Source organism: Labrus mixtus, chromosome 11 (genome assembly GCF_963584025.1).
Source record: "Labrus mixtus chromosome 11, fLabMix1.1, whole genome shotgun sequence".
Classification (NCBI taxonomy): Eukaryota; Metazoa; Chordata; class Actinopteri; order Labriformes; family Labridae; genus Labrus; species Labrus mixtus.
Genome location: NC_083622.1, coordinates 23,312,394 through 23,456,572, shown reverse-complemented (window position 1 = coordinate 23,456,572; position 144,179 = coordinate 23,312,394). Strand labels below are relative to the sequence as shown.

General features: G+C 39.6%; 2 long non-coding RNA genes across 2 annotated transcripts; both read right to left on the bottom strand.

Moving 5' to 3' along the window:
• Positions 1-25,538: 25,538 nt before the first annotated feature.
• LOC132984243 (uncharacterized) lies at positions 25,539-138,740 on the bottom strand. The gene is made up of 6 exons (XR_009674907.1): positions 138,618-138,740; positions 136,788-137,175; positions 82,563-82,699; positions 53,968-54,030; positions 36,008-36,062; positions 25,539-28,727 (listed from the first exon to the last, which is right to left on the bottom strand). It is a non-coding gene; the product is annotated as an uncharacterized LOC132984243 (long non-coding RNA).
• On the bottom strand, positions 119,703-121,330 carry LOC132984244 (uncharacterized). The gene is made up of 2 exons (XR_009674908.1): positions 120,957-121,330; positions 119,703-120,830 (listed from the first exon to the last, which is right to left on the bottom strand). It is a non-coding gene; the product is annotated as an uncharacterized LOC132984244 (long non-coding RNA).
• Positions 138,741-144,179: the final 5,439 nt, after the last annotated feature.

Below are 144,179 nucleotides of genomic sequence, written 5' to 3'. Positions count from 1 at the left end.
AACATTTTCCTTTTCTCAAGCTGCCTGTAGCTTGCAATGATGTGTTAGCAGGCTAATGGTAGCATACTTTAGTTACCACGTAGCTTCACAATGCATGAAAACTGACACGTAATGACCGTGATCCAAACACACTTATGTGACATCCAGATAAGCAGTGAGAAGGCTATGTTATCCCGTCCATGTAAACACAGCTCAGACAACAACCCAGCCAGCACTGCTTCTCACTCATGTTAGACAGTCATTGCTCAGAGAGACATTTACAGACGACAGACTGATTTCTGTTATATTTAGCAGCCCCCCGAACACAAGGCGCAATACTATGATACAAACAAAAATAAATAAAGAAGTTGACTTCATCGTAGTTTATCACTTCCAAACAATAAGATGCACTTGATGATGAAGCATACTGACCCTCTTCACCAAAACACGCACATGAACTCAAACTGAGGCGCCAGTTGGAGAGAATAAAAAGATATTCATAACTTGCATAATAAGTGCTTCAATATCAAGAGGTTAATGCCATATTCCTATGTGACATTTTGCTTGCTAAATATTCACCATCCTGGATTTGGAGAGCTTAACCTTCCATATGAGTCTGAGGTTATTGAGAAATACATCCCAGCTTCCAGTCTTGACAGGTATCAAAGAATATCCACATATTAACTAATAAAAAAACAGAGCCCAAAACAGAAACTTTGGTCTTAATAAAAAAAAAAAAAATCCTTCGTTACTTATTCTGCACCACGACTAATACTGACATTTTTTTTTCTATGAATGTAATTAAGCTTGAGCCTGTAAGGATGAAAAGTAAGCTTGTTAATATGTTCAGGGAGAAATGAAAAAAATAAAGACGGAGAATAAAACACACACAAGTTCTGGCTCCATTTTTATTGCTTTAGAAATGATATTGGATCTAATAACGCAGAGCTGTGAGACCACATCACAAGCTATCATTACACCAAAACACACCTGTGCACTGAAGGATAGAGGGAGAGGAAAGAGAGGAGGGAGGGAAAAGAGGGAACAGGTGTAGGAATGGAAGAGTTTACAGGAAGAGGAAGCAGAAATGCTAAGACATTAGCAGAGGCAGAAGAATGAAAAGACAAGAAATGGAAATCAATAATTCACAACAAGTCCTGTGTCTTTTTATTTCACTGCATCTAAGAAATCTTAATTAAACCAATGGAAGCAGATTGCACCAAGCTGAGAAAAGACTAATGAGCTGTAACAAACAACCGAGTGTTTATTAACCTGGTATCGATTCTTTGGGTCAAATGAAGTGTCTTTTAAAAGTTAAGTGGTGTGTGGGTGACGTGCCCTTCTTGCATTGCAATACAGTAGGGCTGTGCAAAAAAAAAATGTTTCGTTAAAGTATTGTGATTTTCACTATACTATATCAATTTCCCCTGAAATGGATTAAAAATGTTGTTTATTTTCCCATTAATTTCTATAATCTCAACGACCAAGCACCTTGTACTGCTGCTCAGCTAGGCTGCTTCTGGAGCCTCCAGCTTCTGCAAGCAAGAGAGCGACTGTGGTCAGGTGACACAGATATAAAGTAAAGGAAGGAAGTGCTGCGAATGAAAAAAAAAGAATGAAATAAAAGTTATTTTATGATGATTGCTGCACATGTCTGCAGATCTGCATAAACATGCAAAGGGAGCTAGTTTTGTTTGGATGCAGCTCCTCTTAAAGGCACAGTATGTAAATTCAGCTGCCAGGGGGCTCTCAATCAAAATAATAACTAAAATGATGACGTTGAGGCTGTCGAGAAATCTAAGCCATTATCCAGACCTTAACAACTTACCCAGTTATTGAGTTTATTTATAAAATGCACTTTTAACAATATTGCAATAAAATAAATCTTTGGCATTGATGTGACATGTTTACTATTAAAGTGCTGCTTTCTTTGCTTGTTAAAATAACCTGTTTTTCTAAGTACCACAGCATTTCATCATAACACATTTCACAGCAATTAATTAATGAGAAAAATCCATAGCGTCTTCATTTTTTCATCACCATTTGTATGGATTGAAACCACCCATGTGATGTTTTTACTTTGCAGTGTGCACAGAATACCAAGGCAATTATGCAATCTGTTAGTTCGTGACCTCGGTTTTCTCAAAGTGCCACGTTTTAACTCTGGGTTCATTCAAAGTATAATCTTCAATTCAAACAAACAAGCCACAGCTTTCTTTAGACAGTATTTGAAAACATTCCATCACCTCCTCATCGTCATCTTCACTCTCACACCACTTTTATTCAGACAAGCACATCCCCGCAATTTAAATACAAATAGTCCCTGTAAAAAGTTTTTTTATCAATCAGTTAATTAATGATTTGAACTTGAAAATTCCATTTGAATCCTGCAGCTTGGATTTGACCATGACAAAAATTAAGTCCCACATGAACCCAATCCTTTCCTCCCTTCATTGGCTTCCCGTTACATTCAGGATTGAATATTAAGATTATTTTATTCATTATAAAATTATTCATTCATGAGTTGTTCCTAGGTCAAGGCTGGTAACCAAGGGCTATCAGGCATTTGCGATCAGAATCCCTAAGCTCTGGAATGCCATTTTTTAAAGAACTTCCCTGAGTTGAATTCTAAGCTTGATCCAAAGGTAGCTGGACTAATTGAAAATCTTGAAGACGTTTCACCTCTCCTCAGAAAGGTTTCTTCAGTTCTAAACTTTCTGGTGGACGGAGCTAGAAATGTAAGCCGCCATGACCTGGATGACTGAGAACCTACAAAGACTTCCTTGAATTGATCCTTCAGTTCATCCCTAATTTTTCCAGTTTTAGAAAAAACACGAGATCCACAAGTTAGGACAGGTAGAGGGGGCTTGACAAGATTTTGGGAGAAGTAGGCATCATGCTAATAAGGTTGGGAAGCTAACATATCAAATGGTTTAGAGGTTTACAGTCAAGTTTAGGTCAACTAGTGAAAGGGACGTTTTTATCAACATATTTAACATAATCCCCATATAGACCTGATGTGTACAGGTACTCGTCTTCTACAACGTTTCTGTGCAACAAGAAAAGGAAAAGCCAAAAAGGTTGGGGAGGGGATGGGTGGGCAGGGCAGCAATCTTTTCAGCAGCCCAGAGTCTTTACAGTGAGTCACGGTGAAGTCGGCTGGAGAGAGATGGAATATCCTGCCGAGGATGGATCTTGGTAATTGCCTCTGTGTTTGTGTATGGGATAGAAAGAAAGAAGGAAAAGAAAAAAAATGTGAGCATGTGTGTGTGCGTGTGTTGCCAACACCACCTCCAGGCTGAACTGATGAGCTCATTATTTTTTGCTCCCAGAACCCCCTCCAGTCTCTGGAAACAGCAGCCCACAGCGGAGCGCCCTGTGAGAGTTTGTGTGTGTGTGAGAGTGTTTGTGCAGGACCATGGCCTTTCCCTTGGAGCTCAGCTTCTGAACTATTCATCGTGAAAGTGATAGGGATAAGGAAAGGTGAGATATAGCGAGGAGGAGATATGGGATAGTGAAAAAGAGATAAACAGGAAAAAAAAGGAAGAGCAACGAGTGAATAAAAAGTTACGATCAAAGAAAAACACAAAGTAAGCTGCGTGTATGTTTTTTTAATTATAACAACAATATTGAGAAACTAATTGACATTCCACATCCCAGACTGTAGCATTAATTGTGTTTAATAAAAATGCATAGAGGATCCTTAGCGTCAATGGTTAAAATTCAGCTTTTGAAAGATCCTGTGATACAGTGTCTTCAGTGCTTCGCTTCTTCACATATAAGGGAACACCTATGTCAGTACTGATTATTGAAAATGGTTAATTGTTAAATGAATGTTGTTCCATTTTGAGTTTTCAGTGGAGATCGGGTTAATATGTTGCAACTATTTAATGTCACATTTTTAGACTTACTTTGGGCCTTTGGAACTTGACTTTGACATGAAGAGGCAGTCGGTTTAACTAGTGGTAACAATATAAAGAAGTACTGCATTGAACATAAAGTTTTCTTGTTCTTTTTGTTGCTTCATTTTGCTGTTGAATACAAACATCATACATTAAAAGTCCCCATGAAGCAGAACTTTGAGAGTATCTAACTGCCGCATCATCACAAATTTCCAATTCAAACAGGATGGAACCAATCCCAGAATAAAAGACGGGACAGAATTTCGTTAGCTTGGACAAAGCTTTTTAAGTGGTTAAATAAATGAGTAAACGCCCCTGAGTGCATTAGACATTTGAAATATTTTACAGGAAGTAATAATACAGAAGCCTGGTAGATAAATGAACATTTAACACGGGAACATTGGATTAAAACCGGAAAAATGTCATTTTCATTTAATTGGGACTTTAAAGTCCTGTGTTTTGATGTTTGCTTTCATTCGAAAAAAAAGAAAGAGAAGAAAGGCCTTTGGTGTCTTTGGTTGCATTCTGCAACTGACCTGCCAACCTGCAGTTTACATCCCTTTAAGACTAATACAAATGTAGAGGAAGTTTGAAAAAATTCAATTTTAATTTTATTTGTATACTGGCATGCATGTCTCCAGTGGGAAATATGCGTGTGTGTCTTGCATGCAGCTGGTAACTCAGAGCTAAGGATGCTTTTCATAGTTCATGATCAAATATTCAAACACAAAGTACGGTCTGAAATCGATCTGTTGCACTGAGCAAAACAACAGTGATCTGCACTATGGGTCCTTTTTCCATATACCAATAAAGTTGATTATAGTAGAACACAATTTTGTAAAAAAAACAAAAAACAATAGGAATTTAGCCATTGATGCTTTTCACTTGAAAAAATGGGAACAATATTTACCCTACTGTTCATACCGGTTATGGTGTCAGTCATCAAAAAAATACAGTTCATCCAGGATATCGGAAAACTAAAGTGATGTTGATCTTTGACCTTTGGGGAAACAAATATTGCTCCATCTCCTTAACCCAATAGGATATATAGACATTTACATACAGCATAAATGTCTACTTTGTGTTATGGCCAATAACTCGTTTTGTGAGGTCACTGTGTGTCTGACCTCTGACCAACAAGTTCCTATAAGTCCATTCCTTCTGTCCAAGTAGATGTTTGAGCTGTGAAACACCTTGCAGGCGTCCTCTGAGATGTACCATAGGTCACTGTGACCTTTGACCACCACATTTTAAACAATCTATCTTTGAATGGAGGAAGTTAACGCTAAATGTACAGACTTTCAATAAAGAGGAGAATTTATGAGAATTAATATCTGTTACAATAGGACAGGCGGAATGACAACCAATAGAATGCTGGCATGGCATATAGTTGGGGGAAACAATATTAATGTGAACATAGTCACCCCATGCCATCTTCATATACTTTTTCAAATATAAATGTGTGTGTGTAGGAAATCCTTGCCACAGTCTCCAAAGTGCAGCAATTATATAAGATCTATCTTGGATTACTTGAAGTGCCCTGCCAAAGAATCTCAAGGCTGATATATGAAGTGAATCCTCAAATGACTGCAGAGTCACTGTATAATTAGCATTTCAACCTTCTTACTAAGCAAGATCAGGGAAGTGCACATGCAGCCATGCACATACGCACACAGGCAAGCACACCAGCACATGAGGGATCAGATCCCTATCATTTTGATAATTAATGCCAATTTAATAAAAGGCAGGACGTCTAAATTTAAGACTTTGGGCAAGACAGACACCATATGGCAAAATTAAGCTGCATGATACAAAACAGACTCACACACACCCAGCTGTGCTTTCATGTGGTTTGACTTTGGAAAAGTGCTGTTCATTCGTGTGTGTGTGTGCGTGTGTGCGCGTGTGTGTGCGTGTGTGTGTGTGTGTGCGTGTGTGTGCCTGTGTGTGTGTTCTATGACTTGAATTCAATTGATTTTTAGTTTTAGTTGATGTTAGTTGTGTGTTCTTTGCCTTAACAAGCTCAGTTCAAGTCGGGTCAGGTTTCATTATTTTTCTTTTTCAGATGTTGGTATGTGTAACTTCATCCCAGGCAGCAAATGTATAATTAACAGCATGATAAACCCTACTGTGTTAAAATGCAATTAACACCAGCAGTCATCTCTCATATCAGAAAATCACACTGAGGCGTGAGCAGGGTGGACGTGTGCTTCATCATACAAACTGAAAATTCTCTGTAATCATATTAAGGAAGAACCTATTTGCAACCCAGCATCTGTCCTCCATTTCAAAACCCCATCAATCAATTCATCAGGCTGCATCTATCTTTCGTTGTCTTTTTGAAAAAAGACAATTTCATCTTTCCGTTTGCAGAAGGTCAAAGGTTAGCGGAGGAACAGAAGGATTGGTGCATGTATGTTGTGATGCTGCCAATCTTCAGTTTCCAGTCTTCACTAAGCAGTGGTGTAGTGTTGCCTGGAGAAATGGGTTTGCTCTAATGATTTTATTTTATTTTAGAGTAGTCTGTCCAGCAAAGTATGAACACGTGTAAGTCTACTCTTGCATATTAAGTACACTTTACAATGTCCCTTTAGTGTTTTCACTTTGTTACTTTCCTCCAGCTGATTGACTTCAGGGAGTAAGGATCATTTATATTAGCCGCATGCAGACTCAGCAGTCAAGCCTGGCCCACAGACTTTAAAATGAGATATAGAGATGGGTACCTCTAGTATTTTATTGATACCAGTATCCATTTAAGGCTATTAATATGTAATAGTCTACAATTGTTTATGTGATGCGTCTCGTGGTACGTCAGAGCTTTTCTATCACGCAAATGCTGATGTGTTCGAGTGAGATTGTCATTTTACTGAGACCAAACATGTCCGGGTGCTGAATATTAACTTAATAAAAGGCTATCAAGACACATTACTCTCCTCCCGGGCCGAGGGAGAGGGGAGAGGAGAGAGGGGTGTGTGTGATCGTGATGCGGACAGAGCAGCAGACCCGACATGAAAAAATGGTCATTTAATCCTGAAGCCTGGTGTAAAATGTGTAATCAACAACCCTCAGTTATGTCACTGAGTTTAATGAACAGTACCTCTGTTCCCAGTGATCAACAGAGTAACAGCTGTCTCACATGATAGATCCTCCTATTGCTGACGCTGCATTGTTTGGTCCCATGTACAGGAGCAGAAAATAATTATTTTGTTATTATCATCATCCACGTATCATTTTCACCCAGGACAGATGTGATGTTATGTATAAAGGTAAATGACTGATTTCTTCATTCATCAGGCACTTACACATCTGCATAGCGTTACTTTGAATGCTTGCTGTGTGTAGCTGCCTCCGGTGCTTTCTTGATGCCCAAGAGCCCTCTCTGTGCAGTTGAATGCAATTCTTCTTAAATATTTATCAAAAACTGCGGTCTGCTCTCAGCTGAGCCTCTGTACATGAACCCCCCTGAGGGGCGGGGTTGACAGTCAGACATCATTTTAATGCTCGTCTATTGATTTTGAGGTACGAGCATCTAAAATGTACATGAAAAGCCAACTGTAACTGGCTAAACTATTTCATAAGACTCAAAAGGGAAAAAAATAAGCCAATTGTAATAGCATGACTATTTCATTGTTTAGCTGACAGCCCACACTTAAGGAAAGCGTTTCCTGCATTAAATATGAGTGAATGTTAATGTTACCTATAGGAGCACTGTTAGCTTAACAGTAATCCCAGTAATGACCAATCACATACCGTTACCGTAAAGTACCAGTTTTCAGCACCCAACCCTAGTGAGATAACTATGTAATTATGCATTTTGAGTTTACATTCCTTAACATTGTTCAGGGGGACTGTATGTTCACCTCACGACTGACAGTAAGTACTGTATTGTTCTATATTGTCAGCACACTGTTTTGAGTAAAACCCAATGAAATAAATATCCACAAATGTTTTATCAGTGTAGATTATAGTTACCATCTGAAGAATATTGTTGAATCCAATAACTAAATGCTTTAATTTAAGTTTAATTGAGCTTTTTTGGTAATGAGTTTAAATTAGATTTTGTTCTGCCCTGAAACGAATTAGGGAATTATTTGCATTGATCTACCTTGGGGAAAAAGTCACACAGCAGCTGTTAGCTGTTAACAACTAGAATTAGCGTCCTCTTTGGGCAATGTATTGACCAGCATGCATGTTGAATGTCAACCATTGTGGTTCTTTAAACTGCTGTAGTTTCTTTCAGGATGTTGATGTTCTGTTTCCTGTTGTGTTTTTGTGTAGTAGTGTAGCAATTGCTAAAGCTTTACAGCTACCATTAACATTGAGTTTACTGCTCTGGGGGATAAATAGGGCATCTCAGCTAAGGTTGCATTTTACAACTCACCGTTCAGTGACAAGTTCAGATGAATTAGGCAGGGCTTCGTCTCTCGAAGAAAACGCAAACATAATGTTTGGTTTGGGCTGCACTCTTATGAAGGAGGCAGATGTCAATCAAACAAAATGTGACTGGCTGTACCTCAGCTGTTGTGAGAAATTATCTCAACAGCACAACAAATCTGCTTTTTGAAGGTTTTAAATTCATACTTCAATATCCAAAATGCATTTCTACTATTTCAAGACAACTTTCCAGAGTCTTCAGAACTACTTCTATCACTATTACTCAAGATGATGGATACCTGAACGTTCGTGAACCAGTTTGTTCCTCAAAGTGTTGAGGTGTTCTGTTGCAGAGCTTGTTTATTATTGCAGGGAAAGTGCTATCGTCAGATGTTTCAGTTTATGAATGATATCATTCATCGTCTAGAGTCTGGTTCACACAGGTCCTCTGTGGGTCTTGTGATTACATCAAACGTGTCTGTTAAAACCGGGCCCTGAGAGAAGCTGGGTGGGATCCTTTAAAAAAGGACACACGTAGTTGGAATTGATAGATAGAGAATTCCTGTTGAACATGCCTTGAGTTATTTGGCTGATCCACTCATAACATCGAAGAGTGGGATGATTTTACCAGAGATATGTGTTTTTTTTATTGCATAATGAAGGGCAGTTTAACTTTAGATCAGTCCAAAAGGACAACAGAGATTTTATATGGGAGTAAAGATTAGCATCCTTGTGCAGCATCTGCATGAGATTGCAATGGGACATTAAGAACTATTTGTCAGTTATAGCAAACAGGCCTCTGATCACAACAGGAATAAAAACTCAACCTGGAAAAGGGCACACATACCTCATGTTTTCCATGACATCAACGGCTTACCTTATTTTATGTGTCACGCACACAACTTTCAGCCCTGAGGTATCATCATAACCAATAATCCTGCAGAGCAATTGAGCCATTTTAATCTGTTAAAGCATGCCACTTCCTCTGCATACTGGTCCTATGCATTTAGTGACAATGTCCAGTCCTTGTTCTTTTGGAGGGATCATAGAGCTGACCTCTCTGTACATGTCTGGCCTCGTCAGCAGCTGGAGCGGCAAGCCTCATTTACCAGATTCACATCAGGTAAACTGTGCCACAGTTTAACTGCTGAAAAGTACAGGAAAATAAAGGAAGATAGCATCTGAACTAAAAACAAACCCATAAAAAAAGTCCTCCAGCCGTGGTTATTACTGTGTTATATAAGCCTTTGAGACAAAGCCAACGGTATTGAGAATTAAGGATTATTGGCAGGTCAAAAGTTGCTTGCAGAGCAGTTTTTGCTGAGATAAGCTGCCTTTTCATTTAGGTCTCACGTTAAGTAAGAAGTATAGATGGAGATAAGGACAGACAGAGGGGAAACTGTGAGGTCTATAAGTGAGATGGGCAACTCTTCTACTGTTTGCACGTTTAAAAAATGTTTTAATATGGAGTTATTAACTGGAGAATGGATTCAACAGACTTTTTCTTTATGGAAAACAATCGTATTTAGCTTAGCCTCATTATAGTATGTTACACAACTGAGATTACACCAAGGTCCTCCCACTCGAGTCCAGGGCAGAGAGAGGACAGGGGAGAGGATCGAGTTCCCAGACCGGCTGCAGCTGTAGGAATGACAGCATGGGAAAACAGCAGGAGGAGTAGAGGGAGGCAGAAAGTAGACTGATGCAAAATTGAACACCCCAAAAAAAAAAAAGGCGGAAACAAAAGCAAGAAAACATCAAGGACAGAGGATGAGAGACTAAAATTATTTGTATTGTGGGAAAGTGGAGCCGAGCTGGCTGTGTGTCCAGCCGAGGGGAGAGTAAATAAAGATCAGTTTCCTGTGACCGAGCAGGTTGGCTCTGCTTCACTGCAGCATCAGGCTGCTCGCCGTCTTTAAAGGGAGGCACTCCTGATTAAATGCAGAACACATAAATACTTCCTCTTAAAGTGTGATTTGCCGCCACTACAAAGAAATATAAAGTTAATTGGATAAACTAAGTACATGGACCATAACAGACAGGAAATACATTTACAGCTTATTTTTAGCATACATTTGTGTAATAAACAAATATAGATTTTGTATTTTTACTCTTGAATTATTTGACAAAATGGTAGTTGTGGTATTTATTCAATATTTTGAATAATGGAAGCAATGATTAGCTTAGCATTAAGACTAACTCTTTGATGAAAGAGTGGTATTAAGGTGCACTCACACTAGTTGAGGTCAAGCTTTTCAATCAAACTATGAACTGTTTATGAGTATTCTACAAAGAAAATCTGTACAAGTCACTTGTTTTGGAAGAAACACGTAAAACAAATAATGCAGAACAGTACCCCAGAGTTCGCTTTAGCAATTCTATGATGTCAGCATTAACAAATGAAACTCCCTGAAAAGTGTTATTTTGCACAACGTTATACTGGAACAAGACACAATGTTATTAAAAATAGAGATTGAAAAAAGCGAAAGAGGGAGACAGTGAGCCAGCTTCAGCTTTGTCATTATCCCAAGAAATAGAAAGCAAACATTCAGGGAGGCTTGTAGTCTCTTAAATTTTGCTTTTACGGCTCATATTTTGTTTTAAAATTATAACATCTAACCTAGAAGAGAAGAAGAAAAGTATTGGAAGGCAAGAGAGAAGAGAGATAATTATGGGGCAAGTCCGAAAAAGGTATCATAGAGAAAACCCTCTCACCCATCATCTCAAGCAGAGTGAAGATTTTTTGCAGGAAACTGCATCTTCAGCTAATAAGGTAGGGCTGAGTCTGTGTGTGTGTGTGTGTGTGTGTGTGTGTGTGTGTGTGTGGCAGCATCATCACATGACAGACGCAGCCAATACGAAACTGTGAATCAGGTTCACTGCTTAGTTTACTGGGTCAAAAAAGATGCGAGTAGAAGGAGGGTGAGCATGAGATAGTGGTGAGGAGGAAAAAGGGGAGTGTGAATTAAGTACCAGGCACAAATTTTCACTCTCCTCAGCTTTCTCACAGGCGTTATCTCTCTTTCTGCACAACATTTCTGTCAATCTCAGTCACTTTTCTCCTGCTACTTTTTTTTTTTATCATCATTTTTCGGTGTTGCTCTTTGCTTTCACATTCCAACCTTTCCCCCCAACCTTCTACATCAAAAGAATTATATGCATCGCAAAGAAACGTCTATAACCTCTCAATAAATCTAACGTTTCACGACAGCTTTTTTATGCCGATTCTTATACAAGAACTACTTGGTCAAATAAATAAAATAAATAATTTCGATGCATGCATAATAAAATGTTTCCTTACGGCTAAAATGTCTTCATATTTCTGAATGTAGTTCCAAGATGGTTCAAAGTAAATCACATTGGGAATCTCTGGCAGTATGACAGTGTGGTGTGGTTGGAATCTTTGGAGCTTATATTGGGCCAAAAATGTTTGTCCATCCATCCATTATCTGTCACGCTTTTCCCGTTAGGGGCTGCGGGGGGGGGGATTGAGCCGTCCCCAGCTGTCATTTGGTGAGAGGGAGGATACACCCCGGACTGTTTGCCAGTCAATCACAGGGCTGACATATAGAAACAGACAATCAGCCATACTCACATTCACACCTACGGGCAATGTAGAGTTTTGGGGAGGAAGCCGGAGTACCCTGATGGAACCCACCCATGCACAGGGAATACAAACTCGGTACAGAAAGGGCCTGACCGACGGGGATTCAATCAAGGAACCGTCTCGCTGTGAGGCAACAGCGGTAACTACTACTACACCGTGCAGCCCAAAAGGCTTGTCAATTTAATTTAGTTTTTTTTCCTTTTTCAAATTTATAAACGTTTTGGCCCAATATTGTCTCCATGGGAACCATTATTCACTATGTATTGGCATCACAAAGTTGTCATTGCCAAAGTTGTTACCCCCTTGCATTTCCTTATTACTTTCCCATCTCCTTTACACCTAAATCTTGTGCAAATTCAATTGATCTATTCTTTCATTTTATCTCTCCATTGTTGTTTTTTTATCTTCTACAATGTGTCTCTTTTTAGACACCCAGCAGGACCACCTGGCATTAAGATGGTCACTACTATTTGAGCTGTTGTTGAGGAAGAGCAACTTTGCAGACAATTTGGGTTTTGGAGAGAAAATGTGCAAATGATGCGTTAACTGGGATCCATCTATGTGTTTTTAACATTGTCTGTCAGAAATGGAATCAAAATATACAGTATGGGTTGGCAGCGAAAGAAAGAAAGTAAACCAGATGAAACAGAGAGACACAATGCCGGGAAGAAAAGAAATCACAGGCAGAGAGATCAAGAGCAAAATATAAAGAAGGCAGGAGAGAGTGAAGAAACACAAACAGGGGAAATAATAATAGGCTGAGGCAGCTAAGAGATAAGAATGAAATGTGAAATGGAGGCTTGATTGGGATGAAAATGAGATGACACAAATGAGACAGAGAGGAAGAGAATTGACACACCGCTCACTGACAACACAAAAGGATGCCACACACACACACACACACACACACACACACACACACACACACATTCCTTCATAAACAATTTAACCGTATTCCTCAAACAACACACTCTTAAGTTATTCCTCACCATATGCTTGGCCCATTTACTTCTGCTCTCACATGCAAGCAGGGCTGTGGCTTTAATTTAAGAATAATTTGTTCCTGCTGTTTCATATGCCTGTATCTTATTGCTACCCATATGGCCGAGCAGCGTGGCATTCAGTTTACATACAGTGTGCCTCTATTTCCAACATCTCCATCAGATAACATTCAGCACAATCACTCTCTATATTGGACTGGCGATTCTTTCTCTCATAGCACAATGTTTTTCTGATTACCATCAGTGGCAATATGGGGAAGCGCAATTCACTTGCAAATGCTGCATGTATAAGACGGCATTATGCTTTTATTGGCAACTGAAAACATTTCTAATATCAGGCCAGACACAGGGGGGGAGAGTAAGAAAGCACTGTGCTGGGTGCAGCCTTCAATAATACAATTTTGTGTTGTGCAGCAATAGAAGACTCCCCCCTGTGCTGCACATCTACAGCACCAGCCTGTCAAACACGCTTTTATTATGAAAGACAGGGAGAGAGAGAGCATCTGAGACAGCGGGAACAATTACAGTATTATTTGGGCTTTGGTTATTTCCTGGCACCCTGTGTGTATTTATGGGAACATGTGAGCAAGTGTGCATGAAGGGTGGGGGGGGTTGCCCTGTGTCTTTTGCCACATATTCTTCTTGGTTCACTTAGATAACAAACAGGAAGCATGTGCCCTTCCGAAGGCCATGATACACAGGCGACATCTGGAATATTAGATGGACAACAGTGATTGTGTGTTTTTCCATATTATCTTTTTTTTCTTTGTATGTTTGCCCTGGCAGGTAAATTTAGTGGGCTTCAATTTTTCTCTCTTTTTGTCATGTTAAGTTCATATCAAAATATAATTTTTACTTGTTCACTGTAAAGGTGACGCAAAAGAAATGAGACAGATAAGTGATATGAGAATAAAAGTCCAAATTGTAATGTGATTAGAGAACTAAACTGATGACTATAATAGCTAATAGAGCAGTATGTAATACAACAGTTTATTAGCCTTTGTTCTTCAACGTGTTCTTCTTGGTTAACCACAAAGCAAGAAATGCACAGACTGCATGATATGATGTGTTGATGTTGTTTTTCCATGGCACATTTCAGCGGACATGGTTCATGAGTTTGTTTTACTTGTTGGCAATCCACAACTGTTTGTGTGCTCTCACCTGTTGTTTGGCAGGCTCATTCTTTAAATAGAAAAAATAATCCCCAGGCCTTCAAGTCTGCATACTCTATAGAGCGACAGCAAACCTGACCTCTTCTTTTATTTGTGCTTGATTTAAGAAAACAGAGTATAATGATCCAATACTGAACGGATGCCCAGAATTTTTATAACAGCAGCAGCTGTGTTTAAGTGTATTTTTCAACTCCAATTTGGCCTTGAACTTAAATTTAGGAGGAAAGACCAGCCAAAGTGCCTGTTGGCTGTGGAGCCAGCAGCTCCTCTCAGGTCCAGCTAGTCTGGTCAGTGGATAATGTTTATTTGCTGCTATCAGGGACGCTTTCCAAGATGCAGGTTTTACTGCAAAGTCTGGTACTCAGCAAATCCTGTTTTTTTTAACATCTGTTAATGTTCCAGATCTGAGGGGTTCAACATTTTACTTAGTCAAATTGATGGGGTTAAATGTCAGTTATATGTTCTTGGCAATAACTTTGGAACAGCTGAGCTGTGTTTGTCACATCCTGCGATGGTTCTGGGAAGACTGTCAACACGATGATATAGAGTGTTTTGCAACCATTGCAGTAACAGAAGGCGAGAGAGCAGCAGAATCTACCAGTTGCACAATGACGGTAAAATCTTGACTAGTTAATATAAACAACAAAAACAAAGGGTTTAACATACAGATTATAGTGTCAATAGGATTTACTGTGTTACCTCGCATGAAGCCTCCGTAAAGCCTCTCTGCTCTGCAACCTTTAAAAACGTGTTAATGGCCACACATGTTATGCACTTGTAAACAAATTTAGCTTCACTAATTTGGAAACTTCTTTCAATATATCACCACGTTGACGGGGAACAGGATGGCATGTGACAGTAGTGTTAGAATTTCTAGCACTACAGCTCCTGACACAGAGCAAAGGCCACAGTTAGAGGCTGAAAAGGTCGCAACTAAAGGAGCTACTTACGTCATGAATTGCTTTTACTACCTTAACATAACTTTTAATTTTCATGTTAAAATAGTTTCAGTTGAAAAGTGATATATATTTAAGTAGCCCCCTAATTAAACAATTAACATTTAACCCCTACAGAAACATTGAGGAGACACTGTAGAACTATTACTAGATTTTAGGGCTGCATGATATCGGAAAAAAAACTAAAGTTTTATTTCTTTTCTTTCTGCGATATATATTGTAATTGAATAGATGCAGAAAATCAAACCAGATATTAGGTTAAAAAAAGTACAATACGTGCATACATTGTTCAAGATTTCAATAATGAAATTAAGCACATTAAATAAACAAATATTAAAGTGTGTATATTAGCTATAACTTGAGTTTCTGTGCCTATAGCTGCAGCAAAAAGCAAACACTCAATTAGCACCAGTTATTCTGAAGGAAGCTGATTGGTAGTTTGAGCTTCTTCTGACTGCATCAGAATGGTGTGAAAGCAAAGTGCTTATATCCATCTCTCCTTCCAACAGGTAGAGGTGTGATTGAAGATATTATTCCTCATAACGTGACACATTGTTGGATGTTTTGGCTCCCTAGTGTTATGAATATGTTACTGAATATAAAATGATGGTAATTATGAGGTAAAAGACTGGCAGCTTTAATAAGAGGTTATCCACAGCCATATGGAGTTAACAATTAAGTAATGAATGTAATTTCATATAGATTGATTAAAATATCAATATGTCATTGTCCAATACTGAAATACAAAGAATCACAGAGAATCCACCAAACAATGAACTAAAACCACAAAGCCAGAGTGTTCCCTTTTGAAATTCAAACCCTCATAGATAATATAAGCTTCAGATGTAAGCTTCATATTGTATCATGGCAACACAGAGTTTGATAAGGATAATTATAAAAAGAGTATTCATAATTTCATTATATAACCTTTCACAACAATCGCAAGAAATAACTTCACAGCCACATCCTAATATTGAAAATGTTTGATATCTTATGAGCTGGCTGAACAAAACATGTCATGACATTATCCGATTATCAATATCTAAAAAAGGCAATGATGTGGGAACTTCAGAGAAACATTAATATGGTAATAGAACTCTTTTCACCAAACATTTGACTTTCAAAGCAGAAAGACAGTATTTTTTTAATGATAATATCAATAAAGATTTCACTCCCTCCAATAAGTCAAATAGCTGACAATGGTCCATCTAGAGATATTGAAAACAAGATGTGGACTTGGATCTACTGCAGACTTCTAAATATGTAATTTAGGGTTTATGTCATAATAATAAGCAATTTAAAAGTACAACAACAAAAATAAATGTTGTCAAATATCTTTCCATACACTGTTTAATGTCTTTGAATTGTGATTGGTCACATTCAGGAGTTAATGACATTTAAGGCAGGGTTGGTAGTTATCAAAAACTAGCATGATTTTGAAAGTAGCATTCCCTCAGTGCTCCGTCTACACCAACCTCCTCCCCTCTGTGCTCCCTCCCTACGTCTTCACTCGACGTGACTATTTTACCACTCACATCTGCAAGCGACAAACTCACAGTATGAACTTCGTCATTAGTGATGCGCTTTGAGTGTGAGCTAGTTCACGCAAGGGGTAGAGAACAAGCAGGGAGACAGGGAGGCGTCTGATTGGTTCATCAGATTGGTACCTCGTGGCAGACATTGGTCGAAGTTTTTACAGGCTTACAACTGCTACAGATCATGGATTTTCTTCGTTCTTTTTTCAGAGCACATGAGTTATTAATATATGTCAGGAACTTAAGACATTTTCAACCAAAATCTGAAAAAGTGTAACTGGAGAAAATTAGCAACCCTGCCTTTGATGACACAATTTAATTTATGTTGTAAACTGATCACAAGAAGTAGTTTATCCATACAAGTATTGAGGCAGGTGTTGTGGACTTAGTTGTCTGTTTTCCATATCCTAAGTTAACTGCAGGTCATTGAGTATCTAATATTTGACAGCAGGTGAGGAGTATCAGTGGAGGGAGTTTGACTGGATAGTAAAACATTTTGTAACTGACCACTCGGTGACAAATTGAATATTTTCAGATGAGTTTTGGATGGTATATATATCATCCCCTGACTTCAACTCTGCTCTACACTGATTGTAAAATGTGTCATTGTTGTGGGCAGAGCCAAGAAGATGCAAACAAAACCTGATCTTTTATACCCACACAGCAGGAATTAATCTAAACAGCAAACTGAGCAGTATTTGAACTTAAATTTCACATTTATTTTCTGTAATATGTTTGTGAATTCTTAAAAGACACTCAACTTTATTATAAAACATATATTTTTACTATATCAAGCCAAATGTCCATGTTTAGAATTTGTATGAAAGATCATAAAGAACATCAACTGATTCAGCAAAACTGAAAGGTTTTGAGAAATAATCTGATCTATCATCAACAACTGAAAGTACCATCTTAACCCCTATTTAATACAATACTAAGAGGGGCCATGTTGCTCAGACTGTTAGCATTCCCCTTTGTCTACAATGAAACAGGCTCTGATGTTGGCTTTCAGCATCGTCTCCATTCTTTATAAAAGCTAACCTGTCATTACTCACTTTTCACTGATGTATTTTTACCACCACGTTCTAACAGACCAAAAGCAAACATACTGTAGGAAGAGGGCCCAACCGAGCTGGAGGCAGCCCAGAAGGAGGCCAGATCCTTGAGTCCAGAGCTCTTTCTAAATTCCTAAAAGGAGGCTGCAGGGAAATAAGAGACCCCAAAAAGCAAGAACATGAACCTGCTAGTTATAGTACCTTAAGCAGGTTGATCCTTAAATGCTCTAGCTCAGCAATAACTCAAGTCAAGTCTGGGATCCTTTATATCATCTTCTATGTTTCTCCCCATATTTACTATGTTGTAAGACACACATTTTGTCTACATGTAACTAAAAAAAAAAGCATGCTCTTTTTATACGTAGGTAAGTTGTTTAACAAATAACATGTTGCTTATCCCTATAGTTTTTAAATAGTGTGCAGCATTACAACATAAAATGTAACTCTTATTACGATTATATTGTTATTGTCACAATAACAAATAACTTTCATATACATATATAAATGTATTGAGAGTATTGAAGCCACAGAAAATACACTTTTTATCTCAGTTTTGTTTGCCACTGTTGCACATCAGACTATAAGGAGAACTAATCTGCACACGGCAAACGTAATGGTTAGAGCAAAACCAGAGGTCTGTGTGTTCAGTCTATTTTGTGAACAGATTGCTTAAAATGGAAAGGCAAATGAGCTCAAGTGGGCTGAACTCCTGAAAGCCAAATAAAACATTTTGGAGGTTTCTCTGCAAACTATTCAAAAATAACCTCTACAGTCATTTTTATTTATAAAATATCATTACATGCAGTAGTGGATAACATTTGGACTGCATGTATGGCATCACGTCCCTAATGCATTTCATCAGATTGATTTATTGGATTGTTCTAAAATATTTAAAGGTCCTTGATAAACCGGGGAAGCTTCGGCTGAACATGGAGGTCAAGAGCGGGGCTGACAGAAAGTTGGCAGAGGAGGATGTGGAGATGGAACAAATCAAGAGGAATAGCCAAAGGGTGATCGAATCCATGCAGAGCTTCCTGAACTCTGCTGCGAGGAACAGGAGATATGCTGCGAGGATCAAGAAGAAGAGAGAGAGAGAGACATGAATGAGATGAAGATTCAACTGAGCCAAACTGATCACCAGGCTGCTGCGGCCCAGAAAAAGCCCAGAGATGTCCAGGAACAGCTTGGAGCGGGTTATGGACCATCGATTTAACACAGAGGTAGCCTAAAGTCAACTAATAGCTCATGTTATGATAGATTTCCTCTTCAATAATGCTCATTCTCAAAAATATACATGATTTGAGGTTACTTCAACTCATTTTTTTATTGAGTACTTCTTGATGATCTCCTTCTTTGTTGTTTTTGTAGAGTTATCTCCCTTTTGCCCTTAAAAAATCAACTGGATGGACTTTAACTTAACAGTTCATATATTTAAATGATATTCATGATGAGTTATTTAGTTTCTTTGTAGTTATAAGGAGTCATGTACGAAGTCTAAGGTAAATCAAGGAATTCCTTGAAGCACAGAGATATATAATTTCAGACGAACTCATTTTCATGCCAAGTGCTCGTGTTGTTTAAGGACCAAATGTGTCTTTCTGTGTTCAGTCTTAAATAAGGAGTGATCAGGGCCATTATTGGCACATTCCTTTATTAAGGGAACCAAAACGGGTTTGGGCCACAAACCATACAAATCGTTGTCTTAGGTTAATGGCACAGTATTTTCATAGCTGCTTAAAGTTGACATTATCAAGATGTATATTTAAATAAAGTGAGATGCACTTACCATGACTAGTTTAAGATGAACCTGCCATCAACTTGTTTCAAGCTCATGTAGAGTCAAATGGAGTCGTTGAGGACTGGGAGACATGAACTTTCAATTTCTTGGATCCCCTGTCACCATATAATGCAATAAGCTTTGAGCGACTGTTCTGGTGATGCACGTAGACGTGCTAACGTTACCTCCTTGCATGTCTCAAATGGCTGCACTAATAATCACAATTTCACATTTTGCTATATGACCATTTGTAATAAATACACACTTAATATCATTATTGCAATATTGAACAATGTTATCGGACATCCAATATTTTTCTCACATTGTTCATGCCCATTTCTATTTGGTTGATGGTGACTCTATTGGATGGTTTCCGATAAGCATGCAAAAGAAATACAATCGAGTTACCTGATCTAGAAGTGAAAAAAATAAAGATTTACTGCCTTCCTTTAATCCATTATAAGAACAGATATTGTATTGATATTGGATCTTGACCAAACCTCTTTAGCTTTTTTAAAGGTTTAAGATTCTGAGTGTTCTTTGCATCAATGCACACCATGTCTCTCTTACTATGGGAACACACTTGCTGCATGGGGATGGTCCATACTGGTGAATGCCAACAGCCGTGATTAACACATAATGCATTTCACTCTTTTGAAAGTGATTTCTGAGTTTATGTCTTTTCAAAGTAGAGAACTAGAGAACACTAAAACATCATAATAAAGTTCAGATTAAGTGGTATTCTTCTGTGGCTTAAGAAAAGTGCTATATTTCATGATCAGCTGTAAATCATGCATTAGTGTTTAGCCATTTAACTCTGACAGATTCTCATATTTTCAGGTCTGTTCAATTTGCTAGTAGAGCAGATGAACACAAAGAGAACACCCAGATGGGCATTTCAACAGTGCTAATAAAATTGCCATTTTATTCACTAGTCTGGTTATTGTGCACAGTTGACAAAGGAATCTCCTGGAAACAGAGAGGCGATTTTCGAGCCAATCTTTTTGTCACACACTGGGTGACCAATGGGCCAAAATCCCCCAAAAGCAGTGCAATCATCTAATAGCATAGAGCTGTTCTTCAGAAAAGTGAAAACTGAGCCACAGCAGAGGCACCAAACTACACATGCTGATTATGGGCTTGACTTTGAATTACATGACTACAGCTAAGTGGAGTGATTTACAGGATCTTAACTCCCAAAGCCAAAAAAACAAATCCAGCGTTATATGGCAGAAATGGGCCATAGTACCTGCAACAACACAGAGGTAGTGATGAAAATTGCCTTCTGGCTGCGCTGTAGGAGAGAATAAGAGAGGAAGCATCGTTTTCTTTCGCACATCAGTGGCAGGTTCACACACAGACACCCATGCATGTACAGTACACAAAAATACTGACATTGATTTGTACCGGTGCACAAGCTCTCAGGCAGGCACACACGCTTCTCAATAGGTGGTCTGACAGAAGTGGTTTATTGTGCATGAATGCTCCTCAAATTTCACTGTGTTGCATCAGCCAGCCAACTGTGTTTTTGCTAAATTAGTTTGCCCTTGTTTCCTGGAACAAATGAAACAGCAGAGTGTGCTGTGTAAATGGCTCTCAGAGCTTCATTTAAAAGGAACCAGAGCTGTGAAGATGTATGCATATAGTGTTTTAGGATGTATCATCCTATCAAATGTCTTTGTCACTATTGTCTGACTGATTATTTCTGCCATATATCTGTTTAAACATTAGAACATAAAACATTTTCATATATAATAAGAATACTTAACATGCTAATAACTTCATATCAGATCCACTAGAGGATAATAAGGTTTGTATTTTTCAAAGGTGTTTTTTTATTAGCAAGACCAGACAATGGATAAAGTCAGGAATCAGGGAGAGAGGGAGTGAGGACTGATATGTGGAAAAGGAGCCACTGGTCAGATTAGAATCCAGGCTGTCCACTCTGAGGACGACAGTCTCTGTACATGGGGCATTTGAACTAATCAGCCACTGGCACCTTATGAGGTCAGTAAAGTTGAAGTAGAAATGTATGTACACATTCACAGTGATAGATGACATAGACATTTCATAGACTCTTTAAAAAAGTATTTCCATCCAATAAGTTATTTTCTTTCAGGAAACATTGTGAAAGCGGCGTGTTCATATAGTATGAAAACAGTAATTGTGCTATGTCTGAAAATGTTGTATTAATAAGTGTACATTTGTGTACATTTATCAGGAAACTGTTAATGCACAAGTCTGATTATGCAAATGTAGTGATGAGGCTTTCGAGCATTGTCAGTCTGTGACACTCGCTTGGTTTGTTTAACTAATTAAATGATTAATCATTTCATTACTTATTCATTTATTTGTTCATATATTTACACATTTCATCAGTCATTCATTGAGTCACATAATGTGATACAAAGACTTTAACACCATCATACATTAATTATATTTTTGGAGCATGATAAGTCAGCTCATATTTATGACAATAAATTGTGTTACTCTTCATATCTCACCGTTGAATCTGCCATTTGTCCAGTTTTAAGTCGTATGCACATTGTTCAGAGGGTTGTTGACCATCTCTCTTTTCTCTGGTACAATGTAGACAAATACACATTTCTATATATTAAACAATCAATCAACTGATCACAGGGTTGGGTCATGCACACATTACACACATGCCGTCTTTTATTTAGGTGTGTACAGACATGGAACCTGCTGCAAAAGCATAACAAAGATATATTCTTATGTCAAAGCTCTATTCACATACACATTTCAGCTCCTGAAAATGTCCTAAAATGTTCTAGGCGAGCTGCATTTATGAATGCAAACAGACACAATCTCGCTCTGATTACCCGGTACTTTTCTGGGGTGAGTTAATGGGAAAACACAGCAGAAAATATTCAAGAAAATTCACTGTGAGCAAGTAGAGGGAGGTAATGACGTTAATCCTTCGACCGGTGTGTGACCGGTGCACAACCTGCGTAGGACCAGCGTGATCCTGTTGCACATAATTAAACTCCCTTTTTATGTTCCATGTTTCCATAAAGGCAAAAACTGCCATCACAGTGTTGTTAGTCATATCCTGCCTCTTGAGACCCCACCATCCAACAGGGATAGTCTCTGTCTGTGGGGTGCAGGTGTGAACAAGCAACTCAGGAAGACTTGAGGTGCAGCCTGCCGGAAATGTTCTAGAAATCGTCAGGAGTGCATATGTGGGAAAAATGCTTAATATTTCAGAGTGAGAGCCAAGGCAGACTACTACAATAATATTTATCGATTTACTTAGGGGAGCGATCCAGTTTGAATTATTCTGAGGGCTTAAAAGATCTGAACATTTTTTAAAGGGTTTAAACTATTAAAAACACAGATTGTAGATTTTACTTTACAGAGTTTTTTTTTAACAATAAGCAGAGTAACTTTTACTGCAAGTATAAAGTCAATTTTACTTAAATCAAAATTCATGAACATCTTAAGTAATGTATATAGAAGTAATACAGCAATAACATTTTTAAAATAAATGTAATTTATTCAAATAAATTAAGTGAACTTTGCTTCTTTACGTCTGAGACAGGACAATTGTTGTAACCACAATGTGAAGGAAAACCGTCAATATTTAATTTCTGTAATATTTTCTGCTATCAAACCTTTTTCTGTTTACAAGTTCCAGTTACTTACAGTATTTGTATGACACCATATCCACTATTATAATGAAAAAATAAGGGAATTCTCTCCAAGCTGCCATATAAATAAACATAGTGTACTGACACAAATCAGTCACAAGGAATAAAAGCTAAACCTGAAATAAGACAAAAACTTTTCAGAGTTCTGAAATGTTGTATTGTGCCTTAAAAAAACACGCTCTGTGTTTGTATCTATGTATTTGATCAAAAATAGCTCTTGTTCTTGGGTGGAGGTGATCCCTGGCACTTTAAATGTTTCATCATTCATCCTGCCTCCTGTCTCAGTAAATAAAAAAAATCTTCTTTTTCAGTCTCGGAGAAAGCAAAAAAAAAAAAATCCAGCTGCCTGTGTACTGCTCAGCTTCACGTATACATATTCACACATCGACACACACGTGCGCTCACGCTGCTGTCAGGCCTACTTTCTTCACTGAAGTCACAGACGTGCTCTTTCATCATGGTGAAGAGAATGTGTGCAGGCCATAGTGACAGTTTCGCCACTCCTGAATTAGGCTGAATGCTGCTGGTATTTTTAGCTATTGATATATTTTTCGTCTTTCAAACAGAATTTGTCTGATATTTAGTTGGGGTTGGTGCTGTTCTTGTTCTGTCTTTAATCTCCTCTCTCGCTGTATGCAGCACTGAACGTTCTTTCTTCTGCACACTGCGGGGTTGTTTTGTTCCTCTGGTCTCGACAGCTATGCTTTGGTTTAAATTGTTTGTTTGTGATTTTCTATTCTGTTCTATATTATTCAATTCTATTGTTTTTTCATGAAACGTTTGCACAAAGGCAAATGTATTTCACATACTGTAACAGTTACATATACAGTGCCAGAATTCAAACTCCTTGGTAGATATTTTTAACTCTGACAGGTTTTCCAACAGAGCTTTTCTTTGACACAGAGTCTGGAGGTGAATTGTCTGCTTTCTTGTATCACTTCCATTCTCGTCTGCTGTTCTGTATATGATTTCCCTGTGTTTTGTGTTCTATTTCTAGTCTATTCTCTGTGATTTCTCCCTTGTTTTTGTATTTCATTCCACCCAACTTTTCTATAACATGCTCTTTTCGTTAGTGCTCTTGCTGAATAGCATTTGTCGATGCTGTTCTATTCTGGCCTTCCTGTTTTTCACTACACTTTTAGTATCTTAGCATCAGGTGCAATGAGTGACAGTTATTGGTCTGGTGTCAGTGGCTAAGGCGTTACCTCTCTTTAAGGCTGATCTCATTTCCTGCACACTTCCTCTGCAGGGTTAACGGCTGGCAGGCTCAAACACATCCTGGCTGAGGTGCACAGGAGGGAAAACAAAACAGGAGCCATCGCTGTCATGGGAGCTAACAAGTGGAAGATGACATGTGTAGTGGCATTTCACAGCATAATGCCCAATTAAGCGTAAGTCCAATTAATTACAGAGATGGGTAACAGGTGCCATACACCACAAAGCAGCTTTGATGACAATAATTCCTCTTTAATTGTCCCCTGAAACCTGTGATTGCTCATTCTTGATTTACCTGTTAGGTACATGTCAGGGCCACTTTTTGAGTAGAAGTAGTGCAGGTACCTTCATTTTTGCTCGTCAAAATTAGCGTTCTAGTTCAGCCTAGCTAACAACACATCTCAGGAGGCAGACTTCTGCTGCAGACTCTTAGAAAACTTAAAAGAGCCTTTTAAGTCACTTGCAAAGTGCTAAAATTGTAGTGATTAATAAAATTACTTCCCCTAAAAGTTGGAAAAATTGGTGGAAAAGCCTTATTTTGAATTCACTTTCTAATGGCATGAGAGAGCATTCCGAAGTTATCAGCCTTTGTCAGGTATTCCTATTGTTGAATGTTGTTTTGAACAGCAGAAGGCTTGTACCTGAGGTAGAAATGGAGGCGAAATGGACAGTGGGGAGACATGATCTCACTTTAAATATGTGAAATTATACAACAGTGGTGGTATTTTATCCATTACTACAGAGAAAATAAAACATTTGGTTATCCTTAGCTATATGTTTCATAAGAAGCCTTGCTCTTTTCCTTACGATAAAGATCAAACGCTATGGGAAACATATTGCACTACTACACTATTCTACTACATATACTGTGTCCTACTTTCAGTTAGTGTATTATTAAGTACTGTATGTCGGGCACATGTTTACTACTTCAGTGGAACTCAGTATTCTGTCACACATGTGCTACTTAACCAAACATCATTAATAAGTCAGAAACAAGGAAACATACTGATTAAGATGATGAGTCAATTCATCTACAGAAAAAAAAAAGAGGGAAAGGATGTGCATAGGGTTTGTATGTTTCAAGCTGAAATGATGATACAGACTGAAGCCTGCAGGTCAAATGTCGTCCAGAACTAAAAGCATAGGGGACACATTTCTTATGCGTAGAAATACTGATACTCAATGTTCACTCAAATCACTTTGAAGCTGGCAAGACTGACAGAAAGGTTAACAAACTGTGCCAGAAAAAAACACATGTACATCACATTTGGATTCAACTACAGAGCCAGTGTAATAGAATGCATAAAAAAATACTTTATTGGTTATTATTTCACTCCATACAGTTCCAATGAGATAACATTTACAGACATGCATGTAGGCCATCATTAATTCTGACTTTTAAATCAAGCCAATGTGTAGTTCCAATAGTTCTGTTCACTTTGGAGATCTTTGAAAGTCAAACTCAGCAGAGACCTCCTCCCTGTTTTCTGTGTACGTGTGCCTCTTAAAGGTTGTATATCATAAACATGGCTGTGCAGTGTAATATACCATTTGGACTGTAATGGTATGTCCCACAGCCTTTGATTTCCCTGTCTGGCAGACTGACTGGGGGCCCCGAGCAGAGGCAGAGGAAGTGTGATAAACCGTCCTTGGGAAACATAGGGGGCCCATGTCTGACTGCTGTAGCTGGGGTTAGTAACCACACAGAGATATGGAGGGAGGCCTCACAACTGTTTATTGCAGACGTGTAAAAAAATAAATAACCGAGTGCTTCTATTTCTGGATATTCCACATCACATGAAAATATGTTTTCACACTTACACATGTTAAACTGTTCTGTAGCCACACTAGCAGTGACTTTTCTCTTTTTTGAGTTTTAGTAAATCCTAAGACAGTTGTTTGATGAACTACCATAAATATTCATGGTCCTTAAAGAATTTTGAATTCAAACCACTTATACAGTAGAACAAGTAGAAAGTGTAAAACATGACTGGGCATGAACATTTGCATGATCACAGCTCCTTAATAATGAACCTGAACTAAATCAGTCCTCTAGCTCTCCAACATACACAAGGTGACACTTGTTGTTCTCATTCAGAAGTCCTGACAATTATTAGACTGATTACTGTACCGTGTCGTTTGGTACAATAAGTGATGCAAATCTCTTATTTACCAAAACATCAAAAGGAATCACAGTGCCTTACAGCGACTTAAAAAAACGATAAAAGAAAAAACATAAATAGAGACAAAACATTGTACAAACAAAATGGATTTAGGAGAAGGGGCTGTAATGAGAGACTAAGGGCAAATACAGTCAAGTATATAATGTAAAGGGAGACTTTTAATAAAGATAAGGTATTTTATTAAAAAGATAATTTAGAATTTTTATGTGGAAAAGAAAACAACATCATAGTAGATGACTTATGAGATGTTTTAGAAGGTTGCTACAGACTTAACTGGACTCGTGAAGAACAACAATGCACCAATCAAATGATTGTCAAAGGACACTTCAGAAGTCATTAACTTTATCAGATATGTTTTTCTCTGTTGCTTTGACCTCTTTCAAGGTAGTTGAAAAGTCAAAACATCATGTTCAATTATTCACATCATTTTATTACTTGTGTACAGCCGACAGAGCATTTCTCCTTCGTCATCATTTGTAAATGTTTAACACGTAGAGGCAAATGTCTACACGCAAGGATCTACAAATTGAACAGCTAGTGGTTGTTAATGCCTCTGTGATCAAAATGGATAATGTGCCTTTAATTGTGCAAGTCATGCAAAGTGCCTGATTCCCAAGATCAGGTTAGCCCTCACTTTTGCCCACAGCTGCATAAATATAGTTGTTGCAACAGGGTGTGAAATAATCACAAGCTTTTTAACTAAGTATTGTTCACTTGTTAGTTTTATATATTTAGCCTTGACTCCTCTGGATTGTGGAAGCTTGGACTTCTGAAGTCAGCATCTGAAGAGTATCACTGTCAGACACGGGATCAGTCAGTTAGGTTCAGAACAATACCAGTCCAATACAGTTGTCTTTGAGAGTCAGTGAAAACATGTAGGATGCAAACAAGACGAAGAACACTCTTCAAAATCCACCACCAAACATTTTGCCGACAATGTATTTTACACAATGTACATGGACTTTGTGTTTTTGGTGGCAATGCTTGAATCGTTGATGTTAAAGGTTCCTTTTGTAAAATGATTTCATGATCTTGTGTGAGTTTTATCCTTCTGCAGGTTATTTATAGTGTTTTGCTGAATGTATGAGCTTCTGAAACACTCTGCCTTTTTTCAGAGCCAAAGTAGACATGGTGTGTGGTTAAGAGACACTCAAGTCACCACTAGCATTTCGACCAAAGTACCCTGCAAAAAAACCCCACTCAACTCTAAGCTACTTAAAGAGCTTTAAAGCTCGGGTGTGGAAAGAAAAGGAACTCTATTCACTGAATGATTCTGCTGGGAGATTCTCCAGTGACAAGTGTGGTCCCATGTTTTCATGAGTATGTTAAGTAACCATTGATTCTCTTTATTCAACAATACATTGCCTTTATTTTCACAGAACAGTAAAGTATTCATTAATAATCTATGTTGCAATGATATACGTGAAACACTGTACATACTTTGTCACATGAGAGCACTACAGTGTGGGAATATTCCTCCACAGAGTTTTTGCATATTGTATGAGAACATGTTCTCAATGTTGTCTGTGTTCCCCTGTGACCAGACTGGGATCATTACATCTTCACAGACACAGTGGCCATACATGAATATGTGTCCTAACATGACAGAAGAGTTGTTAAGCTGTGCAACAATGTGAATTCATAGATGTATATGTTATGCTGACCACATGTTGTTTCAAGTCTAAGAGGCAGGAAGAAGTGGATGCAGGGCGGTTGAACAAAATGCTCACAGCGAATAAACAGCAAGCTTTCATGTATTAGTGAACATGATCGAGAACCAGGTTTTTCAGTCACTCGTCTTATAAAGAAAGTGGTGGTTCCAAATGTAAAATAACTGTCATTATTGTGGAGCCTAACTTACATTATTTGGACAAATATAAGCTAATTTTTCAGCAAGCGTTGTAAGGATTCTTACCACACATCACTTAAAAAATGAGGGAATGCATGATGACATTTTTTTAAACTTTATTAATACTGTTCAAAAGTAACATCAGAGCCCTTGGTGATTGCATATTTAGCTTGTAATTTAGACTGAGAAGTCACCAAATGTTGTAATATATTTCAAATTAAACACTTGAGTATTCACTATTTGAAGCAGTTGCACAGTGGTAGAGATGACAAACAATTAGTTTGGACCTTGTATCTGACAAAAATTACATAAAAACAATCAATAAAAACAATTAATCTCCTAAACAAGCACCGGAAAGGTGAATTTCCTCCACGTTTAGATAGGATTTCTCCTACAAGCCAGTCTCCTCTTAATCTTCATTTTCAATTTCTATGATGCTTTCTTTGCAGATCTGCAAAATAAACACACACAAAGGATACTTTAGAAAAGATGAATCAATATCAACATCATTGATTAAAAGTAGTATTTTTTCCGAGAAAAGCCGTTCAGTGCAAATATGGTGACCCATGAGATGATATCATTTTGCTCACTTCAGTTCCAGTGAGACACCAGTGTTATTATATGCACCGTATGTAAACCATGTACAAATGAAATTGTATTTATGGACTGATGAAGGCTTTGAGCCTCTGATAAAATGCTGTTTTAGACATTGATGGTTTTAGGAACTAAACATTTCTTAGAAAATAAATTAAGAGAAAAAAAAAACGAGTCTTCAGGCTTTACAGGACTTTCGAGGTTGCGCTGCTCTTTACACTAATTCAGTTGAAACGCCACACAACCAAACGCTAGCCTGAATGTCATCTTTAGCCTGCTGCAATGTTGAGCCTGGACTGAAAGCCTTACACAGAGCGGTGAACTCTGCCTTTTTCAGAATCTGCTTCTTCATGAATCTGAACGTCTCTCATGATGACATCACTTTATAAATAACAGTTACTGACTTTTATTACATTGCATGTGCTCTTAACTACAGACTTTTGGCCTTTGTGGACAAGAGTTCCGAAAACATAATGGTGTTAGCTATTTCTGGGAAGCTCCAACACGAGATAATTACTCAGCATGTTAGAGAGTGTGAGCTAAACCCTGCGTCTGAATCTGAGTGTCTATGTGAAATGAAAAACTCTCATAAATCATCACTCTTTAATACTATATCATTAAACAGGATCTGACATATAAATCACAAGAAGTATTATCCTCGGGCTCTCTGCATGCTCTGCACTGTCAGGCTGTCTGTCTCCCAACTTGTCAGTCTAGCAGACTTCACATCTGGAGCTCTGTTATTATGACAATCATCATATTTAACAGGGGAGGGTATTTTAGACACCATTATACAATATCCCAATTTAAAGCTCCAGTCCAGTCAAAGAGGCTGGATGTGCATCATATGTTTACTCTTGTGAAACTTTAAAGAGAAATTGACAACATTGGGATCAAGATAAACATATTTATCTTCTGATTGGATATGGTATACAGTCCATACAGGAAGTTGCAGTTGCAATAAATCACGCAAATTCAACCAATCCCTAACCATTCTGCATGATGTTACAATTTTAAGTAACCCAACATTTCTGCTGATGTTTTACAGACTCTGCATAAAAATGCTGAATCTGAAGATAGATGACACAATTTTGGGTTTCAGAAGTGTTGTTTCCATTTGTGGTCCGAGTATAATTGTCCACCAGCATTTCACATTGCTTCAGCTGTATGAAGGGATAAAGTCTGTAGCTCTTTTCACATATGTAATCCTGAAACTGTCAGGAGGAATGCCCCTAAAATCCTCCTAAACTGGTTGTTCACACATGCACCTCACAGCAGAAGACAATACCGGTTGAACGGGAATGGGGTGAGCGATCTCCTGAGGCAAACATGACGTTTAAAGAACAATGCAGAAGTGGCAGACGAAGCATCAAATTCCGCTATATGGCGCTATAATGAGAATCGTTGCCTTCATACCAATGCTATGTGTCATTCAACAGAAAACGTAATGGCAGCACTTTAATTACGTACATGGAGATCATACCGGTCGCCTGCATACAGTCTATTGCGTGCACCGACCGCAGGGAATAAATGTCACCACCCCCTCCCACTCGCTGGAGGTGAACTTTCCTGATTGTATATCCAGCTGTGTTCTCACATTCGCTCACTCAGACTTTCTGCATTTAAAAAAAAAACCGATTGATCTGGCAGGAGAAACTCCAGATAAAGTCAGAGTGGTAAAATGTGGCTGTTTCGTTACACATACAGTTAATCCACAAAACTTCAGTGGGTTTTTCAGGAGGAGACTCAATATGAGTGAAACACATAAGCTGTAGTGCATACCTGGATCCCATGGACGGCCATGTGACATCGATTTAGTGTTATGATATATCTAGATGATATCTACTTACAGATATCTGCAAGCATTGCGAAGCTAAATGACTTTTGAATGACTTGTTACAATAAAGAGAAAGCTGCAACACAATCAAGCCTTCACGGGCGCAATAACAAAAAAGTATTTTAAATTCTGGATGGACTGGTTAATGATTTGAATCTATGAGACACTACTTTTTCTCAGTCAGTGGAAAAAAAGACAAAAGCTGAACTTTTAAAGGTGAATCACAGCTATAAATATGTAAAGAAAAAAAATTGTACCACTTACTACAGGCCCATAAAACATTAAAAAGGTAACTAGGCCTTAAAAACGTCTTTAGAAAGAGGATATTAATTGAGGAAGTCTTCCAATATGAATAGTATCAGATATTCTAGATTTATGCTGAGAACAGCAATTAGACAAAACAACCCTCCAGACTGTACCTCTCAAATGTCAGACACTCCGACTATATCAGTGTGTGTCATCGAACAGTGAACATTCCAGTACTGACTCACCATGAACACTCACACACAAACAGACATACACACACACCAACACACACACTCAGAGACGCCCCCACACACACAGACAAAAAGAAAGAGACAAACACAACCACAAAGAAGAATTGTCCAGTGCTCAAAAATGCATCAATAGCTTTATTAGCTTGTTTATTCTTGGACAGTTGTTCCACACATCACTGTAATGTTCTGATCAAACGAGCTCTCTTCAGCATGCTGAAAATATAAATGTGACACAGACATGGTGGAGGCTGTTTTTTTATAGTCCAGAATCTGCGTGGGGCCATCTGAGTACAGTCCTTGTCATCGTCTCTGTCCTCACATGAAATGAACTACGGCCTGTTTGGTAACCTGAACACATGGTTTCTCACTCACATGAGTCTGAACAAGCAAAGACAAAGCAGCCGTCCATCAAAACAACAACCAAGTCAGCTCGTACAACCATGTTGTTGAGGTATAAACATGAGGGAAGAAAGAGGAAAAGAGGGTAAAGGGGTTGGGTGAAGAAAAAAACATAACAGGAAAAACCCTGAAGAAATCAAATAACATCCCAATCCTGCCTCTTTCCCTCACATACCCTCTTCTTCTACCTTCTATTTATCTCTATACTCTTGTGATCTTTCTCTCTCTCTCTCTCCTCATTGTGCTGCCTCATTTTCCTCACCCCCCCCCCCCCCATTCTTTCTGTCAGTCTGTGTCTCTCCCTGTATGAGCAGACAGGCAGAGACAGGGAGACTGTTGTTGTGCTTGCAGTCTGACACTATCAGCTCATAAATCCCTGTCAACAGCTTGCATGTCTCCTCTCCTCTCCTCTCTTTTTCTTCGTTCTCTTCCCTTCTTCCCTTCCTCCCTCCTTCCCTCCCTCCACTGGCAGAGGGAGGAGAAACCCAGTGACCTGCCGGTAAGGCTTTGAGTGACACAACCACACAGACATTAGATATATATATATATATATATATATATGTATAGATAGGTAGGTAGATAGATAGATAGACAGATAGAACACAGTAAAAAAAAAATCACAAGCTGTTTCAATGATTTCTCCTCCCTCTCTCCCTTCCTGGTTTTTCTGTCCCTCAGGCGATGTTTGCCAGCAGACAGTCGTCACTGACAAGCTCTTCCTGTGGTTGGGGGTTAACACCTGGGTAATGAGGCCATGCTACACAACAACCACCCCCCCCCCCCCCCTCCTCCCTCCACCTCTCCCCCCAAAAAATAAAAATAAAACCCCTCACTTACGGTAAGTAAGGATATGTAGACACACAATCAGGTCATGCAGGGCTAGAACACACAGTGATGCATACACACACATGCAAACAAATCCTGCAGCAACACAGACGGACGTGCACAGAGACAGACACACATTAGCACATGCACTTGTTTGGCTCAGGCTGCAAAACAAGCAGTGAGCCTAGCCAGAACATGTCAGCCAGAACTCAATACTCAGACAGACTGCAGTGTTAAAGGCACGCTGCAGTGAGCTGAAGTGAGGGGGAACCAACCTAAGTGGAGCTTCTTCTTCTTCTACTCCTCCACCATCACTAATAGTTTAAACCCTAGGAACAAATGCCACTTCAAATGTAGTCAGAAACAAACTCAGTTTGGACAATTTTCACTATGTCTAAAACGTTTTGACTGCAGTGCAATTCTATGCTGTGTTAAAATGTGAGAGCTACTGCAGTGAGGTTAGAGCTGACGTGGAATTGATGAGCCCTTAAAATTGGGATTAATGGAAACATTTGCTTTATGCCAGCACAGTCTGACTCCAAACTTATCAAATATGGCAGCTTGGTTATTTTTTCCAGAGCTTTAAAATATGAATATCTAGGTACCCTTCTAGTGATACTTTTGTATGTGTAAGGCTTTGCACTCAAGTAAGCATTTCTATATATGCAATGACACGTTGGACCTTAACAGGAAGGCTGTCCAATTCGCTGAAATAAGATCCAGATAGATTTTACCAAAAAAGGTACAAAAGGTGACTACACAAATTTTATTTTTGACATGTAAAAAGAAAAACCATGTGGTATACATTGTGACATGGCTGCAGGTCAGTCATGTTCGGAAAAACTTAAATTCCTGTTTTTTTTGTTTTTTGATAAGTTTAAGTACCAACATTGAACTAGTAACTTTAATGTACCCTATGATATCACATGTGTTTGTATGTTACATAACCAACTAATGTTACTCAACTAAAAAGAAACTACTTCAATAGAAGACAATATTTTTTACTCATATCAACCTTAACAGCTACTCTAGTATTTTTGTTACCTTAATGCTGCATCACATGACTTCAACACCATAAACAACAGGGGGGGGGGGGTCACGAGATTCCTACCAAAACCATAGAAAAATGGAAAGTGGTTTACCTATTATATTATCATATTTTACCCATTATTGTGAAAATATTTATAAAAAGTAGTTGAAGAGATGACTCTGTTCTGCTTCTAGCGTTTCTTACAATAAATTACATAAATAACACTATACTATACTTTGTTCTGATGTCAGTGTTTAGATAGGCCTAATAATGTCTGCAATGTTAAGGGACAATGGTGGTCCCCAGTTTCTAGCACAGTTCTATTGGGGGGTTCAGGGCTGATATGTTTGGGAACCCCTGAGCTAGAGGACAGCTACTGAAATTGACAACAAAGTGGTACTTAAAGTTTCACCATAGACCAAGCATAGGCAACTTGATTTAGAGTAAATTGATAGTCCTAGTAGTCTTTGCCTAGTTTGACATTTAACTAAATTATTTGCTTGAAAACAAGCCACAAGCAAGGAAAGCTCTTTTTACATATAGCTGGACACATATGCATTGACAATATCAGTTTAGTCTACACACTTAGGAGCTGTTCACTGATGTCAATGTCTCCAAGAAAAAGAGAAAACACCTAAATTGTAAGAAAGTGTCATGTATGAAAGTGATATCAACCTTCTCATTTTATTCTTCTTTCTCTACCTCTATCCATTTATAGAGAACATTTCAAGACGTACTCTTTCCCATAGCTCAGATTGTCGAGCCAGGACAACTTTATAAAATCATTTTGAGGCCAAAAGATTGACAACTTATCCAACAACTGACACCAAGAACGCATTTTCATGCGGCACTTGTTCTGTACAATGCAGTGTTGTTCAAATTGAATTTGTCATGACAGACTTGCATTTTTCTGCTCCACTGCCTCAAAAATAGTGTGTGCATATCAAAGCTTCAAGAATGTTCTGTGTCCAAAGCACTAGAGTGCAAGTGATTCACTCAAGATTCATCTTATTGTGTTATCTCTGGACAATACGGCGCAGCCCGCATCTCATGTGTCATTGGGGCAACAGGGAAGCCTGCAGTGAATCATCAGCCTGCCAGAGCAGCAAAAAAAGCAAAGCCTTTGAGCACTTTTAGGTTAGCAGATGTAATGATGTCCAAAGGAAATCAAAGCAGGTCTTTGCAATAAATGTTATTAACTTTGACAAAAAAAAAACACTATGTATAATATATGTGCTTCTGTGAGCACACATGTGGCAATGACTCCCTCTGCGTGTGTCTGTATGCATCTGTGTGTGTGTGTGTGCGTGTGTGCGTGTGGTCTGCACATGTCTTTGTGTGCAAAGGAAATGGCTGACGGTGAAAAATGTGACCAATTCTAATTTTAATTGCCAATGAAAAAGGGGCCTCAATATTTATGGGTTCTGTCTGGACGAACAGAAGAGAAGGGTTTAGGCATGAAAGCGTATTCCTTATCACAATTAAAAAGTGCTTTAACATGACTGCAACCCTTTGAAGTTAGATTAGCAGTAATATTCGACAGATCGGCCCTGGCTTCCAACAATGAGAGCTGAATGGGAGGAAAAGAAATTATTTAACAGAGCCAAAGGTAATACTTCCCTTCCGTTGTCTTTTTTTTTTTTTTAAACTTGAATTAGCCTTGTGCTTTTTAAAAAAAAATACATTTTCATGTGTGGAACCATTAACTTTGTCTTTCTTTTCAACATGAAATTATTTCAAATGTAGATGAAAAATATGCTTGGAGTCCAACCTAGGGACTTGATTGAAGGGACCAAAGAAGAAAAGAGAAAAACTAATTTGACAGCACAGTTTGAGATTCTTTCTAAAGCATTTAAATCAGCAGTGAGTTCCAGTCACACAGAAGGAACAGCTGCTGTAGAATTATAGTCACAGTAAGTTGTAAGTCCCTGTGTCTTGACTGCAAGGATCAGAAACCATCAAGTAACTTTTGTACCAGCCATCTATAGCGAAAAAATTAGATCCATATTCACATAAACAAACAGCTGTGGACTTGCAAATTATCAAATTCCCCTCTTTTAAGACAAAGTGCCATCCAGGCTGTCCTTACATAAGGACACACGAACCCATGGGAAGACACAGGGCTGCAACTGAGAGCTGTGTAATTAGAGAGAAAGAGAGAGCAAGAAGAGACAGAAAGACAGAGCGAGCTTAACCCCAGGCACAGAAACAGGAAGAGAGAGAGAGAGGGAGGGGGGGAGAGAGGTGAAGGTTGAGATAAAAAAAAAAAAAAATCCTCCCATGTTAACCTGAAAGAGAAAAGAGAGGGGAACAAGCAGGGCAAAACAGTAAACAGCAAGCAGCTGCTGAGGATTTACATGCTGTAAATTATTCATGTAATCAGCTGTAGGAGCACAGAGACGGAGAGAGATGAAGAAACAGAGAAAGAGGGGGGGGAAAAACAGCTGCACACCAAAAGAAAGAATGAGAGAAAACAGATAGACATGCAAAGACATTGGTTGAACTGACATTGTATACTGTGGAAGACAAAGAGAGAAAGGAACACATACCCTGACAGTCCTGTCTAGACCAGGTGAACTTCCCTTCTGACTCTGTCTGAATCACCTGAAAGAAGCAGAAACTGTGTTTACATGCATACCTTCTTTGGTTACATGCACAGTTTCAGATTTCTCACAGGATAATAGAGTGACTCTACACTTGAACTGGCTGACTTTATATGCCAGGACTTTGTTAGTCATTTTAAAGTCTTATGTGTCCTCTTAGGCTGCTAGTATGATCCACAGAGTGTATCCAACATGTGAGGTAAAAGTCCCTGTGCCTTTAAAGCATGCTATTAGAGATGTTCCGAAAACATGTTTTCTGGTCTGATACCGATTGCGAAACTTTGCCATACTTTATTCTGCAATATTTAATGCAATATCAAAAAAAAAACATAACAAGAAATTCTACCAGGAAAGTGTAATGTGTTATACATGTACAGGTATCAAATCATATCATATTTATTTTGGGGTATTGTTACTTTGTTTCATGTGTTAGTGTTAGTGTTGTCCACAGGGGGCGCCAAAGTGTACTGAACATTTCCTCTAACAGGAGCTTTTACCAGCAGTAGGACAAAGTACCCCTGATGTCCAGAATACACTCTCTTATTATTCACCTCCCATAACATTCGCCTGCGTCAAGCATCCAACATTATCTATGATAGTGACGGTGTTGTGTGCTTGTTTACAGACAGTTGACATGCAGACTCAGCAGTTACAGCAGTCAGTTCCCTGTGTGCTCTGAACAGCTGCAGTTGTTACATTTGACAGACTTTCCTCATCGTACATGTGAGTGAAGTCATGGAAAATGAAAACCTTGCGAGTTGTGTGTTTGCTTTAAGCAACAACAAAAACTAACATTACACGCTCAAGCTTCTTTGCCTCACTATCCCACATCTTGCACTATGACTTTTTCACATGCACATATCACAATTGCAATTCCTAAACGATATTGTCCAGTCTTAGAATCAGCTGATAAGGGGCGATGGCCTGCTGGTTAGTTCCGCCCAGTGTACAGAGGCCTGTGGCTTCTTTCCCGCATGTCATACTCTACTCTCTGTGCCCCTGATTTTGTCTCCATCCACTGTCCTATCTCTACAATAGAAGGCATAACCCCGCCCCCCACCAAAATCAGCTGATAAAGAGCATCCCTAAAATACCAGCAGTATAAAAAAAATAAAATGATGTTAGCTTTGAAAAACGTTTCATGCTATGCTACTGCATCGTTGTTTTTTCTCCTTGTCACAGTAACATTTTCTAAAAAACCTATGAAAAGAAGATGGTATCAGGGTGGTGCCTTTGTGGTGTTTTTTTTTTGATACCCGACACCTCATTTTAGTCATTCTCAAAGCCGCATGTTACATATCTGTTTAATACATAGACACCTGGACACCAGTAATGGAATATAATGTCAGACACATCTTGCATGTGTTCTTTCCTCTGTAGTGTAGGTGTGAGAGTGTTCATGAGAAGGCTAAGTGGCAGTGTTGACCTTAAAAACTCCACCTGTCATTTCCACCGTTTAGGTTTCGAATGAGGATGTTGCAAACTCTAACCACAATACAGGTAGAATGTCAGCGATACACTTCCTGGTAGGACGGTTAATGTGCAGCAGCCTCGAGTTTTAACTTCTACCAAACTGCCGGGAGCAATGCACATTTTAAAAACTATAACAATTGCATAAGCCCTGTCTGACTTTCTTAATGAGCATACTGGAGCTTCATATGTTGATTACAAACATCCCTGCAGGCAATATTCTGAATATTATCACAGGAGCTGTAGTCATACAGAGAGCAATACTCAACAGCAAACATGTTACATAAGTAAGAGCAATTACATAAAACAAGAGCTCACCACGTTCGGGTTATGTGAGTTTATTTAGATTATTTAGATTCATTCAATGCAGGGCAAGAAAATGAAGGGATGTACTCAATTTTCTTGTCATGCAGGATTAATCTCATTGTATATTACAATAAAGTCATTTTCTCATTTTATCCAATTGAATGAAAAATGAATTTATTAATAATGTACAGTCATAAATAGCTATAAAAAACAGAGATAGGAAGTCAATAAGTACACATCATTGTCAGAAAGTCATACTCTACATACTTATTTATTATTGGGCTACCTTTTTGGGGCTTGTTACTTTAGCTGTCATGCTAAAGACCCTTTTTAAATGTATGTGGCCAAAACTGATTTGTACATGAGACACAAGTTAATAATCAGTATTTCAAGTATATATTTCTTGGATTATAATCAATGTGAGAAGTCAAATGTATTCGAGTCTAATGGTCTCCCATATATGATGTGAGGTTCAGCTTTGCACAAACACAACTGGTAGCATTGTCCTGTAGCTGGCTACTTTCTTCTATTCTGGGAGCACATTTCACAGCTTTTACTTTTTTCACTTTTACTTACTAAATCAGTAGGACGATTCTATCTTCAGGTTCAAATAATGTAACCTAATCTGTATATTTGACATCTCTGACAAAAATCACACAAGTACCCTTCTAAGAAGTTATGTGTTAAACATGCAGACAGGACTCCTTTCTCCAGTATGATCTGGTAATTTAGTGTCGCACTGTCCCTTAAATTATGTCGCCACTTGACTTGCCCTCCTATTTTTCTGTCACCCTCCACTGGTCTATAAACCCTGTTATACAGAACACATCAGAAATACCACATAAAAATAACGACCTCGCCGCACTCATTGCACTCTGTCTCTGCTCAGTTCTACTTTTTGACGCCCAGGAGCTTTTTGAGAAGATGCTGATCTACAAATTCCCATGGGTTTGGTGGAGTGGACCGGAGCCAGTGGAAATTGCAAACAAACACTGGAGCTGCTGTGTCTGATGTGAGCACAACAACAACCTCAAAGGCCCTCGTTCTCACACGTCACGTCTGTGTGTGCGATTGTGCATGTGTTTGGGTGTAGGACAGGGAAAGTGAGAAGTAGAAGTGGGAGAAAGTGAGAAAGCGATAGTGTGCGTTTGTGTCTGATTGCAAGGCCTGAGGCATTGCAAAGGCATTACAGCATGAGATTTATGAGGGTATTCACAGTAACACTGGCAATTAAACAAAGATCTCAGCTCCTGTCAAAAGTTCATATTGGGTCATTGGCTTATTGTGGCGAGGGAGTGTGGGAGGGAGAGAGAGAGTGTGTGTGAAAATTGATGGAGGGTAAAGAAGGAGGTGAGACTAAAGGGGGGGAAACAAAGCTGTGACGCAGAGAAAGTTAACCAACACTAGCTTCACATTTTGGGGAGAAACCTCACGAGAGCTGACTCAACCAAAGATTTAAAGAGCAAGAAACAGTAACCAGCTCCCCCCTCCCATGACGTCTCTCCACACCAGAGTTTTAGCAGCCAAGCCCCACACCACATTATGGGTCCCTGGGTTTTTCATAATAGCTGGGTGTGTTCTGATCCCGCACTAAAGTCATCGCCATTTAAATCCAATTCCTAATTAGTGGTGGGAACCAGAATGAGAAAGGGAACAAGCACATTGGTTGAGAAACAATTAAAAACATTGGGAGTTGGGGGGTAATGGTGGCAACAACAAAAAAGGCGGCAAATCATGTACTCATGACACTGCAGATTTCAAATAATGACTCAGAATTTGTGTCAAATTAAATTACTGTAATTTACTTTGAGAGGAAGACTCGTGTTTTATATACTTTTCTACTGAAGTGATTCCCAAAGTGTGGCCCACGGCCCTCTTGGGAGCCTTGAAGGTAGAGAAGGCGGGCCACTTTTTTATTGTGTGTCCAGGAATATGTGAGTTTCTCTTGATCAATGATCACACTGCTGTAGTGGGTGGGAAAGAACACTTTAAACAGAATATCTCATTTAAAACCTGTTTAATGATTTAATACAGATGTTTATCTGAATCACTGCAACTTTGGCTTGAGTTTTCAGCTGACAGATGTATGTGGTGAGAGAAACTTTGAAGTCTAAAGAATGCTACGTGTTGACAACATGAAATATAAGAGAATATTTACATGGCTGCATGATATATGTTTAGTTCATTCTGCGTTACTCTTTTTTTTCTTTTCAGATTGAATTTGTTCTGGTAATTCACAAGATGTTCTTTCAACAAAGACAGAGAAACATGTGCTCTCTCTCACCTGTGCCTGTGGTGGATGTTAGGAATCTGACGAATGGCTTAATGGAGGTGTCAGTGATGATGTATTGAGTGTTAATTGTTGGTATATTGTCTCACAGTCCTGTGACTGAGACATCTTTTTTAGTAGAAGGAATTTTCACAAAAAATCTAGGGACGTGTAGCTATAGAAACAACACTTTTGCAGGACTTTTTGCAGATTCAAGAACCAGTATCTTTAAAATTGACACATGAACACATACAAACTGATTTAGACATAATGAGTGATGCATTTTGTTTTCATAAAAAAAAAAAAAAAATACATCATTCTGGTTTGCATTTCGAGTTTGGCCTTCGAGAACTAAAAAGCAATCACTCTCTGTAAAACACAGCTTTCTCTGAGTTCTGAGAAGTCTCTTCCTCTTTGAATTACAATCTAAACTCAAAAATGTCTTTTTTCATGAGCTGCTTTCTCTTTTGTAAACTGTCTTTGTATGTTTGATTTCAAACTACCTAGTACGACTAAGTCTAAAGAAGGTTACAAGCTATCTTTTAAAGTAGTACCCGTGACTTTAAGATTCTATGAATGCTGTTTGTTGCAAGTTGCAAATGTAGTTTGCACTTGCACTGGATGAATCTTTAGAAGCAACACACAAAAATGTCGTCTGACTGCTGTGTTGTATAGTTTCTTATTCCACGTGTGCAAGAGTTGGAATTGCCAGATGCAGAAAGCCTTGGATACTGTAAATCTCACATGACATATAATCATAACATCTGAGCTTGTGAAAGTATTAGTTAAAAGACTCTAAGATGTGGCACATTGATCCTGCAATCCATCATCAGTCAGTCTGCTACATACAGACTGTGAGAGGGAGCTGTTTGTCTGTGTTGATTTATCTAGGCTGCTAGCATGCGTTTACTGTTTAAACGAGTGCAAAGCAACAGGATGAGCTTTTTTGCATACAGACCACTGTTTGTCTAAAAGTAAAAACCTCCCCATTGCTTGAAAAATAAACATTCTCCTGTGTAGTTTCCCCACTTTAAAGTGATTCTTACTGTCAACACAGTTTTTTTGTCACTGTTATGTTAGAAGTCAAATATGCTGACTCGCAGCACGGCCGTGATGTCAACACACTGGAATGCCCCTTCATCTCTGGAGGGGTGGCAGGGCTAGTTCATGTTTGATTGACAGGTGGTGAGTCAGGCCGCTGAGCATGGAACGAGAGCAGAAAGAACCGAGAGAGAGGGAGATTATGAGTGATTGACTGCACCTACTGAGCAATTAGAGTGAGATTAATTGGTTGGTTGTCACTTCATTGGACTGTTATTAGTCTGGCTGCTCCACTCTGGAAACCATTTAAATGTGAGCTAATTGACGTAATTGTTCTGAAGAAGACAGAACTCCTGTGGTATCACAGAACACACTGGGCTTTTCCTCTGTGGGTTAACAATGAACTAAATGGTAATTGACAAAATGTTGCAATTCAGAGAGGGGAACGAGATGAAAGACGGCAGGAGAGGAGAAAGTCAGATTGAAAAGAGAGGAAGAAGCAATATTGTGGTGTGTGTGTGTGTGTGTGTGTGTGTGTGTGTGTGTGTGTGTGTGTGTGTGTGTGTGTGTGTGTGTGTGTGTGTGTGTGTGTGTGTGTGTGTGTGTGTGTGTGTGTGTGTGTGTGTGTGTGTGTGTCTGTGTGTGTGTACAGCCTGCGTGTGCATGTTTTCAAACAGCATGGAGTTGAGGTCATGGAAACTTAACTGCCTGTGTGTTTTGGCCTCTGGATTAGCCAGGACATGCCTCCACCCTGGCTGGAATGCTTCTTTATCACACACACACTCACACCAAAGACACAAACACACACGAACAAGGTCAGGCTGGGAAATTCAAGCAGTGTTTGAAATGATGTGTACCTCCACAAACCGGTTAAAAAAAGTGTAATATATTTATTAAAAGATCCTTCCAAAGCACTAACTCATATCACATCATATATTCTTGTAGCTCCGCCTCATTGTGTATTTATGATCTCACTAACTCGTACACTTTAAATGTTGATGCATCCTTTAATATTTCAATGTCTGGTGAATATTTGATTGATTTTTCATAATTAATGCAATACTTACTGCATTATATAAAAATGAATATATATATTTTTAAACCTCTCTGATGTGTGTGTATTTTTAACATGTGTGATAGAACATTTACGCCAGCTGTGCAACATGCATGACACTGTAAGAGATCAGAAGATACAGATTCTGAGTAAGCTGTCATGGAGATCAGATAACATGACAGGCATTTAGAATTTTGGCTAGTGTAGGATATTATTTTTTTAGATACGATATAAACCAATTTAAGACGTGGTAATTTCTCCAAATATCTCTAAAATGATCAGTCTGACAAACAAGCTGAGGAGCAGTCGATGTATTCACTAACATCTAGAGCTGAACTATGATTATTCTCACCTTTAAGTGAAGTAGTTTCTGTACTGTGTTTACAACCAGATCTATTTTTTGATCATAGAAGATCTTAAAAATTCTAAATCTTATAAACATTTTATCTAAAAAAATGTTTTTTAAAGTGCTTAAATAGTATCAGATGGAATACTAAAGTTTTTTTTTTTTTTAATAAATATATAAATCAACAATACTTACAGCCACGTACACATACTTCTGCACATTCATTCAAACACAGCATGACATACATAAAGAGGGTGATTAGAGACTTTTATTGGAGTTTTGTCAAGTTATTTAAGTTCATTTGGAAGTTATTCCCCTTTTTTGTGATAGGTCATGCCCCCTTTTTCAGCCGTTTTAAATGGACACCAGAAATACGCATTTACATACATACACTTGACCTTCATGCTAAATTTCAGTCTCCTAGTATGACAACTGTGGTTAAAAAAAAAAGGTTGAGTACTCTCTGGCCAACGGACCGACTGACATAGTGACCTTTAGAGCTGCTTGTTGCAGCCAAAAACCTTTAGGATAACCACTCTATTTCTGTTCAGCTTTGCATTTAGCCTTCATGGAAAATATGACTTAAAGATGAGTTTGAAATGCCTGTTAGGGTTAGGGTTAGGGTTAGGGTTAGGTTACCAAACAAATAGTTTTATAGCATTACTGACTGTACATTGCACCTTCATCATGTCCAGTATTTGACGTTAATGCAGTACAATATTTATTCCTGTATTATTTTAGCATGTGAACTGTATACACTTTGCATATTTTGAATTAATCCAACCAGTGAAAACAAGTTTGTAAAGAACTCTTAGTAACTGAACACACTGTTGAATACTGCATGTCCTGAAAAGATAAAAATCCACCCTTCCTCCTTGAAAGCATTACAGTAGGTTACAGTTGGGTATGTCTTGCCCTCAGTGAACAGGAAGCGTCTTATTTCTCCTGAGTAGAGCCTGTCCCAGTGAGGGAAGTGGCTAACCACATGAAGCTGCTGTGATCCAGTCTGTTTACACAGGGTAATTTGCACAGGTGAGAGAGGATGGGCTGCTTGGATGAATACAGCAGAGCCTTGTTTAGAGCCCGACCACTGGGGGATGGAGGTCCTTTGGAAAAGTCATGAATTCATTTCATTCATCAATCCCAGACTAAGATTTGTTCAGGCTTAAAGTCACATATGTAAAGCAAATATTCTTAAACAGTTTTATATATAGCTTTAAATAGAGTTGGTGGGAGCATTACATCAGCCAAGGACAGCCCTTAAACAGTCTGGAATCTGTCTTTAATTGTAATTGACCTGAATACATACATTATTACCATGAATTACTGTATGCACATTCAGCAGTTTAAAGAAAAATTATCTTGAAACTTCAGGTCAAAGTCACTTTTAAATAAAAACAGCCCGAACTACCTGTAGTGTTTGAGTGAAACTAAGTATAACCATTTACTAAAGCACTTTAGTAACACAAATTTAAGTACTTTAATTTTATATGAGATTCATTCTAAGCAGCTTCATACTTGTCAAAGGAATATACATAGCACTCAGTAGGGTTACTAGATATTCGAATTTCTGATCGTATCAGACACTGTTTGGACTTTTAAAATGCATGTAAACATCTTAGTCCTACATCGGACCAAAATCGGACCATAACGGACATCTCACAATCGGAAAAGAACACCGAGATAAGTCGTTCATAGTCGGCAAACTAACCGCGTGTAAACTCAGCCATCGTATCGTAATCGGATTTCGTGATTTTATACGCATGCTCAAGAATTTCCGCCGGGGCTTTCACCCGGAAGTGGAAGGAGACGACGTAATAAATAGTAATGTTGTTGCCGGAAACGACGTCCTTCTGTTGTTATCGCCGCAGCCAAAAGATCCGTTGTTCTTCTAATATGCATTAATAGAATGTAAATAATGCACAAAATTTACGTAGCTGTAGCGTCGTCCATCTCATCGTACGCCATCTTTGTTTGAATGCCGCCAGATAGTTTGTTGTTGCTGTGACGTGTAGGTCAACCGGAAGTGGCTCTATAAACACTTGTTGAAAGGGGTACAGCGCCACATAGTGTAGCGAGGCCACCATGCGATTTATATGATTACAAGCATATATACTCAGACAAGTGACAGATGTCCGTTCGAGTAGCAAATCGGTATATGGCTTAATCCTATCAAGCTATCCCATGTACAGTAAACACACTGACTGTTTCCTCCACTATATTGTCTGATAGACTTCATTAAAGCTTGTCCTAGAGAAGCATGTATCTCCTCTAGTTTGGTGTTTTCATAGTTGAGTCTTCTGATAAATTAAAGGATAAAGTGTTCCGTTGTTGTCTCAGGAAATCTACTCCTTCAGCTAAAAAACTACCTAAAACCCCTCTGTTGCATTAGCCCTTAGCTAAATCTAGGGCTGTGTTACTATGCTCTCTAGAAGTAAAGCAACACTAATATGATGCTTTCCTGAACATGAATCTTCCCAACAGTGTGTAAAAAAGTTAATTTTAATTTAAAGAGCCCATATTATTCCCTTTTTGGGGTTCATATATTTAATCTATGTACCTACTAAAGTATGTTCACAATAGCTAAAGTCCAAAAAAAGTGTCTGTTTTCATGTACTGCTCCTCCTTGCTCCCTCTACGCGTCCGTTGCTGACGGACTCTGCTGAGCCCCCACTGTTAGACCCCACGTGGGCCAAGTCTGCTCTGATTGGTCTGCTGATCCGCTCTGTCGTTATTGGTCAGTTGCTCAGCACGGTTCTCGGAAATGTCCCGCCTCTTTTACCATATTGGGAATGCAGCCACTGTCTCCGTCCGAGGGGAGCATAAACATTAGCACCTTAGCACTACTGTGCTACCACAGGCTACGGCATATCGTGGGCGTGCTACAGAAGTTAACGGGCGTGCATCATGAGCTGCTGGGCTTGCCACAATGAGCCAATGGGCTTAGATCAGTGATCTCACACTGACAATGACGTCGGACTGACAAATTTTTATCGAGGGGGGCTAGAACCGAGCGTTACATGCAGCTAATGCTACAGCTAACAGGAGGACGTAGGAGAAGCCGTGTTTCCGCGGACTTTGAATTTTTGCAAATAGATGTGCCTAAACATGCACAGGACACTTGGAAAACACACTAAAGAGCATATAAAACCAGAAAAAGCATAATATGGGACCTTTAAATGAAATGTTATAATAAACATAAGAAGCAGAAGAATATTAATTGAAAGCCACAATGAAACACTCTAACTCTAACTAACACTACTACTGGTAGTAGTAATCTGGGAAGGAGAGAAAGGAGAACGACGACATGCAGGTCAGACTCTGAACATGGGCTGCCCTGCACTTCAGGTAATTTGTTTTTATATCCCAAACTTTACATAGAGAAGGTTTTGGATGCAGCATTTCTACTTTTAGTGTATCTTTCTATGTTTAGTTCTGAAAGGGTCTTAATACTGTACACTCAGTTAATACCACTGGCACCTTTTGTCAGTGACATAAATAATAGCAGAGGCTCAGTGGTTAGCTCTGTCCCTTCAAAGCAAAATTTTCCTGGATTTGATTCTGACCAGAGTCAGCTGTGGCTTTTTTGGGGAGTTAGCTTGTTTTTTCAAATGTTTGTGTAGCTTTTGACCAGGTGTTCCAGTTTCCATCCAGTTCAAAGGCAGATCAGGTGAATTGGACTGGAAAGGGACTTCCCCAGAGCATGCAAGGCTGGGCTCCATATATATATATATTTATTTTTTTTTCCGCTGAATAAATCATAGTCACAGTTCAGGGAAATTATATGGTAATGCAATGTTTTAAAAGGAGCTATTTCAATCTGGTGCAAAATAGATTTTTCAGGTGGTCAAGTGGGTTCATTAGGTCCGTTGTGTAGAGTGTAAGATTTGTAATAATGTCATGGAGTTGTCGCTGGTGGGACAGAAAACACACTCTTTTCCTGACACAGACCACACAAAACCACACAGAGACACAACTTTGTTAACAAAATGACATCCCTTCCAGAGCTCTAACAAACAAAGACATATTGGCACACTTACTCCAATGGGTTTCTATTGAAAACAAGGGGACCACAACCATTAATATAAAACGAGCTCTAACCACACAAACCAACCATAGGATAAACATATAAACCATCATTCAAATACAACAATTTTCTTTTCTTTTCTCTTTTTTTTCACAATATCAATCGCTTAACTTAATTTAAGTGTAGAGATATTACACATAAACTAATGCAATAAACATCTTGTAAGTAAGAAACAATCAGGAGGGGGATCATGAAGGCTATGTAAATGTTGATTGTAAATTGTGATTGTAAAATGTATATTGGATGGTTTAAAAGAAAACGTTTTATCTTATACTCTTGATTTTAGGCATCTATAGGTGTTTCAGTCTGAAGAATAAAGACATTGACTCTCTTTGTGGAGTAAGACTACGTTCAAATCATCACATCTTTTTCTTCTAAATACTCTAAATTTGCGAAAAAAATACAAAAACTGGAAAGAGTTTTACAATTACCCCAAGTCAGCGGACAGCAGCCTTGATAAACACATTTTAATCATATAACAATATTCCTTTCTTCTATTTGGGCACTTTTTTTTATTTGAAGGTTGATTTCCATCTATTCTTTTTAGTTTACAAGCCTTTCAATACTTCCATTATCACTTCTTTATTCTGCATCTGTGACCTCCATCCTTTCAGTCGCTCTCTTGATTTCCATCATCAGAGTTTGCTGAGGCCTGTTAGCTTATTTTTCTGTCACTCTTTCACTTCATTTCCCTCTAACTTTCTATCTCTTTCCAAGGTTACCTCACTTTCTTTTATCCTCTTCATAACCATCCATCCATCCTTCCTCCCTTGCTCCCGTGGATTTGCCTCTGTTATGAGGTTATTTAGACTTGTTTACAACCCTCCCTCTCTCTCTTCTCCTCCAATCTTTCATTCATACATCATCATCACTGAGCATCCATCACTGATACAGCCGTTCCTCCGTCTTTATCATCCGTCTTTTAGTAGCTGTTGTTTATGTCTGCTTGACTCGCTGCCATGCTGTTTACTGACCGTCCTTGCTTTCTTTAGAGTATCCTCCTTCAACTCTTCTGCCCGGCCTATTTATTATAACTTCTTTCATCCATCCATCCATCATTCAGAGCAGACTTTTTGAAGCTTGCTACCTATAAAAATCAGCACTTTCTCTTTCTTTTCATCCCTCCATCCAGCTCGCTCACCTTTGCTGAAAGTTAGGTCTTGTTTGCCGCTAATTCTTTCATCCTCCTCCCATTCCTCTCTATCCATCTTTCTCTCTCTCTCTCTCTCTCTCTCTCTCTGTTCGCTCTCTCTCTCTCTGTAAAGTTATTTGAAGTTATTTGAGGTTTGTTTGTCCAACATTTCTCATCTAACACTCCCTCATTCCCTACCAGTCCTCTTCTGTGTCTATTCCCCCTCCCTCCATCCGTGTCTCTAACCTATGGGGCAAAAAAAAAGTTGTTTCATTTGCAGCTTGCTTTTTCTAAGATCACATACGGACAAACGTTGTGGTCGATGCCTATATCTCTCCTCAGATGAAAGGCAGCGGGGAGAAAAAAAAAAAAAAATATCTGACCACAACAAACTGAGCCAGACAGTCAACACCAACCCACATAATGAGACTGGTTGTGTGTGTGTGTGTGTGTGTGTGTGTGTGTGTGTGTGTGTGTGTGTGTGTGTGTGTGTAGGGAGAGTATGAAGCGTAAAGTTTGAGGGGAGACAGAGTCCAACACACTCAGAAATCTTGTCAAATGTCCATCTCACACTTCAGAATTTATTATTTCATTCTGGTTGATTTATGCAGCAATCCTAGGTCAAATTCAGCTCGCACACGGTTCCTCTGACTGACCGGCTGCCCTCTTGTTTCTTTTCAAAGTGTAGAATTTCTAGACCTTGAGCAAAAATAGCGGAACGGATGAAAGAGAGAAAGGGAGAGAGAGGAGAAGAAACACAGCTGAGGTAATAACCTGATTTCGCCTCAGTTGGTTTTGATTTAAGGAAGGAAGAGTGTGTCAGAGAAAACAGCAGGCGCTCTCCTGTCTCGATTTCGTGCCAGATTTTTTGAAGAGAGAAGCGAGCGAGGGATGGAGGCAGAGAATAAAAAGGAGAAACAGACTGAACAAAGAGAGGTAGAGACAGTGAATCACACCCCATGCCAATAAAAAAGAAGTGAACTGACACAAAGAGACACAGATACCATTGAGAAAATGAGCTTGCTGCAGAGGGAGACAGGAGAAGGGAGATGGAGAGTGGGAGGGTATTACCAAGCAATGCATTTTTTATAGCATTGAGAACAGCCGTACCAGGAGCTCAAACAGAGATAAATACCTTCCCTCCATAATTTAAAGCCCCATTTTTTTTATATAATAATGTAGCAACAGTGTGTTTATGTTTTCTACCAGGATGATTCTTAATCAGTCAGCAAACATGACACCAGAGAGCAAGGCAGAGACCCTGAAAAATAGACAGGCAGGGACAGAGAGGCTTATGGGTAAACACAGCTCTGCACGCCACTCACACCACACACACACACACACACACACACACACACACACACACACACACACACACACAGCCAGTTGATTACCCCAGGTGTCTGTATTCACACATGAGGAGCGTTTGAATTTTAAACTCCTCCAAAAACATGTGTCAGCCTTCGCCCATCTGCCTGTCACCCCACAACGCCCTGACAAAAGCACGAGCGCAATTAATGTAAAGCTGTGCCGATGTGCCAATTTAGCCCCAATTTCCTGCTTACAGCATCAGACCTTTCTTTCAAATGTGTATTTTTTTAGCATAATATATGAGGCGTGCCATTTTCCTTGCCAAAAAACCCCATCTCCATATCAATGAGAATGGCCCAATTTGCAGAATTTTGCAGCACATCCCAATTTAGTGCTTAAATATTACAAATTTAGCAGTCTTATTCAAATGTACATCTCCACGAGGAAAGTGGCTACTCAAATCAATATGGACGGCCCATTTTGCTGCTCATATTCTTAAGATTTAATTTTATTTTGGCTTGTTTTCAGAGAAATCTGAAAAAAAGTATACGTCCCATTCCAGAACACAGATTTTGGTTTACTAACATTTTTTATGTTCCTCATATTGGAAGGTAAATGCTTAACATGAGTTATGTTGGGTAAATAAACAAATGTGCTTTTCTTTCCTTATGATATCTTTAGATGCATTTTCTTGGATTGTGCTAAATGCAGATGAATGTATTTTAAACTTATGTAACATAATGGAAGCTGTAAGTGATACAGTATGAGCACAATACCTTTCTTCAGCTCTGTTCAGTATAATGAATACACTGTCATACATCAACAATATCACAGCACACCTAAAAATGGAAGGGGATGGGTCAACTGTTTTTCCCTTACAATCCCAGCCTTTGATCCATTTAAACATTAAATATGATGAAATGTTTATCAAGTGTTTCCCCAATATCTGTGTTTGTCCAGTGCATAGGCAGTTCCCCATTGTTTAGTCTCTGTGCAGTTATATTTTGTATGATAATAATATATTCATGGTGCAGAAAGACCAGCATAAAAAGATGAAAACAACTTGTCCCAATATGCCGCTGATCATTACTTTTTGTGATGATGGAAGTGGTCACAAAGACAACTACAGGCTAAGAGAAAAAAAACAAAAAAAAACAATTGTATTAAAATTGCAAATTAAAAATGTGGGCTTCATGAGTTGGTGGGGAGGCAAGAACACTTTGTAAATAATCAAAGCTAAAATTAGATTTCAGTACATAGTAGGAAGTTGTTATTCACACTTGTGCCAATGGAAGCTGCAATTCAGCAGCTGTCTTGTTTGCAATTAGTCAAGCAATATTAAATAATTGTAAAGCAGACTATTCAAACATTAAGATAATGTGGGAAACACATCGTCCCAAAGTGTGTCAAAAAGGAAGTCTGTAATAGATTCGGTTAGCTGGAGAATAATTATTAACTATAATTTTGAATTCAGCAGTGATTCTCCATTAACAACAATATGGTCCGAGTAAAGCCATTGCAGAATGATATAGGTGCTGTAATCATATTATCAGCAAGCAAATTCAGATTGATTTCCCCATTTTTTCAAGTTGTAGTAGCCAGGCATTACCAATGTGAATTAGTCTGAACCCTCTCGGCTCATGTAGGATTCCTCAAGTGCCTTACATAGGGGCATGGATGTGAATGCCTTTAGACGCTGCGACCAATCAGAGCAACATAAGGTGACATGTTGGTGGTATGCTAGGTTAAGTAGCTAGTTACTATCCACAGTAGACAGTCATCTTTTATGACATGATTTATTATCCCCCACTAACATCGGACTGTGCCGTCCCAACCAACACCCGACGCCCAGCCACCACCATCGGACTGTGTTGTCCCCACAACCATCGCCGTCCTCAGTCATGCACATCCTGCTCCGACCCTACCATAGGGGCAAGGAAGTGTGGACAACAGGAACGCGAGGACTAGAAATCCTGCCTGCAGATTATCTAATATGCTCTTTTGTAAAGCGTCTCGATATAACACTTGTTATGAATTGACGCTATGCAGTAATGATTGATTGATCGATTGATTTTTTCATTAAGTTATGAACCATTCAATCGGTTTGGTTTCAACTTAAGATGTTTTCTAGTTGAGTAATCATTGAAGCTAAAGGTTGACTAGTCATTGCACATTCATGATATTAATCAAATGATCAAAATTCATAGTTCAGGAACAGTTTTAGTTCCAGATTGAATAACAGTCCATGGGAGATGTTAACGCAACTGTGCTCAAACAAGGAAGTGGGCTACTATATGGCGCAATTCTAAACGTCTGCTGTCTCTTCAAAAACAGATGTATCTGTGCAGCACAGGCCCATTTCATCCTTTGTGGATGTGGAAGTAGAGGGTTGTAGCTGGTGTCTCAGAAATAACAAAAACATCCACAGTAGCAGGATGGACTCTATTGTCAGCACGAGACATAAACAAGAGTAGCCCGGTTCATGACGCGAGTGGTTGCCATAGTTGTTTCTTCTTCTTTCTTCTTGGTGGATTTGCAACCAACTACATGCATACCACCACCTACTGTATCAGGCTGTGTACATACTCAAGTGTGCTCAGGCACAGAACTATCTCACTAATGTGAAAGCAGACCAGCTGGGGAGAGGCCCGTTCCCCAGCGGAGTAATCGCGCTTGGGCCTGAGACGAAACATTCATGTCTAATTTGAAAAATCCCAAAGCCTTTCTTTGAATCAACTCATTTTTTGTTGACTTTTGGGGAACCGCCATAATAGCAACCATCTTGGTTCTTTAAAAAAAAATGCCGTATTAGTGCTTCTTTGGGTCCCCTAACAGTAAATTGTCATATTGAACCTGCTCCATATTTGATAAGCAGTTGTGATTGGTCAGACCAAGGACAGAAAGCTGTCTGAACTTGAAGGGGACCAGAAAAATCTGCCAGAGGAATAAACAACTTATTCTCAGAAATGAATCTGGTTTCCAGGCGAAATACACACAGGGCTTAACAATGATCAATGTGCAGGTTCCTTTTGGTTGTTTGAGATTTTTTGAGAATTGCTTTTCAATTTTCATTTTAAGTACAGGGTTTGATTAAAATTCCAACCAGCAGTTTCAGAAAGCTTTTCAGGTTTTTGAAGGGCAAGTTCAACAGGGTGATTTTAATAAGTAAAGTGGATCAACAACTACTGAGGTTTCAGGCTTGGTTGTTTTGTTTTCTTTCCCAGGGAGATCATGATGCACCACGCTGACCTTGTGCATAATATCATTAATCCAGCTTGATTTAATTAACATACAATTCTTGTCTTTTTTACTCTGTGGCTTTACAGCTCCTCATACTTTATAACATAAGGAAGTAAATGCAATCAGAACAGCTATCCGGTTTTTTGGAGGAAGGAAAGAGAAGAAAGAAAGAGAAGAGAATGACTCAGAGAAAATACAGTGTTATTCTGTGAGCCAGCCTTTGTTTTCCCCTGTTTATGCTTAAATCCATGGTTTTATTGTAGCCTTTAGAAATGGTAAACAGCTCTGTTTTCCACTCCCTCCCTTTATCCAGTCATCCCTCCATCCATTCATCAACCTTTCTTCACTTTGCTACAGTTCTTTTGGCCAATCTCTCTCTTATTTGTCTCCCTGCCTGTTGGCTTCTTCCTCTGTTTCTTTCATCTTGGCCCAATAGGAAGAAGACATCCTTTAATGGCAAACTTCTTCTGTGAATATGTGTTACTTATATGATTTCGAACATAGTTATACTGTTCATATTCAGTTTAATAACAGTGCTGCTAGGAATGATTACTTGTAGAGCTTTGGGATCAACATCAAGCACGGCTCATACTGGGTGTTTGATGGGCTTGTCCACCGTATTTGTTAGCAGCTGTTGTTTGTTTACCCATTAGTCAAAGAAAACAGTCAGAGGTAAACAAAAAGGAAGCGTTTTAACTAAAAATGTGATTGACAAAACTGCTACCGTTTTTCTTTTCTTCGCTTAAAGGCTTTCATTTTTGTTTATTGATTTATGATTCATTTTTAATATTATTGTTGGTGTTTTGGTGTGGGTGATAAACACAAACCACATGCCAGTACAGTCCAATTAGCTATCTGCCATCAGCAACTTTAAAGCAACTTTTCCTTTAGCCTATAGTAGCTTTAGTAATAAAAGAAGTACATTTAGAGAACGTATTGCTATCCAATGATGTGTAGGTAGCTTTTATAATAGCAGCATTAGTTCATATGTTAGCAGTAAGCTAATCTAAAGCTAATGCTAATAGTAGCCTTTACAAGCTTCACTATGCACTTTTGAGCTTCCAACATAAACACATGTAGTGTGTGTGTGTGTGTGTGTGTGTGTGTGTCATAGCTGTAACTGCAGCAGATTAAATGTACAGTAGAAACACATGTAACAGTATCATAAAGAGACAGTGGTATTCTTTCCTACACCTATTCTTATTATCAAGGGCACTTACAATGACTGAAATTAAAAGTCCCATTAATCCGTCAATGTAATCCCTCTGTTGCACGAAGCGCCCTTTTCAGCCTGACTGTGGATTAGAGAACACTGAAACCCTGTGTTGGTGGTCACTCGTGTATAACACCTCATAAAGATAAAATGCTCTGTGTGTGTGTGTGTGTTTCCTTCTGTGCTGGTGGTCAGCATTGTCAAGCACCGACTCAGTGTGTGTGTGTGTGTGTGTGTGTGTGTGTGTGTGAGGGTGTGTGTGTGTGTGTGTGTGAGGGTGTGTGTGTGTGTGTGTGTGTGAGGGTGTGTGTGTGTGTTTGTGTGTGTGTGTGTGTGAGGGTGTGTGTGTGTGTGTGTGTGTGTGTGGGTGTGTGTGTGAGTGTGAGTAGTTTGTCGCACATGTGGATAATGTGCCTCTTTTCTTCCTTTATGCTTACCTGCTGAAGGGGAAAATCCCTGTAAGGTGGTCTTCCCGCAATGTGGACTACAGAGAAGGGGGCCTGTAACAGAGGAAACAGTGAATTAATAAAATAAGCCCCCTGAGTAGAACACTATTTAGTCAGAGGGCTCAGAAACGTGGTGGTTGGGGGATTTTTTTAATGGATAAATCAAAGGAGGGACCAAAGATAATGTGCCAACATTTGCAAGTGTTAAACCCTAAGCCATCACTTAAAAGTTTGGCACTTGGAATTGAGCAAAGCTTGGTACAAGCTGACCAATTTTCATTCCATTATCTTTAAATGAATCAGACAATTTGTTTCAAGTTTTGTCTGTTTGCTCCCCACAATTATACAGAGGGATTATTTGCGGTCATGACCCTAAATAAGCTTCTTCTCAGTATGATTCTAGAAAACAACACTGTTTCACAGTCGTTTTTTTTTCTTTCAGAGCAAATTGGTTTCGGAGACACTTGATTTTGTGAATCACCCCTCTCCAGTAACTTAGCATGTAGGTCACACTGTGTCCTTTATTTGTATGTGCAATATCGCTAAGTGTCTATAAAATTCTAATTCCAACTCCCACATCTGAAAAAGAGAGCAAATGCATATTTTGACCCCCCCGCTTCCCATTCCCCTCAGATCATTTGTTAAACGCAAATTGGAACTAGTGGGCAAAAAATGCAGATGGCGAATGGTAAAATGAAAGAGTAATAATAATAAACATTTATATCCCTCTGCTGCAGTATGTTAAAATCTATACTGTGGAGCCTGCACACAATCATGAAAATCTATTGGTCAGAGATGCACGACTAAACAACTCTCTCTGGAGTTTGGAATGAATGTATTCATCATGCACGGTTGTTGCTTCCCAAATGGGGACAATTTCAAAAGGCAGTCCTTAACATAAAAAAGTCACATATGAAGCCATGATGCATACGGTGTTTGTGTTTGTGGGCAGGATTCTCAGAGTTGACAGTACATACATATTCCTGGCTGACTTTCATAGCCCTGTAAATGGGGCCCACTGGTCTACAAAAGCAAACAAGAAGATATTCAGTTTCAGCACCGCCGTGAGCTTAATGTTTATGTTTTATTATAAGGCATCCACCAAGTCAACATGTGTTCAGAACTAAACACTCAAAATACTTATAGGTCTGCAGTGGGCTGCCATGAGGCTCCCTTTGTTAGCAGATTCTTTTTTTTTTTTTTTTTACAAATAATTTTCAGTTTCATTGGATTGTTTTTATCTCCCTACAATTCCCGTGTTACAATGTTACAATAAGTGACCTACTTCACAAGCGAGGATCAAGTAAGGAACAATGTGAGTAATGTGAGCAGCTTCAAGTCAGATTCCACACGTGGTGCAGACAGGCAGTGCACAAGGTGTATAGAAAGTATTGAACTTTGTATATATATATTATTATTATTATTATTATTTTATGATCATAAATATCCTAATCTACATCAACATCCTCAATACTGTCATCATCAATATCATCGTCACCAACTTCATCAACAGCAACAATATCATTAAAAGCAGAAGCGAAACATTTGTTCCCACTAGATTGCTTAGCTGTTGCTTCACCTCTGACATGCACTGCTCGCATTGTAAACTCTGCAGTTCAACACGTCTTTTGTCAAGGAACAAGGTGTTTGTTGGTGGGAATGTTTCTATTTTCATTTTGTAGCGTGACAAGTATCATTCACTCATCATTCTGTTGGCATTGTTTGAATGCTAGGCATTTCTGTTCGTGTGAAGAGCATGGCTGGTGAAATACACCAGCTGAAATGCAAACTGTACATTACGTTTGTAGACGTCATCTCTTAACACAAAGTTATTTCTTTAGTCTCCAGTTGCTCTAACTGTAAACAATGACGTACACATGGAAAGGAAGTTTGGCTTTAAAATCCTTTATGGCTAATCTGTATAGCTGCAAGCTACATCATTCCCCCCAAAAAATTGCCACCCCCCTCAGGCTATAACCCTCAGATGATACCCACTGGGTTTCAAGATTGCTTGGAGAGTTACACCAAAATCTTCCCATTACAGTAGGTCAGCACTTCTTCAAATCATTGCCTAGAGCATGTCTCTGTTTTAGCAGGCCAGCTTGAATGTTTCCCCAGCCTACTAAACACAACTATTTCCAGCAAGTCTTGCTGTATTAATGGAGGATACATGTACCAGGGTAATGCTGTAAAAAGCATGGGTGGGCACGCACAAAGTGGCAGGTACAGTGCAGAACAAAAATCTCCTAATCCACCAACTCTTTGCTATTCATTATTATTTCACAGGGCAGCCGTCCCAAATACATAAGGCCCCTACCCTGCTCTGCCTTGTCTGCCAAGCTCCAACTCCGGGTTTGATGTTCCTCCAACATCCAACAGGCTATGATTATTTCATTCCTTTTTTAACATAACACATCAATTATTCAACCTGCGCTAGACCAGATTTGATTTTTTTGATTTAACTTAAATGACTGTGTGTGTATGTGAGTGTGTCCGCCCATCTAAGATAGGACTGAATATGAAATGACCACGGAGATAATACCACGTTCCTGCGATGATTGATGAACGGTGAAAGGGAGGAGTAGAAGAAGACAAAAAAGGAAAGTATGCTAGAATAAATAATGACTTCATTAGCATAGGATGGCAAATGCTGCTTTCACTTTACAATAAATTGCCTGCCATCCTCAAGGCAAACTGTCCACACAACAAGTGTGTGTCTGTAAGAGTGGATTTTTTCAAATCAAACATTGGCACATCCATTTCCTCCAGGTTTTTAAATTGCAGTTAAGGAACTTTAAATCCCCATTGAAAATCAATTGTAAACTTTAACTTTATGAATGTAATAAAGTCCTAAAAGTTATAACTCAGTCCCCAAAGCCTTTTTATTGTTAAATTAATTAGCTTTCCACGCAAAAGCATCTCATTAATTCTTACCTTTACAAAAAAATGATTCCTTTATCCTTTGGCCTCATTTCCCTCTGTCTCACTCTCTCTGTGTCTCTCCCCTGCCATTCCTCTCCTCTCCCTACATCCTCATCTCTGCTAATGAGCCCACTTAAATCTCTGCCAAAACACAAACAGCAAGAAGAGAAGAAGACAAAAAAAAAAAGAGAAAAGTACCATGCTTACTGGAAGCTCTGTTTGTTAAAGGATTCATCATGTGAGCTGTTTTCAATAAATAATAAATGCAAACGCTGACTTTTGTCTGCAGACGAGACTTCGGGACATGAATTATGGATTGTTATTCCTGGATAGGGCAATACAGGGACAGGGTGGCAGTGTGTGTATGAGTTTGTGTGCATGCGGTAAATCCCGAGTACACACAGTGGATGAAGCTTCTGGGGTTTACAATCAGCGCAGTTATGTGGACACAACTCACTGTGATTACAACACTTAAGACATTGATTTATGTGCAAGGAGATTTGCAGTCCAAAGCTGATTTGGACTTTTCTTGAAACTTTGCTCAAAAGGATCAAAACTCTCAACACTCATTGATTATTAGTTTATTCTATGCCAATTAAGTATTCTGATTTGTTGGGTGATGAGTAATATGTTATGTTGTTTTTTTATTTGCCATGGCCATTCCTGCACATTTGTGTTGACACAGTATTTTTCCATTTATCTCTACTCTCTCCTCGTTTTCCTGCTGTTTCCCACTCTGTAATCATTATAACAACAAAGGACGCTACACTCCTGCTGCACAGTGGAAAGGTTCCAGTGGCAATGTTTAAATGTACGTGGCTTTTTTCCTGCTTCTCGTCTCTTGTCACCCGGGAGAATGAGTGGAATAACTTGATTGAAAATCAGGAAAAAAAGGGAATAATTAGAAATGGGAGAAAGGCACCCATCCACCCGCGACAACAATCATCCGTGATCTCTGCTGTCATTTCACTCCACAGTAAATAATTCATCAAAAAGAAACAAAGGGGAAACAAATATGCAAATAAATCCCCCGGAAAAAAAAAAGGCCAGTAACATCAGCCTACACCGCCACATGGGAGGAAGAGTAGTGGATTATAATCATCGCAGGTTATGACTGTGATGAATCTGAATTCCTCCTGTTTCATCTACCTTGACAGTACTGAAGTCACACATACACAGAGGGTGAAAAAACCTAGAGGGATTTGAGGTTTTGATTGAGGAGGGAGGGATGGATTAAGGACAAGGGGAATGGAAGGATTGAGGGAGTAGGAGGAGGAGGGGGAGATGCAGGGAAGAGGGGTAGTCGAGATTGGGGGGGGGGGGAGCAGAAGAAAGAGATTTGGGAGGGGAAGGGAGGAAAAGGAGGGAGGGAAGCTTTTGAGGGTGTATTCGACAGTGCTGTGAAAGGTAGCCATCAAGGGCTTTGATGAAAAGTGCAGGCCTTCTAAAGCTTAGGAGTGACAGCATATGATTTGGTCAAAGCATGAAGCTTTTCAAAGGTAGACATTCACACTCCCATTCATCTCCCTCTCAGATTGAATATAACTTCTTTTTTTTTTCGGCTGAGCTCCGGCAAAATTTTTGGAATTGGTTTGACAGATTGACTGCATGTGGTATTGTCCCTTTGACTTACAGACAGTAGGATGGCTGGAAATGTAGACATCCTGAAATGAAGGGGAATTACAAGTAATGTTTCAACGCACTGTCCTGGATCAGCAGCTGTGCAGAAGGCCACATTTTAATGGAGGAAGTGACATAACATTTGTAATTATAGGCTTAAAAGAAACCTCATTATGGTTGCCCTTGGTTCTTTAAAGGCAGCAATGTAAAAGTGCTTAATAAAAGTACAAGCCCTACATGGAATCATTTGAGTGTGTTTGATTGACGCAGTCCAAAGTTGGTCTGTTAAAACATTCAACTGCATGGATTTCTTCCAAGTACACTATCTTGATTTCTTTTTTAGAATGAATGAATTTGCACATTTTACACACTTTCAAACAAGCTTTTTTTTGCATCATTCATGCTGCCAGTGCAACCCTTATGGATATTATAGGCTTTTCCCATAATGGATAACACTTTAACACATGACCACTGCTCTGCCAACGGGTCCATAGTCTTCTTGGAGTGCTGCAAATGCATAATGTTGGAAATAGCATGCAATTTGACACCATAGGACAGAGACGGACAAACACACTCATGATGCTGCTCTTTACATGTAAAAGCATGCATGTGCGGAAAATTGCACACACATGGCTTTGAGACCCTTGTCTGATAATGGTGTCTGGTTTGATCTCTCTGTGAGACACACACACACACACACACACACACACACACACACACACACACACAACTATGCACAGATAATAGTGTCTAATTTAGGCCCTCATATCTGTTGAGTTCTCTAGAGGACTAGACCTCATCAGGAATATATTGGTGACCTACATACTACAGTAGAAACACACACACACGCGCACACACACACACACACACACACGCACACACAACCATAACTGCACATGTTTCTATGCTAGAGCTCAGACATGTACAGTTGGCATCTAGAGCGGATGCATGCATGCAGACACAGGCACAGAAACATGCCTGTATAAAGAGGGAATAACTAAGCCCACACAATCAGGAACACACAGAGACAGACATGTAGGCGTGTAAACATGTCTATATGCTGTGTACATGTTTGTGTACACCCACTCCACTAAACTCAGACGACGAAACAGACGCACTCCTACATCTTCTCTGAAAGGTCAAAAACGTCCTTCCAAAGCCCTCGTGAAAAATAAACTTTTTAAGTAAAAACATATTCATAATTTATGTTGAAAATTGTGATGTGATGGGTGTAAAAGTGTTATATTCATTAGACTGGTGAAGTGGAGGTCAAAAGCGCATTGTAACTTGATGCTTACAGCCTGAAGTGTTCACACTTTACTGCTTAGGGCAGATCTGCCAATGACATCATCAATAGTATCAGCATGTGTGTAAGTGTAGAGGATATGCATATGCAGTAATATGCATTCTGTTAAGCACAAGACAGACCCTCAGTCACCATTCATCATTCATGGGCATCATCTGTCAGTGTCAACGTCTACTAAATGACCTGACACAAAGTGAGTGAGAGACAGAGAGAAAATCTCAACCAACCAGAAGGCCTGAGTCACAAATAGTTATCACCACTGCACCAGGACAGAGAGTCAGTCAGGGACAACGAGTAGGATGTATACGTTGGCCGACAAGTGCAAACATACTGCAATGATTAAAAAAGAAATGATTTGGAGTAACAGAATGCATATCCAAAAACAACCCAAAATCTTCCACAGGAAATCACATGGTAGTAAGTAAAATAATACAATGTTGGAAGGATGCTGCAAATAACAAAACATCCTGAAAAAGGGGTCAGACTAGAACAAACACAGCCCCAGAGCAAAGTGATGACTGGATATGCAGCGTTTTTTTTGTTTGTTGCATTTGGATAGTTTGATGGCTTTTACAGCATTTTGGGGGGATATTTGCAGCACATTTCTATTGTTGCATTTGTTTTACCTGTTTAAATCCATTTCTTCTAATGGAAATCATTTGGATTGTTGGCGCACACTTGCACTTGTCCGCCAGCGTAGACGTAAAATCAAAACAAAAACAGAGAAAGAACATAAGGAGATCATTGCTATCTGTTCATCAAATAATTTTAATGATCCGGTAATGATTGGATTGAAACTGCAGAGAGGCTCCAAGGCCCAGCTGAAAGATATCTGCCAAAGGGTGGAGACAAACGCAGACATTTATGTGTGACTGTCTGCTGAGGTTGAAAAAGGCCAAATGGACCTGACTCACACACACAGTTGTGGTGGCTACACATAAAGGAGAAGGAACTGAGGTTGGACCACAACTGGGGCAGAAATAGGGCTTTTGAACCAGCATGGAAAGACATTAAGTATTTTCAAGTTTATGGGTGGTGAGAGGGATTCGGCTCAAGGGAGATGAGGTCCTGACTCATGCAGAGTGGTGTCTGTCTTTTGAAATGTAATGGTAGCTTTTGAAGCTAATGTAGCACTCAGTAAAATGGAATAAAACTACACATAGGGCCTTATGTGTCTTTGTGATTTGACAGGTAAATTGTGCTTGGATAAATGTTTCAATAAAAGACCATCCTAGGATAAATAGACAAAGATGTTCTTTCATGCCTCAGAACATATGATAAACCACATCTTTTGACTTATCACACATGTAGCGTCCCCCAGACATGTCTCCTTAAACTTCTGTTTCTTGTTACATGTTAAGCTAAGGACGCACTAAAGGTTGATCCTCCTTCAGCAATAGAAAGCGCCTAGAAGGCAGCGTCAGTCACTGATTGTGTAATTATCTGCTGCTTTAGTAAATCAGACGCTAATTACAGACAGATTGCATGCCCAAATTGAATGAAATTTGAGCTGTGCTTTCATGTACATAAATCTGGCCCTTAGAGGCAGGAGAGAAGAAAGTTTGAGCTCAGTAACTTGTTTGAGATGATTATTAAATGTCTGAGTACCAGACAGACACGAGGGAACCACACGCTGTCCTTAAGGGGGGAAGTAAATTAATATCTACTCAGTAATTGTAGGCACAAACAATGAGGCTTGTCTGCTTAAAGAAACACGAAGCCTCACATACAGGACTGTGTATATCAAAAAGTTGACACAGCAGTCTGCAGTTTCTACTGATGGTACCATATCACAGGATGGAGGAAGAAAACGTACACAGTACTTCCTCATGCACATTCCAAGAACAGTGAGAATAAAATATGACCAACGTTGTGAAGAAGTTTCTGCAGGCTTCATGACCTTGCAAGAAAATAAAAAGCTTCCCTTTTTTCTGTTGAGGGAATACAGAAATATAGCAGGGACAGATCTGCAGCCTCAAGGCGAGACAGAAAGAAGACACAACGTCTGTGAATCTGCACTTTTCTGTCTTCTGCTAAACACGGTATAGATTTATACAAGGTGCCATATAGAACAGACACTACAACAGAGAAGAGAAAATCCACATGTTCAGTCTTTATTACCTGTGGCATGTAGGTTGAGTATGCAATATCTAAAATCAGTTTGACCTTAAGTCTGTGTGAAACTAAAGCCATGACTTAAGAAACCATAGATAGTTTTTTTGTGACATGGCGATATGTTTAGCCCTGACTTTATCGCTCATGTAACCACATAGTCGATATTGTTTTGAAAAGCCACACAGAATTGGCTGAATTGTAATATGCTTTATTTGGTGATGCTTTGATTTTTTAACCTGGAGCCACTATCAAACAACATTTTGGTCAATTACCAAATAACTGGGGGGAAAAACACCAACCCCACCAGCATGCACTTTGCTTTATGTTTATTTTTAGGGAAAATCATTTGAAACAAAGAATACATTTACATGCTAAGTATCAGTTTTCTGGTGAACATATTCTAATCCCAACTTGTCTGATAATTTGATTTGGTCTGTGGCCCTAAGTATGAATTAAGTACCACTCTAGCATCTGATTGGCAGATAGAGGTCACAGTCACATTTGGTTGAGATTTGGGGGGGTAGGGGGGATCATGGTTGCGATGCGTGCATTGTACATACCTTAGGTAACTTAACCAGATGAGATATGTAACGCATCATAAATGACATAACTAAAGTGCACTGCATTAATTCAAAAGAAAAACATGTCTGAAAAGAGATCAATGTTTACTATTTGTTTACAACAAGGATAATAGCGTTTTCCTAGATTAAAGCTCCGTGTCTGATTGAGCAATCCATCACCCTGAACCATCGCCCCAAGTGGACTCTCATGGTCTTTATACTCTAACCAGACCTAAACACCACAACAAATACATAAGGCAGAGAACCGCATCCAGAATTAATGTAGAGGGTAACATATAAAGACATATTAAGACAGGCTTAGCCTCTGCCTTCCTCACTAACTTCTTAGCGAGGTTTCTATTTCCTGTTTCTGTTTGTTTCAAGTGTAGCTGTTTATTCAACTTTCTTCCAACAAACTGTATGTTGATATAACCAGTAAGGTACATCCAGTTCACTTGGATGCAGAATCATTCTGACATTAAAATATCAATCACTTTCAAACCATTATCACTATTTTTGCCCAATGTCTTTCATTCCCTCTTATTACTACTACTACTGCTGCTTCCCTCTGTTTGGGCTGAAGCAACACAAATGTAAACTGTCATGCCAATAAGCAAGTTGTATTTGAAACAATACAACTACGAGATGCACTGTGATGTTGATGTGTCTTTAATGCTGTTATTGACATAATATTAGTCAGAGAGCAAAGGAGAGGTGTAAATGTATTACAGCAGAGAATGTAGAAAAGACGTGCACAGAGAAAGACATGGGTGAGCAGAACGTACAGCATTTTATTATCATACATTCCCTGTGTGCTACCAAAGGGAAAGAGCTGAGCCACCGTTATGTAAACCCGAATGAAACATTCATGAACAAACCATGGTCTCACTCTCAGCCCATCGGGACAGTGCATGAATGACCCATATGGCGGGTTGGCTACTATCTAAAACTCATCTACAGCAAACAGGAACACTTTGAAAGGTTCAATATGCAGGGCAGATATCAAACCAGGAGAGAGTGGTGTGTGTGTGTGTGTGTGTGTGTGTGTGTGTGTGTGTGTGTGTGTGTGTGTGTGTGTGTGTGTGTGTGTGTGTGTGTGTGTGTGTGTGTGTGTGTGTGTGTGTGTGTGTGTGTGTGTGTGTGTGTGTGTGTGTGTGTGTGTGTGTGTGTGTGTGTGTGCATGTGCTTTTGCTGTGGGAGGGAGGAGGCAGAGAAGGGACAACCTTTTATTGGCATGAATGGAAAGGATCATGTGCTGCCAGAGCAAGTAAGGGCATATTCAAACCTTAAGGGAAAAAAAGATGGAAAGGAGTGTTGAGGGTAAGGGGAGAAGATGAAGGACAGAAAGAGGAGGGGGGGGCACTGTGTGTGTGTGTGTGTGTGTGTGTGTGTGTGTGTGTGTGTGTGTGTGTGTGTGTGTGTGTGTGTGTGTGTGTGTGTGTGTGTGTGTGCGTGTGCGTGGAGGGGGTGGGGGGCGGGGGGTACATAACGAGGAAGAGAGGAACGAGAAGAGAAGCAGGGATTAGGCAATAAAAAGACAGATGAGATCAAGAGACGTCTTTGACACGCTCAGTCGGCGTATGCTTTCTGTGAGCCTGGGAGTAGCTGAGCTAACCACACACACACACACACACACACACACACACACACACACACACACACACACACACACACACACACACACACACACAGAAAAACACACATATGCACTTGTGCTGTGATGTGGTTAGCTGTGACTTTGTCTCTGACTTGGTGTATATATGAGATGTTTAGAAAGGGGCCATACTGTAGGAAGTTGTGCCAGATTCCCCAACACCACACCCCTCCATCATAAGGAGGAGAGGACTTAGTGGGCTTTGGTTCTCTGTTGTGGTTTCTTTAATTCTCTGCGTCTCTTCTTTTTTTCCTCTCTGGATCTGGCTCCTGCTCTATCTCTGTCCTTGCTGTCTGTTTCTCGGTCCAGCGCTCTGCTTCCCCTTGGCTTTTTCTTCAAATGTACTTCTCTCTATCAATCTTTCCCTCATCCTTAAGCCATCCATCTCTTTCTTTCTCACATCCACAAACTTGCATTGATCTGAGGGCATGATACATTAGGGGAGGTTTGAAAGCATTGCAGTTGGAACACTAAAGTTGGGACACGAAAGGAGAATGTCTGTGCCACACACACATGGTTAAAAAAAAACCTGATCCTTAAAGCATGTGTAGGCCTCAGTGCTGTAACATGAACACAGGAGTTTAGATTATGACTGTAATAAGTAAAGGAACCTTATGCCAGTTAAACCACACCGCTCTGTGATCATGAGGTGGTGGGCTTCAGTGAGGTTGAAGGCTTCTGTTGTGGTTGCTTTGTACTTCTTTTTTTTTTTCCAAAGATTATCATGACATTCACTCAACATTTCTTCATCACTGAAACAATGTCTCTCTCTCTCCCTCAACCCAGTATTTTCTTCCTTTAGAGTGTGATTTCAATATCCCTTAGTGACTTCAATTTGGGACGTACAATAACCAGAGCTACACTGTTTTCCTTTGATTTCCTCAGACGTATACAGTATATATATATATATATAGAGCCATCCCACCTCCTTCCTCATTGTGCTTATACAACCCTTTCAGAGAAAAAACAATCAAATGTAAAAAAGAGTTTAACCTGCCAACTGTGTCACAAATCCACACAGTTCAGATGAAAAGCAATCCCATACTAGTATGTATGTTAAGCCACACACTGACACACACATGTAACTAAACACACACACAAATAGGGCAAGAGCCATTGGTGCACTTATACACACGTGAAGTCAAACAATCAGAGTTTCAGTCTATATAAACACACACACACACACACGCGCGCACACACACGCACACACACGCACACACACGCACACACACACCATCCACCCACACGTCCCTTCCTCCCTGTTTCCTAAACCTCAAACACCCACACACTGCCTCTTGATTCAATTAAACTACAGTCAAGCTTGGATTGTGACATATACCTCCATGGAGGGAAGTGGGAGATTTGTGCGGGGGTTTTTTGTGTGATCACAAAACTTCATGACCCCTTTGCCCCGGCCTTTCCTGCCCATTGTTGTAATGCATGTGGTGCATTCAGACCAATTGCCAAGCAAGTATGTGTGCCTTCAGATAAGTCAAACATCATTTTTATTGTGATTAAATTGCAATCAAGGGAAGTCAGGGTGATGAATATGACTTTAATAACAGGCTATCAAAGAGCATTGTAATCGGCGTGCTGTAAAACGCAATATTAAGCTCATATTTAAAGCCTGCTCTCAGCTGAGTGACTCCACATCCGCACACTCAGACACTGAGATGCAGGAAACAGACAGGCATCGTTCTCATGATTGTAATGATTTCAGCAGATAATGTAAGTGGAGAGCAAGTCGCCGTTTGTTAGTCGAACTATATCAGAATCAACATTAGAAAAGGCAGCCAGCTAAAATTGAGCACTGCTTTTGGCCCACAGACGGCACTTTTAAGAGCCCTGTGCATCCCAGAAAGTGGGTGAAATATAAATGCTGATTTACTTTAAGCATATTGTCTGTCTGATTTGCTATTTTGGAACTAACACAAACACATAAATGATGCAAATTCTCTATGTTTTTGACTCCTCGTTAATGTCAACCAATACACATTTGCCTCACACACTGAAATATTGTCTTCATTCACTTTTATTCACCAGCTTTCCACTTCTAACCCCTTTCTTTCTTTCTTTCTTGCTATTCCTGTCAGTCTGTCTCTTGTTCTTGCTACTCATCTCTCTCCTCTAATGAGACAGGGACCGTCCTCCCTGTAGGGAAAGAGGTCAGTGCCCCCGACACACACACGTTCACGCACACACATAAACATGCAGGCACAGACTGCACACATGCATACACATGCAGACGGGACACATGCAGACATGCAGACATCCATGCAGATAAAATAACAAGCCCCCAACCCCTACTGCCGCACACACAAATGTGCGCTGCATACACAGACACACACATTGACCCAGAAATCCCATCTCTATTATGCAGAACATCAGTTAGCTGATGGCGGAGCTGATTATGCAGCTACCCTCCGCTAGCCCACAACTCCCTGTTGGATATCTGCCTTTAAAACCCCCAATCCCAAATGTCTTTTTAGCATATCAATAGAGAATTATATATTCCTAAACAGTAGGACTTGCATACATATAGCTTTCCACAACTTTCTCATCTCAGTGTCACAGTGTGAGTCTGTTTCAAAAAGACAAATTTAGACAAACATTTCACACTCATAGCATCCAAAATGAACATTCAGCCGTCACACTGATGCATACAGTCTCCTTGTGGAGAGTTGTTTCTCCATCTATGAGTATGTTAGTATAAATCTTGAATAAGCAGGTGCAGATACTATTTTTCTAGGAATGAAAATAAGTAATCTAACTTGAAATGAGACTTTTCCCTGTTGTTCAACTTGCCCATTAAATGCTTGAAAAGTATCCTTAAGCACTCCAATCAGCAGTTCTAGTTCTCTTTGCCAACATTGAGCTTACAATAGTTTGAGTGACAGGCTGGCAGATGCTTGGAACCCCAGAAGTGAATCGTAATTGAGGCGGCAGCAGTTCAAACCTCAGTTTGGTTAGAAAAAATGGTTACAGTAGTACAGAAGGGTATAAATCATCAGTTTTTACAGACAGTAAACATTGAAACGATTTAGATCTAGTTAAAGAACTTTAACCTTTGGTTATAAGGTCAGCTATAACACGAGTGCTAAAAAAGACAGCTTTAAAAAAAAGGCCAACTGGGTGGCCATGTATAATGGGGTTAGTTGTTCAAGCTTTGCATGTGCCACAGTGTTAATGGATACGACCTGACCCAATGGTCAGACTTGCATATGCTGTTGTATTGAAAGGTAAAAAAAAAGACGTATGAAAGAAGTATGATGCAACTGTGCTCCGTTTATGTGGTAATAAGTTGTATGTGGTGATGTGGTAATAAATATGGTAAGTTAGAAATCTTATAAATGAATAGAATATCAGAATAAATTTGATGTAAACATTTCTGATACTTTGCTGATCAGTTCAGCTGCTATGGTGGAACATTTTTGTCTTTATTACAGTCACAAAAGCTCTGCAGTCTTGCTTGGGACTGCCCTCTTATCTAACTAAGGCAGCTACATTTATGGAAAATGTGAGGCCATGTCATATTTACCTATAGGGATAATAATAATTTTGTATTTAATAGTATATTGTATATCACTTTGTATCGTCTTGAACCTCTTGGACTGTACCATATCTTATCGTATTGTATCATGTCGTATCGTAACACATCGTATTGTAAGGTGACTTATCGAGTATAGAATACGGTTGAAGCAAGTGCTGTAGTGGGTCAAAAATGATCTTGAAGAAGGGGGGAAAGAAGTTTATTGTGAAGAAAGGCAGTCTGAACTGAAAGTCTGAGGCACTCTGATGCAGTATAATTATCCTTTACTAACTTTATTGTAACATCCCTGTTGATAAAGTATTTTTATACTGCATCAGAGTGCCTCAGACTTTCAGTTTAGACTGCCTTTCTGCACAATGAACTTTGTTTGTAAGGACAGTCATCTATTTATAAGGTATTTATGTTGTGATAAAATGGAATTAAGAAAAACATGTAACACAGATTTATATTTCTGTGTCAAGTTAAATCGTAGTTGTCTTCAAAAATGAAAAAAAAACTGTGCATTTAAACTGTGAGGGAAGAGCCTTTTTAGTCCTCCTACACTCCATTTTTCCACTTTTTAGTCTACACAAATTTTAACTTTTAAAAGGTCAGTTTCTTCATTTGAATTGTACTGATGGCCTGTCTCACTTAACAGTGTGAGTGCTGAAGGGTTATCATTGCAAATTGGAGAGAAAATAACCTGGTGCCAGATGGATGAGATAAAAGCTTCAGAATGAAAAGAAAAAAAGCTGACAGTCAGTCATCTTTTGCTGCATACTGCATTCATATGAAATCTGAAATCTCCAGCACAATGTGAAGCAGTCAGCAGCAGCAGCAGCACAGAAACTAAGTTCAGATCACTCTACAAATACCCCGGCCTGCCCGTGTCTCTGGGGTCCGGCTTTATAGATTGGTGCAGTGCAGAGGTGAGGATTGGTGACCCCAGCAAAGATTGCTTGCTAAGCAAATAAGCAAAGTAATCTGTTTGTGAGTGTGTGTGCACATGTATGTTTCCATACGTTTAGATACAACATATACTTGTGCATGTGTGTGCCTACATGCATTAAACCCTCTGCAAATTGATGTGTGTGTGTGTGTGTGTGTGTGTGTGTGTGTGTGTGTGTGTGTGTGTGTGTGTGTGTGTGTGTGTGTGTGTGTGTGTGTGTGTGTGTGTGTGTGTGTGTGTGTGTGTGTGAGCTGAGAATGTTGTGTCTTTGCATGTTCATTGATAATGCCATGCATTGCCATTCTGCATGTTTTAGCTCGGTAATTGAAAGGCCATCTGTGGTCTACTGGGGAGGTTTAGTAAAGGGTAAACTACGAGGCTCATTATTTTAGTAGGAGGAAGCCCTTGGAGGCCAAAACAAATTAGTTAGTGTCCAGTTTAACCTTCAGGAAACTCAATTCCAGTAGGTGAGGTTTGCATGTGCAGCTATGTTCTTTAGGAGTGTATGTATACTTGCATACATTTTCCAAAACAGCTGTAATAAAACAAAGTCGAGTTGACCTGTAGTTATGGGAAGACAAAACAAGCAACTCGTTTGTCAAGCTGACAATGTTGTCCAAGCCAAAACTTTGTCCAACAGCATGCATAACAAATAATTTGATCGCACACAGTGAGTGCATGTCTGCTGCGCTGGGTTTATAAACATGGAAACAGGCCTGACCTGCATGTCTCAGCAGTTTCCTGTGCAAGCCGAGCTCTGTATGTGTTTGTGTCCCCATGGTTCTCCTGTCACTCCTCGGGCCTGCAGAGCAACCCATTCCACTCTATTAATGTGTCTCAGTGTCTGTGCAGCGGCACATGTGTGCCCGCCTTCACATGTATGTGTGTTTCCATCTGTCTCCTGTCACCAGCAGTAGTCGCTGCACCATTAGGACCTGTAAAGATCAAAGGTCATTTCTCCAAAGGTCCAAGGTCACCCTTGAAAAGGTGAAAGGTCAGCAGGGTCAGGTCTGCTGTGAGGTGACATTGAACAAGCACACAGCTGAAGGCTCGACATCTTGCACCTTTGGGAACTTAGAGAACATCCCACGTGGGCGGACAGAGTGTTCAGTATAAAGACATACTTGTCTTTTAGAGAAAAAGTGACATGGGAAACTGTCCTGGTGGAAAAGACAAAATCCAAAAGAATCTTTGAGAAGTAATGAAAGTCTTAAGGGAGAAAATTTAGAAATGGCTGGATTTTAGTGTTTCTAGTGTGGTATCAAGAAACACTCGAGAAATGCACCCCTCCTTTTCTTCAACCCAGGGAGTAATCGTGACAGAATCATTTAACAGATTAAACTAATTACTTTTTTGATACCTGCTTTAACAAATTGCCAATTAATTGTTTGTAATAAGCTGTAGCTGCTAAATATACTGCACAATACAGAGGAGGATTCTGAAAACAACAAATGTCTGAGAGATGAGTCATTTGGAAATGTCTTTCATCAGTCTGTGTTTAAAAGACGACTTGAAAGTAGAGGAAGTCCAAGTTCACCCTGGAATTAAGAATAGGGGCTGTTTGGCTTATATACACAGACATCCGTTAACATCCACACACAAACACACCAGTAGCGTGCGCCCACACATACACACACATACACTGCCCAAACAAATGTCTCACCCAAGCACCAAATCAACCCATTCACCCGGCTCGAGCAGTTAAAAACAAAGTTTTTTCCCTGCAGCTAAACTCAGGCCTGACCATAATTGAGTCTGCGCTTTCAAGTGATTTTTTATTGGATTCCACTTCACTACTTTATTTTATAGTTTTTATTTTGTTTTCTCTCCTGCTGTGATTTGTTTTATTGTGTGTGTTTTTAATGGTTGATTCCTGGTGAAATTAATAGCATTATCTGTCTATTATGTGTTTCTCTGTTTTACTATTTATTTGCCCTCAGTGTCTGTAACAAAACTGCTTACAGCACGAGGTCTTTGAGTTTGTGATCACTTTGAAAACAGCCTCACTTTTTATGGGATTAAAAAGTGTAATTAACAGACAATATTGTGCTGCTAAAGTGGTCCTCCTCTTTTCTATAAATACTTTTTAAGTACTTCAACTACATAAGAAATTGGATGCCCTGTACATAAATGCTTTGACCAGAATCCATGGACACACACACACACACTAATGCACTCGGCTCAGACAGGCATAATGAGGGTTAATATAAGGCTCTTAGTAGATGTTATCACTAAAGAACAAAGTGATGTTATCCAGCAGGGAAAGAAGCTTCTCTGCTGCTTTTCTTCCTCTTGATTATGTTGGCAGGAAACTATTAACTCTGTTGCCAGTTTGATACTTGAATGAAAAAAAAGCGGTCTTGCAGTAATCAATAAAAAAAATAATGTTATTGGCAGTTATACGTCTGTGTAGGTTCTCAGTCATCCAGGTCATGGTAAATTCAAAGGCAACTGGACTGGTTGGACGTTTCACCTCTCCTCCAATAGTTTTCTTCACTTCTAAACTATGTGGCGGACGGAGCTAGAAATGTAAGCCTCTGTGGGTCGTTAGCATGCTAATGATCAAGGATTACTCACATCAGAGTCGTTAGCTGAGACCTTAACCTAGTTTCAACTAGAGTCCTTACCACCCCCAGTCGCATGTGAGTCGTTGGAGTCACATGTTCCAAGGTAGACCATATCGGTAGTAATGTTCAATAACAGTTTCCTTTATTTAGGATTTTCACTCCTTTGGGTAAATCAGTTTTTGCAACTTGGAGGCCTCTGTGAGGAACTTGTTTGTTGTTTTTTGTCTGTTTTGGCGCCCCCTGTGTCTACCTGCTGATTTTGTCCTTTCCATGTGAAAGTATTGCTTTCTGACAAAACATATCTAGTCTTTCTTTCTTCAGTCAGATCTACAATTTATTGTGAATCTTTGCTGTGTAAAATATAATAAAATGTTTTTATTATACTCTGGCATTATAATGTCTGCACTAAAATAATCAATCTTGTTGCTGATGTTTTTGTTTTTTTTGCTTTGTAGGTCATATTGAGGCATGCACATTTTTTCCAGTCTGTTTTATAACCACTTGACTCAACTTCACAAGAGCTTTGAAAAAGCTGTGTTGATAAGGATCTATGGAACAGATATGGACATGTATTCAGGGAAGAGCTACCTCTACTACGTGATGTGTCTTGTAAATATTCCAGACAGATGTGATGATCAATTTTGAGAACATTCCCTCATCGTCCACTCGTGTTTTCATTCCCTGAACTCCTCACTAAAATCACTAAACCTCTGAATTTCCTCTCAACCTACACGGACCCTTTCAACCCCAGGGTGTTTGTGTGTGTGTGTGATGGTGTTGGAGTGTGTGGGTGTGTGCATGAATGTGTGTCCATCTTCTCTGCAGTTGAACAGGATGTAGGAGGTCAAAGGAAGGGGGTCAAAGGTCCAAGCCTGACTAAATAATTACCAGATACTCTCTGCGATTACACGCACGCACACACACACACATGTATGCACAATCACTGAATCAAAGACAAAGCTTCAGGACTATATGGTTTGTTATTTTTGAAATGTCTGGATACTATCCTCTGTGACCCCCTTAGCTTGTACACACACCTCCACCTTTACACAAACACACACTTGAGTATGCTCTCTTTCCCTCCCTGTCTCAGTGACACCCACACACCCCAACAACCCCACACACTCCCACCCTCACCCCACACAGCCCGAGAGTTTGTACCACTGACAGCCTATCAGTCAGGAAACAGAGGGGAGAACAGGAGACGGGAGCAGGACAAGAGAGAGAGAGGCTGGGTTGCTAGATTTAGCCTGTCAGTCAGGAAAGGTCAAAGGTCACGCTGAAAGCCCATTGACATGTATACGCACACACATGAAAACACGCATGTGTGCACTCACTCACACGTAGAACAGGGTTCATGAAAACAAGGTCATATGTGGAGGGCAGACAGCTGGCTAGGTTTACAGAGAAAGAGAGAGAGCAGACAGCTGACAACTTTTACTAGCGTCTGCCCTTTAAATAGAGACTGGAAGAAAGTTTAAAGAGGGCACAAGTGGATGTTTACATCAGGGCAGAAAGGTGCAGGCACTTATTTCAATTGTTCTGAATTAACTCAATAAGAGTAACATGCTGTCAAGAATTCATGAGCACACAGAAAGACCATAATTTGATCAGTGAAAAGAGGCAAGGCCTAATGCATTTGGATCAGATTTAATAAAAACTTTTTCTTGATTTTTTTGCCACAGGCGTCAAACATTTCAACCCTTTTTTCCTGGCATCCTTTATAAACTGTTAAAACAGAGGAAGGAAGCAGGTAAAACAAACCCACTTCTTGTGCCAGATCCTCTGTTTTTCACTTCATGTCAGCGTGACACACCTTGTAATCATCGAGATCAGTCGAGACAAAACACACTTATTCACCTCTGGTCTCCGACTGAAAAATGTCATGTTCCTTTAAGTCCCATGCAGGGTCACAAACACACAAATAATGTCAGCATTTCAGACAGGTAAGGTTATTCACACAAAAAGCACGACCTCTAAACTCTTGCTTACCATATGGCTTACTGGTCAGGTATTTGTGCTCACAAGCTTTGGCCAGGACAAATCAGACGTTCATTGTTTCTGAGTACAGGAGAGTGTGGCCATGAGGGGAGAATGGGAAGAATTAAGATCAAGTGGGTAGAAGTGATGAAGGATTTTTTTTGTCTGAGATTTGTGCTACTGATAAACTCTTTGCTTGAATTGTTTTATGAACTCATTAGCATTAAATTAGTACTTAACTTAGTCTTTTCGGTGTGGGACTTTGTGGTTTTGCTCTGTAGTTTGTCAATAAGTGGAGAATTCACAAAGAACTGATTACAACTCCTCATAGCACTTTGCATCATTTAACTTCACTATCTTCCCCGTCTCAAGGTCCCATTACAAAGTAATGATGTTCTAACAAAAACACACTCATAAAGTTGTGCAGCTTAGTGCAATTAACCGTATAAGAGTCTGCTTGAGTAGAGGAGCTGGCATGTGTGACAGCTAAAGTCCTGTCTCCACACTTCAGGAAAAAATGTGCCCTTATAGGCCATGGGTTGAGTGATAGGTAGCCCAAAAGAAATAAGGAAAGGTATGCCAAATATTTTCAAACTGCAATTTCAAATAATTTCATTTCATGGGGCAAACAAAGGTGGATTTTATATTGCCATGATCAAAAGGAAAGCCTGGGTGTGACTCTTCTTGTTGGTAGGCTGTGCCTCAGACACACAATCTCTCTTGCTCTCTCAAATAACGCAAATAACGGCCGACGATCTCCTTGGTGTGTCAGGGCCTTTACATAGAAACGAGCAAGTGTATTTGTAGTGGCTTCTTTGATATACAGTAGCATCGCTGCAACAAGAAGCTGTTGCACTCTGCAGCACTGTTAGAGGTGCATTTCACTTTTTAGGTGTGCTTTTATAACTAGATGGGGCTTTTTTTGCATCATTTGCAATGGTTTACTGGCTGCATTCTTCAGTGAGTGAACCCCTCAGTTTACCCTTTGCACTTTATTGTCGACAAAGTTTTTGTTCTCGGATTGGTTAAGGGTCTGTTGGTGGTGCTCGTTGCATTCTTTTCAGGTAAAGCTTGTTAACATTGGTCATGCTGTGGCTCCAATATCTTTATCTTTCAGCACACAGCTATATGACACAAGCAGATTTGAGAAAAATGAGTCATAATAGTGTATAAAATACTGGTTGACCCATAACTGTGCAGTAGAAATTAGCAATAGTGAGCACCTTCATATATTTGAATGAAAATGTCCTGTAAAGCACTTAGCATTGTATTTGTTTCCCAATAGAAAGTATTTTCCTGAAGCACTACTTTCACCTGCAGGATCACCACACTGGGCCCCATGTGAGGTCCCTGCAGGTGAAACCCCAAGGAAGAAAAAAAAAATGGAATAATGTGACCATTCAGTAGAACACACAAAGAGCCAGGCTAGACAGAACAACATGGGTGGTCAAGGTAGAGCGGCCAGGTGGGTTAAAGAGGAGGGGATGAGGAAGAGGAGAATGGGAGTGGAGCATGTGGTCAACACAGCGGGAAACCCTGTGGTCATTTCACCCATGGACACACACATACACACACACATACACCAATTGATAGACCAACTGATAGCATGAAAGATGCATGGTTAGTCAAACATGGAGACAAACAGGGAGATAGGCCAGAAGCCAGATGAACAGATAGGAATGCATGCAAGGCAAGAGTCAAAAACACACACACACACACACACTCACAAACTGGTCAACCTTGCCAGACAGGCTGAGTTTGCTTCGCCTGTGGGGTTGATCAAGGGTAAGCTGGGATACAAAGTGATTTGTCTTATTAATGTTCTCTGTCAGGTTTATAAAATCTCCTTCTTTCTCACAACTCATGTAAGAGTAATGCTTTCCTTGTGATTGTATATTACCATCTTATCTCCCAGACCACCATTGATCATCTGTGTCCAGGAAAGCTGAATAATAAGCAAAGGTGTGTGTCTTTAAAATTTCAGCAAAACCATGTGCTGTCTAAAGGTCCATATGTTCTGAAGCAATACAGGTATGCAGGTAATATAAAGCAATGCTAGGGTTAATATTTCATGTGTAAGAGCCCTTATATTTTATAAGGCTGTGTCAAGTACACCCTACAAACCATCCATCCCAAAGGTAATTTAATCTCAGATTCAGCCTCACATCTGTGTAGGGCTGTTTTCAATGCCATTCCTGCCCACAGTTCAGGTTTTTAATAAAACTCAAACCATCGTGGGACAAAAAAAACTCGACATATTGCCCTTATGGATGTTTTTAATCTAAAGAAATGCAAATACAGGTTCTCAGGTGTTTACTGAGCAACCTTTATGCGACTCATTCAATTCCTTTAAAGAGAAGACAATACCATCCATCAGTTTAAAGTATTAAAGAGGAGATTTAACATTGATCAAATCATTTTGCATCATGTTCATGTTGTTTGTAATGGAAATAAACACAAACCAGAGATAAGACCACCAGATCTCAAAGAGGAATAGTCATAGTTATACACTTTACCTAAAGTAGTTAGCTAATCATGTCATGGCAGACAACACATGAATGGGTCCATAGAAAGACGTTATTGAAGAATACATCATTTCACACTTAAAGTTTACTAAAAGACCACTTTGCAGTCCAACTATGACCATAATGTGAGGCAACAAAAATCCTGGTTTCTATTACAGTTTTGCCTGATCCTGAAACTTTAAATAATATGTGAATAAAAAGATGAACAAAAGTGATATTATGATGGAACAACTAATAACGAGTTGACAAATCCAATATAATTGGCATATTTGTTTGGAAATGCAAGCTACAAGAACATGTACAAAAACATTTGGAAAAAAAAAAGAAAGATCAGTAAAGGAGAAGCACAACCCCAAACACAGGGTACATGCATAAACTGTAAGCTAACATATAGCATCTATGTCATAGACTCAGTGTGGTCACTCATTGATTATGGAAGACCATTGCTGGTGGTCACCATATTCTACTATACACAATACTCACAATTTACCTAGCAGCAGGCAAATAGGTGGAGTTGAGGCGGGCCTTAAGCCTTCAGACCCCCCCCCCCATACAGTTTTTAACAACATATGATCCACATGATCTGTATTGAGCATGAATCTTTTACAAGAGGCATTAGACATGGATACCTCTGCTTTTTTTCCCTTTTTTTTGATGTAATTTTGAGATGGGACCTGATTCTGGATTCCTTTGGTAAGCCTGATTCCCTCCACTATTCACTTATGTTCTACTTTATTCCACAACTTCACCTAAAAAAACACTGGTAAAGAAACTACAGAGCCAATGCACGATTGACAAGGAAAATGTAGAACTGCACAGTGGCTTCTTACTGGAGCAGTGTTATCTGCGTATCCCTATTCATCTAAGCCAGACTATAATAGAGCGTTATTACGCTGTGGTGTGACAATCCAATCTGATGGCAGTAAAAACTCCACCCAACCACATTGGGAGTGGAAAGATTTCATGCAAACGCCTTCTCGCTTGCTAAATCAGGCGAGGGGGGGGAAACGTTGCATTGCACAATGGCTCTGTTGTATTATTAGCCCCCTCAGAGGAAGCTGCAATTGTCGGATCGGGCTCCAAAAAAAAGAGTCAAGTAAGTCTGGGAAAATATCAGCTTCCTGCCCATGACTTCAGGATTTATCCTGACTAAGTGTCTGTGTCTGCATTTTCTGCCTCTCTCACTGCTTCACACACTTTCTGACCCTGTTTCCCCTCCTCCTCCCTCCAACCCCCCCCTCCCCCCCCCCCTCTAGAGTTATTTGGCCGGATCCTTGTTTACCCAGATCAAACTTGTCAGGGTAAGCCGAGTGTGTTTAAACAAACACACGCGCACAAACTCATGCACGCAACAGACACACACCAATCAAAATTAGCTGGCATCAAGCTAACACAAATTTAAGACTTCACTGCTTAAAAAACATCTGCACCGGTATCTGATTCTCATAAACTACACCAGAGATTACTGCTGTAATTTATGCTGACATAAATAAATCATTTGAATCTGCATTTCAGTGTGTGTTTGGTGTGTGTGTGTGTGTGTGTGTGTGTGTGTGTGTGTGTGTATGTGCACATGGGAGATGAGTTGCAGAGCGAGGCAGGGAGGCTGAGAGGGAGTGATAGTGAAATGAGAGAGAGACAGTATTTCATTTATTATTATTATTATGGGCTCTAATGGTCAGATTTGGTTTCCCAGGAGCTTTTCTTAGCCTCCAACGTGCAGTGGGAGCAAGAAGCTCTCAGAAATGAGAGGGAGAAAAAAGAGAGGGGGAGAGAGAGAGGGAATACCAGGACATTTCCATCCAACTCATCTGGTTGGTAGCCAGTCTGTATCTCCCCGGGGCTGCGCACACTGTCGGTCTGACCTCAACTGAACTCATATGTAACAGTAGTCCTACTGCTGATGATGTGGAGTTGAAAGAGAGAGAGGGTTTGAAGAGATCTACAGAGAGCGAGGGAGAGAGAAGGAGGAGAACAGAACTCCCTACTTATTCCCCAGTGAAAAGGCAAACCCCAAGTCAACCCATCTATTCAATTACTGTAAAGAAATGTGATCAAATTGATTTAACTCAAAGAGGAAAACTGTTGAGAGATGATGGTAAATACTTGATTGGTATTTTAAGCAATCAGTATTTAAAAAGAAAGTTTAAAGTTATGGGTGATAAAAAAGATCTATAGCAAAAAAAAGCATACTGCTAAGGTCATTAAAATGTCATCACTGACAGATGTGATGTTACTTTCTTGTTGAAAGTTAGAACAGATCGCAAACAAGAGAATACTACATTTTGTATGCTATGCTAAGTTTAGCTAATAATTTAAGCTTAGCATAGAGAGTTGTCATATCATTCTATTCAATGGTGCAAGTAAGCCATTTGTTTCAGATTGTCAAACTGTTTTAAATGGAAATGTTTCTCAAATATTGTTTAGTATTTTTATAGTTCAGCTTTATGATTAATGGAAAATGTTTTTCATCAATCATATTGTTTATAACTTGATCATTGTCATTGTTTTATTATTTCTAAGATATTTTATTTACACATTTGATTAGGTTTTTGCTTTACTGTTATCTACCTCTGGTAGCTTTTCTTTCTTCTCTAATTATTTATTAATGTGAAACTCCTCTTCTTTGATAAACACTGGTCAAATAGGTATAACAAGTTTTTACTATTGAAGCTCCTCAGCACATGAACGGTTTTACAACCTTTAATACAAAGGCACATAGAGACACGGGGACAAAAGAGTGGAAAGCCACAAGTGTAAACATTCATGGGTATGGAAAGAGTCCAGATCTGGATGGATGGATTGAAAAGAGTGGTGGGCGTTGGAATAGGAAGGGAGGACCAGAAGAAAAGATATCAGAGAGAGTGAAACACCAGGCAAGAAAAAGCCGAGTGGGTGTTCATGAGCCTAAGACACAGTGAGGGGAATGATGGAGTTGGCACAAGGGAGCAAAGGTAAGAGAAGGCGAGTGATGAGTTTGCAGGAAGAGTTCAGGAAAGGCCTTGGATCCAATCAAAAGACTGTTTTTGATTCTGTTTTTTCATCTCACCCAAAATAATGTTTCAACAGTCTCTTGCTCATAGCTTAGCACCAACCTTGGTCTTTGAATGGGTACTCGTTTGGAGGAAAACACTTCTCCGTGGCCTCAGATGAACTGTGTGAACACTCAGTGCAGCTGTAGCTCAGGGGAGCGAGCTTGGAGAGATTAGCTAACCTTGTTTCACTCCGGCAAACCATGAAAAATTACTCAGTCTTATGTGGGTGAAAGCTAGGAACCTGCTTGTTAACATTCTGCTGATATTTAACCTCAAATGTTACTGAACCGAACCAGTTTAAGTCCCAAGAACGAATTAAGAGCAAATTAATGTTGGGTAGATTTAGTTTTTCCTTCAAAGCTTTCCCATAATGATATGAGACACTGATGGAAACACCAGAAGATGTATTGTAGAAACTATCATATATTTAAGATATCTTACAAAAAGAAATTACAACAGAGTATCCTCAGTTCACAATAATTCTCCTAAGAAATAAAATATTGATTAGGATCAATATAAAGAGTGTGGGCTGTGCAAAAACAGGAGAAAAAAAATGACTTCTACAAGCTGTGAGGTCTCATTGGTAGCTGTTAACAAGCATTATGCCAGAACATGCAAAAACAAGCTGCCTGCATACAATTCTGTATGGTCATGCTTCATTACAAGCACATGCATAAGTGTCCCACATGTGAAATGGGTCACAGGAAAAGCACCGTGAAACAAACATTTCCTCTGAGAAAAATTGCATGTGTGTGTGTGTGTGTTAAAAAAAGTTAGGCTTGCAGATTTCCTGCAAACCGTAAACACACGCACACAAACTTTCTCTTTCAGAAAAAGATACAAATGTTAAGTTTCTCAAACAAAAAAAAACAAGTTGTAAATACACATGAAGGCCGTAACAAATGCACAACGCAGAGACCTGCATGTATCAGGCTGTGTACAAACTCATACATATATGCATAAAGGTTCTCACATGAACACACGTGCAGTGCGGCTGTCTGCCTCCCACATGCAGTGTCTGTGACGCAGAGGAAAAGTCATTAGACCCACACTTCCTCTCCAAGAGAACAGAAAGAAGAAAAGAGCATCTCACATGAAACACACAGGAAATGTGTGGGTGACTGCCTCTATGCATGTGCATGTGCGTCTGATTGTGTATCTATATGTGCACATGTACACCCCTGGTCTGACTTTCTGCCCCTAGGACTGGAGACCAATGTCTTGTAATTGCTGCCCTTTGATTGCTTAAATTGAATAGACTACGGCTACAATTAGAGCCATTTAAACACACAGCAAAGGAATTGGCTCACTCAGCTAAATTGATTTGAGTTTTCAGATTTCTGTGTAGAATGATAGAAGGAACTACTGTAATTGTGTATCTGTTTTGAATAATGATCATTTCAAAATGTGCAGCACAGCCAAATAAACAGCTTGAGATTGTTCTGAGTCGTAAAAAAAAACTGACTTGAAAAAACTACGGCATACCCAATTTACTTTATAATAAAGATAGATGCACAGTATGCTATAGGCAGATTTTAATCTGTATGCTGGATCATAATGGATGTATTTCTTTAGAGACGGCGACAAATAGTACAACATCTGTGCTAATATATGGCTCAACTGAAGATTTTTGAGTTCAACAAGTTTCATTTCTCCCTATGCAAAGGTACAAACTGTTAGAGCTTCTGCTTTTTCAGAGCACTCATGGTTCTAATTGTGTAACTAATCACTTGACATACAGGGTGTGTGTGTGTGTGTCTTCCTACTGGGGCTTTAATTTTGCATAAGCACCTTGTGTTTCTTACTGTGTGTGGGTGCATATCTGCAGCCTCAGTACTGTACGTCTGTCTCTATATGAATTCGGTCTATATGTTGCTTGAGTAGGTGTTTATATATTAATATATGTGTTTTTCCTCTCCAAATTGGCCCAGAGTCAACTTAAATAAATTCTCCACTGCAGCAGTTGGAGGAAAATAAGTAAGGAAAAGATTCAAGGAGCACTGAAACTAAAAGGCGCGCAGGAGTTTATGGAGATATAAAAAGACAGAAAGACAGCAAAAGATAGACGGAGGCACAGGGTGAATCCTGGGGTTTGAGCATCTGTTAAAGCCTCAGGAAACTCAATCAAGTCGGGGCTGAAGGTGGGAGTCTTACCTCTCTGCACTGAATCATGCCAACATATGGCCCGCACACACGAATACGTGCACACAATGTCAACACAAGACAACACAGGTGAAGGACAGCTTTCTTGATTTCCACACAAACGCAAACACACACATTCGTTAATTTGGACTCTGCGTCTCATCTCTGCCTACCTCTGTTATGAACATCTGTCACCTCAGCAGGATCCAAACTGCTAATAAACATGCAGAGGCATTCTCGCATGCACACACACACACACATCCATCCCCTCTCCCACTTACTCTATCACATGCCCACCTCCTTCAGTCAAAATAGAGGGCTAAATTTGGCCCAGTCTCCATGTGTTACTGGTTAGGTATTTCATCACTGTCTCTGCACACACACCTGCACCCACAGCCACCCAACTCCTCATCTCTTGTGTTTTTATTTACCTGCCTTTTTTTGTCTTTTTGTTCCACCTTTGGGACACAGAACCTTCCATGTTCATACTGTAAAATTTGCACTGATTCAATATTAAGCTGTATAATGTTGTAAGAGCTCAGACAGATGTTTCCCTAAAGAACGCCTGGAGTATAACTTTCTTCACTGCGCACAACCAACAGCCGCTCAGGTGCTGTTTATTGGCACGCGAAAAGAGGAAAAGGAAAAAGGTTTCTCGGTGTAAGGTTCACCTGTGAGTGTTGCAGACAGAGCTGGAAATCCCCCCAATGCAGCATACACTTAAACATGCAGGTGTTTCTAACTGTAATCTTTAACTGTTGAGCTCGAGGGGGGACTCTTTGCTTTGCACTGTTCAAAGGGATATTGTACTGCAGTGTTGTGAAGTTAAAGTCAGTTCATAGGGGAAGTCTGTGTCCCTCTTCTTCTTTATGCTCTCTGGTCTCTGTTATTCGATATATTTAACAAAAGGGAACACAATTTTGGTTTACTGTGTTTTTATCAAAAAGCATGACAACCATGTGTTCTACATCCCCTTGCTGTTTTTTTTTTTTCTTTTGCATCCTGAAACCGATACATTTTGGTTTTCTAGATTATATTGCGATGGATTATAATGAGACGAAAGGTCACGGCATGGTGTTAACCACTGACACTGAGTGACCAAATGTCAACACACGTAAAAACTGTTACTGCTCTTCACTTTCACAGTCAGGTTTAGTTTTGCAGTTACATGAAATCATTAGTTGAATGTTTCCTGTTTCTATCTGTAAAAAAAAACTCACACGACTCGTGTGACAGTTTCACTCTAAACTTTGCAGAACTGCAGCTCAAATGTCAGCGTCAACTGTGAGATCCGGCGTATTGTTTTGTGTATAATGTAGGGATAAAGATTCAAACAGGTTACCCATGTTACAATTATACTTTAATTTACATTGGACAGTTTCAGATTGGCCTCACTGCCTGCAATGTATTTAACATTTACTTTTTTATTTCTAATGTTCTTTGGGGGGGATAAGAAAAAACAACAACATACTTTCTTTGGATCAAACAAGTGTTTTTCATCACCAGGCATTGCTTCTAAACACTGCTAAATTATGTGTATATTCATAAATTCTGTGTGTTTTTATGCATTCAATGTTGCCATCTAATTACATCATAAATACAGGGAACCTGGTAGCTGTAATTCAAAAGGTTATTAGTGTATATTGCTAGTAAAAGAAAAACACATTAGCTTAGTGCCTCACCTTGGCAATCCAATTCCCCTGCACATTCCCTTTGTAGAGGTCTGGAGCCGGTGAGGATTCCTCCAGTGTTAATTAAACCGTCTGTCTTGGAGAGAATTAAGGTCGTGATCTCCCAGACCTCACCACTCCCACTCTCCCTGAGAAGAAAGAGAGAAGAAAAGAGACTTAATGAAGGAATAAAAGGATGAAATGACTTAATGAACCGCCTAACGAGGCCTGTGGACGTTTAATAAGGGCTTATTAAAGCTTAATTAGAGCAATAATCCAGCTTGTTTGGAGTCACTCAGTGTTGACTTGTGGCTGATTGTGTTTTTATGGCAACTAGATAAACAAGGAAGCATTGTCATTCCACGGGAAGGAAGACAAAATCAACAGTGTGTGTGTGTGTGAGTGTAAGTGTGTATTAGTAGCTACAAAGAGAGATTCCAAAAATGATTAGGTGAGAGCCTCAGGTGACCTTGTGATCACGCAGAGGCCCTGAACTCATCATCTGGTCACATGTTGAAGTTTAATTCAGACCCACCGTCTGACGCTCCTCCATATCCTCCTGAACATTAAAACAACTAAACTGAAAGCAGACCTCAAGATTAAGAAAGGCAACACCCGACAAGGCCTTAGTTTTCAGTTATCATGATGTCCAAGCATGCTAAAATTGTGAGCGCAGCAGGTAATTGAACCCTTCACAGGGAGTGATTGGACAGGATTATGAAGTGTCTATATGCTTACAGTATTCTCCTTATTGTTCACCTCAGATGTCAGTACATAGCTTTCTCCTATTGTATTTTTATTCACAAAATGCCCTAATACAGGTAGCAGTGAAATCAACCCAAAACACCATTACTAGAAATTCCTCCTATTCTGCCAAGCTTCTCTGTGGCACCCTCCTCACCTGATCCAAACCAAGAATTTGAAGTTGTGGGAAAGCATCCAACCCCAGCAACCTCCTGCTGTGTCAGACACATGTGATGGACAAGGATCTGATTCCAGGATCTGAAAGTTGTACAGTGTTCATATGTGAAAGGGGCTTCTGACTCCCTCCCATCACTATCTGAATGCGGTCTCGTTAATTTACTAATTACATAACTCTGAGACAAACATCTTGACTCTGAGATCATATTTTTGGATCTGATACAAGGAAGTCCCTTTATGAACCAAATGAGTCAAGTGGTTGCAGTGGTCGATGATTCAACTGCCAGACCTCTTTCCTCTTTGGTTTGAACACAATCATTTCTCTGTAGACAAAAGCCTGACTCACGTGAGTCAGAGACCAAGTTGCATTGAGACTGTATGGTATACAGAGCACATGGGGGCTTCTCATATTTTATTATTCAGACAGTGATGCCATCACCCCACGGAGGCCTGACTCAATCTCCCAGCACGTTATAGCTACTTGTACTAGAATGCCAAACTGCTCTTATCACTAACACTCTGCTCTGTCTCTCTTGAGTCATTCATTTTAAATCAGTGATTCAGATTGTTAAAGCCCACAGGCCCATGTATGGGGGGAAGGAATACCCAGGGGTTCCAGCTTTAAAAGGAGTAACTCACACTTCTTCCCGATCCTGTGAGAACCAAAAGATGACCAATCTCCTGAGCCATACATTCAGTATGCTTGTAAAATGTTGATTCAAATGGATTACATAATACACATGACCACTCTGTATGTACCGTATTTGTCTAAATGAGACGATATGCAGACTCTGAAACCAATGGATAAAGTCTAACACAGCCTCTAGGAATGACGGTCAATTTATTAAGGGCTTTCAGTGGAACCAGGGCTTGATCAAATAAGTGATAACAGGCCAATAAAACGTCAAGGCTTTTTCCATTTGCTGATAAGTGTTTGCAATCTGACAATCAATTTGTGTGATTGATAATTTGAAGTTTGGAAACGAAGTCAAAGACAGAATTGCTCGGTTCCCTGATATTTGCTCTTAGAGATCATAACAAGTCAATGCACAAGACATTACTCTATGAACTGGGACCTGTATCAGTAGGCCTCAATGATCCCTAAAATATTTTCTCTCTTTCTAACTAATCTAGCTTTTAACTGTTATGATCTTAAAATATGACCGAAATGTGTGGCTTTGTGAGAGAGACTAGTAATCAGCACAGCTATGAGTAATAAGCTGAGGCACTTTGTCAATCTTACTTATCACTGACTCTTAAAACCCTAATATCTCTTTGATACAACTCATTTCAGATCCTTTGCAAGACAAACACTGAAGGGGAAATCAAATCTGTGATGTCTTGTGTCAAACTTCAATCAATTTTATTAAGAAAGTAGCAGCAGAGCCCTCTCAGTTATTAGAAGTCTTTTCATGTAGTCAGCATCTAGTGGTCATTAGAGGAACTGCAGTTGAGAAACAGAAAATAAGAAATTAAACTAATACATTTTTTGACTCATACATGAACAGAAAAAAAAAATCCCACCAGCAGAAGATAAATATATGTGTTTAAACTTCATGCATTGCAATAATTTTTTGTATTTTTGATTACAATTACTTTAATTTAACAACAAAAATGGATGGATGAATACTCTGCAGTAGCAATATGCATGTGTCCTCACACACTCCTACACTTTTCTTACACATTAACGGCTGCATTAGATTTAGGTAAGATGGCATCAGCTCACTGGCAGATTTCTGTGAAAACATGCCACTTGCTGTGTGTACGTGCATGCATGAGTGTGTCTCTGGATGTTGGGCATTTGTCCTTTTTTCTGTGGAACATCATTGACCATAAACACACGCACACGCACACGCACACGCACACGCACACGCACACACTCACTCTCTGCTTAGGAAACCACTGACAGCTAACAAACACACCTCTCCGGTGCTGTGGTCATAATTTCCCACCATGCTGTCACTTTTAGGGTGGCTTATCCACCAGGAGGAGTTCTACACACAGCTATTTAAATCAGTTAGCTCTTCCCCTAGCCTGCGGGATTTAATCCATTTTGCCTTCAGCACTTTTGGTTTTATTTTATAACAGATGACTGATTTCCCTCAAGCACTTATGGCAGATGAGTCCATGCTTCCAAGTTTCATGAATTTATGTTCCAGAATCAAAACCATTTGGAGGGCGGAGGAGGCCATATGAGTTTGTGGAGTTTTAGGGTTTTTAACCTTGAGCTCGCCAATGTGGTTCTGGTTTTTAAAAGGCTTTCAGCTCTCTTGTTTCCTCAGTTTTATATCAGTTTAGAGTTTTACACCATGCTCCCAATGTCTGGGAGTTATATCATTTAGCCCGAGGGTTGACTGAAGTCACACTCCAGAGGGTTATTAACCGATTTTTAGACATTACAGTGCAGATAGACTTGGAACACGGTGCACAGAGAGAGTGTGTGCGTGTGTGTGTGACAGCATTTCACCAGAAAGGTTTGAACCCTCACAGTCACAGTTCATGGGCCGTGTCTCTGGCAAGTGTGCCGCTCTGTTAAAACACTTCAATCCCCTCTGTTTCCAGAACGCCAAACAGCTGACGATTCTTGCAGAAGGGCCAAATGATTTCCATTGTTGTCATATATTTCCCCTCTGCCAGACATATGTCAATTTTATGTCAGAGGATTAGGGACGCCAGCCATTGTTCTGCAGCATGAGAATGATGTCGACTTTCCTCCAGGCTCCTATTTTCTCTGAGATGGAGACGGCAAAGCAGCTGACAATTCCTGCAAAGATGCTAACACATCACATCTACATAGACTTCCCTGCTCCTTGACTCTGTCAGTCCAAACCCCGAGAGTTATGGAGGAGGGAAAAAAAATGATGTCATCTTTCCAGCAGGCCTTTAAATCTCAGAGTTAATTTGCAAGTGTGCTGAGCTCCGGTGGATGATGATGATGATGTTGGTGGTTAGAAATGTGGTGATGATGATGGTGCTGGTCAGCCTGGTGGACATGGTGGTGATGACACTGATGATGTCATCTTCCCTGAAGCCATTTCCCTTTTATTTTAACAACCTGAATAGTTCTCTGCTTCTCTCGTGATTCTGTAGTAGGGGGCAAACCAAAGCTCATGTGACTTGGCTCATTTAGCTCTTTTAATTATAAAAACCATGTGGGGTAGGCATCAGTGCTCATAATGTCTTCAGTAATGTGAACGTTAATATTAATGTCATTAATGGACTGTAAATTGGAGGGCAAATTAGGTTAACTTTTAAATATAACATGCCATTCTGGTTCAACAATGTTCAACAGAAAATCACATCTAATTTCTGATGTTAAAAAAAAATGTTATGCGTTGAAAAAACATTGCAGAGTGTACTCATATCTACAGCGAAATGACATCACTGCATCACATAAACAGTACCAGCAAATCCATGGATATCAGTCTACTCTATGAAAACTTATACATTTTTATTTTTCTACAGGAACGGTGGAAAAATACCTCGTCAAACAGCTCCTACAAATATTCAGTGTCTTCTTTTGAGATCCTTTTCTGAACAAGGACATAAAGTAAAACGAAAAATGTGCATACTGTGAAAATAAATAGCATGAGCATTGAGCTAAATGTTTTGTCAACAAATACAATGTGATGTTATTTTTTGTTGGCTGCACAGGGAGGCTCATATCCACTATATGCTGTCTGTGGAGATGCCAAGTCCTCCCACTCCTATTGAGCAATGGATGCAATGTTAATTTCTTTCAATTTAACTCCCTACACTCCTATGCTTTAAATCCTGTTTTGTATTTACAAACCAGGTCGACTGTGTGGATGTCAAGTACTCCAAGTAGGCAACTCTTCTAATCTCTTGCTGTACTTAAATGTTGCCTTTTTTTGTGATCCTTGTCGTCATTTTTTAATGAAGCCAAAGACAAATTTTGCACATTGGGGATGAATACAGTATTATTCTTTTCTATTCTAAAGTCTAGGTATCAGAATTGAGTCTGAGTTATTCTGAAAGGAGCCGACATCATAGGAGTTTAAACTGTACAGTGCAGTATTGCAGAGCTAGTCTTCCTCTATAACAATACTCACCACTGATGGGACTCTGCTCACTGTTTGTATTCTTGTCAAAAGCAATTACTTCAACATGCTCAAGTTTCATATGTGACTGACTAACTGTATGTCATCAGGAACCTCGGCTCCAGACACTCTGTAGCTGCACCAATGTTTCCATTGTTGTCAGTCCATCTTAATTTCCACTTATTTCCAAAGATTCCCTGCTATTTTCCAGTTCCACCCCTCTGTGTTAGCTCTGCACTATAAATTATGTCACTCTGCCACTGGGCTTCTTGCTCATTATGGCTAAACTGATAACACATGCAGAGAAGCTGTAACTGTTAAAACATTTCAGCACTAAACAGCTGACTCTGCTGGAGCTTTTAAAGGGCTAGTGCATGCAAAAATCAATTTGGGGCTTCAAAATCAATTTCTTTAGCCATGTTGTTGTAAAACACATCAATACAGGCCAGAATGGGAACATTACATTCAAAATGGATTGAACGCTACTGCTTCAAGCCTGCGAGGTTCAAAGCTTTTACTTAAAATCAAATCAAACACACATTTTGATTCTGGGATGGGAGTTTTCACCCTGACTTTGATCTCTCACTGGTCAAAACGCTAAATTTACCTTTACAAAAAGTGTACAGCAAAGCTAAACTCCGTCACGCAGTCAGTGGTCAGCTTTATCTCGGTTTGTTTCCATTGGTTTCAGTTGTTCTCCTCCATTTCCTCCACTTTCCCAGTTCCACCCTTCTGTGTTAAACTATATCTAGTTTTACACAGGCCATGATGTCATGCTGCCTGCGGGGCTTTCCCACATTCATGGCTCAGCTGATAACACATGTGGTCGAGACCTGTTAAAACACATGGGTGTGTAGCAGTTTGAAAACTCCGAACCCGTGTCAACCCTCCCTGAGAAACAGAATGGGGAGGGGTTTTTTGGCAAAGAGAAATAGGCCCCTCTTTTCCCCCGACCAGCAACCAGCAGCTTTAAAGCTCATCTAGACTGTGATTACTTTGGCTGAGTACAGTAACCCAACCCATGTTGTTGCAGGCAGGCTACAGCTGCGCCTCACTCCTAAAAAATCCAAAAATCACCTCATAGTTGTTCACTTTACCTTGCTGATTTACAAAAATACAAGCTGCACTTGAATGAATCTGCAGGAGTGCAGACACATTGGAGCTGTTGAATTCCCCATGCTGAGGTGCCTGAGATATGTAGCTTGTGGTTGTGCACTTGATTCACACTGCTGTGCAAACCAAACACTACTGCACCAACAACCCAGTGAAAAGTCAGGTGCTTTCACTGAGTTAATCCCTGCTGTGTGTCAGGGTAACTAAAGTAGACTCTATACATGCAGGGATGATTTGGGGATAACGTCTGACTCACCAAACTGGTCTTTTGTGGTTCTGCAGCACATAAGAAGCCTGTTCTTACTCTGTGTATAACCAAACAAAGTCTGGTACAGAGTTAAAGGTTAATTTAGTTTCATGCAGCTGTGTAAATTTAATAAAAACTGATACTAAGTTTAGCAGGAGGGGAGGGAAGGACACTGAAAAACTCCCTCTAGACCACTTACAGGATAAGCTCAGCTGATACAGACCCTCAGGAGGAAATGGGACTTGTTTATGAAGGAAATGACATCATCAGGCCCGGATCAGACAATGACCTCATGCTAACAAGATAATGTCTGAGAGTGAGAGACAGAGAGAGAGAGGGAGAGAGGGAGAGAGAGAGAGGGAGAGAGAGAGAGAAAGAGAGAGAGAGAGTGAGAGAGAGGGAGAGAGAGAGGGAGAGAGAGAGAGAAAGAGAAGAGTGTTTACTTTGCATGTACTGAAGAGAGGTGAACGAGTGCAGCATGGTTATTTTAAACCTCAACTAGATGTGCTTAAGGGCTGCTATGCAACATTGGCTGGTTGTTATTACCTAATGCTGTCTGTCTGTTGTGGTCTGTTTCTTAATTTTTAGCTCTAAAACAGATATTTACTGTAAAGAATTAACAGGTTGTACCGGTTACCTCATATCTTCTAAAAAGTTATCAAATATATGGTGTTTGATGATCGAAAAAATAAAAATGCTATTTTCTCAATATATACTCCAAATACTCTACATATCAAGGACTATTGTTACAGGTGGTTGGGATTTTTTAGCACCGTTTGATACTATACATCCTATGTGTATCAAAGCTTCAGGTCTCTGCCGTTTCATGTGGATTTAATGGAGATAATAAGCATGAGCAATGGGAGCTTCAATAAGATCTGGTGATGAATTTTAATGAATGAATAATGCATGACATTTAATTTTTTTTAGACAACCTCGTCTCCCGAGGGATTTGGATAAACAGGATTTTCCAGAAAGTAAAAATTATTAAAAGATAGGCAAGCTATTTCTGTTTCTCTATTGTACATCGCTTTAAATGTTGCAGTTTGGAGTCTTTTCTCACACTAGGGACCATTACAACTATTCCAAAACAACATTCTGTTGCTCTGCACTTTCTATAAACTGCTCTGTGATGACCTCTAATTGTCCTGGGGATTGGGACAGCATGATTGAAAATAAAAATCCTTCACGCCAAAAATATGACTGGAAGGGGTTTGGAGGAGCTGTTGGACCTCCCAAGAGCAGAGCTGGACTAAAGCCCAAAAACAAAGCTTGCTGCTGGGTTAAGGATCTTCGAATATGCCCTGGATTATGGAGCCAGAGAGCCAGAACATGCCCGGGGACAGTGGTGGAAAACTAATACTGATTTTGGCCATGCTGGGTTGTATGAGAGACAGTTTGTTCAGTGTTGTCAGAATAACGACAGTATTCAAGGGATGAAAATAAAAGATTTTAACAGAGAGACTTTGCTGTGCAGACAGCTGTTTTCTCTGCAGTTATCCATGAGTGGTCATCTCACATAATTAGAAATGATCACCACTGCTAGAAATGAATTTCAAAAAAGAGTTATTTCGTGCCTTTTCTGCTTGAATGGGCAGAGTGTTTGGTAAATCAGCAATTCAAATGTGTGGCACAGTTACTGGCATGGCAATCAAAAGTTTAAGTGCAAATTAAGTGCAGATGATGTGAAAAAAAGGGTCATGTATTGGGAAAGATTTAGAAGAAATGAATGTAGGCCTGTTCCTCACATTAACAGCACAATGAAGGTTTCAGTGTCTACACTTCAAGTGAAACATTAGGATAAACATTTTAAATAGCTACCAACAGTCTGCATTCTCATCAAAAAGGCAAAAAACTAAACATAGCAACACTCTTTTTTTAAATTGAATTTAGTGAAAGATTCCACAATTCCTTCAGTAATCAACATTCAAAACCTGAAACTTAAAATTCTAATCAGACCATATATATAGAGAGAGATTGCATCACTGTCATGGCATTGAAAGTATTAAACAAATACAAGTGTCAAGTGATATAACATACTATTCCCAAACTTTACAGGCCCAAGTAGGAAATCACAATCTCTGTGCAGGAGTGTCTAATTAGGTTTCCTTGAAATGTTATTTACATACTTGATGACAGCATTATCAGGCGTTTTCCCCTTGCAGATCATGGTTAGAGCTGATCAACATTGTGGTTTTGATTTATTGGAAAAAAAATTGCGGTGACCTCGGGATATATAGAGATTCCCCCAAGACCTCTTTTTCTTTTTTTGTTACCTAGCCAAACCAAACCTTAGTTATGACTCAGGAAGTGAAAATATCTCAGGTGTCCACTGACTGTCCTTTGCATGGTCACCTTTAGGCCCTGTGTCCACACAGAAAGCGCTTCTTGCGCTGGTAACGCCCACAACCTTAGTGTCCGAGCGCTTCTCACCAGCATTAATTAATGCTATACGAAAGTTAACTTCTGCTTCCCTCAGTAATGACAATAATCTTTTTGTTGTTTTAGATAGCTCAGTGTGCTTAATCTTTGCTTTAATTCAAGAAAATATCAGAGAGAAAAATGAAAGTAATGTAAAGGAATCATCTCCTGGCATTGGCAGCAGCTCTAGACTCTGTTCCCTTGAAAAGACAAGTCTGATCATCGTCTCCTCCTCGCCATTGTTGTTGACAAAACTGATATCAGAAGTCCCGCCCCTTCCTGATTTTGATTGCTCAGTCAGGGTGAACTGACATTGACGAGTGCTGCGCTGTTCCAAAAATTGAACTATTTTCAACTGGGAGCACTGCGAGTGACAAACATTGAACTACATTGGGTTTGTATTGAAAATGGGTGCTACCAGCGCAAAAAACGCTGTGGGGTTGGGTTTGGGAATAACATATTCTACATTCACTTGAAAAAAAAGGTGTTTCATATGACCATAATATGGCATGAAAAACAAATTAAGGTAACCTCTAGGAGGGGTAGTTATTGTGTTGACTAATCACTTGTGAAAGTTTCCACCAATTCTCTATTTACTATATTTTATTTAAAGTGTAAGGAGAAGGCATCATTATAAAAGTGATACAGGTTTTATGGAATACTTTTATATACCTTTGGTGTATTGAGGGTAAAAGGTTTCATTTAAGTAATGAAGTGGGCCAGCTGTAAACATGATATTCTTAGTATGCAAAAGAAGGTAACAGGAAAGATGAGGCAGGATTAGAGTAGTGCATTACATTTTTGAGAATGCGCGAAATGATTAGAATATCAGGATGTGATCTTTCGCAACATTGCATACGTCAACAATAATTTTTCAGGCAACATTTTTAACACAAATTCAAAGTGTTTCTCATGAAAAAAAATCTTGAAGGCTTGTCAAGGATTATCTTCACGTCTGACGATGACGAAGTAGAGGAAGTTCATTTACACAAGCAGAATGGTCCCATCTGGCCTGATTAACATACTACACGGCTAATGCTAACTTTTAATGGTGTGATCATCTCACAAGCTCATTTTCACTGAATTCTTAATGCAGAATTAGCATATTAGAACAACATATTGTCTCTCAGTCGCCCAGGGGCCCGACGCAAGGTGGTGTCAGATCAAATTTTTGTCTCAAGCTGCAGTTTGAACAGTAAACAGAAGTGTTCATTGAGACAAATATGAAGAATATCATGTCAAAGCGTGTGTCCTTGGACAATAATGTAATTTCATTCTTACAGAATTGTCAAACTTAATCATCATCATCAATCTTTAATAAATGTCTTCAGAATAAACACAACATCTGTTATAAATATGTGTTGAGGTGAGTCAATCTGATTCCCTCATTCTGTTCAATGGGTTCATGTACACTGCATTTAAAGATATCAGAAAGCCATTATTAAGCTTCTCCAAGCATTTTTTAAACCTTCATAGCTCTTAGAATCTTCCTGTCTTTTTGAAGCGCTGAACTTCCGGAAAGCACATTGTGAGATTTTAAATTTAATCACTGAAATAAAGCAACACAGACTGCACTCCCTCTGATCCGCCCCCCACACATCAACCCGCCCCTCTATGCACGCCTAAAAAAAAACTGTCCTCTGCAGAATCTGTCGCACTAATAAGTCACAGCATCTCTTCAAGCAAGGAAGAGGAAACATAAAATAAAAATGCAAACGCCGGCAACAGCCTTTTAATGTTGCCATAAATCACAGAGGACCATCAAAGGTGGTAGCTGTGGTGGGATAACTCCTTCTGCTAGCACACTTCCACAGTGACACACACAAACACACACAGAAAGATGCATAAGAACGGTAGAGATACAGAGAGATAAGTGACTTTTTAGGCGGGAGAAAAACACTGTTGCTAGAGAAATAAAGAGACAACCTTGTGCTTGCCTTCTCAGTTTAAATCCTAAGATCAAGACTGTAAAATATGCTTGTGCAGCAAACACTGCAGCTTTATGAGGACGGGAAATGTTGGGATACCATTTTTACCCTTTCCAATTATAATTTCAGTGGCGGACTATGGGTGTCAGCCAAAACCTTGCACAGATCCAAGCAGTGTTAGACTTAAAACAAAGCATAAGTGTAATTTCAAACCATCAACGGTGTTGATGTGATATGATTGCTGTCATTTTTAATTGATCAGCTCAAAGAAATCAGCTGCAGGCTACAGCAGGCTGCAGGATGTTACCAATGTGTATTTAACTAGAACCACCATTGCAGAAATGCAAGTTTGAAAATAAAGTCGAAATTTCACAAAATTGTATTTCAGCTTAATTCCCGACATTTTGACCTTTTTTCTAGACATTTCAATTTCATTCTCAAAATTGTATTTTAACTTCATTCTAAAATCTTGACTTTTTTACTCCACATTCCGACTATATTCTGAACATTTTGCCTTTTTTTCTGACATCTGACTTTTTTTCTTTATATTTCGACTTTTTCCTTACATTTAAGGCCTGATTTACTAAGATCCCATGTAAATACTATCAAGTATGTAACCACATTACTCACTGCTTCTCAAAGGTAATACTTTGCATGATACAGATCAGAGCTTTGATGACTGTCTGTTGCCCTCAGTCACACAGGCCTCAGGCCAATATTAGAGCTGATAATAACGCTGGCTATTAGAGACAGACAGGCCTTCTTTTTCAGCCCAGCGAGAGGAGGAGAAAGAGGGGTTGAAAATGATAGCAGAACTGAGGACAGGTGGGGAGAGGGTGAGGGGAGGAAGAGAAGGGGGGGAACATATTTCACCTCCATTCACCTGCTGACACAGCCTCTCAAAGAAACCTTTCATTAGACCTTCAGAACAGCCGGCTTAGTCGATCCAATGCAGTCAATTTAGCCGTCATATTACACCGGCTCACTTTCTGCTCTTTCATCTGGGGGATTTTTCATCTCATGATTTTCATACGGGAGGATTGGCACAAGAGGTGCACGTGGGGGAAGACCCTCAGAAGTTGAACCATATCTGTTAAGTGTTTTAAGGTTTGCATGGTTAACATGCACAAACCTGATTGCAGCCTAGCAGACAAAGTGCTTTAGGGGTAACGCCTTGAAACAGAGTCTCCCAGCAATTCATCACTACTAAGTGAGGAAACTTTGCATTAAGTTTTATCACTGAGGTATATTGAATTTAATATGATCCGTTTCTCTTGGCAAAACAGCTTAAAATACCTCTGCAGACAGCCAGTGTTTCCATCACTGTGTTCCCAGGCTGAATATAGGCCATGACCCACATTTGATTCACATAATCTTGGCACTTTTCAGGATTTTCTTTTTTTTTAAGTTTGGATTGACAAAGAGCTGAAAAGCCAGGGTTCATAATGGTCTTAGACTTTTTTCATATCTGGGTTCGGTGAGTTGAGCTTTGCTGCAAATCTGCGTGCTTCACATATGTGATCTCAATGGGTCCTTTCACAAGGTGATAATTTAGACTGCCAACACCTCTTTTAAATCATTAACTTAAGGAAAAAGTAAGCCAAGAAAGCTTGTTTTTTTTGCAGTAATAGGAATTCTGAAAGCATACACAGACACAGGAGGAGGGTGAGTGAGAGAGAGAGATGCATGGAGAGAGGGAGAGACTCGTAACAGTTCTCACCTTAAAATAGAGCACATCAATAACATGCTGATGTTGATGTAAGACTTGAGAGGATTGGCTGGCCTCGCTTTCCACAGAACAAGCTCAAACTGCCCTCCTGTCTCCCACAGAAGTGTTTCAGGCCACCCACATATCATATAGAGACTCTATACACTCGACAGCTAAAGAGTGAAGTCAGCAAGTTCTCATACCATCCGGCTGCCGCTCCCTTTCCCTCTAACTCTGTCTGGTTAAATTCACTTTTACAGCTTGAACTACTTTAATGTATGTAGAAAATCAATTGCTAATTTCTCTCTTCTTCTTTTTTTTAATATTGTTTTTATTGATTTTAATTTTAAAGAGCCCATATTATGCCCTTTTTGGGGTTTGTATATTTAATCTATGTATCTACTTTTGTACCTTCACAATAGCTAAAGTCCGAAAAAAGTGTCTGTTTTCATGTACTGCTCCTCCTTGCTCCCTCTACGCTCTGAGTCCGTCAGCTACACTCTGCTGAGCCCACACTGTTAGACCCCACGTGGGCCAAGTCTGCTCTGATTGGTCTGCTGATCCGCTCTGTCGTTATTGGTCAGTTGCTCAGCACGGTTCTCGGAAATGTCCCGCCTCTTTTACCATATTGGGAATGCAGCCACTGGCTCCGTCCGAGGGGAGCATAAACATTAGCACCTTAGCACTACTGTGCTACCGCAGGCTACGGCATATCGTGGGCGTGCTACAGAAGTTAACGGGCGTGCAACATGAGCTGCTGGGCTTGCCACAACGAGCCAATGGGCTTAGATCAGTGATCTCACACTGACAATGACGTCGGACTGACAAATTTTTATCGAGGGGGGCTAGAACCGAGCGTTACATGCGGCTAATGCTACAGCTAACAGGAGGACGTAGGAGAAGCCGTGTTTCCGCAGACTTTGAATTTTTGTCTAAACCTGCACAGGACACTTGGAAAACAAGGGCATATAAAACCAGAAATAGCAGAATATGGGACCTTTAACAATCAAGGGACTGAGTCAACTACAGTCCACAAGTATATGACCACATAAATGTTGGTTTTAGTTTGACTTTTGGATTAAACCAACTGTAGAGAGAGGAGGGCTGTTTTTAAGGTCTGCTGTATAGCATTAGCTAGGATGACGTTATTACTCCTCATTATTTACAATAATAAAATATAAAATTGAAATGTTTGAAAGAAGTCTGTCAAATTTAAAAAATCTGATAGGGCTCATGTTATTCTTTAAGGGGTGCAAAGAAGAAATGTAGAGGTGCTGAAGCACCCCTAAAAAGGGTTTAAAATCAACCATGCTTTCAGGAGTACAGTGTATTCTATGGATGATGATGTATTGTGTAATTTTATTTCAAGCATTAAAGTAAAAATACGGACTACTTCCCATTTCTCTTCTTTGAAGGTAAAGTCTATGTCCTCCTCCCACTTGTGCCTCACTCCCAGTGCCTTCCATCCTTTGAGTTGAGAAATTCCTGCATAAATATAAGATGTTAACCCTTTGGGTCCCTGTTTGTCACACAAATGTTTATATAAAGGCAGATCTTCTGTAGGTGGATATTTTGTTGTCATAAAAAAGTGCCTAACCTATATATATATATAATAAAGGAGAGTCAGGAGGGTTCCATCCTTGGACAGATTTCCAAAAGTACCTTTTATATACCATAGTTCTGTGATATCATCCCTAAGAACTTCAGACAGAGCTGGCTTCATGTGGAAGAGAGAACTATTATTGATAGACTGAATACTGTTTGTTACCAGATCGGGTTTTGTAGTTATAGCCAGGAGGATTTTCACAGAGCTGATGTACTGAGTCCAATTTTAACTCTTTAAGGTGATATTGTTCAATTTGTTTCCACTGGGTGGGTGGGCTATTAAGCCACCAGTCTGCTAAGTTTTTAGAGCTAACAATCTGTGATCAAAACCAAATCAAGAATTCCTGAACAAAGTGGGAATGAAATACAAAGATAATGGAGATAAGGCAATCTCGAGTGGGATACAAATGGTAAAAGTTCTGAGGGATGGATGGAACTTTTCTTTTGGATGCATCACATTTTGGTATACACCTTGGGAGCACCGTGGCTTAAGAAAATATCAGTATCAGATTTTTTATTTGATGTCTACATTGTCTAAATGATTTCTTTGTGTAAAAAAGTAGACCAGAAGCAGCCCGTTCAAACATAATAAACCAGCATCAAAAACAACATTAAACTGAAAGTAGATGAACTTCCCTGCTGTGGCAGTAACAGTAACACAACGCATGGCTCTACCAATACCTGGGTAGTATTCACTGCTTAAAGATCATGAGGTCTTTTTTAACGTTAATGTTAAGTGAAATAATTAGCACGGCTGTTGCTATGTACTAAAACACCCACAGCATCACACACGGGGGGGGGGGGGCTTACATAACAGACCCCTAACCCAGCTACAGACCAGGTACAGAAAACAGTAACTCTCTCAGAGGGCCATAAATGTGCTTCTGCACTGTCAGAGCCCAACCAGAGTCTCTGTTCTCCCAGCAGAGAAACAGAGAGTCTGACAGCAGCTTCTCATGGATGGTTAGATCTGACTTCTATTTCTACTCCAGCATCCATGCTACACTGAGCTGTGGTACATCACCCCCCCTCCTCCTCCCATGTCACACATTAGACAGCACCATGCTACATGGCTTCTTAACTTCTCTCTTGCATTATAGAAGTGTTTTATCAGGGTGTTAAAACCCTTTAGTTCACTTAAAGATAACTTTACATTGCTGAAGCTCCTTTTGACGGTGACATTTAAAGTTACAGCAAAAGACAAACAGCTTCACTTGAATCCAATGTGTGGCAGTAAAGAACTCAATTTATTTTTGCATGAATCTCCAGGGTTTTCATTGGTAAGTCACAGAGTTTGCAGCTCTGTCTGCTTTTTTTCAAACAGAGCAGGGCCAGAGACACCATAAAACTGTGAGGGCCATAATGAGCTCTTTGTTACTCGAATATCAAAGGTTACTACTTTAACAAGTGAACAGCTTTTTTTGTGTAGTGTCGAGCCGAGCTGGAACTGGGATGTCTGTTTGAAATCAACATCGGGTTGCCTGTGTCCATTCCTGTTTTATAAAGATACATTTAACTAGAGACAGTTTGATTGAAAATACACTTTAGGTCAAAATCTCAACTCAATCTGAGTTATTTTTGCCATCAGGTCGCAGATACAAGTCCCTGACCTGGAAAAAGGGCACGCTTCAAAAAGAGCTTTGTCCCCTCAGCTGATGAAGCTTTCAACAAACTGCCACATTGAATGTTATGTATGCTGTTATATATGCTGGGTTATGTGTTACTATTATGTGAGCTTCTCCTCTTTCACAGCACGTGTTTACTCATCTATGTATGCATCAAAGTACCGACTGCTATATTCTACTCACTTGGTGCTGTTCTGTAGCTAAGCTTGACATCTGACCCCAATAAAAACAATATAGCTAAAGGGGTCAATAAAGCAGTATGGTATAACTGCTACAACATAATCAAACATGAAACTTCTTTGAAGGGAAGTGAGGATCCTTAAGTTGTTGAACTACTCTTTCAGTAGGGCTGTCATAGAGGTGTGAAGACTGTGCAAAGATGCAGACAACAAATATAACTCAGTTAGGTCTTTTCCCGCATCCCCTCCCTGTATTTCATTCTGTCCAATTCATAGATGCTTCTCTTCCTGCCATCATTTCTTGACTTTTCACAAACACATGCTGTATCCGCACTGCAGTGTGTTTTTTCCTGCCAAACACACCTACACTACTTGGCAAAGCAGAGGGAACAAACCAGCGAGACGACTCACATTTCAGATAACAGGAAATATTGTTCAGTGATGATGTCATGTATATCTGTTTAGACAAAACACAATCAAATCATATCATCCTGAGAAATGAAACAAACACAATCAGGGCCATGGAAGGTCACAGTGTGGCCACAAAACTGTACACACACTTTGAGACATTTGTCCACAAAGATTCGGCAAGGAAAACAAAAAGCTGACACACACACACACACACACACACACACACACACACACACACACACACACACACACACACACAGTTTGGCCACCCAGGATGAGGTAGAGAGATGGAAACTTTAACTGTGTTTATAACCTAACTCTGGATTATAGGGTAGACTGAGAGGGAGAGAGGCGTTTCAGTTGCTCAGCTGTAAATAATTAAATGCAGCCCTCCCTTACTTTTTTTTTCTCTCCTTTCCTCTGCCTCTCTTCACCACACACACAGACACACACACATACACCAACATACACACAGTTACCTCCATTATCTTTATTATAACTCCCCTTCCTGATATATATTAGATGTGGATTTTACAGAGAACAAGCACAGCAGGCTTATCTTATTAAAACACAAGGTGTGTGTGCGTCTATGTGCTTAACAAGCTGTGTCAGGTAGACAGGTTACACCACCACTGATAATCACACCACCAAGCGCTCGCACACTTCCACCCTAACAGTTAGTCATACAGTTTGAAAATACTTTAATTGAAGCCAACTCCACAACTAAAAGCGGTCTTACCACTTGCTTATTAAAGGATCGGCTTTGAATGTGAAGGAAATCAATTAAATAATTATTTGAATAGCTTGTTGATATCTCAAAGAAACAAAATTCTCATGCTGTTGCATTTGAAAGTATTCTCTTGCTTCTGGTCTGTGTCCCCTGTATCACCTTCTAAAGACAATCAGTTTTTAAATATGGCTCGTAAGGTTAAAAAAAAGGACTCTTATAATTACTTTGGAGAAAGTCTCCATCCAAAGTTAGACCAGTACCAGTAAAGCTCACCAGAGCCACACAGTCTTGGACATGGGGCAAATTGACTGACACACACACCCAAATAGAAGGTCAGTCACCTTTCCTCACAAAATCAGTTTCGGCTGCAACAAGGAACATTTCGAAAAGTTTGAAAGCCACTGTGTGAAAAAGTCAGCTGCAAACCATTAAGTGTTGAGGCTGCAGACTAGCTGCCAAGTCTTTAACAGCATGTCCTATTGGCAGAACGAACACGCAGCTGAAAGCCTTACAGATGAAAGACTTGTGCTTGTACAAAGCCTGAAGCTCATAAAAACATTTATAGTGTGAACATGGCTGCAACGATCACTTTAGGTATGTAATCTATTACATAACTGATTAACGGTGGAAAACCCTTTGACCCGACTCAGAAACAAAAAAAATATAAACAAGGAGTTTTTCTAGCTTTGGTGTTGAACCCCAATATGACTCCACTCAAATGATTCTCCACATGACAAATGCAGCCATGTTTTAATGAGCCTGAGGGCCTGGATGAGATGAACACAAGCAATACAGATGAAGTGCAGTGACTACTGACAAGAAACTGCATTTATCAGGACAGCCAGTATATCATACTGTATTTTGTAGTTCACACTACAGATTCTTAAAAATGATTTCTCTTCCATGCAAGTTGTAGAACAGTTCACATGGCCATGTTTCTTTTAATATTGTAATTGTGGCTTTCGTTGCCATTCTTTTGGATGAGGTTTTTTTTTTTATATTGAGGCCAAAAACTCATCCCATACTGAAACAATACAAACAGAACACACACACACACACACAGACAGACACACACACACACACACACACACACACACACACACACACACACACACACACACACACACACACACACACACACACACACAGACACACATCATTGCCATTTCCTGAGAAGCCTGCCAAGCAGTGTTCTTCCTGAGCCAAGGATTTGCACTGCGAGGGGTTAAGGGTTCAGTGCATGTCAGTTGTGCAATTCAAGGCACACACACACACGGAAGTACATCTAATTCAACAGTACATGACCTTTTGACCCCGAAAAGGCCTATAGTTGTCATAACCTCTTGTGGAAATTTAAACATTGTGGACTCTGACAAAGAATAATCATTTATATCCATCAGCTACATCTGATACAATAGCTAACCTTTGTCTCTCCTGTCCATTGTATTTTTAGATTATTCTTCCCCCTATAATACTCATTGTGTGAAAAACATCTCTAATTCATTTGACAAATTAGTATTTTAGTAATAGACTAACTTTTTCATCATCAACGTTACTATGTCTCTCAAATCTTCCTCACCTACTGCTTTGATGTCCTGTTTATCTCTACTCTACTTTCCTCATTAACCTCTCACCACTGCTTTACCTCTTTGTGTCGACCTCCTTTTTCAAGCCTGGCACAGTGTCGGTAGATGGCTGTTCATGAGTCTGGTTTTGCCCAAGATTTCTGCCTATTAAAAGATTTTTTTCCTTCCACTGTAACTTTGCTAAATGTTGCTAAGTGCTGTACTCATGATGGATATTTGTTGGAAATGAAAACAACCAACTGAAAAACGTGCATGAGCAAAAACCATTAATTTAAAACATTCAATAAAGACCCCTTGAAATGCTATAGACTTTAAGAAGCATTAAACTTCTTTCATAACAATAATCATCAATATGAAAGAAAATAATCCTGTCTGACCAGTTTTGTTATACAGAATGCATTGATCCAACTTCTAATGATGATAAAATACCAGGGCAATGGGAATCTGCAGATATCTGCAGAGTACTGATTTGATACCAGTGTTTAACAAGCTTTATAAAGAAGCGTAATGCCTTATTTTGTGAAAAATACTTTGGTGATTATTTATGGGGAAGGCAAAATCAAGCTTTATGTTCACACTGATTTTATAACCTATCTAAATCTGTAACAAATTTGCATATACTGTCAGAATCCATTGAACTTAATGTTCAAAAGATGACAGTTTAGCTCCTCCCATGTGGGGAAGTTTGCTTCTTTATCCATTTAGTAAGCTGGCCACCAATCTCGCTGCAAACAAATAAGGAAGTATACACAAATAGACGTACTCCTTAAATAAAAATAGATCAGCCAAGAATCAGCCAATATAACTAATACAATACACAGCTACTTGATATAAGAATGGTATCTGATCATCATGGTGGACCCCCTTAGTTTGATGACACACAAATACCTTATAAACGTAAGTAAATGAAGAGAAGTGAGAAATCCCATACATCCCTACCATCTAGTCTACTACAGCCATGCAAAGCACAACGACTTGTTGGAAACTTTCTGGAAACAGGGAGTTTGGTTATTGGAATTTTTGTATGTGACCAACATTGACTAAGATTTTTATCACTGCAATCAGTACAGAACAACATCATTTGTACAAATATGTCATAGTGACTGAATAATTGTACTTCTTCAAGTGTAAAACTTACGTTACTCTAACATTTTATTCTTGATGTGTAATGGGGTTTTGGAGTCAGAGGATTGGAGGTAAGGAGGACAGGATGACAGAGGAAGAGAGAATTAGAGAAGAGAGGTATCTTGCCAGAGCTTCAAGTGTTAATCTGCAATGAGACAGAGAGAGGGAGGGAGAGAGACAGATACAGAGAGAGAGAGAGGTCAGGGTTGGCACGGGACGGCAAACTGTGTCAAATGAATGACCTTCCTCAGACCTCTCAGATCAACCTGGCCAAGTTTGTCTTCCTGCCAGCTCACTCTCCTTCTCTGTCTCTCTCTGTCTCTCTCTCTCTCTGATCTTCCAGCTCTCTCTCACCCCTCCTCCCTCCATTTCCTATGCCATCTCTCTATCATGTCCTCCCCATCCACCTTCATTCATCCCATCCATCTATCTGCATCCACACCCCTTTCCTTTCCTTCACTCACTCCTTCCATAAGTCTAACCTTTGCAATGTCAAGTCCTTACTTTTTCATTAAGCTCACACAATAGACCTGCACCCATTTCAGTCTTTGTCAGGCACAACAGTAATGATTACAATCTCAATCTTCTAAATGTCCTCATGCAGGAAATACTCCATTTCATTTATAACCTTTAATTTCGCTCTCAATCGCCATAACCTTTCATTCTGTCCACAACAAAAGGACTGTTATGTTCCTCCTGGCATGACAAGGATTTATAATAGGCCTTATCATAACAAATAATGGAAATGCTTCACTCTGCCCTTTTACTGCATTTCATTCCAAGTGATGATAATTATGATTAAAAACACTTTGGATAACCAGGTTATTCCCTTTAATGACAACTGATAAATTTAAGTTTGGTTTTAGGTCAGCATTTGATGAGAGGTCAGTTAATTAAAAAAATCTCCGATCTACCTAAGACAACGTTGTGCTTCACATAATACTGTTACGCATTTTAATAAGTATGGGACTTAAAAGAAAAAGGATGTGACCCCTTTTGAATCCCACTCACTCAAAACAAATCCACTGTGTCAATATCTTTCACACCAGATGCATTTATTTTTTATTTTTGTGTAGACAAAAAAACTGTGGGTAATTTTTTTGTAATATCTCAAAACCCCTAACAGGGTTAAACTTGTTTAATAACCAAAAGATCATGACTTCTGTAACCCCTTTTCACTTCTCTATCGTATGCATTGCATATACAAAGTGGACATAGTCTCTATTTTTAAGAGTAAAGCTAATGCAGAAGTGGCAAAGACCTCCTTTTTTTTTTCTATTGGCCAACGGGGTGCGACACAAAAAATATCTGATTGTATCAAACCAGATGGGAGAACAGGTCTGGTTCTAGGTTGATTCTCAGTAATCATTTCCGGTTTTAAGTCTTGATCCCTTGTTTGAAGTCTTATAGATGATATAGATCTTTTTTTTTGAAGGTCCAATTTACAATTAAATCAATGATTCAGCAATTTATGCTTTAGGGAGTGGCTACCTGTTCACGACATATGTTACTACCACACTGGCATGCCACGCAAGATAGAGACGAAACAATGGGTATGCATACTCGTCAAAAAAAAAATCACAAAATGCTGGACTTGTCTTCATTAACTCATACGTTAAGAGAAAAAATACTACATCCTTTTTCTTATACAATCTGTGGCCACAAAGAGCCTCGTGGAAGTGTCATTGAACATACACCAATTCTTCTTGCCGCAGCTAAGTAACCAAACTATAACAATAACTTTTTAACATGATATCTAAAAAGAAGCAAACCAAGTAAGTTAAAATGCCAACAAGTCTGTGAAAAATTAACTTCCTTGAGGTTTTTGTTTGATGAAATGAGAGTCTTTGTTTTCAGTTTTGTATTTTAGACAATCGCTCTCAGTCAAAAATGCTGACCCTAACACAAAAGCTCATCGGGCTTACATGTGAAGTGTGTTTCAAAGTGCTCTCTCTCAGTGGGAGGTGTTTAAAGTGTGATCAAATGAATCATTATAACTGTCTGCGACACCTCTCACCACGTCTGGCCAAAACAAAGCCTCTTTCTGCGCGGCCCCTTATCTCTGCTATAGCTACCCTTATCTCACAATTGGGCCCCAAACAGATACACAATCATTATATACATCAGTGGCACCAAGGTGGACAAACACACACAATGCACACATATCACACACGTTAATAGCACTGGACTTGATCCTTTTTCTATCTGTGGTGAAAGACACAACACATTAAAAAAAAAAAAAAAACGGGGAGAGAGACCCTTTTTCCTCCATGAAATGAAAGGCTCATGTTGCAGCAATCTGTCAAAGCAAGCAAAGGTTCAACGGTGGGTCAGGGTACTGGGGGATTTTTTCGCCGTGTTCTCTCTCAAATTACACGGGAGAAGAGGGGGATATAAGGCGGAGAAGAGGTGATACTAGACAGCTGAGGTAAAGAGAGAAAGACGGAGAGATTCAGAGACAGAGACAAAGAGAGTATGGCTAAAAAAAAAATCCATATTTATGAGGATTTGTGTGCACATTTTCCTGCAAAATATGTTGACTTTCGCCACATTTTAAGATAATTAGGGTTCATAGACAAAACTGTTCAGTGAGAAAAAGAGGCCATAAAGAGGCAGCAAGGAAGAAGGAGACACCAGGTAGATGTAAGGTCAGTAGGGCAGAACCCACATCAAGGCAATATCTAGCTCTACAATTCTCGATCTTTTCCTCGGTCAGATCTTTCTCTTTCTCCAAGGCTCTCTCATTCCCCTCTCTCATCTTGATACTCTCTATTGCCTTGTCCTGTTCACTGGATCTTGCTCTCTTTCCCACTCCTCCTTTTTCAAACAGACACCAGCTAACTGAGTCAGTTCAATCACCAACTGGAAATGACCGCAGGCACTGGGAGAGAAAAGAAAGGCATTGTGTGTGACTGTGTGAAGGGGGGTTACAGGGAGGTAATGAGACAGAGAAAGAGAGTTGGGGTGGGCTGACATGTATGATAGAAGAAGAGGAGAGCGAATGAAAAGAGGAGACAAACGGCGACTGGGGCTCCTTCATCCAATGGAAGTTGGGGTTAAAAAGTCGAAGGCGTCATAAGCGTCAAAAGCAGACTACAGAGGCCATTCTTTGAGCTGTCTGTCTTCTCTTTTCAAATACAAGGCTATAGTGTGAGACTGAAATATGGTTCATTTCTGTGCAGTAAAGACCTTTCCCTTATATGCTTTGAGCAATACAGGACTGCCGCAGAGAAACACGTCTAACGCTTCTTAAGAAAATCAGAATGTGAAAAACCCTTTTAATATTCATCCATGCTATTATGGGGCCTCAGATGTATTGCACATAGAGACTTTATGCATGTTCTATATGACTGAGGCACCGTCTTTGACCTCTATACACATCACTTTGGTAATAACAGACATAAAAAGGCGTGTTTTCTGTTTAGGTTTTACAGACTGCTGCATGTTCAAAAGGAACAAACAGAAATCATACACATGCCATTTTAAAACATTTTAAAACGAGCCAACCTAAAAGTTAACACTCGCATATTGCTAAGCAACCACCTCTTGTTTAGCAAGTGTTCAAAGATTTTGATAATGGGAAGTGAGAGAGAGAAAGAGAGAGAGAGAGAGAGAGAACACCATTTAAATTTCAATTATTTAAAGGAATGTCTTGCACAGTTTGGCCTGTGTTATTGCACCAATATATTACCCGAATTTCATCCAAGCAATGAGCCATGCAAGGTTGTGCTTCACATTTTCAGAGCAGCTAAGAGTCATTGTTATGGTCAAATAACCGATAAAATACTTATTGAATTTTCTTTACAGAAAAAAAAAAGGGATTACTTTTTTTCGAATAAGAAATCTAGGAACACTTTCAGGATGGAGATATAGCTCAAAGTAGGAGAAAATAGTAAAACATGTAACCACATTTTTAAAACATCACCACAGGGGAAAATACAGAGGAAACTGTTCCCCCATTTTACCTATCACTTCTCTCCATATAACATCTGACAATGCTGAAGTGCCATAAAAAAATAATCTAGAGGGAAATAAAAGATAAGTGTGCCGGAGCACCATGAATACATTTCTCTCTGCGCTGCTACTCGGGGAAAATGAGTCAGGGTAGCGAAGTGGCACATTTAGGAGTTATAAACAACTCAGATAGAGATCACAGAGATTACACAGACAGAACCAAAACAGGGGAGAGGAGAAATCAGAGAGCACAACAAGGAAAAAGAGAAAAAAAGAGGAAATCCAAGTGAGGAAAAATGAAATCCAGCTTGGAAACAGAAATATGGATAGGAATGTGGAACAATGCGAGCCAAGGAGAGATATCTTTGACGCTGAGAGAAGAAAGGAGATGACACAAAGAGCATGGAGAACCAGAGTGAATGAGAGAAACAATACGAATCAGAAAGAGGAAACATAATGAACTGTTATAAACTCAGAACAATGGCTGCTTGTGTACGGATATGTTTCCTGCAATGGAATCACAGCTGTTTATCCCTCCGATTGTTTCTCTTCTTGTGAATTGCTGTCAGTCAAGAAAAACTAAGAAATGTCAAGACCTGTTTATAACAGTCTATATATCTGTTTATCTGTTCTAGTTGACATTTTGATCGCACACAAACTATAGCTATCTCATTCTCTATGTGGGAATATACTGTTAGCACTGGTTGAGTACACACAGATGTGACTGTGTAGTTGAAAAACAGAGCTCAACATTATAAAAGGATGAATGACTCAAACTGTTTTATTAAGTGCCAAAAAGTGATGCTTCTTCATGGCAACTGAAGTGAGGTTAAGAAAGTCCATTTGGTGTAAGAGTTTGATGGATTGCCTGAACAATCCAATGTTGTTTAACCTTACCCGAAATAAGCGATTTTTATTTTTTGTTGATTTATTTTGTTGCCGAACCAAACCGAGCTTCTCAAGTTAACCAGAGATTAGACAGGAATAAAACGGACTATTACCTATGCATCTATATAATATAAGAAGGGTATGGGGGGGTCATGGGGGCAAAGGGGTTTGTATTCGACAAGCTGTGGGAACAGGTTGTTAGGAGATCAGTCCATGAGTGCAGTTCTGTTGCAGGGGGGAAGACAGCTGTTGGGCTGAGAGGAACAAATCTCATCCATGTTGAGTTAATTTGGTAGTAATTCCATAAAGTATATTTGTATCTAAATAGAAGTAACCTCAGCAAAGAAAGCTCTTCACAGAGACGTTGTCTCTGTCTCCTGCCCAGGGACTACAGATGTAAATTAGCTTATAGCTAACTCTGGTACAGCTAATTGGCACACTGTCCCTGTCAAAATAAACAAATAAATAAATAAAAAGTAAGCAATAATACTCTTTTTTTGTGTTTCCCAAAAATCACATTTGAGTCAGGTACTGTTATCTGTGTCTACTTAGATTTTTGGTTGATGAAGATTGATCACCATCTCTCTGTTGGTCTGTTAAGCCATGTTTGCTATGACACCTCATGCTAACTATGCTAACCTTGTTTTAAAACAAAATTACTGCAATAAGTATGATGCTTTTTTCAACAACACCATTTTTTTATTAAACTTGACTCACAAAGTTACCCGTAAAATAATCTATTGCAACAATTGCAGATTGTGATGACTGTTCTTATATGCAGATGACACTATTCTGTTACTACAAAAACATAACGACCCTCCTGTTGAAAAAAACATTCTCATCTAAAAATAAGAACCTTCCTCCAAAAAAAGGGAAAAAATGAACCAAAAAATGAAGAGAGGTGAGGGAGAATCTCCCTGGTGAGATTTGCAGACTGGTATTTTCTCTGAGATTTGTTCTGTTGTGTTTCTCCAATAGGCTGTTGAGTGCTGTAGCAGGGGGATAGTCACGCTAGAGCTGTTTTGTATGAATAACATTTCATGTGCAATAATCTGTGTCTTTCTTGTCACAAAATTACACACACACACACACTGATGAGGAATGGCCTCAACCATGGCCACAATCACACGTACCTCATGTGTGATTGTGGCCATGGTTGTGTGTATCTCCTCTCCTGTTTCACACACACAAACAGACACACGGCCCACACAGACACACAGCGCTGAAGTTGAGTAGAAAGTAGCAGAAGAGACAGACAATTAAAGAACATGTGAGGGTCCACCATAGCAACCAGCTAACCCACCCAAACACATACATAAAGTAATAATCTGTGGAAGTTCCCATAAATAAATCAGTTTTTCTTCTCTGTCTTTGCATTTATTGCTTTGGTCTCTCCTTTAATGCACATGAGAGTTCTGCTCCATCACAAATAGTATTAAAATGATATTCTCCGACATTTGAAGAGGTACATTTCATTTTGATAACTTTTGTCGGTTCATGCTCGTCTTTATGCCTCACTACACTCTCCTGGTCCTCCTTTTACCTTTCACTCTGCCTGCACCGTGAAATGAACAAGTCAACACTGATCCTTGAGCTTGTCAAAGTCTGTCATTGTAAGAACTTGTGATATTTTAATGTGAAAGAATATCTGTATTTAGCAGCTTTGTATCACTGATGGATTATCGTTGAGTAGCAGTTCTGTTTTTTAAACAAGACGGGAATATGATCAGATGTGAAAAGACAAACGACGCAAGAGATGGAAGTGAACTAAAGCACTAAAAGGTAGAGAGTAGGGGGGCAAATCATTGAGTAAGAACACTGTACAGATAAAGAAAACAGGGGGAGATTGCAGTGAGATGGGACGTAGAACAGCAACTTCAAGCAAACACAGCAGATATGTCTGCAAATATTACAGTTTTATTTAACCAACCATTTATTTTAAACCAGCTTATTAAAAGTTGGATGCATTCTATAAACCGTGGGCTGTTATTGAACATGCATGATCTTGTTTGTGGGCATTGACTGTGCATTAATCCTAATAAATGCATTATATAATGACTAAACTTACAGAAGGTAATCTAAAGTGTAATGTTGATTTTTTTTTTCTAGACCATACAGATTGTATAAACAAATGATATAGATTATTATGTAAGTAAAAATCTAATCGATAAGTATTGTGGTACCACCTCTTTATAGAGCTGATTATGAGCAAAGCGTATGAAGATCCGAGCTCATGAACTACAACTTCCTTGATTACTAAAAATTTAAAGTACAAGAAGGTTATTGATAGTAGGCTCTTAAGGGCGTTTTAGTTTAAGAATACAGTTGTGAAGAATAAGACATTTGTAAAAACACATAAACAGCTACTTATTACATAGCATACAGGACAGACCTGTAAAAGTGCTTTAATTAGTTATAAAGATGTGCCACTGATATGTGTGCTTATAAGCTCATAATGAGTAGAGAATACTTGTAACCTATTAAAAATGTTACATTTTTGATTTTATTTCTTTAGCTCTTCAGGTTTACTGAATTACTTTGACTTCTTTGCCTCCTCTTAAAGTCCCCATGAAAAGTAACATATTTTTTTTATCCAGCATTCCTGTGTTTAATGGACATTTATTTGCCATTATCTGCCAAATATATTTCAATAAAGCATTATCTGAGTATTTTTACATCAAAATGACTGTATTTTCTCTTCCTGTAAAATGTTTCAAATGTCTCATGACCCATCCTGCACTCACTTTTTGACAAGCATTTAAAAGCTTTGTTGAAGCTAATGATCCAATTGAATTCATCCCAACGTTATGTCCCGCCTTCTGTCCTCTGATTGATTCTATTCAATTTCAGTTTGAAATACGTGGCGATGCGGGAGTTACTCTTAAAGTTCCGACTTTAAGTAGGTTGACAAAAAAAGTGACTGTTTTAAGCGTATAATGATAGCTTAGGAGTAAGTCACCTTTTGAAAAAGAGTCATTATGTCATATGAAATTATAGTCTTTTTGGACCAGTGACAAATGTTAATAGGCAGCCTTCCACTTACTAAATAATAAAACCTGCACAAATGAAAATGAATTGCCATTTTCCATATTCGATTAAAAAACGTCATCACACTCATTTAGTGTTACCTACTGTGCGTCTGCATGAACAATGAGATTTCCCTCTCGCTCTTTAATGTATTTGCACATTTCAACAACAACAGTACAAACAGGCTGTCAAAGTGTCGCCTCTCTCTCAGGGGCTTACAATATGCACAAAGGATCACTTTCCGCACATAATACATGGAAAATCATAACAGATAAATACAAATAAATGTCACTGTAGAGCTTTAACTTAATTAAGAACACTTTATTAAGACTCCTAATCTCACTCTGTGAGACAGTTGGCATGTGAGTGTGCATGTGTATTAGAGTGTACAGCGATGATTTTCCAGTCCTCCAATTAAGCGTCATAGCTGGAAAAAGGTAATTACAAAGCTAAGTGGGAGACTTGAAGTCATGCTGAGACACATAACTTACCATAGACACACACAGTTGTGCAAATACACAACAACACCACAAACTCAAAATGATCCACATGTAGACACTCTTTGACTAAATGTAATGAATGATTTATGTTAATTATGTATGGTACCATATATTATAGTGAGTTAGACTAACACAGTAACATGTTAGTAGACCTTATTCATAAAAAGAGAGACATTGATTCTTTAATGGAATTATAGACACATTTGATATAACAATGTTTGAGGCTATGTAAGTGTCATGGAATTTAGGTTGAAAGAGAAGTAAGAGAGGAAGACAGAATTATGTCCCACAAAATAAATCCTGAAGGAAATCAGTTTGAGGCTAAAAGGTCTAAATAATATAAAGTGAGAGAGTAGACGTAATAATGCTGTAAAAGACCGCTTGACACATGTTCATCCATTAGAAGCTATAAGAATGAGGACAAGTTTTCCTTTACCTGAACGTTAAATGGATTGTGAAACACAAACATGTGACTTTCACTTTTCTAACCAGGACCAGACATGCACATCCTGTTGATTTGTCAATACGGATCATCATCACACCAGCTGAGACGGGCCTGAACCACAAAAAAACAAGCAAACACTCCAACTCGTGCAAGCTTGTAATGATTCCATCACCGTGTTGTTGAAAGTGCTCCACACGTTGTCTATATCTACCTGATAACTTGATTAGCAGGTTGTTCTACACCACTGTCACCTCAGGTCATACAGATGTGCTGTGAAATACTTGTAACACCAGTTTTTTTAAACTGTTAGCGGAGGCACTAAATCCTGTTTAACTGGTGTTGTGTGTGTGTGTGTGTGTGTGTGTGTGTGTGTGTGTGTGTGTGTGTGTGTGTGTGTGTGTGTGTGTGTGTGTGTGTGTGTGTGTATGTGTGTGTGTGTGTTCTGTTTGTATTGTTTCAGTATGGGATGAGTTTTTGGCCTCAATATAAAAAAAAAAACCTCATCCAAAAGAATGGCAATGTGTGTACATGTGTACCCAGTAAAGACTTGTTTGGAATGATGTAGTAATTGTTGATCAAACATCTATACAGCATATTTACATGGCTGTCACTTTCATCTGATGTCACACTTGTGGTTGGAAGCTTAAATGCTGTTTCCATGCTATGATGCATGTTTCGAGGTTGTGCGGAGGAAAATTAGGCAATCTAAGAAATTATGTTAATTTCCTGGAATCAAGACTGATCATCAACTGAAAAAAAAAAACTGTAAAGTAAAAGTCTGGAGATATGTTTGATGCAGTCAGACACAGATTTAAGGTTTAAACTTGTGTCACTAAAAACTTAGAAACCCTTTTTTTTTTGCTTCTCTTATTTTGTCAGAAGTGATGTCAGTGTGTGTATCTGGAGTACTAATGACCAATGAGGTGATCAAGGTGTCCAGAATGTCTCCCATGAGCCACATAAAACCTTTCAACCACACATATGGAGCTATTTACATGGAACAGGTGGTGGGGCAGTGAAGACTGAAGAGCCTGACAAATACGCTCACACACACACACACACACACACACACACACACACACACACACACACACACACACACACACACACACACACACACACACTGTTTCGTTATCTCTGCACTGAGTTAATTTATGGCCTTAGATCAACATTAGAAAATGACACACCTGATAGTCAACCACATATCATAGCACGGGGGATAGAATTGGATGAAGACTGACGAACAGCTGCCTTGTAATTTACAGTTCTGTCATCACTGCAGATCGTACGAAACAATATGGCACGAGGATGTGTTTGACAACCTGCAGATACCACGTGATGTAACCACATGGTGCAGGTGAAGTCATGAAAAAGAAAGAGACGGGAAGACGCAGTTACTTCCAGCTGCTGGTTTATGGCATATAATTAAAGTCATAACCATAACTGTCATTCAACACAACGCAGCCTCATTGGTGTGCATGTGCTCACCAAAATGTCAGAGCGTCTCTGCTTTATGTTTTGTGTTTTTATGTGTTTATTTGTTCATTTCCTGGCTCACAACTGGTGAGTCAGACTCTGCCTTTACCCTGACAGTCCCTGCATAGAAATGAGAAAGCAAAAAATGTGAATGATTAATGGAATGGTTAGACAGATGAAGTCATGGGTGGGCATATTTATTTTTTGCAAGTTTAAGCACAAATACTTGAGTTTCTGCCTCGCTGTCCCCTTTTCATTCTAACACCTTCAAAATCAATGCAAACCTAACCAAATGTAAAAACAACCACACCTCGAGTGCATATTTTAACAATGTCATTTCCCTCTTATTTATGCCACTCTGAAGCTGCTGCCGCCACAGGAATGACAACCCTAGTTGGGATTCTGTCGCATCAAGCCAGCAGATTTGAATGCTAAACCCATTAGCCAAGCATCACTCACAGTCAGAGCTGGCGATGATAAATAACCCAACCAGAGAAATCTGATTAGGAGAGACGGAGGCAGGGGATCTGAGGGAATGAGTAACAGCAATGTCGCCGTTATCGGGCCGCAGTCAGATTGGAAATCACACACCGAGAAAACATGAAATGCTCAGCTGCAATGGGTTGTGTCGGCTGTTTTCCTAAAACATGGGTTAGGGCCCAAAATTGGGTCTTTTGGGGGAAGCAATTAAATAAAAGCTGAACTTTGTTGTGCATATTGCTAAGCTCTGACACACCACACTCACTGATGTGCACAACAAACAGGCTGGTTAATAGGTATACTCTTACCTGTAAGGAGAGGGAGTTTTTGGGAGATACTGGTGCCTTCAGGGTGAGGCTGCTGTTGAGTGAATCATTCACTTTTACTTGGCAGTCAAGCACATCAACACACTGAAACTCAAATACACTGTTTGTGTGCTGCCTTTCACTCTGGCTCTGTTTACTATTTTCATCTAGTTCTGGGTGGTAATCGATAAAAAAATGGAGCAAGACGGTTGATTATTCATGATATTTTGTTGATATCTGCCACACGGTACAGAGTAAGCTGACTGCTCTGAAAGATGATGACTAAACAGATGGTTTATAAAGGATTTCATCATTCATTCCTATGACACACACACTGCATATCAAGCCATCGTCTGGTGAACACAGATACCTTTTGTCACCATAGTAACTAAATACACGGCAACAAACACTGAGTTATTCACACCACATTTTAGGATTTCTTTGACCTTTAAATGATTTACTCTTTTTGATGCAGGTAGGAAAAATGTGTTTCTTGAAGTGCAAGCTGCAAGTTTTTGTTGATACTGTTCACAGCAGACAGACATGTTTCACTGTAAATACAAGGACTTGCCTCAGCAGTATTTTCACTCCTCACACTGCCAGACTCTTCCCAGGGATGACCAGTTACTAAAAAAATAAGCCAAACAAGATGTTTTTATCGTTAATTTGGCAGTGTGAACATGGGAACCAGATTTGAAAACAAAGTACAATTTTTCAATTTAGGAGAAAAAAAAGAAGTTCTGTAAATGATTTGTCTGAAATGATACACCATGTTTTATTATTTTTTTTAATGCATAGCATGGTACTTCTAACACCACCTGTTCCTTCTATAGCTGAAGCCTTTCCAAGTATTGTTTAAATATTAGATGATATTTAGTGAAACTAGCTTATTCACTCTGTTAAAGAGATTCATCAGGAGACACCACTAAAGTGTGTTTTAGTCAAATGTAGAGCTGGAACCAGATCGTATGCATTTAAAAATGAATACATTTAAGATGCAGCTGGTCTTTTTTTGTCTAAGGTTATAAATCACACCTACCAACACCTCTCACCAACCAACATGTTGACTGTTGCACATTGTTTGTACACAAAGACCAGTGTAGAAATGATTATTCTGCTGTGTCACATATTGTGTATTGTGGCTGTGACTAAACGAAGACATCACATGATTAGAAGTAACCATTTGTCTAGAAATAGAACAGACGAAACTATTCCCCATCCCTATGTCTACTTATGTTTACACCATTCATACTATATGTATCTACACCATATAAACATACTATATACTATATATATCTACATATGTTTACACCATATAAACATACTATATGGACATTTACATACGTTTACACCATTTAACACACGCTATATACTATATATTTATAGGGTGCATATTTACACATGTTTTTGAATCCAGATTTAAGCCATCATCTCTCTTCAATCAATTGTGTGCTACCTTATTATCTTCTGCCTCTCTGCTGCTCTCCACTAAGTTATATGTTAAGGCGGAAAACAGCGATTATTTTCTCTTTGTTCTGATTTCAGAGCCACATTTCGACGCACCGCCGCACAAAAAAAAAAAAGGTCAACCCAGACTCAGTGTGCAACATCTCAATGAGACAATCGATTCAAAGCGCTTAACCTGGTCACTCAGGTCGGATATACATTAACATTCATTATTATAACCCTCAAGGTCAAACTGAATGCAATTACATAATTTATCCCTATGTAGCAATTAAATCCATCACCAAAGGGGGATTCTGTGCAAATGAAAGTGCTGTAATCATCTTAATATCATAAATTAAAATCAGGTAAACATCTGAGTAATGAATGACTGCTGGGTAAACACACTGTTTTGTTTTTAGCTTCCAGTCACATGGCAGAGCAGAGCTATTTGAATCTAGTAGTAGCTTATAAAGGATACACATCATAATACATTTTATTGCTTTTCATCATTAACACGATTGTCCCCTCTGCAGCCAAGGGCAAACAAGCACATTGGAACATCAAACCATCAGTCCTTGTTAATTATTTAGCGCAATATACCCTCACCACTTCACCAACGAGCACATACACATTCCAGATCAAACATGGTATAGGTTGCATAAGCATTCCTTGTGACAAACAATTACACAAACACACATACATCGATTGACCTTTCCTGCTGAGTGTTATTAATACATGCAGGTCGTATTAGGAAAGGTTAACGAGCAGAATGGCCAGCACCGCTCACATGGAATACAAACGGACTGAAGTCTAACCCTCCCCATGTGAAAGGGGGAGTCATGTGACTTTCCCTGCATTTTAAATGTATTTACATCCTGAAATAATTCCAATTGATTTACAGTAACACCAAACAAAATGATGGCAATGATAAGCAATGTTTTAGGCATGACCAGCGTTTTTTTTTGTGAGTTCACACCATCATAGAGGACAAAAATCCAACCTTCTGTAACCTCTTCTTTGCTAAAGGCAAGGCTAAAATCATATGCTCTGTGCAGAAGAAGTGCTGACAAATGCTGATTTCAAGGCATACAAAAGGACCTTTACAGTATCTGAAAGCTGGCCCTTCAGGATAATAACACATTCTAGAACATCCCAAAAAATGTGATTAACCTGTATGTTTACAAAGTTTGCTTTCCTTTGGCTGATCCACATCTGAGCTTGTGTTGATTTTTTGTGTTGTGAAACGTGTCAATGCAAAGATGTTATTAATCATAAGCATTAACGTGCTCGTGCATGTTGCTCAAGCTGTCGCAGACGTGCAGGAATCCAAGAGAGCGCCCTTTACAGGCAATACGTTTCATGTGCAATGGTTCATTCACGTGTTGCTTACACATTGTAAATTACTCTTACGTCCACTTAACCTACTATTGACCTTTTTGACACTGCTCAGCCTCTGTCGTTATTTTTGGCCTTTCACCCGAGGCTTAGAAAGCTAGTAAGTGACCCTTATTGTTAGATTAGAAGAGGTCAAGAAATGTACCTTAGACGCTCAGATCTGTGTTTATATTCTTACAACAAGAAGCCCTGTGTGGATGTTCAAATCATGACGGTCCACTCTCAGGAGCACAAGTGATGCATTAGCGTGATGTACTCCAAGAAAAAAACTAACACCAGGATTTAAAATGATTTTGCTGACACATCATTGGTTAAATGTGTCCCCTGTCTGGTTGTGGTCAGAATTGTCCCCAGCCAACAGGGATGTTATGAGCACCTGGAAAGCACCTACTGTATACTGCACTACGACAAGGTGTACAGTCAAAGAACTGGTCATTAAACCAAGACATTTTAGAGTACAGGTGGTAGGCGTGACAGTCAAGTGGTCCACTTAGAGGAAACATCTAGTCCTAAACGATTAGCAGTAGAAAAGTCACTACTGTATTTTTTATTTGTATAAGGACTTTTTCGTAAATCTGACACTGTGCCCGCCCCCACCACCCTCTAGGAAACTAGATAAGAGAGTAAAAGCACAGTCATACTATAATCTGGATATCTGCTCTAATGTCAAAACACTCACCGCCACATAACTTACATGCGTAGCTAACAGATACAGCATGTGTCATCGAGGAAAGTGCAGCAAATGGAGATACCATATGTGGTTTCAAAGCAAATACTCAATACACATCACAAATTATCTGACGATTGCCTGTTTCTTTCTTGCATGGAAAATGTCCAGTCAGTCGTCTGTGCGTACATCTCAGATGACCTGAAATATAGCTCGTCTTCCTTTCTGCACCATGGAGCTTCCCTGCATGGCTCAAAGGTTTTAACAGTGTTGGAACAACTTTAAAACATGTGGAGTCATAGAAATAAATGTAAGTCACAAATGACTCGGAACATCTCTCTGTCCCCCTCTCTCTCTCTCTCTCTCTCTCTCTCTCTCTCTCTCTCTCTCTCTCTCTCCCTCTCTAACTGGGTCAGTGTGATGATGGTGTCAGTGTCTGGACTCAGCAGCAGCATATTTGCATCAGTCATCCCAACTAGACCGTGAAGAGAAGGATTTCCCTGCTCAGCTGTGCCAGTGAGTCAGTGAAATATACCCTCATAAAACCCTGCTGGACTCAACACAGGCCTGGGGAAAACTTGGATCCATTGAATGGGCTCAACTTCAGGCTCTCGCTTTTGGCAACACATACACACTGTAAGTGGAAAGTAACATCCCACAAGAGCAATACTTCAAATATTAAAGCTTATGAGACAAGGGAGACATCATGCTGTTTCATAGCTGTGTTTTTCATTGGTGGAAGCAAACGTTCAGCCAACTCATTGGTCATAATTCCAAAAATGCACTAGTTGTAAAATCTGACAACTCTAAATTATTGCAAGATTAACTAATTACTGCATCTTATGTGTGCACTGACAATTAAGATCAGCAATTTGTTTTTATATATTTTTTTGTTTTTGTCACACAAAAAGGAAGAGACTACATGCTACATTTCCCTCCAACATTTGACAGCTCTTGGGTTTATCACTTTATTTATCATTACGACAGGAGCTGGGCTGATTTCCTCACATGCTTTATCAAATTCACATTGCATTAAATGAAAAGTGGCAGGAGAGAAAACATTCAGTGCTATGAGCTGATTCAACACATGTGCTGGTGTGCTCCTAATTCTGCTGAGACGCCAACGCAGCCCTCTGGTGTGCTTTAAGGCTTGGGGGGGAAAAACTCAAGGGGTGCAGCCAAAGCCAATGCAACCAAATTCAGCCTCTAATTAGGCCTGCTCATCCAAATTTAGAGGGCTGTGGTGGGAAGAAAAAAAATTCCATGATTTAAGCAGCCTCGAGACATCCTTGAAAATATGGCTGTGATGGCAACTTTGGGGCTTAATTAATTGAACAGACAGGCTTGTCGGGTCATATCAGAATAGCTTGGGATACTGTTACAAAATAGTGATGAGGCTGAAAGGTGGTTAATTAACGTCAGAGGGAGACCTGAGAATAGTTAAAGTGCTACATAAGCCCCTTCTACACTTGCAATGAACTCCTGAAAATGTCCTAAAACTGTTCAGTTATGCTGAATGTGTGAACAAAAAAATCCACCTATATCCAGATTTTCTTCTGCCAGCCCCCCCTGGTTAAAAGTCTGCAAAAAGTCAGGGTGAGCAGATGTGAATGCAGCCGGCAGTATTCAAGAAAATCCACCTCAAGCGAGAGGCCGGGTGAGGTGAAGTTTATATCATCTGACAGGTGAGAAACCGTCGGGATCTTTGTGCAATTAATTCATTGACTTCATACTTTTATCTGCTTACTCGTTACAGTGTTGGACTCTGGTTCTTTATTCATCAACATTTGTAGTAAATATTACACTTCTTTATATCTTCTCCTGCCTCCTCAGACCCCCCCACCCCCTGCATCCAAAAGAAATCTCCCCTGTGAAAAATCTCCTGCTGTGAGGGATGTTTGAAAGGGGAACTCTGGAAAATGTCAGGGGAAGGCTGTCCCCAGGACAGCTACTGTCCTGGGGACAGCAGTAGCTCAGTCTGTAGGGACTTGGGTTGGGAACCAGAGGGTCGCCGGCTCAAGTCCCGGTGCGGACCAAGCATTGAAGTTGGTCTGGTAGCTGGAGAGGTGCCAGATCACCTCCTGAGCACTGCCGAGGTGCCCTTGAGCAAGACACCAAACCCCCTCCCCACCACCAGCCCAGGAGCGCCCACTGTGGGCAGCTCCATCACTCTGACATCTCTCCATTAGTGCATGTCCATAGGATCCTGTTTGTGTGCATGTGTGTGTATACTTCAGCCTGTGTGTGTTGCATGATAAACAGAGTGTAAAAACTGAAATCTCCCCTTGCAGGGATCAATAAAAGTAAATCATAATCTTAGAATGTTCTAGAAGTTGGCAAGGAGTACATGTGTAAAAATATTCATATTCACTTACAGACAGCCACATTGGTTTCTTGTCTCACTTTTCTAAGAGTGAGGTCGTGTTCATTCTTCTTCGTTAAACAGAAAATTTGGACAAAAGCAAAGTGTGGTTTTGCAGATTTCTCTCAAGGACTAAGGGGGGGAAATAACTGAAGATAAAGAATGGCTGCAACATAAAAGCAAAGATAAAAGTCACCCTGACTCATCACCTCTCCCTCCCTCTCCGTCTCTCAAGTCTTTGATTTCAACTTCCCCAAGTTTGAAACTGATGTGTTTTTTATCTTTTTCTCCCTTGGACTTGGGTCAACTGAGAGTCAGCCAGCTGGGCCTTGATCCTAAACTTACTCTCAGGTAAACTTTCAACTAGAAAAGACCCCTGTTGCTACTTTCAACTGTTCATCTCCCTGTTCGCCTCCTTCGCCACCTCTTTCTCCTCGCCGCCGCAAAGTGTTTGTTGATAAACCCACTTTAGAGTTCACTGGTCTGTCAGGAGATTTTAGTCACCTCCCTGCGCATATTTGAGTAATGGGTAGTGTGTGTGTGTGTGTGTGTGTGTGTGTGTGTGTGTGTGTGTGTGTGTGTGTGTGTGTGTGTGTGTGTGTGTGTATATACAAAGATGTCTGTGCTGTGGTTCTTTACCTGACAGATTAGTTTAAATGGCACACTGATATCACTCTCTCTGGAGCATTCAATGCATACTGTTGCGATCAGCAGGGTGCAACACAATTGTGCTAAAATGAATAAATGCACACACACACACACACACACACACACACCACACACACAAACACATAGGCAGTGATGATAACGCACAAATCCAAAAGAAACTCACACATTATCTGTCATTATCAGAGCAGGCAGCCACTCACATTTTCAGACTAAACTCCGTGTTCAGAACAAACTTAGAAACACACACATGCACATAAGCAGACGCAGACGCACAAACACATTTGATCAGCTACCACTCGCTGTGCAAAAAGGACAGTTCTTTTGCCAAGGCAAGATGCTGTTGGCGAACGCTGTGAGAGGCTGTCGTCTAGTCTTCTGCTCACTTAGCACTTCACACACAGTCTGTCATAGTCTGTGTTACTCACTCAGCAAAAGCAAGTGTTTTGTGCTAGCATCCAAAAAACAAAGTCCCGGATAACCTGGAAACAAAGTAAAAGAAACTGAAGAATTGACTGTAAGTTTTCAGGCTTGGATGCTTGAAGCCAACAGTTTTGGATTGGGCTCAGACTCGAAGTCAGCAGGATACAGAATCCCCCTGAGAAGTTGCTTGATAACTGATGAATGACCCCCGCAGGTAACACAACATTCAAGCTGCACAAATTTCATCCTGGCTTGCCAAGTAGAGGAAATGTTGTATCCTTTTAACCACAAGGGGGCCGCTAAAACAGTGTGAATGCCTTTTTTACTCCCCCTTAGCTCCGCTCTCTGTAAGCATAGTTAGATTTAAACAAAATCCACATGGAAAACACACGCTAACACAAATATTTTCACACTGGCATATGCTCAAAAATCCTTCACTTCCTTTCGCCCCTGCTTCTGTGTTGATTGTGCTGACACAAATACACCCCTCACCCACTGTCAGGCTCACATATGCACACATACACATCACTACTCCTGGAACAAACACAAAGACACACAAATACTCATTCTCTCTCTCTCTCTCTCTCTCTCTCTCTCTCTCTCTCTCTCGCTCTCTCTCTCCCCCTTTCTTCTCTTTTTCTATTACATACATACACACACAGTGCATCAGTTGTTCTGCAGGCACCAAACTAACACCTAACTATAAGACTACATCATGTGATTCTCTCAAATGGAAGGTGGCAGTGTGTGTGTGTGTGTGTGTGTGTGTGTGTGTGTGTGTGTGTGTGTGTGTGTGTGTTGTGCAGTGAATTTGTGAGACAGAGTGTTGCACCTGTAAGGCTAATGTTTAACTCCAGCCCAATTCTCACACATGCAGGCAAACCTGCTTCCCAGCATGCAGTCAAGTGCCAACAGTCAAGGGCAAAACACCCTCACGCACGCACACAATAGAAACAGTGTGACATCAGTATCACTGAAGGCCCTGTGATCGCACCTCACACTGCTCAGCACCGCTCTGCCAAAGCCTCTCTCAGGTGTCTTTGTCAGGCTGAAGGTATGTGATGACAGTATTCATGCGTGTGTGTGTGTGTGCAGTCACTATTAACACACTGTTAATGCTGTTACACCATTCATATCATTCATCAGATCATTGTTAACAAAGGTTCTACCCATGAATGAGTGAAGCACACTGTGATCGATGTAGAGAAGAGTTTTGTTGAATCCAGGTGTAGAATCAAACTAATAACAATTACTCACAGTACTGTAATGAATATATATATTTTTTTTAAATAAGTAATTTTACTTTTTAGGCCCCATGAAACAGACATCCAAGTGTATCTAACTGCTGTGTCGTAATGTATTTTCTACTGAAACCGGATAAAAAGGATAAAACCAATCAGGAGAGAGCAGGAGGGACATACCGTTGCAATGAATTTGATTGGATTCTTAGCTTCGACAAAGATTTTTTATTGGTTGAAAATTAGTAATCGCCCCTAAGTGTAGAATGAGTCATCATACATTTGAAACATTTTACAGGAAGAGAAACTAGAGTTATTTTGATGTTAAAAAAAAAACTCAGACAAAGCATTTTTGAAATATATTAACAGATAAATGAACATTTTATACAGGAACACTGGATTAAAGCCAGGAAAATGTATTTTTCATTTCATAGGGACTAAGAATATTTTGGAGGAAGCATTGTACTTCCTTTTATTAAATACTGTAACTGAGTAAAAAATAATGAATAAAAAAGCAAGATCCAAGCTTTCTGTCAGTGAAGTGGAACTGGCCAGCTGATTGGCTGACGCACATCACATGACAGTCAGGAGCACAGATAGAAAGAAGGAGATGAACGAGTCAGAACTAAACTATCAGTAGAGGTGTTAATATTGTTTGCTTATTAAATTCTTAATACATATTTCTGTTTTGATGCTATCGGGTCACAGGGAGAGTAATGAGTCCACATCACATCAAACGTTTGCTGTTGCATTGCACTTTATTAAGAAGGTTTTAATTTATCAAAATGCAGATTCATATTCTGTTTTTGTTTTTTCACTACACAGGAAGATAATTCATATTGCACTTTTGAGCCACACAGGTATGAAAGTACTCTAAATACATTTCAAACAAAATATTTTACATGACTTCTTCTCACTGTCAAAATAACATGTTATTAAAGTAACAGTACTTTACTGGAGTACAATTTACAAGTACTTTTTCCACCCCTAATGAAATCTGTGTAAATTATATCTACATAAAGTTTTCTCTTAAGGTTAAACTGTCTGTTTCTTACACTGATATAATACGCGCTTAACAGGTCCTGCAGTCATTTCAAATAGTACAATTAGATCCTTTATAAAAGTAGAAAAGAGGTCCCAGTGTTAAGTATGTGAAAAAAAAACAGACCAAAATGTCTATTCAAATCTCTCTTTTGTTGTTGTTTACATTCCTTCTATATAAAATCACTTTTCAACAAATACAATGAAAAGTGACAGAAAACACAAATCCCCCTGAGGGCAGCTTAGAGACTAGAGATTAAGTGCTTATGAGCTTTCATGAATATTTGCGTGCAGAGAAGTCAAAATATTTCCCCAAAATGAGATGCTGTGCTCAGTGTCAGGCCTCAGTCTGTGTGCTGTCTTGTTTTTCTCTGGCTGACCAATGGATGTGACCCCACATAGCAATGAGACAAACAAACAGACCCACGGATCAGATGATTTGAAACATTTAAGACATCCACTGTCTTTTTCTTCCTCGAGCATGTAGTCAGTCAGGGCTACACAATCACAGAAACACATTGAGACACACAAGACACAGTATACTGTAACAAAACAATAATCTTCATAAAGATCATCATATCAACAACCTTCTGCATCTCATATTTTGAGCTCCCCTGGTGGTGACAGCTACTGTTATTCCATAAGTCCTTCGGTGAGTATGTATAAATGCTGTTCTTATTTATACTTCACGTCATTCCTCTCAGTTTTATCCATATATGAATTGATTCTGAGAGGTCAACATGTATGCCTAAAGGCTAGGTTCTGCTCTGTTTTTGTTTTTTTAATCTGCTACCTCATTCAAATAGATTCCATAGACAAACAGCATAGAGTCTTGTTAGGACAGACAAATATAAATCTAAAAAAAAACAAATAGAAATGTAAAAATAATTCATGTTGCACTGAATCTTACAGAAGACAGTCACATACAGGGAAACAAGTGTTCAGACACATGTTCCATTCTCTCAGTTACATTATTTCAAATTAAATAATTAACAAACACTTTAGGTCCATAAGTTCCCCTCAAGTCAAAGTTGTATAGAGGGTGAATACATATGGAAACATATACATAAAAAGCTGCTAGCTTCCCAGATGTGATTAATGAAGTGAGAGTCTCAGTCGACCCCTCTGACCTGCACCGAGGCCGTTATAGGTCTGCAGCTAGAGAGCCTGAGGCAGTGTGCATGTTTGTGTGTGTTAATGGCCGAATGAGAGACAGAGCCCTGTGTGTGTGCATGTGTGTTTTACTGTCTGTTTTTTTATGTGTTTATGCATATGTATACTGCACACTGGGCATGCAAATATCTGTGTGTGTGTGTGTGTGTGCACGCACACTCACAGCAATATACCCTGAGGCGGTGACAGACGGGCTCTTAACCACGCTACCCACACACCCCACTGCCTCGCTTAATAGTGCATGAGATAAGAACATTTGGACTTCAAAATGCCCTCATCACCCCCACCACCATCAACACCCCCCTCCATGGGAAATTGAGTTTTATAGCTCCCCAGTTTGGGACAATGGCTACAATGGTTTGGGTGGTTGAAAGGAAATTTCTTGTCAATAATTAGATATTTTCAGGATGGCATGACTGTGAAACAAAACATAAACACAGACACTCACAGAGACAGACATGCCCATCCCACACTCAAACAGTGTGGGTGAATTTGCACACTCTACATACACACAGAGGCAGGCACATACTGTATGTGGGCAAACAGACATACACTGACACAGATGCAGAGACAGATACATGAACACATGGATATCAGGAGACACAAGCTAGGGAAACAAACACACAGGCAACGCAAAAAAATCAAGATTCATACATCAAAATATGCTGCACACCAACATTTTATTCCCTTTCCATCATATCATCTGATTTACGCACCCTATATGAAGGTTGAATCATGAAAAACAGAGTTGAGTTCAGTTGAGTCAAATCAATATATATGTTACTCCCCACAGAGTTGATAAAAGTCTGCAAGCTGCAAGTTATCAAATTCTGTTTGAACTTAAAATGATCTATGAATTTCACAACACTTGATGTACCTTTCCCATCTCTGGAATCTTTATTTAAACTTCCTCTGACATTCCTGGTACAGGTTTAACAAATGTGTTTACACAAAGAATTTACAAAGTCATCCAAAACTCTCTCAACAAGTTATAAATCATCATCCTTCCAATGCAAGTCAAAGGTAATCTGAGGAGTGAAACCTTCTGAAGCAGCAAACTCTCACAGAGATCAGATGAACACGTGTGACTCTGCGGGACAGTGACTCAGTCAGGGAGTGATGGTAGCAGCGAGTGCACCTGCACCTGCAGAAAGAAGGGACAATAAAAACCCATTGTGGACATGAGAAAGTAAAGTGTCCAGAATACGAAAAACAGAAGGAGATAGCACAGCATTGTAATAAAAATACACTGGTAAGAAGACACTCCAGCACATTTATGCTCAAGTGGATTTGCTGCAGACAGAGAGAGGTGGAGAGTGGGAGGAAGAGGCAGACAGAGAAATGTACAGAGAGAAATAGAAACAGACACGCAGCCAGCCAGAGAGTCAGCCGCAGATCGAGAGAAAAAAAGTGAAGGAGAAAGAAAAAGAAAAAGACAGACAGGCATCGAAACTGTGACGGGCAGACTTCATTGGTGCATGGGAACATAGTGCAAATACTGGAAGACAGCAATGCATACCAGCATGGAACAGGGGGGGGGGGGGGGGGGGGGGTAGAGAAAAAGTGACAGAGGATGTAGTGAAATGGAGTGTATGAGTGAGAGCTCGACACACAGACTGATAGAGAGTGCATACCTCTGCAGGGATTCTTACATTCTCGTCTAAGGGCACAGTCCGACAAGAAAAAAAAATGCTCTACTTGACAAGGACAACTTGACTTTCCTCCACACTTTCTTTAGCTTGTGAAACAGCCTGTAAACCAGCCTGTCAGGCAACCAGATTACCAGGCGTCCACACTGTAAAAGATGACGGCAGCAATCCATCAATTTAGTTGGATTAAAGTTTGTGCAAGGACATTACAAAGGGACTGCTCTAACTTCTGCTGTTACTTCTTGTCCCAGATTGCACTCCTCCATAGAAAGATAAGTTGTCACTTAGTGTGGTGTTTTCTTCAAATGAGCTGTTTTTGCTCTAACAATATTTTTGGATCCTTTGGAAGCTCCTGGGACACATGAGTCAGCACCAAATAACAGAATATTATCAGCCCGACAGACTAAGTGAGAAGTGAGTTCCTCCTGAGACGGGAATTATGCAGCCCCTTGTCCTTCAAGTGGATGCAAATTGGTACCTGAAAGTTTGTTTTATTTTTGTTTTTTTGAGCAACATTTGTGGCTGTCGTTGTCAAATTAGCATTTTCTGTGTAGCGTCATTTCTGTCAGTGTGGAGCGGAGTGAACTGGCGGTGAACTGAGGAGGAGGCTGGCTGGCTGGGTGCTCTCGCTGTCTTTAGTGGCACGGCAGCATCTCACAGTGCCTGCGTGTGATAGAGAAAATCAGACGGAGAAATTAAGTCAGAGAAAAAAAGATAAAGAGGCAGAGAGGCAAGGGGGGGCAATGAGGAAGAAAAGTGGAATAAATTAGAGGGCGAGAGGGAGGCGAAAGAGAGTAAAAAAAAAATGGAGGGGGGGAAAGAGTAAACACCTATTTGTGAGCGTCCTTGAGTCTGCGTGCCTTCATTCTGAATATCTGTGAGTCTGAGTGGCCGCAGTTCACTGTGTCAGCATTACCACACACAGCCGAGGACATCAGAGGGCTCACTAAGTAGCTGCTAAAGCTGCCTCTGTTTATCTGCATACAAACAACAACAGCAGCACAGAGACTAGCGCACACAAACACACACACAGTCGGGGGGGGGGGGACGAAGCCCACATTTCAACACAGATGTAGTGAACACTTGCACACTCACACATATGCACACATGAGTCGAGGCTGGAAGTGGATTATCTGCCCAACCCAACTGAAAAGTAGTCTGACTGCAGCACAGGGATTAACTTTGTTTCTGCAAGAATACTCAAAATTAATCTGAATTTAATTTTAGCCGCCAGAACGAGGCCAGACAAGTGCCTCCAGGCTGAATGAGATGGTGATGTGAAGGCAGGTAATTTTTGAAATAAAAGCAAATGAGTCATTTTAATGGACAATTAAGTTTGCATGTGAACATTCTTAATACCCTTTAGGCCAATTAGGGTGTTTGCAAGAGGGCTCTTTAATTTCTGAAAGAGAGTAAAATTAGTCCTGTTAGCTAGTTCTTAGCCTGAATTGAACATAGTACTAGTAGAGCACTTAGTTGTGACTTTAGGACTGTTCATTTAATTAGTAAGTAAAGTGTTTATGTATGTTTTTTGTTGTTTCTTTTATTTGCTTTTCTATGTGGTTAACAGGCTGTTTTCTTGTGTCTGGTTAAAGATAACCTGCAGACAGACTAAAGGATCACTCGTGTCTAGCCTCTGACAGCTACCTGAAAGCTAACACTGCCTGTCTGTCAAAAATGCACAAGCTAACAGGCTAATGCATAATTGAAAGTGTGACTCATGCTTACTCAGCTCGTTTCTCAGCTGAAGATGAAGCCTTGACCTTGTCTGGAAATGAACTCGTGTCCATTGTGATTCAGCGCTTGATGTTTAGTCTTAATAAGCGCAGTTTCTTAATGTTGAGGTGTTGTGAACATCGCCACAGGCTACAGCAAACACTGTGTGTGGGATGGGAGTGCTAGTGTGCTCAGATTGTAAGCGAGTCCCACACACACAAACACACACACACACACACACACACACACACACACACATACACATACACACATTACACACAGTTTGAGTCACAGTCTAATTTTATTCAGCAAGGACATTAACAAGTAGCATGAATTTGACCTTGTGAACTGGCCCTGGCACCACAGCAAAGCACAGAAGAGCTTAGGGCTGATGCATAGTAATTAGATGCATAATAATAAGAGCAGGGCATGACTTGGCCTTATTCAGCCACATTCCCACCAGAGATTACGTATTGACCTCATATGAAACGATCTGAAAGGAATTATGTCTGCCTTTATTCTCTGCTGAATCTTTTATATTGTCTATAAAAGCCTTGGCGTTAAGTTGCAATCTGGATGTTTTACGACCTTCTACAAATTGGACACATAAGTGAGGGATTAAAGCAGGTGAAAATAATGATTTAATGAGCTTACCATATGTTCAAATAGATATATTTATGTAAATGAGTGTGCCCATTATTTTAAAGTGCTTTCAAATTAAATTCAAACTCCTACTTTACTGTTGTGTGCCATGTTTTATAGAAAATAAGTTGGCTTGCATCCAGCACTATTCAGCATACAGACTGTATCCAGCATGGAGATACTGCATTATTGAGAGCGGAGTATTTACTTGGGTTTATTCAGCCCATTTCCAGGCACTCAGATTATGCCTCACGCTGGACCGGAAAATCGTGTCAGTGCAGATACTCTTACGGGAAGACAGTCATAGTCTGAGGCATAATCTGCCCAATTTTTTTACATCAACATCAAGGCTATAAACGGCATGCCCCCCCCCCCCCCCCCCCCCCCCCCCCCCCCCCCCCACCACACACACACACACAAACACACAAACATTCCCGGACATGACTGATCTCTGATGGAGATTTATATAATATGTGTTGGGCAATTTCTGATAAATTCTGAGTCAGACTACAATATGCTATTATAGCATCATAGCCTTCTTTTTTTGACATATCAGCAAAATATACATCCAAGAGATAAAGGTTGGATGGATGCATGAACAAAGTAAACAAAGGGATCCTAGGATAGGAATAAACCTTCATTCAAATGCATTGTAATGCTCTCAAAATACACAGTTTGAGTCATGGCTAGCTGAGGAGTACATATATTATAAAATAAGGTTTTTGAATGGCTGATCATCATTTAAGAATTGCTGTATTTGGTAACACGGTTATTGTGAGCCGCATATTGTACTGGGTTTTGGATCAACAATTTTTTTTGCCACTGACACATCGCAATCAGGATAAAATTTGTTGATGAACTGAAGCATTAAAAAGTTAAAAAGTAGAGCCCACAATAATATTTTATTTACTGCAATTTGGTGGCAGTTTCACCTCGTATCACATTGTATCCTTTAGCTTCTTCTCGCTGCTGTCCAACACCATCCTGTTGTCTTCTTCCTCTCCTTCTTCTTCTTTAACCTGCTGTCCGTTTCTTATTTGATTCACAGCACTCTCATGATGTTATACAGTAAGCAATGTCAAATCGAGGGGGCTGTACTTTCTTTAATTAAAATATTTCTACTCAGTGTCAACTATTCATTAATGGTATCACAAGAGTATTGATGTTTTGTCTCTCTGCCCTAACCTTCAATGTCTGCTTGAGATTCCTAGAAAATGAGTTTAATCGGGAAAACAAAATATGACAGTGACAGTCTTGGTTATTAAAGCAACATGGCTGTCTATGTGTTATCTCACATGACAGATTCAGCAAAAAAAAACAGAGGATACACAGATCTTCATCACACACGGACCATCTTTATGTGAAAACTTCATATTCCTGAATGCAGTTCAGTTAGTGTGCATACACAAAGGAAGAATAAGGTGTGTTATACCCACAAAGGCAGACACTGGGACAGTTTAAAGTCTGCTATCTCAGCTAGTGTAAAACATAATCTGACTTATCACTCCACATCCAGCTAAGCTCAAAGATATCTCCATCAGAATGGATCTGATTCAGCAACCATAGTTAACCATAGCACACAGTCCTGACAAGGTGTTTATCTGCACACACAAAAAAAAAGAAAAGATAGGGCAGTAGATAATATTTTGGATTAACCTGTTTAACTATTACTGCCTCAGTCATGGTGAGCACATAGCACACAAAATCACATAAACACATAAATATATTATTTCAGGTATTCATGTAAAGATGCGTTCTGTTAAAGACTGATATGATACCTGCACTAATCTGACAGCTGTATCTGAACAAGATTACAGCTCATGAAAACAGCTCTAAACTCTCAAATAGCCACATTACTGTAGATTATTATTATTATACTAGTGGGACGGTGCATGTCATCTTCAAATACCTGTTCTATATTTGGGTTTCGTCTGAAGTTCCCAAATGGATAACAAGTTGTTGAGTGGGAAAAAGGAGAAATCACTATGCTTCATGTCATAAAATGCATAAGGACAAGTTATAGAAGTGAATTGTATCATCTAAAAAAAAAGTATGGAAAGAAACAGAAAAAGAAATTCTAAAGTGACACTTCCAGGGCAGCAGGAGTGGAGTTTGTGCTCATTTACTGCATTCCCTTATGGATTCACATCATTGCAGATCCTCAGTCATTCTCCCGCGCTTTTATCCCTTTTATAAAATATTTGCTGTTTGGCTGTGATCTTTTTTTGTCTCGCAAAGTAAATATTTTTAAATAATTACTGTCAAAATATTACACGTTCTCGGGTAAAAATCAGAGGATGCCTGTTTCAAACGGAACAGGAGGCTTTCATTTGCCTGTCAGTTTGCAGACTATGGCTGGCTGCAAGTTGAGTTTGTGCTTAACTGGGCTGTGACTGACAGTTAAAGCAGGTTACTATCTAATGTAGAGACACGTTACTTTCTGGCTGACAGATCGAGTTTGTGGAAAGAAATGGGGAAAGGTGGAGCAATATTACTACATATGTGTTTATAAGTAGATAAAGCAGGTTGAAAGCCTTCATGTGTCTTGTATAATCTAAGCTTTTCTTTATCCAAATCTGACATCCCAGGAAAAAACCCTGGGACAAACAATGCTGAAACTTTTAACAGAAACACTGTCAAAGTCTGGTTGCAAAGGCAAACTTTAGCAGTCCCCTGAATAAAGTGAGTGTTCCTTTAAAAGAAACCACTATTCCCCCACAAGATCTCAAACTGAAGAAGATTCATCATGCAAATGTTTGCCAGTAAATGATAGAAGAAGCCGCTGATATATGCTAAAAGTCATCACTTTCACAACAACAAACAACGACGGTTATCTTCTATGTAGCTGAAAGGCATGACATCATAGCATGGAGCTTAGCCAGACGATCGTCAGCTGCACCCTGACCGCCCTGCACCAGTTAGGAAGAAAAGACGCAAGTCACAAGTTTGTGTGGACCGAGGGAGGATCAGCTAGACAGAACAAACAAAAACCATGGGCATCAGTCCTAATCCTCCCACTGTGGGAGGCTTGACATAACGTAGTGTACTCAAACATTTTGTTCTTTCAACAAAACGGGTTGGAGGGATAACAGGGTATGAAATAAGGCAGCGAGTCACTGGGTCATTGTGTTTTGCTTTTGCTTTTCAAACTGGTAAACATGGCCGATTGAGCAACAATTTCACATCTCTAGAACTGTCCACTTCAGAATGAAGAATAGATGAGACAGTGAGCTTTTCTGTTATTGATCCACGCCAACGTACTTGTTCTACTGTCTTAAAGCGTTTTTAGTCCTATAATAGATCTCCAGAATAAAATAAAGAATTAAGTTTGTGATTTTCGTAATGTCTTTGCAAGCTCATTTAAAGGCTGGGGGGGGAGTGCGATCTGGTTTACTGTAATGGGATTGAAAGACACACTTAGTATCAACTTTAAAAAGACAAATCAACAACCTCTGCTTTGATTATGTGAGAGTGGGGACTTTGTTAAAAAGACTTGCATAACTAGCGTGGTCAAAAATAGCTTTTATATTTGGACTGAACAAGGAGGCAGGTCCTCCCTTTACAACCCTTAAAAAACAAAGAAATGTCAAACAGCTCAATAACGAACAGACAGCCTCACATTAAAGGATATACAGGTATGATGCAAAAACAGATTCAGTTCAGATATAACAGCTATCACCAAAATGATGAACTGAATCCTTATCATTACATTAAACCTCATTAATCACATTATTAAAATCCATCAGTAATGATATCGCCTTACGGCATGGTATCTTCTGTATGCAAAACCATGAATTCATCCTCAAATGGCCCATGGGTGTGTGTGTTTGTGTCAATAAAATCACTGCTTCTTAATCTCCTAACTGCCAGACAATAACAGATTTGTCTGTGATGAAATCCAGGTCTTTACACGTGTCTGTCTGTCTATTTTCATACGAGTGGAGCAGCTCTGTTATTGTGTGTCCCATGCGGATACTCCTTATGGATGCTGTGTGTGTGTGTGTGTGTGTGTGTGTGTGTGTGTGTGTGCTTGTGTGTGTGAGAGCGAGCAACAGATTTAGCTTTGATAAAACCCCAGTCTTTAGAGGGATTATCAGTCCATCCCCAGACAGCAACATGCTGTGCATTTATGGAGGTAATAAGTTGACCTGTAATACAGACAGACAAACAGTTAAATCTCTTATTAGAAATTGTGTCCCTGTATGTACACCTAGGCTATAACAAAGCAGGAGAGGAAAGAAGTGTACTTAAAAGGAGTTGGACTGGCTGCTGATGAAAAAAAAAAAAACATCACGAGCTCTCATCCAGAGAATTTTGATTTGGCGCTCACCTTTATGTGTTGTCAATCTGTCATGTTATTGTCTGCAATAAAATCCAAGAAGGCAAATGTGCAACAAGCAGGAATGTCTGAACACACAATGTGGCACATTACAAGATGTTCACTTGTGAACCCAAACATAAAATCACTATACACCATCTACAACATCAAACTGCTGTCAGAGGTCAACATTTTTGTATTTTCTGCACTAAAATTGTTTTTTTGTTTTTTGGGGGGTTTTTACTCATGGCAGCATAATTTAATATTATCTGCCAGATGTTTCCCATTGCATGATTTGGGTAAAGGATATAAATCTCTCCAAAGGACATACAATGCTAGATTCAGGCTGAATGATTTCCTATCAAAGGAGTGAAATGAATCTTGTATTTGCCAAAGCAGATATTGTGTTCTTCCTGAGCTCATTCAAAAGTTACCTATTCAGGAAAACTCTTTTAGTTACTGCTCTTACTGCCCGTAAAGTATAAGGAAGCTCCGGAGGAATATGTTTAATGTAAAGTCAAAGTTGGACATAAAATGAGACGCCTATTCTTTCTTGGGGAGAGAGTCATATAAAGGGAAGAGAGGCAGAAATAACAAGCTCTATAAATCGTCCTGTCTGTCTCACTCTTGTACTTTTATATTTCTTCTTTTTCATTCTCTCTCTCTCTTTTCTTTACTTTCCAGCCCATCATTTATCCCCATGTCTCTCCTCCTCACTTCATCTCACTCTGCTCTCTCTCTCTATCCCTCCTTCAAACACTGTGCCTTGTGCTCAGTAATAAAGAAATAATTTATTCCCGTCCCCCAGAGCGGGTCTGTATTAAAATGCCAGTGGAGCACGTTAACTTATCTCGCGGCTACAGGCACCAAGTGCTAAAACTAAGCTCTGATAGTTTGCAACAGGATGACCACAGAATGCCTGTAGCTCGGAGAATTAGGGCTGTCGTCACGATTAGTAATGGTGGGCCTAATGTTTCGCTGTACTGTAATTTACTGTACTCTACTCACAATGTGAGTGTGCTGTGTGATTCACTGACTTGCACAAAGAGAGCATCAACCCAAATTCAGCCCATAGAGAAAACTAAATAGTATAACTGCAGCTCTCTCTGAGTAGTAACTCCTCTTGATCAATTTTTTTGTCAAGACCCAAAGAACATAACACATCCCAAATCTGTTAGAGCGGCTGTTCCACTTTGAAGATCTAGCTTAGAATGAATGTGTCCATCTGTCAGAGCTTGTAGATCAAACATTTCATTTACTCATACAAAAATAGTAGGAAGTCATTAAAAGGGAATGTAAACATACACCGCAAGAGGTCAAAAGGGTTTTAATGTGTAAGCTTGAAACCTCAAGTGATGTCATTTTGTTGTTTGATGAACCAGAAAATATATATCTAGTGTATACATCAATCTATTTTAATGATTCTGTGAGGGACTACATGCTGTAATGCCCACAAGCTGCATGCTAGCAATGCTAAAACAAAACCTGATAGCTTTCCTTGAGGCTGACCACAGGACGTCTGAGAGAATTAGGCTTACAGTACTGATTAGATGTTCTAGGCCTAATGTTGTATCCTGGTCTAATGCAGTTTGCATAACATCTGACCAGCTCATGACATGCAATGCACTGCAGAAATGTAACTAGAAAAAGATAGGATACAGAGCAAATGTTTTTCTTTACTGTAAGATTTGTGTAAATTGACTTCTTTGCCACAGTGCTTTGCTTTGTAGTCCTAATCAGACTCCACCAGAAACAGAATGAGGCACTTTATATGAGTGTAGTAGCAAATACAGATGGAGGAGAGATTATGGTGACACAGATTTTACTTGTGCATATGCTGCAGTGAAAGAGATGGTGTGAAACCATTGCCCATTTTAATGAGCATCCCAGCTTAGAGGGATATTGAGACTTGAGAGCTGGAAGATGCCACAGATTGTAGTCCTAACGTTGCACCCAGTGCAACTCACTGGATTAGGACACGAAGCTCAACTCCCACTGGGACATCTGTACGGAATAAAAACGCATGCTCTCATAAAGCGTCCAGCAAATGGCAAATGTTATGAAAACTGCACTGTGCTTGATAATAGCATTACAGATAAGCAATATAATTAAGCTGCACACAGTGGAGAGGACTGTATTGTAGCAGAAACGATGCCTATTAAGAGCTCAGTGCTGGGCCTGTCACAATGATTAGTTATGCTGAAGCTGATGTTTCAGTTTTACTCACAAGTTCATTAACTACTACTGGATTGAATCAGCACAGCTCAGTATTGTATTTAGGTAAATAGCAGGGCTGGATAGTTGTAGAGCTTCAAATGCTGTGGCAGGACTTCCTCTGGCAACACTTACACATTGAATGAAAAAGTAAAAGTGACATAAAAAATACTCTGATCGAAAAGTATCATGCTTATCAATAAAAGCAGTTATATCCAATATCACATAAACAAGACTGAAGAAATAAAGAGTAGATGAATCAACAAGATTCCCTTTTGGTGGATGGTCAAGATCAGATTCACTACTTCAGGGTTTTGTTGGGTAATGCTTAGCTCTTGTCAAATGTTCTGTGTATATATACATACAGATGATTTTTGTATTGTGCTGTATTGGTATGAGGATTTTTGTCGTACTATTATTTGTTCAGTTTTGTCCAATTGTTATTATTTGATGGATCATTGAAAACAATCTTGTCCTTCTTCATATTCTCTCAATGTAGGTCTCTTGTTCTGTTTTTTGTTCATGACTCAGCAGTAAAGAGTTAAGCTTTAAAAAGTAGTGTTAAAAAAATCTGTGAAACCCGGATTCCCTATACTTTTAGCCTCTCCACATTGCGACCACTAAACATCTCTCCCTTTGCTCTCTTGCATCCTCAGTCACACTACTTACTGCAGACGTATGAGTCATCAGCACACCGACTCCTCCACTGACCTATATCTGTCCCACCTGTGTGTCACTGTGCTGACTGACCCACTTTCCCACTGATCCGGTCATTTACAGGCGGTGACCTGAGCCTGTTCCACTAAAGCGGCAGGGGGGCCAGTCAATGCTGTTACATCTCTGGCTAATGGCTCAACTGCTAACAAGAGCAGAGAAAATGTTTTTTTTCTTGTATTTGATATTGCATACTAAATGAAGGCCATGATTAAGCTCACCTATTTTTTTTTTTTAAGATATGTCTATAGAACCATCAATTCATTTACATCTCTAGCATGTATCTCAGCCGGCTGAGCTTTGCCTCCTGATCATTTATCATCACAAGCCTGGATGTTGTTTCTCATTTAAAGCTAATGTTTCAGGGGCATATGTAATGTATCTCTGGCCAAACACTGATGCAAATCAAAGACGTCTTACCTCCCTCGCATTAGTTTCAGCGGTAAATAAGCTATTTCTGAGCAGACATTGCAGATTAACATCAGAGCGTGCAGCCCAGAGCAGCATCTCTCTGTATGCTGTTGCTTCTCTGCAGAAGAGAAACGCATGGTGAAAATGTGATGCTGCAGGACCATGTGGGCTGCCATGCACAGACTGTGGAGGCGGAGCTTGGATGCTGACAAGCCCCCCTGCGCGCTCTGATTGGCTCTCAATGACATCATTGATAAGGAGAGCATGTTGTGCTCTCTCTCTCCCTCTCTCTCTCTCTCTCTCTCTCCCTCTCACTCACATAAAGTAGGGAAAGCTGAGAGGGCTTCTTGCATCTCTGGTAACTTTTTATTGCAGACATGGCTGAATTAATTGCTGCAACAAAGGGGATAATTTAGATGCACATTCTTCATTTCAAGGCTCACTCTCTCGTGTTATGTCGTCTTAGTGAACCAAAGACATTGAGGAAAAAAAATATTTGGCTGGAGTCCACTAAACATTCAGCGACTTCACCGAAGATCAGATGTCATTATACATCCCATAAACACCTTCAGGCACAAAAGTTTTGATCGTGAACAAATAAATTAGGGGCAAAGAGACTGCAGTGGAAGAGTAAAAAATTCTGCAGAGACAAGAATATTTGCAGATACAAATACAGTGTAGCTGAATATATTGAATCAGAAAAAACTTTTGGTAAGACCTTAAGCATGTATGTTTCCCAAAATAGCTTATACAAATGTGCTTTTCAGTCATTCATTATTTATTATCCTATACACATGAACAAATAGACCGGTGCTCAAGTCATGCCATAATCTTTAAAATTGTCTATATTCATGAGTTGCTGTAGGCCAATGTGTTTCTAAATGTGTGTTCAAGCACTTTACAATAGTGAAAAGTAGTCACTGCAAGTTGTTGTGTCGTAACTGCAGGCAGTGGAGAAAGTTTTAGTATCCAAAGAAGATTTTTGAATAATAGTTGTTGTCTGAACGCATATATTGACTTCAATTCTTAGGAGGGTCGATCATGACTGAACTCACATGTTGGGAATTACTCTATCAAAAATTGTGATTGTCTCCAAAGTACCACAGTCTGAAGGAAAAAAGTATTTGACAATGCGCCGGAGCATCAATTAAAAGCAAATAAAAAAAAAAACTTTAATTAAACTTACTTATTTTGAAGAACTTAGAACTTTAAAAAACTTTTAGCCCATAAAAGGTATAGCCTCTCTCAAATGTGAGCCACATTTGGCCTTTGGCAACACTGTGAGTGAGTGAGTGTGTGTGTGTGTGTGTGTGTGTGTGTGTGTGTGTGTGTGTGTGTGTGTGTGTGTGTGTGTGTGTGTGTGTGTGTTGGCCCTCAAACAAGGGGTTGAACAAGTGCAACATCCCAGTAAAGTTAATAACACCTACCCATGCAGAGGGCCGAGGAGGATCATATCCCTCTTTCTCAGTAACTTGGGGCTTGGGGACGTGTCTTGAGGAGAGACACACTCCACATTTTTATAATCCTCAAAGTGTCTCCATGAGTTTTAGATTTCCAAGTGTGCCTAGAACACATCCCGCCTGGCGCTGCTGCTGCTGCTGCGGTTTAAATCCTTCTGAGATGAGTCTTCACCTTCTCCAAAAGAAAAGCTGCGCAGTCTCCTAATCCTCCTCCGCGTCTCCAAAGCTGCTCGATAGGTGACTCGGTACATCTCCCATGTGATTTCCAAATAATGCATCCTCAACCTCCCACAGGAGAAAAGCCCACTGCTGGTTAATCTGGTGTTAAAATCCAGCGTACAGATCACAGAGGAATCTGGTGAAAGATAGAAAGAAGTGTTCTTAAAACTTTATGTTAATGCAAAAACATTTTTATTAAACATATTCAAATAAAATATGTAAATACAAGTTAGATTATATGACTAATTATAACTACTTTAAAAACTTTAGATTTCTCTTTGTTAGGCTGGGTAAAAGTTGGTATGACTTCGAAAGTGTGTTGAAAAAAAGTTGAAAAACGAATATATCTAATATCAAATATTTTCCACACAAGAAATCTCTTTTTTTCTCACATTACTAAAATATCTAAAAAGTGTTAATTGCCCTCTATGTTGCCTAATAAAAGGTTTAAGGGTAGGGCCACTGTACAATGGAATGCAGCAAATTCAAACAAGTTGTTTGGCCACACCTTCACAAGATTCAGAAAGTTTTAAAAAATCGTCTAAACTAGATTATTCCAGTTTAAAACAAAATGTAAAAATCAAGGCCAACCCCTGAAATAAGCACCAAGTAAGTAACTGTTAATCTAGAAAGGATCCGGCGGCTTTAACTTATTTCAAATAAAAAAGAGAGATAAAGGCTTATTCAAAATGTGCAGATAAAACAACTAAATTCAAAGTGTTTTTATCCCATGGAAAATCATTTAACGCGTTTACAAAAGTTGTTTCCTTGTGGATTTACGCTCCTTTCTGCTGCTTTTCTTTGTATGGACTGAGAACAAAGGAGCCTTTACTGTAACAAAGAGGCTGCAGTGACTTATACCTGTTGCTCTCTCAAATACACTACAACAAGTTGCTCAGAGATTTTCTGGACAACATTACTTTGAATGAACATTTTTGACTCCAAACATGATTGATTGTTTGTGCAAAAAGTTTAATTCTGTTTCAGTGTTGTTTCTTGAAGACTTTACACCTGATTGCATTGTTCTGAATCCCCACAGAGCGCTGGCAACTTCGCAAGACCGCGAACACTACTATCAGCAAACTACTGCACGAGAAGAAAACTATAAACAAACTATTTATCAAGTGATAAAAGTCACAATTTGTCTCTTTTGCAACGTGCGTAAAAGCACTTTTCTCCGCAAACTTCTGACAGGCAGTTGCTTTGTCTTGTGCGCCGCAACATCCCCAAGAGACAAAGATTCGGCAGAAACACAAACTCCATCTCACCTCTCAACAAAATCTCCCTATCGACAATTTCAAAATATCATCTGCTGCGTATTATTTTGAAGATGCGTACCTGAGCATCCCCTCAAGTTCCCTCCTCAAAGCGCCCCGCATCAGACAAAGGAAAAGGGGACCGCTCCTCTCGCGCTCTCTTTCCTCGCTGCCTGTGTTTCTCTATGTCTCTCTCCCTCTCTCTTCTGCTTTGTGCTTAAGTTTGAGCGCTGACGCACCAACTACAGAAGCAACTTTTCCCTGGAAACAAATTCGACAATCGCAGCGGGGGTGCAAGCAAAAAAGACAGGAGTCAACTCACCTGTGGGTGCTGTGCTGAGCGCGCGTCACCATGCGTCGTGGTAAAAAGTTTGAGAGGGCACATCTAGCTTTGTGTTGTGGAGTCCCCCTTTGTCTACACGTGTGATAGATGGATGGGGCTCCTTTTGGCCGCGCCTAGTTCATTTCGCTCTCCAAAGAGTCCCGCCCTCTCAAAGTCAAACAACTATGCACACAACAGTCTATACCGGCTAAAACATTTGTCTGATTAGTCACAATCTGCGAAGTGGTCAGCTGTTTCATGGATTAATGTATTTGTTCTTTTAATTGTTTGCTTATTTAAGGTCTCGAACTTTCCTCAAACAGTTGATTTCAAGCTCCCTGTGATGCCATTTAAGTTGATCTTATTTGAATTAATTTAATTTAATCATTTTACATTTCATTCATCTGCCATCTATTTGTTTACTCTGCCTCTTTGTTTGCCACCAGCTTGCATCCTGCAGGTTTTTCTCCTTTCAAAATTGTCCCTCTCTCTGTCTCTCTCTCTCTGTCTCTCTGTCTCTCTCTCTCTCTCTGTCTCTCTCTCTCTCTCTCTCTCTCTCTCTCTCGCTCTCTCTCTGTCTCTCTCTCTCTCTCTCGCTCTCTCTCTGTCTCTCTCTCTCTCTTTCTTGTCAGTGGCTAGTTTGACTCCATTTCTTTTTCTCTGCTTGTCTTTTTGCTTAAAATATTTGTGCTGGACTTGCTCACAAAAACTTTCCTGGATGCAGCGCCTGGAGACGACCATTGTGTCTGGATAGCAGCAGCAGCAGCAGCAGCAGCAGCAGCAGGGGAAGAAAGGAGGAGACAAAAGAAAAAAGGTCTCATTGTTTCTTAATGCACAGAGGGGCAAGAAAGTATAAATAATGACCAGAAGCATGCGCTGCTTGTGTAAGGTGGAAACTCTGAATACTGAAAAGCCTCTTCTGGAGTCAGTGTAGGACTGAGAGGTAAAGAAACATCAAATTAATCAGAGGAACTCTAAGTTTATGGTTTTGCATGATAATGGAATATTTTGGTTTTAAACATTATCCTTACTATATTAGCCTATAGTCCCTTAAATATCCACCATGTGTATCCTTATGCATGATAATTAGTTCTTGCACTGCTACTCAGTTTTCACTATTCAGGTTGTCGTAATAACACTTACTCCTTAATCCAATATAAACATGCTCACATGCCATATGTGGGTACAACTGAGAACATTAGGTAAAGATCTTTTTGTCTGTTTTATGAAAATGGGAGATGTTGGTTATTACTGTACATTCCACAGTAATAACTTACTTATCATACTTATCTTACAGCATTAATGGTTTTATATACCTATATCTTTTTTTAAGCACGGTTTCTTTTAATTTGACCCTGATCCACTCTATACTTTTAATACACTTTAAGTATTATGCCTCTTAGTATTTCTCTTCGTATTTGATTCTCTTTTGTGTAACTCTTTTTTTTTTACTGCAATTTTGGAGCAACCTGCAAGAATTCCTTCGGGATAAATAAAGTTCTATCTTATCTTATGTCTTGTTCATCAGTGCTCATTATACAAAAAAACATAGTGTCATTTCCAGCTATATAGTAAACAGATGTGAGCCTACTAAAAGACAGGGCAGTGTCTGCTGTTGCTGCTAGAGTCACCGGTGGCATTAGTTGTGGCATTTTTTATGAGGGTGTCTGTGTGTGTGTGTGTGTGTGTGTGTGTGTGTGTGTGTGTGTGTGTGTGTGTGTGTGTGTGTGTGTGTGTGTGTGTGTGTGTGTGTGTGTGTGTGTGTGTGTGTGTGTGTGTGTGTGTGTGTGTGTGTGTGTGTGTGTGTGGAGGGGAGGTGGGGGAGCGAGGGAGTAAAGTGGAGTTGACAAGAGAGACAAGCAGAGGAAGACAAGACATCATAACTATGTCACTTGTAAGTGCCCCTCTTTGTCCTGATTGTAATATTTTCATGCTACAGAGAAAGACAATTAAGCAGACAGACAACAGACAAGGAGGCAGATACATGCAATGCCAGTCATTCAACAAAACGGCGACAAGATCACAGGCAGAGAAAAATGTGATCTGTGTTGCCCTGCCTGTAGTATTGCACATACATCCAGAAATACAGACATGGAATACTTCCAGACAGACGAAAAACAAAACCTGTCTGTGTTCCAGTGTTGGTAATTGTTCTGTTTGTTTTTGATGCAAGCCGACAAGATGCACAGACAGAGCAAGTCAGGTCAAGACTATGAACTTAAGATAACAGACACCAACAAGACTACCTCTGTGTCCTCCATTCACATGCCAGACTGAAAAAAATAAATAATGAAAAAGGAATGCCGCTGCGAATAGAAAAACTTGTGTTGATTGGAAACAGCAGAAACACTTGGAGTACGTAGGAGGAAAGAAGGAGAGGAAAAAAAAAGTTTTTAAAAAAATGCATAAAACATAGAGAGAGGAGAACTAGTCATATCACAAGCCATCCCCTCTAGACTGAGCATGGACCAGTTACATATACAGACAGGCAGAGATGGAGATACAGTCATACACCACTCCTGACCCCCACCCTCCAGCAGAGCTCTTATCTTCCCTGCTGTGGTTTTACTGGGCCACTGACTCCAGCAGTCAGCCTGCTCTCTCCCACTGAGGAGTCAGCTGAGCCAGCCATGAGACTGCACACTGAACAGGCTACGTACAGCTCAGAGGAGCTTAACACGCACACACACACACTAGTATCTGAATCTGTTGGAACATTTGCAAGATTATAGCAAACACTGTAGATATGATCTCCCTGCATGATACATATTAACCATCAGGGTGCTAAAATAATTTAAAAGGGATATTATGAAATACATGTGAATGCCAGCAGAAAAAGAAGAGGGTGTTTATGTTAAGTGTAAAGTCAGTAGTTGCAACAGCCAATTAAGCTGTGAGAGAATGCATATATCTGCATATTGGTGTGTAGTGCTGCAAGGGTTTAGTTATAGAAGCTTCATAACATCAGCTGTGGATTAACACAGTCATGCACACTCGTATTCCCTCTGCAGACAAAGGTAGCAGTGCTCATTCTTACATGTAGCTACTGAATGTACTGTATACAATTATATGTAGAGCCTCAATTTAATCTGCTCTCTCGTCATTATCAGGAATCATGACACCAAGGCTTACTGTGTTCCTCTGAAACATACTGTATTGTATACGGTGAATGAAAACATAACCTGCTTTTGACATTACATAATGATCAAATCTAAATGTTGAGCCTCCTAAATACACTGACTACACTGACTTTGAAGATTTTTTTGGTTACATGCTGTATGTAACAGAAACACAAAATAATAAAGTGCCTCGAATAGCTAGCTACATAGAGACCACCTGAATAAATGAACGATACAATGGCACAGAGGGTCCTGTTATATTTTGGTTATTTTGCATCCAGTAAAACAAAGAATGCTGAGGCACTCATTTCACACAAGTAATGAAGAAACATCACAGTGGAATAATGGAACAGTGCTGAATAATTATGTCAAGGAAGTCAAACTCAACAAAAACAATACTGCAAGGTTAATAAGGAATGCTTAATCCTCCTTTGAAGTTTCAAAATAGAAGATTTTACAGTGTTGAGGATGTTACATTTTAGCATGTTTGTTTTTTGTTTCATGACAGAGGCTATTGGACGGCAAGCAACAACCATTAAAATAAGATATATATCTGTTGACGCATGAGGTATAGACATCCACTTTCTGCACTTCCAGCAGGGACACCCTGCTTGTCATGTGGTTTAATTTAATGCATACTATTTCAACCACATGCACACACACACACACACACACACACACACACACACACACACACACACACACACACACGGCCGCACACACCGTAGACAGACAGACATGCTTGTCAGCTATGCTGGAGGGCCCTTGGCTGACTGCTGCTAAAGCAGCCCTTCCCCCACAAAAAGGGTCTGTCTGGGAGAGGGGGAAGGGAAATCATGACTGTCTGAACACCAGACAGCCAGCATACAGCACAACAGGCGAGAGCAGAATAATATAAAACAGAATATGAGAGCAGTTTGCCTGGGATGAAGCTCTAGAAGGTTCAGCTTTTGATAAAGGCATATTCTCCAAGAAACAGCTTTTAATACAGCTTTCCCTTATCATTCAGCCAATTAAGGTGACCTCAGTGTGCGTGCAGCTTTTATTAACGATGTAAATTTCTAACATTTTATTCTTCAGCAGGAATAAATTTGAGGCAATTAGACAAAACCTAAGCACCCAACATAATTGGCTACTCAAGAAGCACATTTGTAATAAAACAGTGCTGTTAGTCATGGGTTCATGGTGAACTGCTCACCTCCATCACTTTATAGTCTGAGTAATAAGGCTTCTGCACCACCTGTGTTATGTATAGACATGTTATTAGTGGTCCCCTGCTGCGAGGCTTCTTTGGTCAGCAGAGGTGAGCTTTTTTCATGTTGGATTATTGGGTTCAGATGACTATGAAAACTGGAGGGGGTATGGAAAGGGACGCAGTCAGGGCATTTTTATTTCATCATTGCATTATCCAGTGCATCATCTTCTAAACAGTGGAGTTAGGGGGAAACATGTGTCTGTTCATGCATCCATTGTAAAGGATCATTATATCACATTCTGTGTTCAGAGGTTCACGTTGATATAAAAATGTATATGTTGTAAATCTGTTTGGATTTCTGAATCCAATCATAATCCATGTAACGTGTTAATACATTTTATTCAGTATTGTTGGGATAACAATCTTTGCATTTTGTTAAATGTGGAGGCATTAACATGTGTGCTGATTACAAACAGCATCATCATGGGTTTCACCTTTGTTATGCATAATACATTTGATTATTAACCCTTTGCATGGCTATTTAAACAGATGCATTAGGGTTTTTGTGAGGTTTCTTCTCCGTGTGAGAATTGACATCACAGTTCAAAGACTTACATCTATGGTAGGTGTGTAAACTCAGTCATTTCTACACTATGTCATGTCATGTCATGTGGGCATTAAATCATCAGTATATGGGACATCCAGGTCTCAGAGCAACACTCCCCTGCTAAGACACATTTGGAATGCATGATGTAGACTTAAGCCTTATGGGGGCTTAACATGAAAAAAATATGTGTCACCATAGGGTTAAAATAATCTTATTGATTTTCCTCTGTCTGAGTCCATATAAATGCATCTATTTCTGGGCTCCACAGTGGAGTTGTATAAGCTTCCCAGAGGCTTTACAGAATAGAGTCCATCTCAAGTCTATAGAGAGAGGAAACCTGCTGTAAGACTCTTAAGAAGTAAGACCTGCCTATTGGACTGGAACTGGATATAAAAGTGTGTCTTTTCTAGTTCAGTGATGAGCTTTTCAAAAGCTTTGAGGAAGATTGGTGGACTTTTTTTAGATCAGTGTAGACAGTGTTGTGTAAAGTGTTGAAAAAAGATGTGCAGACATGAACTACACTCATGTGCAACTTAAAGAATCAATGCACTTTTATGTGAGGCACATATTGGCAGGGCAATGTTTGTTTGACTTATACAACAGATATACAGGCTTTTCATTTCAATAACATGGGTAAGTGC